The sequence below is a fragment of the Amblyomma maculatum genome, chromosome 1, assembly GCF_055883805.1.
Source record: "Amblyomma maculatum isolate TAMU_Amacu chromosome 1, ASM5588380v1, whole genome shotgun sequence".
Taxonomy (NCBI): Eukaryota; Metazoa; Arthropoda; class Arachnida; order Ixodida; family Ixodidae; genus Amblyomma; species Amblyomma maculatum.
Window position 1 is genome coordinate 244,971,950 of NC_139344.1, and position 117,015 is coordinate 245,088,964.

General features: G+C 47.5%; 4 protein-coding genes and 1 pseudogene across 6 annotated transcripts; 2 read left to right on the forward strand and 3 right to left on the reverse strand.

The window, feature by feature from the left end:
* Positions 1-10,483: 10,483 nt before the first annotated feature.
* On the reverse strand, positions 10,484-14,162 carry LOC146206125 (pfs47 receptor-like). The gene is made up of 4 exons (XM_084608609.1): positions 14,129-14,162; positions 13,572-13,706; positions 13,177-13,391; positions 10,484-11,248 (listed from the first exon to the last, which is right to left on the reverse strand). The coding sequence occupies exons 1-4, from the start codon at positions 14,160-14,162 to the stop codon at positions 11,000-11,002; spliced, it is 633 nt and encodes a 210-aa protein (XP_084464735.1). The 3' UTR covers positions 10,484-10,999.
* Positions 14,163-17,746: 3,584 nt separating this feature from the next.
* On the reverse strand, positions 17,747-22,680 carry LOC146206126 (pfs47 receptor-like; annotated as a pseudogene). The gene is made up of 3 exons (XR_014704351.1): positions 22,539-22,680; positions 20,804-21,017; positions 17,747-18,347 (listed from the first exon to the last, which is right to left on the reverse strand). The product of XR_014704351.1 is annotated as a pfs47 receptor-like (transcript).
* Positions 22,681-30,355: 7,675 nt separating this feature from the next.
* LOC146206127 (pfs47 receptor-like) lies at positions 30,356-96,848 on the forward strand. 2 transcript variants are annotated; one of them, XM_084590758.1, is made up of 3 exons: positions 30,356-30,480; positions 32,310-32,524; positions 96,315-96,848. In XM_084590758.1, the coding sequence occupies exons 1-3, from the start codon at positions 30,465-30,467 to the stop codon at positions 96,561-96,563; spliced, it is 480 nt and encodes a 159-aa protein (XP_084446884.1). In that variant the 5' UTR covers positions 30,356-30,464; the 3' UTR covers positions 96,564-96,848. The 2 variants fall into 2 exon arrangements, with proteins under 2 accessions (XP_084446884.1, XP_084446883.1); XM_084590757.1 differs by lacking the exon at positions 96,315-96,848 and adding an exon at positions 38,775-39,916.
* LOC146206128 (uncharacterized) lies at positions 74,583-76,514 on the forward strand. The gene has a single exon (XM_084590756.1). The coding sequence runs from the start codon at positions 74,836-74,838 to the stop codon at positions 75,904-75,906; it is 1,071 nt and encodes a 356-aa protein (XP_084446882.1). The 5' UTR covers positions 74,583-74,835; the 3' UTR covers positions 75,907-76,514.
* On the reverse strand, positions 82,822-96,225 carry LOC146206129 (uncharacterized). Its single transcript, XM_084587555.1, has 6 exons — positions 96,221-96,225; positions 95,169-95,298; positions 94,151-94,294; positions 93,379-93,629; positions 86,017-86,451; positions 82,822-84,212 (listed from the first exon to the last, which is right to left on the reverse strand). Exons 1-5 carry the CDS (start codon positions 96,223-96,225, stop codon positions 86,037-86,039), a joined length of 945 nt encoding a protein of 314 aa, XP_084443681.1. The 3' UTR covers positions 82,822-84,212; positions 86,017-86,036.
* Positions 96,849-117,015: the final 20,167 nt, after the last annotated feature.

Consider the following 117,015-nt stretch of genomic DNA (forward strand, 5'->3'; position numbering starts at 1 on the left):
ATACATAGCTGTCGAACATAAACTACTTATTCAACACCCTGCCGCATACGCCAAATTACGGCTGTCCTTCACTTGATGGTACAGATATTTTTTAGCTGAATTTGTTTTCGGTGCCTATAGGGAACAACTTATAGTGAACACCTCAGCCAACGGTACAAAAAGCTTACCAGAACAATATACTGTTCTGGTAAGCCTTTTGTACCGCTGGCCTTTAAACCATAACCACATCACGTCAATTGTTGTTCGCTGCGTTATAGGCGCTGACACACCGTGGTCCGTGGACACGTAGAATCATCTTAGAGTGGTATATAATCATATTCGTGTTCATCAGAAGCCCTAATTCGATGTATTATAAGAAGCTACTAACCCTTAATGGTGAAACTTGTATGCTCGCGGCGCCCGTCTTTGTCGCAGAAGCAGATATAGCTGATGCGTGCAGTACTAATGCAGTACCAGAGCGGAGGTGGAGGGATGTGACGCCAGAAAGGAAAGGAATCACTCCCGGCACAGTTCTGGCTTTGTGGCGGGCTCTGCCCACAGGAATCGTTTCCGGCACAGTTGTGGTCCACTAATGCTGGCTGCCCGCACGAGTCATTCTTGGCAAAGTTCTGGTTTGGCGATGCTGCCCGTTGAAACGGAAGCTCCTCGGCAGTGTTCTGGTCCCGCAATTCTATTTGCCTGCGTGAGTCGTGTTCGGTACAGTTCTGGTTCGGTGAGGCTGTCTGTCCATCTGAGTTGTTCCCCACCGCACAGTTCTGGTTCAACGATGGTCCTTGGTCATAGGAAGCGCCGTCAGCACAAATCTGGTTCGGCGGTGCTGTCTGCTCACATGAGGCGTCCATGACTCATCAGAAGCAGCACCCGAGTCACCAGAGTTGACTTGTACTGCAGGAGACGGAAGTCCACGACGGTCCAGCTTCTCTCGGCCTCTTTTTTCCAAATACTTGCGGCAAGGTGATGTCCGCAAGCTGCCGGCTCCGCTTGTTCTTCTTCTTCTTCTGCCTTGATAAATGGCACATACCCACGAAGGGGGATTGGGTTCAGTGTGGACTGCCAAGTGCCCTACAGATACTGAATTAGTGCATTAAATTAATCATCAAGTAAACAAAAACCTAAGATTTAAGATCACAAAAGTGAATGAAAGGAAAAAAATGTGAAGCAAAAAATTTGAAAGTTTGTAAATTTGGAATACAATTAGCAAGGGAATGTGTCCGTAGCTGCTCGCCGAACGTAAGTGCGCGCCCGAGTCCACGAGAACAGGAACACGATGCCTGCGCTACGCGTATTGCATTCCCTGCAAACTGCAGCAATGGAAGTGCCGGGTGACGTAGCTAAAAAATAAAACACAACAAAAAGGCAGTCAATAAAGCCAATAAAGGTATAAGTTTTCTGAGTATACATTGAAGGGCACAAGCTAAAATGCATACGCAATAAAATAGTTTCATGGATTAAAACTGCTTGCCGTAATCCTCTGGTCATGCCAGTTGCATTCGCCGCGCTATTATCAATATGTTGAATCAAAACGAAAAAGAGCGCATTTAAAGAACGCTTCCCGTCGCTTCTGTGGCGCAATAGATTCATGCCACGTACGTGACTGAAAGACATGTGCTCGATTCCTGTAGGTACAATTTTTTATTTTTTTTTTAATTCACAACATTGAAATAAAATACGACCATATTTCCTGGGGTATGTTCCCCTTTAGGTTGCATAATACCATGTTTTTTTTCTTAACAGCAGCAAAACCAGCCACGAATGCAGACATAATATGATAGTATATGACAACGGTTACACTATACAATTACCTTCACCGTAATGAACTCCTGTCTTCAGTGAGTGTCTGTTACCGTTAGGTTGTGTTCAGACACAGCTCTCAGCAACAATTGCCTTTTAACATGGTTTAAATTATTTTTAACGGACTTACGCCGCGTCGAGTTTTCAAATTAACTTATTCAATGCCGCAAATATGGCGCGACGGACGCCATCGATGTATTACGCTGTTTACAGTATGTAACTTTGATCCATACAACTATTATATTAATATTTCATTTCAGTTTCCGTACTGCGCTTCATGCTGAAACAAAACGTAAGTTTGTATTTTATTTTTCATTGACGCACCCGGTACTTCCGTTGCTGCAGTTTTCGGGGAACGGCAATAATACGCGTCACAGACGGGCGCACGTTCCCACGCAATCCCACTTCTGACACCACGCACACCTCTATCCTTCAACTACTGCGTCCTCGTTCCTCCGTGACAATATCAAACATAGCATGCTCATTCAGTTTAGGTTCATGGGGAAGCCTAAATACCATGCCTAAGTGGTTGCTGATGATGGCGATGACAATGAAACTCTTGGATTTCTTATCTCTTATCTGCTACCAGTTCTTATTCGCAGGCCACGTGTCCTGTAAACTATAGTACTTCTACTCTCCGGAAATCCCGTCGAGTGCATCAAGGAATTCTTCAGCTTAAGGAATGTTACAAATGTAGGTAGTTGGTTGTGCATATTCAAAGTATCAGCGCGCTGACATAGTGCTTAAGTGCTGCTCGCCTTACTTTCAAGAAATGGATACCACCATTTTCCAGTAAAGATATTCAATTGTTTCTGGGGATTTACCACATACTGCACACGTCTGATCGTCTTGATTATATTTCCTTTTTTTTTTTTTCGAAAACAACACTACATTCGGGAAGCGTGCCGAATGTGAGCGACCAGCTCGACCAAGAAACAAGACAAGAAACAAGAAATATTAATTTAAACAGCGTGAACATGAAGACAAGCAAAGTATCTTGGTAAGAAACAAGAAGCAAAAAGTCGCCACTGGTGGGATACCCACGACCACGTGCCGGCGGCGGGATCGCATCCCACCAGCCGCTCGTGGTCGTTTTTCCTCTACTTTATAATCAGTTATCTCAATGCTTGCATCATTATTTGATATTAACCCCTCCCCCCCCCCCCCCCCCCCCCCGCTATAATATATACTCTTACGGACGAGGAAAAAGCGGGCAATGTCGCGGGCAGAAGAGCTTGCGCTAGGCCCACCGCAATTCATTAAATAATCTCTCAGTCATCAACCATCTTCCCTCTCTTTTCTCTGTGTGCATCGGCTTTGCCGCCTTGTAACGTTTGCTGGAGATGCGGGGTACGCCATCATCACTCGTCATCCTGGTCCGGAGCTTCGGCGCCCTGCGTCTTCTTGTGCCGTTGGTAGAAGGTCTAGAAGGCATCACGTAGCTGGTCCCCAGCCTGCCGGACCCGATGCGACCTCTTCTATTTATTTATTTATTTAGAACATACTGCAGGCCTACAGTAGGCCCAAGCAGGAGGGGCGAATACACAATATATGCAAAAAGAACAGGATTAGCAAATTGAAAAATGTTAAATACAAGTTGTAACACAAAATACAACAATAAATACAAGGCTCAGATGCAAAATACAAAAAGTAAACGTAGAAATAAATGGCTCTCAAATTAAATGCTATGAAGAAAACATTGAGTCAAAAGAATCAGCTCTGGTTAAAAGATCTGGCGGGCATCTGTTCCACTCCTCAATGGTGCGTGGAAAAATTGAGTATTTAAAGACGTTAATCCTAGCACTGTAAGGGGTTAATGATTGTGCATGATGATTTCGTGTTTGGCGCGTAGTGTTAGGTTTAAGGAAGGGGTCTGCATTCATAGACAGTTTATGGTTTTTTAGCAAGAAAAGTAGTTTCAGTCTGAATTTTCCGGCGCAGCTGTAATGTTTCAATACCGTGAGTTCTCATGAGTGTCGTTGGTGAGTCAGTTACACGATACTTTGAAAAAATGAAACGTACGGCTTTGCGTTGAATCATTTCGAGGGCCTCGATGTTACGTTTAGTGTAGGGATCCCATACGGTGCACGCATATTCTAGAGATGGCCTTATTATTGAAAAGTAGGTTAATTTTTTAAGTTCAGGTGGGGCAAGTTTTAGTTTATGTCTAAGAAAGCAGAGTTTACGAAAGGCTGAGGAGCATACGTTTGATACATGTTTATTCCAGCTCAGGTTTTTCGTTATTGTAACTCCTAGATACTTGTACTCGCTGACTTCGGTCAGAAGGTGAGATGAAATATTGTAAGGAAATGAGGAGGAAGCCTTTTTGTTAGTTATCTTCATGTATGCAGTTTTCTCTAAATTTAGCTTCATATCCCATTTATTACACCAGGTATGTATGTTCTGAAGATTGGAGTTTAGTAAAACTTGATCATCTTGGCAAGTAATTTGGTGAAATAAAACGCAGTCATCTGCAAATAATCTAATTTGAACAGGGGTAGTTATAACGTTAGTAATGTCATTGATATATATTAAAAAGAGGAGAGGTCCGAGGACGCTTCCCTGTGGGACGCCTGAAGTGACCGGCAGGTGATTTGAATAGCAATCATCAATACAAACAAATTGTGTGCGGTGAGAAAAGTATGAGGAAATCCAACGAATTATGAAATTAGGAAGACCAATAAGTTCAAGTTTGTAAATTAATTTGGCATGAGAAATAACATCAAAGGCTTTGCTGAAGTCTAAAAAAAATAACATCCATTTGACCAGCGCTATTTAGTACACTTGCAAAAGTATGAATGACAGAAGTTAGCTGAGTGACAGTAGAAAAGCCTTTTCGAAACCCGTGCTGATGGGGGGTAAGCTCCTTGTTATCGTTTAGAAATGTAGTTATGTAATTAGCTATGATATGCTCAGCAAGTTTGCAACATGTGGAAGTTATTGATATGGGACGATAATTAGCAATCAAGGCAGGATCACCCTTTTTCAGCACGGGCAGAATCCGCGCTTTCCTCCAGTCGGAAGGAATGTTTCCTGTTTCAAATGATTTGCGGAAAATAACAACCAGGAACTCTGTGATGGCTTCTGCATAACGGCGCAAAAAAATATTTGGTATCCCGTCAGGTCCAGCGGACGCTTTAGTTTTGAGGTTGAGTAGCATGGAGAATACGCCAGATGAAGAAACAATGTTGGGGGTCGAGTTGGGAGACATGGTACTGGGTTGAACAAATAAACCATGATGAGAAAACACACTCTGAAAATACCTATTGAATGCCTCAGACATTTGTGATTTATCAGCAAGCTGCACACCTTGACATGAAATGCGCGTAATCGTTTTTTTCTTTTTCGATAAAAATTTCCAGAACTTATGTGGTGAGTCACGAAGGAAATTTGGCAGGCTATACTGAAAGTAATTTTGTTTAGCCTGCCGCAAAGCGCTTGTGAAGTTAGCCTGATGTATTTTAACTATGTTTCGACAGGCACCCCCACGCTACAGTCGTTTGATTTTTCTTTTCAAATGTATTATTTCTCGCGTGATCCAAGGAGTTTTTTTACACGTTTTCTTTGTTCTATTAGGAATGTAGTTATCAATGCAGTACGTACAGATTTCTTTAAATTTATTCCAGAGTTCATCAACATTAGTTCCTCGAAACATGTCAAGGCGTAAGCTGAAGTAATCTAACAAACTTTCATCATTAGCTCTGGAGAAGTTTTTCACGGAAATAATTTTTGCTGGTTCACTATCGACATTTTGTAGAATGGGACAAGTAAAAACCACCATGCAGTGATCAGATAACCCAGTTTCAACTGATACAGTAAAGCGTTCTGTTTCTTGGCTGAGAAAGACGAGGTCGAGAATAGATGCAGCTTCACCGTGTATGCGCGTTGGGTGCTTAACTCCCTGTTGCAAATTATGCATCAGCATAATATCACACATGTATGAAGCATTTATGTCATTGATTGTACTAGGGAAGGGACTATTCCAGTCAATATTTGGGAGATTAAAATCACCGACAAGGTATACTTTATCACGGCGAAATTTAGACATGTGATCGGCCAGATCACATAAATATTGAGGTGGTGAATCAGGTGGTCTGTATACAGCAAAAAGCACAAATGATCTACAACCGTACGACAGTTTTAAAGGCACACTTTCATGATTAGCTATTTGCTGCAACGTGTGTGCCTCTGTGTTTTGATTCACCAGGACCCAACTCCCCCTCCACGTGTTGCTCTATCACGGCGAAAAACTTGATAAGAGCGGGGGAAAACAGTTTCATCATCAATATCATCTCGCAGCCAAGTCTCGGTTATAACTACGGCGTGTGGATTGTGAATCAACAAGATAGCCTCCAAAGCCTCCGATTTATTTACAACACTACGTGCATTAATATTAAGTAAGCGAAATTCCTTAACACGAGGTTGTGAAAGTCAATCTTTGCTTTAATAACTGTTTTTATCACCGAGTTGAACTCTGCTGTTATCGCTGTCATCCCAGGCGTAAAGCATTTTTTCGATTCGCAGCTTGTCATTTATCAAGGTAACTTTTTTCCCTTCATCCCTTTCTGTTTTTGCGCTGTCCCACAGTAATTTACGCTTCCTAAGTGTGTTTCGTGAATAATCGTTCTGTATTGAAATATTACTGCCTTTTAGTTTATTGCAGTTTTTAAAGAGTTCTTGCTTTTCGTTATAGTCCTGGAAGAACACAATTACAGGGCGGTTTGTTGCCTTTTTGCCCAGCCTGTGTATTCTGCCCACAGAACTGCAAGATACTTTAAGCTTTTTTGCAAAAACTTTAGTTAGAACCTTCTTTTTCAAGTCAGCCTCAGATTCCCAATGTTCCTCTTTTACTCCAAAAACAATAAGGTTTGAGCGGCGGCTACTGTCTTCTAAATCAGTTATTTTCGCCTGGAGTTCATATATTGTTTGTTCTAGAGTGTCAATCCTGTTTGTCTGCTTCTCCAAGGCTGTAAACCTTAGTCTCATATCATTCATGAGTTTTTCCATATTGCTCTGTTGCACTCTCTAAACAGTCACTTCAGTGGCTAGGCCCTTTTGCCCTTCAAGTAATTCTTTCAGCATTTCATTAGAATCCGGACCGGGATTAGTTTCAACGTCTCCACATAGGAGCAGTTTGCACATACAAAAAGCATTGTAGGCAATTTCAACGCACTGCTGTGGGCACGGCAAAACCAGAAGACAGCGGCAATCACTTTTAACAGAACAGTAATCAGTACTAACCTGCACAAGGCAGAAGAGAAGCTTGTGAGACCACATGCCTACGCTGGTTCCGCCGCGCCAACTGAAGACAAATTCCTGTTGACGTTCTTTTAAAGGCGATTCGGACAAGGTCACGTGGTGGCTAGGTGGCGTTCCAGGCTTGATGTCACGCGGGAATGGACAATCAAAAAGAAGAGGCTCCAAAGGTGACGGTGCAGCCAGAAAACACGTATCGATTGCTGATCCATTTACTGCAGTCGTTAATGCGGCAGAACTGGGCAAAAAAAACCTGCACAAGGCAGAAGAGAAGCTTGTGAGACCACATGCCTACGCTGGTTCCGCCGCGCCCACTCAGTTTTCTCAATGCTTGCATCATTATTTGATATTAACCCCTCCCCCCCCCCCCCCCCCCCTCGCTATAATATATACTCTTACGGACGAGGAAAAAGCGGGCAATGTCGCGGGCAGAAGCGCTTGCGCTAGGCCCACCGCAATTCATTAAATAATCTCTCAGTCATCAACCATTTTCCTTCTCTTTTATCTGTGTGCATCCGCTTTGCCGCCTTGTAACGTTTGCTGGAGGTGTGGGGTACGTCATCATCACTCGTCATCCTGGCCCGGAGCTTCGGCGCCCTGCGTCTTCTTGTGCCGTTGGTAGAAGGTCTAGAAGGCATCACTTAGCTGGTCCCCAGCCTGCCGGTCCCGATGCGACCTCTTCTTTCCACCGTCCCGTCCCTCGCCCCGACCACAAGACACGACGAAGGAGAGACTGACACGAGACGCCACCCACACAACCACAGGACACGAAGAGAGAGCCGAACACAATACGAACCCACTGACCCGATATGGCCCGAAAGCATCCTGGGCCAGGCTTCATCGGGAATCATCGTGTCGACAAGCCGTTGTCTTCTTCCCTTTTCCTCTTTTTCTTAGGCCGTTATAGTCACGCCCATTGTCATGCCATGGATCTCATCGGCATTGGCAAACTTCCTCGTCCACGATCGGGGCGATCACTTGGTGGCCCCGGGCAATGTTACGGACGAGGAAGAAGCGGGCAGTGGCGCGGGCAGGAACACTAGTACTAGTCCCCACCGCAAATCATTAAATCATCTCTCAGTCATCGACCATCTTTTCTTTCTCTGTTGTTTGTGTGCATCTTCTTGCCGTCCCGTAACAATATAATCTCCTACGCATTCATCTGCGTAAGTGGCCGTTAACTTCCTTCGTATTTATCTCGTAATGAGTCTTCTCATTTCCTCTACATTGATCTGTGGATTAGCTTAACAAGGGCTTCGAATCTGGAAGCCTTGATGTCATAGGTAGTATAAGAGGGTTCTCACAGCTGCCAGCCTGCCCGCGTTACATCAAGTTCTACATGACACTTGGGGTGTCACATGACGTCCTCGTCCGCTAGTGTGGAGGAGGGTGTTGGTAGCGAACATACCAAGAAGGTAGAAGATTGAGCAGCAGCTACCGTAGCCAATACCACTGGAATCATCTGTTCGTCAAGGATGTCCACTGTCTCCACTGTTGTTTGGCTTATATCTGGAACCCCTCTCTCTCAGTATAATTAACAGTGCAGCCATCCGTGGTTTCTCTCTGACTCAATGTGAAGTTAAGATTTTAACTTACGCGGACGATATCGCCCTCTTTTGTTCTGACAAAAAGAGTGTACTTGAGGCTTTACACTTGACTGAACAGTTCTGCGATGTATCAGGCGCGGCCCTTAATTTAGATAAATCCAAAGGTTTTTGGTTGGGACACTGGGGCACTAGACCAAGCCAGTTTGGAGGCATGTGCTGGGACTGTAGTCCTCTTCAGTACCTAGGGGTTCCGCTGCACCAAGTTCGTAACAGCGCAGCTTACTGGGATTCACAAATCGTACCTATGCGGCGACAAACGCAGGCTTGGATGGGTAGGGAACTCTCAGTGTTTGCTAGGGCACAGGTCTCTAACATATTTTCTTTTGCAAAGCTTTCGTATGTCCTTCAAGTCCTGCATTGTGCGAGGAGGAAAGTACAAGTTATATACAGAATATTTGCAACATTTGTGTGGCGCTCTCAATGGGAGCCCATGCGGCGTGACTTGTTTCTTCCCTTAGAGTCTGGTGGAGTGGGCCTTGTTCACTTGTTTGTGCATCAACTTGTTTCCCGTTTTTTTCTTTTTCAAATCTGCAAACCATCCGTTTCTTGTAACTGTGCTCACTAGGCGTCTTAGTCCACATTTGCCTTACTTATTCGCACCAACTGGGCAGGCTCGTGAGGGGCGTTTATGGGGATTCCTTAAGGAGGTTGCTGACACTTTCAATTTTCTCACTGTGCGTTTCTCTGTAGGTTACCTGTATAGCCTCTCGAGAAAGCAGATGACCCAGGCTCTCAATGAGTCTTTGTTCCCTACACCGTTGTATCGGCAGCCTTACCTGGGGTTTTTGGACACCACTGTTCTAAAGCGTGTTAGGCAAATGTGCATTCAGGCAGCTGCAAAAACGTTCTTTTTCAAATTACACACAGCGACGTTGCCTGTCAAGACATTTCTTCACAATAAGGAGATGTTCGTGCCCTGGTCGGTAAATTGTCGTCTCTGTAACGTGCCTGAGACAATTGATCATTGCTTTATTCTGTGCCGTGATGCTATGTTCTTTTGGGACATACTACAAAGAACTCTTAAAAAGGACATTGAAATTACGCCTTATACAATTAGATTTTTGCCTCCTGACAAAAACTCTGTCGTGCCTTACGATCTATTTGTGTTGATGGGACTGTTCAGCCTTTGGAAAAGCCGCATGATCGACAGGCATGCAGAGCCACCAAGATCGTCCAAATCCGTGTTTCGGGAGCAGTGTGCTTTGGTGAGAAGTATATATGCTGCACGTGAAGAACCTCCAAACTGGATGCCGTATCTAGACGCATGTGTTTGTCTCCCAGACTTTTGATGTTCTGATGATTGCGCATTGTCGGGATGGGTATATGACGGGCTCGTATTAAGCAGCCCGGTAACTTTAGACATGGACAACATGTTTAAGTAAGTGGAGTTGTTCCTTTTTTACGGAAGTTTTTCCATGCAATAAAGAAAAAAAAGCGCCGTAGCTCAGTTGGCAGAGAATTGGACGCGAAATTCGGAAGTCGTGAGTTCGAATACCACCGGCAGAAATGTGACAGCTTTTTTTTACTTTCTAGCCAGCTACATCCACAATGAATTATTTATTATCATTGATAAAAACATCTCCAACGCTTTCGTTTATGTCAGTGGCTGTTGGCTCCCTTTGTATACTACAGTAAGTACTAGAGAAAAGTGCAAATAAACGTTAGAAATAAACGATTAGGCGTTCAGTAGTATTTTGAGCATTGTTCTGGAGATTTGTTTTCTTTTTGCTGGAATATACCGAGGAACGTTTATAGGTGGAAAACGCACCTGTTATTCAAGGCAGTAGTGCCCAATAGCTGGCCGTCAAGTCTCTGGGCTGCAATAGTCCTTTGGTAGATTTGGTAAAGTAAATTTATTTCATGGCGTGCGATGTAACAGCATATAAGTCGCTCCTCCGATTTGCGATGGCATGTGTGAATTAGAATTCACAAAAAATACAACTAGTTATTCGCTCCAATACGTTCGACCCAAACTTAGAACATGCAAGTTACACGGCACAAATAGCTCCAATTAAAAGTAAATGGTATCAGTCACCGAAAGCTAGTCATTACGTTCTTCTTTTTATTTACCCTCTTTTCGATCCAGTGGTAATTTATTGTCAGGTACAGACAGTGACACATGCTGGGCTATTGATTATGACGGGACCTTGTGGCCCACTCCTGATAAGTAACATGAACGAAAGTACTTTCTCAGCACCCGCTCCGGAAATCGCCGCTCCTTGTTTGTCCTCCAATTTTCCCATGGGAAGATAACAGATCAATCATTTGGTACGGTAAGCAATTTTGCCGCTCATTCCCAACGAGCACTAATGTTTCATAGATTCCGTCACATAGCCCATGGCTCCTCAGAAGTTGAGCGCGTCGCAGACAAGGACCTCGTACTCGGCGTACTTGTGCTCTTTGCCATCGTAGGGGACGTACAGACACTTCAAGGACGGATGGATCTTGCCGATGGTTAGCGTGCTTCCGTGGCGGGCACGGCCGATGTAGAGCGGCTCGCCGAGGCCGGTCACACCCCCTTGGATGGCTCCGCTCGGCACTTGACCGACAGATGCTGGCAGCCAAGACAGTGAAGCGCCGTTGGAGACGAGCACCTGTGAAACAAAGCAGCTATTTTCATATTGTGTGGTGCCACCCGTGTTTCTTTGTGTGCGTTCAGTCGTTTTTGATAGCGGCAGCGTAAGGTCGACCCTTAGATAACTGTGGACTTTTATCGCAAGCCATTTTAGTAAACACTCTACAAAAGAGAATTAAACTTGAAAAATTAACATTGCTGTTTACGGTTCACGACAACAAACAAATGGCTATTTTGAACTCATGCCGCTCTCATGCTGTGTTTTTCTATACATTTTTTGGTTATTGTGTACGGAAAGCAAATACGCAGCAGTTCTGAAAATTCAGAAACTTTTAAAGCCCCAGCTCCGACAATTTCTTCTTCTCGTACAAATAAATTGTCCAGCACAAAGTTCTAGATAGCGATTTCATCAGCGACACCCACAGGGGGCCAGTGGCCGGACATTTGAACCTTCGGAGAGAGAGAGAGAGAGAGAACCAGAAGGCCGGAGGGGGGGGGGGGTCAACATAAAGGATGTATGGTTACATTAGACCGAGGTCTGATATCTGGGGCCCCTTTTACTACTGAGGCATCTATCGGATACTGTCAGATAGACTGTTATACTCATGTTAATAGGAAAAGTCTAAGCTTCCGATGCATGGCAAAACGATACTTCTAAAAGTTTTGCTGCGCTCCTAGTGAGCAGTTAAAGCGGCATAGAAATCCAACGGGCGGCCTTTTTGAAATTAATTGTGAAGCTACTGCCGAATATTGCAACATATACCTTCATGGCCATATAATACAAATGGTCTAAGATTTCGATATGTAGAGAAAATTCGCTTTTGAATTTTCTGCTGTGCCGAAAACGTGAAGTTAAGGCTTTCCTCAGAAAACAATTGGGGTGTGTTTTCAAGTAATTTTGAGACAGCTGATAAGAATAGCAAAATACTTTATGAATATAATGAGAGAAGCGGTCTAAACCTCGGATGCTTTGAAAAATTTTCCTTCTGAAAAGTGAGTCTGCTATAGAAAACCAATGGGGCACGTTTTTGAAAATAAATTCCAATAGAACTGTCGAAGATACACGGAGGTATTAATTGTTATCGTGATGTTTAACATTGCGTTCAGAATGTCCGAGAAATTGCGCACTTTCTGAGTGTGGGTTATAACTAATCATAACGCTGTTGCTTAAATAAGATAACTTTGTGGCCAACAAAAGGGGGGGGGGGGGGGGGGAGGAGGGGCTCTTTTTATTTTTCCCGCGGCTCTATAATGATAGTGAAAAGAAAACTGGAATGTGAAAAAACAAAACATGTGATTATATGCAATAAATAGCGCATACAGCTTGTTCGGTCGAAGAGGCGCCGTCGTGTCTTAGGTTTGAGAGGAAGGCGACAAAACTTGTCGCGAAACAAGGCGCACGTAATTTCGTATCAAATAAGGATGCAACCGTTTTTTGCACAAAGTTCAGGGTGGTGCCATATATATAATTTTTGTTTCCCGCTAGCGTCCATCTAGTAGTCAACCCGAGACGTATGTGCCTCCAAATCTCATGGCAGTAATTGTAAGTGTTGCAGTGCGCCGAGAAATGAAAGAAATACGGCACCTTTCGGTTTCCCAAAAATCTAACCTACTAAATATAATTAGCACTTTTCCAAACTCTGTGCCAATCTCCGAGTGCAAAACCACCGAGAAAAACCATGAAAAACCATGATTTTTCACTTCTTAATAAGTTTGGGCAGGCATAAGCCCCTTCTAATCTTACGCGATAGCGTATACACCTCGTTCTGCCGAATGGAGGCTATTACTGTGACCTGTCATCGCGCCTTTGACCATTACTGTGACCTGTCATTTAACGTGTCGGAAAAGCATGCACACTATTGCGTCAAATCTTTGTGCGCTGCTTAAGCGTCTCCAAAGATTTTTTGTTCGGACGAAGAGACTCAGTCATGACGACAGTTCACTTACCTGGTATTCCTTGTACTTGTGCTCGAGATCTTCGAAAGACACATAACAGGCACCATGAGAACGGGACACTTTTCCCGGTAGCATGTCACCGCCATGCGCGACACGCCCTACGAAGAGGCTCGCGCCTCCCACCTCTTTACCGCCAGACACAGCATTGTTAGGGATGCTGTCTCCGCGGCACAAAATCCAGTGGCACGGCGGGCTGTACTGGCTGGCTGCGAGGTAATATGAGTAAACGCTTATGACACGGATATGTGGAAATTCCAAGCGCGTCTAGTAGTGGGTGTCTACCCCGGTGGGCATGACTGTCCTGAGTGCTCTCATAAGGGCCTAAGGAATTCAGTGCCAAGCCATGCCACTTCTTCCACCTCTGGCGCATTCACTAACATACATACCGTGCAGATTTCCAGACAACCAATCTATATACGCCGCACATTGTGGTGCAACCACGCAGTTAAAACTTCCGTCCGTAGTCGGCCATATGTGGCTGCCGTTGATCGGAATGGTTCTTTCTGCGCTGTCAGTGATTTCTCTCGTATAATGGGTGCTTTAAGTAGTGCGACTGCAGTAGCCTCTAAATGCTGAAATTCGCGATAAAGAAATCAGGAACATGGTGCTTTGGCAAACAGCGTTAAGCGAATCAACGCTACCGCGCTTGTTATCGCAGCATCTCTCTAATACTCTTTCTCTGCTTGTCGAGGGTGTTTGATTTCATGCATGTGACGCCAGCCAGGAACTCGTATTCGGGATCTACACGGAGTCCTTTTTGCCTGATTCAGCGCCCAGCATAGTTTTGAATCATACTGAATTTGCGTCATATCTGTAGTTCTGTTTATATATGTGATTGCACTCGGTTACATAAATCAGTGAAAAAAAAAAGTGCAATTTCAATTTTTGCTTTTAGATTAAGGATATTATGAAAATAAACTACCAATTTGTCACTCATGAATACCTTTGGGCTCAACAATGTCTGTTTCTTTAGACATAGGTAGTTCGCGAGTCGTAGTTGTCTCGTTTCAGTCTGTTTCTTTTTTTTTTCCCCCTTTCATGGCTCCTTTACACCGCGTTCATTTGCTGTCCTTTTTAAACTACCAATAAATACCATTAAAATACCATTAACTTGCTGTAACGTCCAAGATTACACGTTCTATGGGTACATGGGTCGCTACGCAGTCCTAAAATCAATAGTCTGACTTAGAATCACTATGCTGAGCTGCAATTATCCACGATCACAGCTCTTTTAGTACAACTGTCAGCTTCCGTGCTTTTAAGAGTAACGCAGTTAGCGATTTTTAAGGGATATATATTAGGAGTAGTTTTTTTTTTTTTAATTTTCATCGCAATCTGCTAGATCGACAAAGTAATTTGTCTAAATAGACATTGTTTGCTTGAGCCGAAAGAATTACACACGACTTTCATCCACTTTTATAAGGATTTTTTTTTTTTTATCTGGTATCAAGACCTGAAGTGGCCCTATGGAAGGTGAACCGTCATGTGTAGCTTAATATGACTGGATCTGAGTGCAGTACCTACTCAAATTTGAAAAAGAAAAAGTTGATTTTCCAGGATAGTGAGCACACGTGTGAGCACAGCAATAACCGAGGATTGAAAAATAGTGATTTTTTAGGCTAATCGATGTTCTTGGCATGTTCTTGGAAATCGTAGGATTCGTTTTGTACAATGTCCCAAACCCAGAGGCGGGGATGTTAGAGCGCGGGCCTGACTCCCTTTCGTGGAGTTGGTCTCCTTTGCCAAATTCAAGGTACGATGTGTGTAGGCCTTAACGCGCTTAGGCTGGTTCACTAGATCATTGTGCCCTTGCGCTTCCAAGAACTTATTCTGCCGACATGTGCTTGCCATGTCCACCCGGTTTCGTGAGTTATGATTACCGTTGCGTCTTCTACGGCGCTGGTGGAGCGGAAGGATTTGAGGTGCGAAAAAAGTCGGCCGGCCGGCAGGAGCACGGAGCAGTCATGCCGTTTCCGGCCGGAAGAAAACAAAAGACGCAAAAGCCGCTGAAGAGGACTGCGAAGCGCACTACGGGCCGAACAGAGGCGAGCCCCGACAACGCGATGCCCCGTTCGCAGCGGAGGATGGCGGTGGATGCTGGTGAGAGGGACGGCGCGAGCGCCTCCGCAAGTTCGGCTCTTCACAAGAGACAGCGAAGTCGAGCAGAGATAGGCAATTAAGAAATACGTAAGATCGCGCTGGTAGAGTCAGCGATGCCGGACCTCACCGCAGCCGTTGTAAACTGACAGCTAGCCGATACTTCCAAGAAGCCCAAGGCCCCGACTCGTCACATCGATGCCTGCCGAGACGCCCCGAGAAAAAAAAAAAAAAAAAAAAGCGATCGCGTCACGTACCGAGCCGGCAAACACAGCTGACGAGATGAACGACACCCCGTCTGACGTGAGCGCAGCACCGGGGCCTGGCCAACTTCCCCAACAAGCTAGTGGGTGAGCGGCATCTGAGCGTTCACCCATCAGGCAGAGCAGAAAATCAATAAAGTTTTTGCCAGAATGTTGACTGTTAGCTCCGTTCTCCTCACTTCAGCAGGACATAAGGTGCTACCTGGAGTTGCTTTGTGATCGCCCTATGGGGAACATCACAAAGAAACACTGGATTTGCTATGTAAATCCATTGATCCGACACGAATTATGAGGGATGCCGCAGTAGAGGGCTCCAGAAATTTAGGTCACTTGGGGTTCTTTAGCAAGCACTGACATTGCAATATACACGCGCTCCTAGCTTTTCGCCTCCATCGAAAAGCTGCCTCCGCGGTCGGGATTCGCTCCCGCGTCCTTGGATTCAGCTGTAGAGCGCCCTAATCACTGAGCCACAGCGGCGGGGCGGACCCAATAAAGCACCCAAAGAAATCGAGGGCTCGATAAATTTCCGTCACTATATTACTTCGCAGAAGTCAAGTGTATCAGAAATAGGTGAAGATTATTATTCAGGATAAAAACATTCGAATGGTCATAGCACTGGTAACAAGTGTACCGGCACTTTCTCATGCGTGATTTTTTTAAGGAATCCATCGCTTCTATGAAATTGCACCCGCAATATATTGTCGAGCCCTCCCTCATCGTACTTTGCATTTCATTTTTCATTGACGCATTAAATAATCAGGTAACTAAACATGCTTCCTGCAGCTAAGCAATTCAACACTCACAAAAAGACTGACAGTGCCACCCCCCAACCTTTTTTTTTTTTTTTCTTCCTAGGCAGTATAGGCAGGTGTCGGTCCGGGTAGCAATATCGCTTGCGCCGCGTATACGCAACACCATGGCGTAAGTTTCTACTTTGTACGCGATTTATTTCAGTCGAGGACTTCCTTATCCGCACGCAGTTTTCTAATAATATTCGACTAAATTCCCTGCAGATATTGACCTATTTTATGCCGCCCGCAATGAAAGCTCGTGAGATAGATGCAGCGCCCATACACTTCCGAGTTCACTCAAAGTCAAGTGCAGATAAGGATGACCCAAATTCCCTGTCGATAACTACTCGTCATGTAATAAGCCTACATATGGGCTGACTGCATGTTCTGCACAAATCAGCTCGTAATCTAGGAGAGGAACTGAAAAAAAGGTGACTAGTGAATGCTTTTTCTGCCCTGTCTTTCTTGCATTCCTTCTCCTAGCTTTTGCTCTAAAGCATTATCAAAGCGAGCTGATTACATTGTGCATGTACGTCGCTGTTCAGGCAAATAGCTTGAGGTCTCCTCGCTATGAACTGATATCTTAGTGTACATTCGACCTTATCGCAGTGTACAGTCGTGCGAGTAAGCCTCTGTTTTATGGAACTGCCTCTGAAACAATTATATAGAGAGAATAATATTGGCATAATAATCGCCAATGGAGGCGAAGGGTGCATGAAGTAAGTGCACTACTGCCTTTTTTTTTTTTTTATAACCGATGTGAACAATGGCTTAGTTTTTCCAGATGAACTGAGCCATTCACAGTGTGAAGCATTTTGAACACATGGGTTTCCGAAATTACATGAACACCCTAAAGCGGATTCACTGCAAATTAACTGGCGAGAATACATATATGTGCCATATGCAACTATCGTTTCGCGTTTGTGTATTTCTAAGATTTTTCTCTGAACGTCCAGTTGGATGTGCTCTGAGCCGGTTCGAAGTTGCTTTTACGAGTGAATTAAGGTCACAAAATGGCGTCAAATATTTCCGTATAATTTAGCTTCTTTACAAGTGAATCATCCGAGATTGACTCCTGTTCTGCTCTGATGACGTGTTGCATGTGCTGCTGCTGCAAACTGGCTGCTTCTCAGAACGACCATAAGGAAAGACGCAATGGAAGAAAAACGTTGTTGGCGTCATCTGAGGCGTAGATAAAGCAATGAGTTAAGGAAGACTAGATAATGTGTCCTCAAGTAGTGCTGTTGTAAGTGCATTTGATAAAAATTCATGAATATGAGTGCGACAATCACGGCGATGATGATGTGGATGATGGAGTCCCGCTACTAGCGCTCTGCTCTCCAAGCGGTACAGAGTGCTCCTTTTAGTGGAACCGCCCGCAATGTGTAAGCATGCATAGTCGAAATACACTTATTCAGTGTCACTTCTTTTTATTCACAGCCAGCCATTTATTCTCGCTCAGTTTGATTTCAATTTATTCACAATTTCAGGCATGCCGTCAGAAGCGCAAGGTAACCGCTCGCGCTTCCAGAAAATGCCATCTAGTGCATATTTCAGTAACTGGGCGAATTTCCTGTACCTCTTCATCCTTATGAATAAAGATTTATCTGTCTATCCCTATCTATCCATACTCTTCAACGAAGACCCGCAGTGCGACGACTGCGCAAATGAAAGCAATATGCCCACAGGTGCATCCGTCGTTCGCGACCAATTTCCGGCAGGATTCACTTAACTGTAGTTGCAGATGCTGTTTGAGATGTTCTCAGAAGTTGACTGTCTTGCAGACGAGGACCTCGTACTCGGTGTAGCGATGCTCTTCGCCGCCGTAGGTGACTATCGCGCAGCGCTGAGAAGGCTGCAGCCTGCCGACAGTCTTCATTCCCTTGTAGAGAGCGCGTGCAACGTAGAGCGGCTCTCCATCAGAGGTCACACCCCCTTGGATGGCTCCGTTCGGCACTGCGCCATTAGTAGCCGCCTGCCACTCCAGGCATGCACCATCGCAGACGAGCGCCTGCGAACCACAGTTACAACTCTGTGTGTGATTACACTGGCTCTGATTGGTAACACAGTATTCCATCGATCAAATGACGTGAGAAGCGGACAATAGGGTCTGATGAACAAAGACACCTCATTTTTCACATTTTGAAACGTTCTCATTTTGACAGGCGACACTGGAGAAATAACGAGCGTCACTTGATTTGTCGCACTTTTTCTTTTTGTTTTTATGAGCCATTTGTCGGATCCTTACTCATACCCTCTGCTGAGTTTGTTTTGAAAGCTAAACCACTACATTTTTACGCGAGTAGCAGCCCTCAAATTGAAAACAAGTTTCGCACTAACCCCCAAAATTTGCAGCAAGTGGGGAAGACACTAACAGCACATCGAAGCAACCAAATGTCGCAGATGCTGCAATAACACATGCACCATCATTAAACACCTGCCCTCAAAACACAAGACACCGTTGCATTCAGGGCATGCAGTCACCATGTACCAGATTCGGACCTAGCCCAACACCGGCATAAAAACCAAGCTACAGATCTTCGGCATTTCTCAAAAAAAACAACAACAACAACCGACATCTTCGCCTTTTTTCAAGCCTCTTTTATGCCACTCCACTTCCATAAGCAGGCATATTTCCTTTCTGTTCGGATAAAATGCTTGGACTGAGTGGTTGACTGCTTGACATCAAAAGGTTGCACAGGAGTTACTGCGCGTAGCGCGGCACATTTTCCACAGCTTTTAAACCTTACTTTGTGCCTCAGCTTCTTCAAAACACATTTTTTCCCCTTTGCCATTCACACCTTTGAAAGATATTTCTGTGTCCGCCCTGCAGGACTGACCTGGTTAACAATACAGAGACAAGCTCAACTAGACAACCGAATGGCGACCCATATGTCTTTAACGGCGTAACATTGCCATGTAGGTGGCAGGAGAGGTCAGCCATGCTATTCACAACAGCGGAAACGAACACGAAGACGACGAAGAGGAGGCAGTAGACGAAGGCGATAGAAAAGACACGAAGAGCTCCTGAACCGCATACGTGCTATGAGGCCGGGAGTATGAATATGTTAGCTTTAGTGATGTTTGTTTTCTTTGCTATCTATTTTTATTTTTGTTTTGATTTTGCTTCTTGTGTATTTTGGTAATTCAACTAATTTTTTATGTGAGTTTCTAGTCGTTTATGAAACTTATGACTCCACCACGCATTCACTAGACTTCCCTGTGTGCAGCTCTGGCTAAAGTGCATTCGTGACCTGTGGACAGCGCACGTAGCCATCTGGCAATCTGAAGGTCCCACAAAGTTTCGACTCCCATCCTATCTAAATGTTTCTAATTTCAGCTCATTTACTTTCCTTTGCGGAGGTAAAGCTTCGTCAGAAATTTGGTGCCCATTCAAATATTTTGACCTGTATTCGAAGTGGCTGCAGCAGCAACCATAGTCCTCCATAAAGAAAATAAAATTCACGTAAGAAAAGACGTTTGGCAAGGTAATTCGATACACATAGTACTGTTAACCACTTGCTTAAAGGAAGTATTCAGAGACGTGAATTGCGAGCACTTAGGGTTAAGGGTTCATGGAGAACACTTTAGTAATCTCCGATTCACTGATGACGTTGTGTTAACCAATAATGATTCTTGATCTAGACAGGAAAAGCAGAATGGTAGGCCTAAAATTAATATACATGAGATTAAAGTAACGGTGGGCATAAAATTAACATACATGAGATTAAACTAATGTTCAATAGCCTGGGATCAAAACAGGAATTTACGACAGGTAGCAACGTGTTAATGTTGTATGCGAATATGTCTACTTGGAACAGGTAGCAACCGCAGATTCCTACTACGAAAGGGAGATAACAAGCAGAATAAGATTAGGATGAAGCGCATTCGGCAAACACTCGCTGAATATGACTAGCAGTTAACCGGTATCGCTCAAGAGGAAGATATACAGCAGTTCCATCTTTCCGGTAACTGTCCTATGAGGAGAAAAGTGGAGGCTAGCCGAAAGGGTTCAACGTAGGTTGAAGAGAGCGCAGAGAGCAATTTATGTTGTGTGATGTTAACAGACGTGGATTGACCGGCCATGACAGTTTACACTTCACTGCAAAGCATTGCAAGGGCCAGGAAATATATCTCCTTCATGCAGAAATGTAACAGCTAACCTGGATCACCGTAGCGAAATGACCAGGAGACTGCTTTTACATGCGAGAATGTGAAATAAATTCACTATTTTATCAAGTGCAGAGCCATGCTGCGTTACATACACTATGAGTCATGACTATGCGTAATGGTTGTACGAACTCTACACCTTGCCTTCATTTCGCTAATAAATAAAGGGTCGCTACTCATGATCGGAAGTTCGGTATAATTAGGCGCTCATATATATTGCGGAGTCTGTAGCAGCGTGATACTCAATGCATGTTAAATAGTGAGAGAAAATGAAGAAATCAGTGCCGTTGCGCTCACCTGGTAGTCCCGGTATTTGTGTTCCTTTTGTTGTGGCCCACGTAGCAGTAGGCGAGGATGGTGAGCACCTTGCCAGGTATCACGTTGCCCTCGTGCACCGCGCGCCCAACATAGGTGATCTCGCCTCCCGTGTCGTCACCACCGGGCACGGCGTTTACCGGGATGTTGCCTTCTTTACAGGTCACCCAGACGCATGGCGACTTGTAGCTGATCGCTGCAAGGCAATTAAAAAAAACCCATCACATCAGGTGGTGAGAACTTTGCGTATTGCAAAGCTTCTGAAAGTAGAAACAACTAAAATTTGTTGTTTTCTCATAGAACAGCGGTTCTTCGAGTACTCAACAAGATGCACTCGATTCGGTGTCATGAAACACAATATGGTCGTGCATACAAAATTTCTAAGCTAATAAACTCTTGTGTCTAAATTAACTCTGGCTTCTTTGCTTGTGGGACATACACCACCGTTCACGCAGGCTCCCAGCTAAATGTGACTTGGCACTAATAGTATATACATAGTTGTCGAACATAAACTACTTATTCAACACCCTGCCCCATACGTCAAATTACGGCTGCCCGAATTTTGACTTCACTTGATGGTACAGATATTTTATAACTGAATTTGTTTTCATTGCTTATAGTGAACACCTAGGTTATACAGTTCTGGCAAGCTTTCTGTACCGCTGGCCTTTCCACATTACGTCGACTGTTATTCGCTGTGTTATAGGCGCTGACACACCGTGGAAAGCGGACACTTAGAGTCATATTAGAGTCGAATATAACTTATTCGTTTGCATCAGACGCCTTAATTCGATGTATTATAAGAAGCTACGTACTAACGCTTGGCGAAGCTTGTATGCTCGCGGCGCCCGTCTTTGCCCAAAAAGCAGAGATAGCTGATGCATGAAATACTAATAAATGCAATTCATAAAGCCATTATTCATGTTGTGAATATGGTCAGATTTTATCACTAGGTGTTCATAGATGCGGAATATCCGATGCCTGAAACCACCGACGTGCTTTCCGAAACGCGCGATGTTGGCGTTGCTTTGTCGGCTACTAAGTCGTTGTTCGCTTCCCTGTCCCCTCAGTAAGTGCCACAAATTAATTCCGAAACCTCACTAATGTCCCCCTTGAGCCATTGAAAAAACAGATACCCAGCGTAACGTGTGTCATTGTGTGCCTGCTTTGAAGGTACGTATTAGTCTTATATGCTGAGTTCTCCGGAGAAGCTCGTAGAACTGAGCGCAACTGATAGCTCATGTCGGAATCAGTGAGGCCTTGGACACTGGGTCAAGGAGCGTTGGCTTGACGGGTGCTATGCAGCACTGGTTGCAGACATATAAGCGAAGGACCCGAGAAAGAAACAAAATCTAAACAAGGAAATGAATTTAAAAAATATCATTTGAGGTAGCGACACCAAAAAGAAAATAACGAGTGAATAAAGACGGACTTTTACCATTTGAACGTGCAACCTCAAAACTATGGCTCAGTAGATAGGGAGCTTGTATGCAATCGCACGAATATTCCAGCACGTTGATTACTAACGGAAGGATCTGCCTCACGATCTCAATTTGGGGTATACACCGCGCCCAGTGCTCTCACACTTCAGGAATAGAATGGCAAGCGTTTGTACGTACTATTTCGACAATACAAGTTAGCAATATATTCAACAGCCATGATGGATCTCTTTAGCCAACAAGAAAAATGCATCATGAAGCAAGGAAGCCATACTTACATCCGTAGTTCGCCATTGCTTATAAGCTGTGGTGGCACGGTCTTCACTACCACTATAATTTTCCTAGCGAAACGCGGTCTATACATACGGCAGCACAGCCAATGAGATCCACCAGACATTGCTGGAGATAAGCGAACCATGAACTCGTTATAGAGGTGGGATTAAGATTGGTTTGTATGCAGAAACGGGTCATCTCACTATTGTTTTAGGACATCGATTTTTACCTCTGGCTACATCAATGTTTTTAATGTTTTAATGTAGAGAGCATATCCTTAATATATAGGCTGATAATCGGCGGGCGATGGGGATAACGGCGTGGGTTCTAAGAGAGGATAAGCATTTCAGTAGTCGGCCCAGCCTCGGGGAGAGAACAAGAGGGAATTTGCAGAGGTAAAGTGGCCGCTGTTGACGCACAAAAAGGCGAATTGTAAATCATTTGGAGATGTCCTTTACCCGGCGCGGACGTACAACAATGAGGACGTTATCTTTTCAGTCTAAAAGTAATGGATTTGCGGAGTGCTCTTGCTGACCGAAGGCAATTATCGTCCCTTCATAAACATATTCTGCTCTGCGATCTGTGCTCCTGTGACGGCCATGGCTGTGCTTAGCAAAACCTTTTAAGCGTTGCATGCCTGCAGAAGCGGGGGGGGGGGGGGGGGGGGGGAGGTTTAAAAGCGATTTTAACCTTATCGGTTTTGAGAATTAGTGGCATATATATTTGGGCGCAATGTTCGTAAATAGAAAACATTTTTCACTTCATTTCAAAAAACCCATACACAAAAATTGAGTTCTGCGTTTATCGAATGAAAGCGCAGTGTTTTATGCATATTTAACATAACCTTCAGCATTGATGACAAAAGACAAAGTGCAGATTAAATTTTGTCCGCCAGGGATCCGTTCTAAACAGAGTTTTCAAGGTTCGTACAATGTTGATCATACGTTTCTGCGTTTACGTTTTTCTTCTGGATTTTACTACGAATATTTAACGTACAAACATAATTAAATTAACGAAATGCAGTACCAATACCTTGGCATTGGACTGCAACATCAGCAACCTTATTATCTAGAATATTGACAGTAAGGAACGAAGACAAAGTAGTTGAGGGACAGATGTGTGCGTTTTAGTGCCGGTTCTTCATCATTTGTTATGCACAGCTTGTATCAACGTTCACATGGCTTACACAAGGCGAAATATCCATCGGCGTTGCATCACGGCTCCCGTCAACAAAGCTGGTAGGCTCTTGATCTTAGGGTCTTTCTTCTGTGACTTCATAATGACTGAAAATCTGTCGTGGCTAGGGGCGTATACCGGGCAGGGAAACCACTGCTAAGCGATGCATCCATTGGCGTAGCACCATGGCTCCCATTTACATCACTGGCAGCCTCTTGTTCTGAGGTGTTACTAAACAATGATACTGCAAAGGTTTCGTGTCTTGGCGGACATACCGTATAGGGCAACCATACTAGGCTCCATTCCATTACTGCCGACAGGGTTCGTTCGGTTGCCATGCAGGACCACTGCAGTAGGGATATAGGTGGAGCCCGGGCACGAACCAGAGCGGAGGTGGAGGGAATGTGAAGCCAGAAAGGAAAGAAATCACGCCCGGCACAGTTCTGGCTTTGTGGCACGCTCTGCCCACAGGAATCATTTCCGGCATACGCTTGTGGTCCAGTAGTGCTGGCTGACCACACGAGTCATTCTTGGCAGAGTTCTGGTTTGGCGATGCTACCCGTTGAAACGGAAGCTCCTCGACAGTGTTCTGGTCCCACAATTCTATCTGCCTACGTGAGTCGTCTCCGGTACAGTTCTGGTTCGTTAAGGCTGCCTGTCCAACCGAGTTCCCCACCGCACAATCCTGGTTCAACGATGGTCCTTGGTCACAGGAAGCGTCGTCAGCACAAATCTGGTTCGGCGGTGCTATCCGCTCACATGAGGCGGCCATGACACATCAGAAGCAGCACCCGAATACCCAGAGCTGACTTGTAGTGCAGGAGACGAAAGTCCGACGGTCCAGCTGCCCTCAGCCTATTTTTCACATAAATACTTGCGGTAAGGTGACGTCTGCAAGCTGCCGGCTCCGGTCCTTCTTCTTCTTCTGCCTAGATAAATGGCACATGCCCGGGTTCAGTGTGGACTGCCAAGTGTCCTACAGATACTGAATTAGTGCAATAAATTATTGTCAAGTAAACAAAAACCTAAAATTTGCGATCACAAAGTTGAATGGAAGGAGACAAAAATACGGAGCAAAAAATTTGGAAGTTCGTAAATTTGGAATACAATTAGGAAGGGAATCTCTCCGTAGCTGCCCGTCGAACGAAGTTCGAAGCTCGAGGTTTTATTGGTCGATTACGTCATGAGTTTGAATGCTAGCGCTAAAACACTTCACATGCATTACCTACAGCCTCTACAAATTTGAGTTCTCAGAATATCGCGGAATTCTCTAAAAGTGACGCAGCGGCCCTTTAAGCAGAACAAACCATCGTGTGAAAACTAGTACGTTAGCTTCGTCAGCAGTACTAAAGCAGGCCGTAGAACGAAGTGAAAATTCAAGGTCGCAACACAACTTCGACGAGGCGTAATCGTGCGCTGGCTCTGAGCGGACTCTTATATAGCTTATCATAAAGCATAGCATCGTGCATTCAAAATAGCATATAGATTGTCCTTGATGTGATCTCATATCGAAAAGTGGCTAAAGCCTCCAAAATTAACTCTCATTATTTGCGGCGGCCAACGCTGCATGAGTAAATTACAACAGGGAGAATTAATATTATGTACTTATCATGCGACTCGTGAGTACCGCTATAGAGCAATGTCGCGAACCTCGCATTTTCCACCATGCTTGCGTGATTGGTCTGCAGTCTGTGAACGCATTCCATTATTCCCAATGCAGCAATCATTTTTTTGCTGTCCTTCGAGAAAGTGGCTAGCTGATAGGGTCTCGAGAGTTATGGCGGCATGGATGCTTCCACATGAGCCATTCTAAAGTGCGCCGACTGTTTGGGGCAGTTCCCCGCTAAAAACTGAGATCGCATCGTAGAGTTTAACCCACCTCGTTTCACAATACCGCAGTAAGCGGCAGAACGATTTCAAGGCGCTTTCAATATACCTCTTCATGGCCGCACTTCTTTTTGGTGATCTCCTGTAGAAACCTGAAACGACCCTGATCATAAAGAGATGATAATGTCAGATCATAATGTCGCTGCTGGAGCTAGGTTCGCGATATTTTTTTCTAAAAGAAAACTGCGGCCTCAAAAACAAAATACATATTTATAGCATTTTTAACAGTAAAAGTTGCAGTAAAAGGTGCAAGAGTAAACTTTCAACTTTACGAATTTTCAGGAACAACGTTTTCTACCTCTTCCAATATATGATTTGTGTGTGTAAGGGGGGGGGGGGAGGAGAAGACTACGGCGTGTTGTAAAACTAAGATTTATTCCTTTGTGTCTACAGATGTGCCATCACATATGAAAATTTCTTTCAGTACGAACAAGAAAAATATATCATATTGGACCTCGATCGCCGTACTTACCTGAACACACCAAAAACAAGATATATCAGTATTTTTTTTATTGCATGTTGGAGCAGGACATGACAGCCGGGGCGAGCCGCCACATGATGCGACCCTATCGAGTCACGCTGTGTTGTGCTCTCCTGATACCTGCAGCGCGCACTGAAAAAGAAAGAAAAAAGATGGTGGGGGTTAAGGCATGGCTTGAACCTTATAAGAGAGTTATAACAGAGCAAGCTCTAAGTTTCTCTGGCCACTTATGTCTATCAAACGCACGAATCCATTATTTGTAAAGGCGTCATCGAATCATTTCCTAGGAATATCCTTACTTCCCAACTATTATCGTCCAACTATAGCAGCTATGTCTTCTGGCCACTCACCGTATAGTTTGCGCTTAGCATGGACAAGTAGTTATCTCTCGATATATCGATGTCGTCATCGACGAAGGAGCGAAGAAAATCTGCTGCTCCTTTTTTTTTCAGTCTAGCGATTAGCTGATAATATGAAAAGATATTCTAAAGTACGCATCACAGGAATAGTGAAAACATTTAGAGAGCACTTAAAACCTCTCAATAGCACTAAGACACAATCCTCTCGGCGGCCATCATCGGTGGCGATGTTGGGCTCTCTTTGCGCCGCATGGTTTCACAGCTGCCGACAGGAGGCGTGCGGCGGTGTGTCAGCCTAGAGGTACTATAAAATCTATATAGTAACTCTAGGTCAGCCTAGAGCGACTGCCTATAGAGTCATCTGCAGATCAGTGGGGTGCGTTACGCGTCGCTGTATGGTCCTGACATACGGCGCAAGTCGGCTGCGGAGATGGTGCTGCCGATCGACACCGCTCGGCGGAGTTCTTCACACGTACCGGTGCGGACAAATGTACACGATGCGCGCTGTTTGCTCCTAAAATTTTTACCGCATTGCATAAATGAAACTGGCAGTCGTGGTATGTGCGAACCGGTAGTAGTAGACGCCAGCTAGTGACCGCGTCCCTCGTAAAATCAGTTACAGTACGCGGAGGGTTGCGTACATGTCCGACGAACAGCTGCTCTTTCGCACCTTGCATAAGGTGACACACCTTGTTTGCCTCCGACATGGATGGATATTCGCGGTTGAAAAGCCGAGTAATCTCCTCAAACATCGCGACGCTCTTATTAGACCGCTGCGCTCTCTACTGTAAGCCAGTTAAGCCATCTCTTTACTTTTATATCTGCCGAATATTCCGAGCAGCTGCCACCGTAAATCTTTCCAGAATAAACATTCAACAACTTGTGCTCCTAGTCCTACGTATTAAACGCAGAGACCCGGTCGTTGCTGCTCAGCCAGTCCTCACCGTCCTCAAATTTTTCGTGCGAACACTATCTGCCGACACTCTCTGTCCACAATTCATGTCAATGCGTCCTATATCTTGCAAGGACGTTATTACAGGCTAGTTGGTGCATTTCGTAAAGTATGTTTCAAGCTCTCAGTAACGGGAGACAAGACAAAGAGTAGACAGGATAAGGCGACAGGAAGCGCATAGTCCTGTCTACTATTTTTCTTGCGTCCCGTTGCTCAGCGCCTAAGACATAGTTTCTATATCTTTGTTGGTTATTATTTCGTTTTAATTTCTTAAGTTTGAATTGTTTCCCATGGCATTGTTTCTGTAGCCGTCTTGTTACGCCTTGCTTCACTGTAGCTTAATTATTTGCATATTCACTGACAATCTTGGTGTATATTTATATACACTAATACATCCCCCCCTCCCTCCCCAACCGAAAAAAAAAAGGGGGGGTTTGTTCAAAATCTCGCTTCTGGGGTTATTTAAAAACGAGAAATGAACAGTACACAAAAGCCACTGCATTCGTGGCCAGATAAATTGAAACGCTCATGTTAATAGACTTCTTCATTTAAGGGAATTGCCCGCCGTGTTGGTCGAGTAGTTAGGGCTCTAGACAGCTGAGCCCAAAGGTGGGGAATCGAATCCCGGCCACGGCGGCCGCTGGAAGCGAAAAGCAATGCATCTATGGGCTGGGCGAGGTCAGTGCACAATGCTACTTTGAACGCTCAATGCCGATTTAGACAGCTCGTCGCAGAGCCAGTCCCAGCATATGTCTCGTGGAAGTTGCGTTGTGGCCTTGAGTATTTCACTTCGGGCGATGGCCTGCTTTCGTACTGCTGACGAAGCTAACGTACTAGTTTTTACACGAGGGTTTGTCCTGCTTAATCCCTTCTATTGCTGAGAGGTTCGGGTATTCATCGAGACATCGACAAGTGACGCCTATGTTAAGGCAGCTCACAAAAACTGACTTCAAAAAAAAAAAAAGCATGACGAGTTTTTTTTTTTTTGTTTAAAAATGTAAAATACCGATGTAATTATTTTATGACTGAAATAAAATTATTAAGACAGCAGAGAATAAAACCACATGGCGCCGGTGGTATTCGAAATCACGACCTCTGAATTTCGCGTTTGGGGCTTTACCATCTGAGCTCCGCCGATGGCTGCTCAACCTTCTATTTTCGTAAGTATTTATACTGCGTGTAACCAATCCCTGAGAGTGTTCACCGGCACCACCCTCACCCGCAGCAGAGGACGTGGAAAGTCCTGCTTTACTGCTAGTATCGCGTGGAGCGTAATTTAACTGGGAGGCTGGGAACTGTGTTAAAACCCTCTTATGCTAGCTATACGGTGTCAATGTTGCCAGAATCCACGCCTTGGTCTAGCCAATCAGCAAACCAATGTGACAGTTACTGCACCCATTCGTTTCACTTAAAAGCGGTTTTCAATTTTCACGCGTTACTTGTACGCGCATGTTATATGAGTACATGACGTCCTGCACTGTTTCGATAATATAATTAAACAAAATTTCTTGAAAGTAAGGCGAGTAGCACTTAAGCACTATGTCAACGCGCCGATACTTTGAAGATGCACAACAAACTACCTGCATTTGTAACATTCCTTAAGCTGAAGAATTTCTCGATACACACGACGGAATTCCCGGAGAGCAAAGGTACATACTTTACGGGGCACGTGGCCTGCGAATAAGAGTAGCAGATAAGAGATAAGAAATTCAAGAGTTTCAATGTCATCGCCATCATCAGCGACGACTTAGGCATGGTATTTGGGCTTCCCCATGAGCCTGAACTGAATAGGCATGCTATGTTTGATATTATAGGTAATATGGTTGCTGATGTTGCGGTCCAAAGCATGGTATTGGTACTGCGTTCTGTAAATTGAGGTATATTTGTACGATAAATGTCTGTAGTAAATTCTATAAGCACATTTCATTTTATATCATTACTCGACGATGCAACTTAGAAGACATTTATGGCCGCATTGTATCTCCCCATTCATTCCTTTTAATCTCCTCACGATTCTTTTGCATCTTTTCCTCCCCAATTGCCCTTCCTACACAGAGTAGCATGTCAGCGAAATTTAAACGCCGGCTAAAATATCTGTTCTTCATTAAAATATCTCTCTCTCTCTCCAGAAGAAAAAAAAATTAAATGCGGAAACGCATATATGATCCACCGTTTTTGCAAGTACTTTTAAATGTTATTTAATATGGAGCCCCGACGGAGAAAATTTAATTTACTCTTCTCTTGCCTGGACGTTGAAGGTTATCATAAAGTACATGCATAAAGTACAGCTCTTTCGTGCGATCAACACAGAACTGAATCTCTGTGTCTCAGTACTTTAAAATGAAATAAAAGAAAAAACAAATTCACTATTAAAAACATTGCACCCAAGTATATATGCAACTAATTTTGAGGCTAATAAGGTTAAAATCGTATTTAACCCCCCCACCCTCCTCCCCCCAGCAGGCATGCAACGCTTAAGAGGTTTTTGCTAAGCACAGTCTTGGCAATCATAGGAGCACAAATCATAGAACAGAACATGTTTATGAAGGGACGCTAATTGCAATCGGTCAGCAAGAACACTCCACAAATGCATTACATTTACACGGAAAATATAGCGTCCTGATTGTTGTACGTCGGCTACGGGCCAAGGACATCTCCAATTGATTTGCAATTCGCATTTTTCTGCGTCAACAGCGGCCACATCACCTGCACAAATTCCCTCGTGTTATCTCCTCGAGACAGTGCTCCCCACTGCAATGTTTATCCTATCTTGGAACCCACACCGTCACCCCTAGCGACCGCCGATCATCGGCCGATACATTCAGAATATGTTTTCCACGTTATAAAAACAGATGTAGTGAGATGTAAAACCCTTTGTCCTAAAACAATAGTGAGGTGACCCGTTTTTGCACGCATACACCTCGGCCCTAATCCCACCATCATAGCGAGATCATGGTTCGCTTATCTCTAGCAATGTCTGGTGAATCTCATTGACTGTGCAGCCGTATATATAGGCCTCGCTTCGGTAGGGAAATTATAGTGGTAGTGAAGGCCGTACCACCACTGCTTATAAACAATGGCGAACTACGGATGTAAGTATTACTTTCTTGCTTCATGATGCATTTTTCTTGTTGGCTAAACAGATCCATCGTGGCTGTTGGATATATTGCTTATTCGTATTGTCGAAATAGTACGTACAAGCGCTTGCCATTCTAGTCCTTAAGTGTGAGAGCATTGGACGCGGTGTATGCTCCAAATTCAGATCGTGAAGCCGCTCCTTCCGTTAGTATAACTAACGTGCTAGAATATTTGTGCGATTTCATACAAGCGCTCTATCTACTGAGCCATCATTATGAGATTGCTGATTCAAATCACAAAAATGCGTCTTTGTTCACTCGTTATTTTCTTTTTACATTCGTTTCCTGAAACGATAATTTTTTTTTATTTATTTGCTTGTTTATATTTTATTTCTTTCTCGGGTCCCTCGTTTATATGTCAGCAACAAGTGCTGCACAGCACCCGTCATCCCAATACTCCGTGTCCCGGTGTCCAAGGCCTCGCTGAGCCCGTAACCAGATATAACATTCGGACATGCGCTATCAGTTGCGCTCAGTTCTACAAGCTGAAAGACATACGCTGCGTGCTGCATTGGATCGTCTGGAAGCTCCCCCCTTAACGGAAGGGAAGATCTTGGGACCAAGGCCACAAAATGTATCTGCGCTCAAAGCCTACAAGGCACTTCGCTTTTTCTGAGTGACTAGCCTGATTGACAAACTGTGACTTTCTCCCCTCCTCTTTTCTTCTACCCTCCCCCTTTAATCCCCCCATTCCCCTTCCCCAGTGCAGGGTAGCCAACCGGAATTATTTCTGGTTAACATCCCTGCCTTCCGCCTCCTTTTCTCCTCCTCTTTCCTCCGGATAATTCAGCATATTTGAATAATACGTCGCTTCAAAACAGACGCGCAATGACGCACACGTTACGCTGGGTATCTGTTTTTTCAATGGCTTAAGAGGGACTCTAGTGATGCTTCGGCATTACTTTATGGCACCTACTCAGGGGACAGGGAAGCGAGCAACGACTTGGTAGCCAACAAAGCAACGCCAACATCGCGCATTTCGGAAAGCATGCACATCGGTGGGGTCAAGCGTCGGATATTCTGCATCTAAGTAGCACCTGGAGATAAAAAATAATCATATCCATAACATGAATATTGGCCTTATGAATGCGATTTATTTGTACTGCATGCATCAGTTATCTGTGCTTCTTCGACAAAGATGGGCGCAGCGAACACAAGCTTGACCAAGGGTTAGTAGCTTCTTATAATACGTTGAATTAAGACTTCTGATGAAACGAATATGATTATTTCTTTCTAGCAAACTAAGTGGCCGTCGTGTCCACAGTGTACCGGCATCTATTACACAGCTAATAACATACGACGTGGGTTGAGTATGCTTTTAACGCCAGCGATACAAAAAGTTTACCAGAACAGTAACCTGTTCACTATAAACCGCAAAAAATTATGTCCTCTAAAATATTGGTACCATCAAGTGAAGCCATATTCCGGCAGTCATAGTTTGATATGTTCAGCAGGGTGTTGAATAAGTAGTTATTGTTCGACAACTATGTATATACTATAAGTGCCAGTCGCATTTGTTTGGGAGCCTGCGTGAACGGTGGTGCATGTCCCACGAGCAAAGCAGCCCGAGTTGATTTAGACTCAAGATGTTATTCGCTTAGAAACTTCTATACAAGATCATCTTGCATTTCGCGACACTGAAACGTGTGCATCTTGTTGAGTACTCGAAAAACAGCTGCTCAACGCGAAAACAGCAATTTTTAGATGATTCTACTTTCAGTAGCTTTGCAATACGCAAAGTTCTCACCAACACATGTGATGGGGTTTTTGAAATTGCCTTACAGCGATCAGCTACAAGTCGCCATGCGTCTGGGTGACCTGTAAAGAAGGCAACATCCCGGTAAACGCGGTGCCCGGAGGCGACGACACCGGAGGCGAGATCACCTATGTTGGGCGCGCGGTGCACGAGGGCAATGTGATACCTGGCAAGGTGCTCACCATCCTCGCCTACTGCTACGTGGGCCACGACAAAAAGGAACACAAATACCGGGACTACCAGGTTAGCGCAATGACTTGAGTTCTCCATTTTGTTCACTGTTTTACATGTATTGTGTATCACGCTGCTGCAGCCTCCGCTATATATATATATATATTGTAAAAGAAGGCTAGGTCGAGATGGCGAGGTCGTGACGGCAAGGACAGCCAAGCCTTGTCTAGCGTTTTAATCCGATCACGAACCCAGGCGCGCGCCGGAGCCGGCGTCGCAGGACGATGATGATGGTATGTACAAATGAAAGAAGAAGATCATGGCATGTACAAATGAAAGAAGGTCCACAGAAGGCTCACAATATATATATATATATATATATATATATATATATATATATATATATATATATATATATATGATCGCCTATTTATACCGAAGTTGCGATCACAAGCGCGGGAAGAATCGCGCATCGCGGAGTCGGCAGCAAAACACACGCCGTGATGGTGGCAAATGCCAGGTGTGCAAATGAAAGAATCTTGCAGCTCTGTTCAGCCGCTTGCCGCTTACGTACCTCTCATGAAACAGTGGTCCAAGTCAGGTGGGTGTAAGCAGAGAGCTTCGATTTTGATGCGTGAATTGGCTCCTATAGACGGTGGTATGAGAAGCTTAATGTACCGAAGAGACTCAGGCCATGAAGGACGCCAGAGTGGAGGCCTCGGTAATAATTTCGGTCAACTATAGGCTCCTATAGCTCCTATATGATTTAGCCTATATATGCACGGTTGACTAGTCTGCAGATGCGGCACCGCCATGAGCGCCGGCAGCAGCCATGAACGAAACTTGATGGCATGGAGGTATATATACTAATAGGCTATATCCGACTCAGATGGTTGTGCTCTCTCCTCTAATGTATTTAGTGGACCCTCACGGGACTGGTCTGTGCAAGCAATGCCGATGCCATCACTTTGTTCTCTTCCGCCCGTGTGGACGGCCCTTGACTTTTCACTTTCTGAGCTATTTGTTTGGCAATTTGGAGACATTTTAACGCGACAACTTTAAATGCCTCGTTATCAAGAAAATCCGGCGCCGGCGTCCGTGTTGTGAGCGAAAAATGACGGGCATGGAGATGGCAGGTTGTAGCTGGCAGCTGATTCATGGCCGGGCACTGATTCTTCGATGGTTTGTTCGACGACCACGTGATGGCATAAAGTTGGCAGGAGCTGCCAACTAGGGTTGCTCATTTGTAGTGGGAAGGTGGAATATATTTGAATCAACCGTACAGTTGGATGTCGAGTCAGGCAGGCAACTCCAGGGACACGCGAGCTCGTTCATATGGCTCGGTTAAAGCGGTCCTTTATGCCAGGTCGTCACCTACGACTGGTAGGCGTATAACGTGATATCTTACCGCTGTATGCTTATAATAATGTTCAAGCTATCAGAAGCACGAATTAAAGAGTGCTAATTCATCTTGTAGAAACTGCATATACGCGAAAGAGGTATCGCAAGGGGAGACGTAGATGGGGACAATTAACGCTATCGTGTTATATACCCTTAAAAGCGACGATTAAGGGTCCATCATATTTTTCTTTGCTCTTTGTTCCCTGCAAAACAGACCTCAATGGAGGGACGCTATCAGCAATAAAATTTCCCTGACGGCGAAGGGGCAAGAGTTGGTAAAGTAATATTGTCGCAAGCCTCAGGCTTGTGTCCTGTTAACATGATAAAATTAAGGTATAATTTGCACAAATATTACTCTCAGTCATAACTTATAACTAAGCGATTATGTAACGCAGCATGCATGACCGGCAGTTTACAAAGTAACATAACTGTTTTACATTATCACTCATAAGTAGTCTTAAATGCCTCTGCCATTTTTTTGTCTAGGTCATTCACTCCCCATGGTCCAGGCTGCTAGGTTTTGCATACCTGCCTGAAAAAGATACATATGCTGGCCCTTCCGATGCTTTGCAGTATGGTGTAAACTGTAGTGATCTTCCGAAACTATCGAACATTTTACTATTTACTCTCATGCACCACCATTTTCATTTGCCTTTGTGGGTTCTCTTTCCTACTTCGGATTTCTTCCTTTCAGTTGCTTACCCAAGCAACATCACCAGCGAATCAGAAATTACTGAATTACTTGCTTTTATCCCCAAAGCTACCTAATCAAGTTATCTGAATGCCTCCTGCCTGTAAGCACATAATGAATAGAATATATACTGTTAGGCACAGCCGCCTCCTTTAAGGGGCCGTAGTACTGAAGAGATTGTCTCCCGGCCTAACACTAGTCCAAGATAGAATTTTGTCGCTTTTTTTTTTATGGAAGGCTATGCCGCGGCTGTAAAGCCGCTTATCAATATTTTGGAGTAAATTTCCTTATTTCGGAATTCCTGTTTCACTGCTGAAATTTTGACTAAGTTAAATGTTCCTCGCGATATCTATAAATCACTATAGACCAACACTGTTTTCAGGGAAGTTTTATGATTTCACGGTATACCATCATCCGAAAACGGATTCTGAAAGTCTGAAACGCCGTTCCAAAGGCGCAGCATGTTTAAAACACCGCGAAAGGTATTGCGGTAAGACTAGAGACTAGGGTGCGCGACTCATTAAAACACTTGTTCACAAAACTTATAGACAAAATGTTCTCGTTCCATAACATTTTTCTTGCTTCCAGGGGACCAATTTGCGAATGTAGTCGGCCGAGCGTTAAATAGTTGTGACGAAAGCGCATTTTTGAGCAGTTTCATTCGCCCGTACTGAATTCCGTCCGCACACTACATCCATGCTCAAAAAAGAAGTTTTTTTGTTATCGGTATTCCTTGGAGTTGACAATCACACTACTTGTTAGATATGCTGCAAGCACCTTGGGTGCCGCTTATCCAAGGGACTCACTGCCTACGACTGGTCAGCGATCCGATCTATTCTTTCGCAACTGTGTGCTGAAAGTTTTCTGGCCAGCGTGCACACTGTTTGAAATAAAAATTTGCAGGTGCGCCCACGATTCGTTAGGGGGCAACATTAGCGCGGAACGTGTTCCCACTGGCTCTCACAGAAGCCGCGCTATTATATGGCTAATGATCAATGAAACCTGTAGTTGCTGAGCGCCGAGCATAGTACGAAAACCTCAGATTGGTTAAGTGAGACAGTGACGTCATTACCTGGAGCACCAAGTTACAACCGGCGACCAAATTTCTCTTAGCTTACGTGACATTACAGTTCTTCATCAGCCTTTCTACACTCACCGCAGGGCAAACGGTTCTCCCTTATTCCCCCAACAACTAACCTTGTCCTGGACCAGTTGCAACCATGTAATTTCCACGAGCTTCGTAATCTCATTTGCCCACCTAACTTTCTGTCGCCCCTTGCCACGTTTGCATTGTCATAGTATCCACGTTTAGCGACCATCGATCTTGTTGCTTTGTGTTACATCCCCTGCCCATACCCATTTCTTCTTGATTTCAACTTAAATGCCATTAACTGGCATTTGTCTTCAAACCCACTCTTCGTGTTCTCTTTTTGTTACCATTACACTATACCATTTTCCACTCCACAGCCCTCTGCGCTGTCCCTAATTTAAGTTCAACCCTTTTCGATAGCCTCCAAGTTTCTGCCCCATGGAACAGTAACATTAAGATACACCTGCTATATATTTTCCCCTTGAGGGAAACTGGCAAGCTGCCATTTGTAATCTGAAAGCTCTTCCCAAACGCGCTCCAGTTCAAACTTTTCAACTCAATGTTTTCCCTTCTTGGTTCAGACCTGTTGCCACTACCTTTTTTTAATAGACGCATTCGCCTACCACCTTCGGCCCCTCGCTATACATGTCGTAAACTACTGTTTCTTTCCGAAGTTGTTGATCGATTCTTTAGTCTCCTGCATAGTAATGTTTAGGCCTTCCGTTCTTCTTTGCCTGTCTAGATCATTCATCATTTCTGAGTTGTTGCCTGGATTGCTTAGCAATGTCAAGAGAAAATTGCTGTTAACAGAGGTATTCTCCATCAACTCTTAACTATACTTGTTCCCAAACCAGGCCTATGAAGACTTCTTCTAAATATGTGATGGATTTCGTTTATAGGAATTTTATTTTATTTCTATATGGCTCGAGGACTATGTTGATGCGCAGCCACTTCAGAAATAGGTAAAGTATTTGGATTAGTGCCAAATTTTTAAGGACTATTTATTTATTTATTTATTTATTTATTTATTTATTTATTTATTTATTTATTTATTTATTTATTACATACTGCAGACCCTTGGGTCCAAGCAGGGGTGGGGGGGGAGGGGGCAAGATGCATACGAAGTGCAAACAACACAGACAAAAAAGTGTTACAGATTTATACAATGTTAGTCGCTCTGTATAGCCATCTGTAAAATATTGTTTCAGTCTGATACTGTCCGAGGGAAAAAGGAAAACGTAAACGTGTCAGTTCCAGCATAATAGGGTGTCAGTGAGCCACGATGATGTCTTGTGTGGCATGTTATTGCAGGAGATATATAAGGGGAGTGGTTTATTGCAACCTTATTTCTTATCAGGAGAGAAAGGAAGAAAAGAAGATTCATGTAACCAAATGAAAGTGAATGAGCTGAAATCGAAAAAAAAAATTTGTTGGGGGTGGCAATTGAAATGAGGACCTTCGGAATGCCACATAAGCACGCTATCCACAGACCACAAATGCCTTTGTCCTGCGAGGAGCAGAGGCGGGCTGGTGGACCTAGTGAATGCGTGATGCAATCACAAGTTATAGTGAGATTGAAAGAAAAAAAAGAAGAAAATGATGGAAGATAATAAAATAAAGAATATAGATGAACGAAATACGTAAGCAGAAAAATTGAAGAAATTAATATTTAAAAAAAAAAGGCCAAGAAAACAAACACAGCTAACGATACCACATTATGAACTTCGCCTTCTTTTAGCACGTACACGGTTAAAGTGCTGTCCGCATCTTTTCTATCGCGTCTGTCTCCTCCTTCATAAACTGCTTCCTCTTCGTCTCCTTCGCTTTCGTCCATGCTCACGTGAATAACACGAATAAGCTCGCCTCCTAGCTACGCAGCAATAGTGCGCCGTCAGTCCTCAGGACAGACACAGAGACATGTTCCCCAAAAGAGTGAATGTTAATGTGGCACAAAAGTGTTTCCATAAAGATGAAAGATCGGGTTAAAATCAGATGAAGATGTGTAGCGCACCGCGACGCAGGTCCCATGCAACCTTTCGTTTCGCGTCAGTCAGACAACCAGTCAGGCCTAACAGAGTGCCATCGGCCTGATTACGGAAATGGAATGGCATACGAAAGGCTTGTAAACCTACGAGGATGTGTATTCCTTTCTCAGGTCACTTCATTATCACTTAATTGTTTCAACCGGCCCCCTTACCTACCCTCTCCGGCACGGCACTCAAGTATCCGGGAGAGGAGTACTACTAGACTGACCATTCCTTTCTCTTTCTTTTTAAGAAACGCAAAAGGTTTTAAGCTTGGTTTTTGTGACAGCGTTTGGATAGGTCCAAGCTCTGTACAGATAGAGATTGCATGTCCTGAATTCAATAGTGTCTTGATTTGTTGGCGGTCGGGAACCACCAGGGCGGGCGTTTTATGATGGCGCATGTGTTATTGTCACATCTGCGTCATTTGGTTACTTCGGAATGCTTCTTTTTTTCCTCCACTTGCAGGCCCCGTTTGGGGTTAATTCGAATCTTCTACTCGCCTTGTGGGCCGCTACTTGCGTCAAAGCGTAGAAGTTTAGCGATCAGAGTAAACTTAGCAGGTGGGAGTGCTAAAGCTCCGACGAATGTCTAACGAAAAGCGCAACAAATAAAGTGAAGCTCGCTAATTCTCCGATATCAACTATGAAGATGAGAACTTCTCCAAATTAGAAAAATTAGGTAACTTTCAGCTTCAGAACCTACTGACTTCATGACTACTTCATGCCAGTGTAATAACACACCGCGTGTTAACTCTGGTTCCCAGGCGCTCATCTGCGATGTAGGTGACGTTGGGGTTACTGAGAAACTTGTTCTCGATTTGTGGGCCACTACAATTATAAAAATGCAGCGCGTAAGCTTTCAAAACAAGCTCAGCAGAGAGTAGCAGTACGGCTACAGCAAATGGCTCATCGAAAAGCGCGACAAATCAAGTGAAGCTCGCTATTTCAGCAGTTTCGCCTATTAGATGAGAACGCCTCCAAATGTGAAAATGAAATGAGGTGACTTGGTTCTTCAGACCCTATTGCCGCCTCTCACGTCGTTTGATCGATGACACCCTTTGTTACCAATCAGAGCCAGTTTAATCACACACCTCGTTGTAACTATGGTTCGCAGGCGCTCGTGTCCGATGGTGCATGCCTGGAGTGGCAGCCGGCTACTAATGGCGCAGTGCCGAACGGAGCTATCCAAGGGGGCATGACCTCTGATGGAGAGCCGCTCTACGTTGCACGCGCTCTCTACAAGGGAATGAAGACTGTCGGCAGGCTACAGCCTTCTCAGCGCTGCGCGATAGTCACCTACGGCGGCGAAGAGCATCGCTACACCGACTACGAAGTCCTCGTCTGCAAGGCAGTCAACTTTTGAGAAGTCCAAACAGCATCTGCAGCTACAGTAGCAGTGCATCCTGCCTGAAATCGTTGGCGAACGACGCATGCACTAGATGACATATTGCTTTAATTTGCGCAGCCATCGCTATGTGGGCCTATGTTGAAGAGTATGGTGCAGGCAATTCGCCCAAGGTTTCAAAATATGATCAAACATGGCGCCGTCTGGAAGCGCTCACGATGGGCTTACGCTTTTGGCGGCACCACAAATCGCGAAGATATTGAAATGAAAATTACCGAAAATAAATGACTGTGAATAAAAAAGCCATACTTGTGGGATTCGGGCTTGCCGTGGCTGCACTTTGAGCGGCCGCCGCCCGTGCCCGGTTGTTCTCTTCGTTCCCTTTCTCGCGCCGGAGGCGGTGGAGAGATGTTCGGACGAGTTGTCACTGCCGTTCGGCCACAGCTCTGTCCTGGCGTCCCAGTGGCTGTTCTCATTGGCACCTTTTGGCGGGAACACGGCACCGCTTCGACGGCCGCGCTCGCGCAACAGTCCGAGCGGAGCCCAGAGAGAGACCCCTCCGAGAAATCGCAAGGTGCGTACACTACTGTTGTTGTATGCCGGCCTTTGTCCGCGAAGACCAGTGTGTACTCGAGTTCGCCCGCTCCGGGTCGTACCTGAGAGCGAAGCTCGAGCATGTCGATCGTGATCCAACGATCCATGACAGGCGTACCTTGTGGTGGTTGCCCACTCGCTCTCAAAGGAACCCTCTGGTCACTTAGAGAGAGAGATCACAGCACCCCCTTGCGTGCTTGCGGCGTGCATTCTTTGTCACTGCGTACGTTCAGGGGAGCCTTGCTCCTCGCGTGCTCCCGGGACGCGGTGACTGAATGTTTGTGTACCGCTGGAGGACGGTGTTGAATAAACGTCTTCTGTGCCAACTAGCAGACTTGTGTTTCTGCAGCGAAGCGCTCTCCTCCCTACAGAGGTTGAGTGCGCGCTGAGGTATTTCAGTGTGCGCGTGGTGACGGCTGATCAGGGTTTTGGCTCGCGCGACGCTCGAACCCGCGGTGGTTGGTGGCCCGTGACCACGTAGAAGCCAGATACTATAGGAGTGCATTTTGGCCATTCGTGTAATAGAGGTTGCGGGTGGGGCCACCATGAGAACCAATATAAATCGCTAGGAAAGCAAAGATCCATGCTCGTAGCACGCCTTCATCACCCACATCGCCATCGTCATCGTCATGGTAGTCACGCTGATGGCAATAATGGTTTTTAATGCATTCGGAACAGCAGTACCTGCGGACATATTATAAAAATGACTTCCTAAATTAATCGCTTTATCAATGCATCAGCGAACGCCAAAAAAAGTTTTCCTACCATTCCCCCTTTTTCATTTCAGTAAATGTGAGCAGCCGCCAGTTATATCGCCGCCGATCCTCACGTCCAACACGTCGTCAAAACAGAATAGCAGCCAAACTCTCATGTTTTCCTGTAAATGAGCTAAACTAACTGATGCTGGTCTATAGCCTTTAGTCTGCGAGAAAGGATTTGACTGAGTCGAAATTTAGTAGTAAAGCAAGCATTCCGGAATTATGCACGATGTAGACGAGGCATAGGAAAAGTTACTCCGAAATATTTATAGTGTCTCTTGCAGCCGGCATGGTCCTCCATTACGAAAGTAACAAAATCCAAGTCTAGAAAAGTATCAGGCCAGGAGGCGATCTCTCTAGCAACTACGGCCGCTCAATGGAAGTTGCCGTGCCTACTAGTATATATACTATTCATTGCATGCTTATAGGCAGGAAACATTGAGAGGAGTGGATTAAGTAAGCGTTGGGGACAAAAGGTATTAAACTTGTAATTTCAGATTCCCTGATGATGTTGCCTGCGCAAGTAACTGAAAGGACGTATTCCGAAGCATTATCGAGAACCAAAAAAAAAAAAAAAAGAACAGAATGGTGCGGCGTGGGTGTAAAAAATTAAATATGCAATAGACTCGGAATTTCACGACAGTTTACACTGGACTGCAAAGCATTGGAAGGGCCAGCAAATGTATCTTCTTCATCCAGGTATGAAACAGGTGGCCTGAACCACGGTAGCGAAATGACGAGGAATAAAATACAGGAGAGACATTTATATTAGTGTTTTATGCATATATAACAAACCTTCAACATTGATGGCGAGAGACAAAGTGCAGATTAAATTTTGTCCGCCGATGGTCTATATTAAACAGAATTTTCAAGGTTCATACAACGGTTGATCATAAGTTTCGGCTTTTAATTTTTTTCTTCTGGTTTTTACTACGGATATTTGACATACAAACATAATTCAATTTACGGAACGCAGTACCAATACCTTTGCCATTCGACTGCAACATTAGCAACGATATTATCTATAATATTGTCGCGGAGGATCGAACGAAGATGAAGTATTTGAAGGACAGAGGTGTGCGTTTTAGTGCCGGTGTTTCTTCATCATTTGTTGATGCACAGCTTGTATCAACGTTCACAGGGAGCTTACACAAGGCGAGATATCCATCGGCATAGCTTCATGGCTACCGTCAACGAAGCTGGCAGGCTCTTGATCTAAGGGTCTTTCTTCCGTGACTGCATGAAGTACTGCAAATCTGTCGTGGCTGAGGGCGTATACTGGGTAGGGAAACCACTACTAAGCGATGCATCCATTGGAGTAGCACCATCGCTCCCATTTACATCACTGGCAGCCTCTTGTTCTGAGGGTGCTTTTTCAGTCACTGAACAATGATGCTGATAAGGTTTCGTGTCTTGGGGAACATACCCTATAGGGCAACCATAGTAGGCTCATTTCCAATACTGCCGACAGGGTTCGTACGGTGGCCATGTAAGACCACTGCAGTAGGGATATAGGTGGAGCCCGGGCACGAACCAGAGCGAAGGTGGAGGGATGTGACGTCAGAAAGGAAAGAAATCACGCCCGGCCCAGTTCTGGCTTTGTGGCACGCGCTGCCCACAGGAATCGTTTCTGGCATAATTGTGGTCCAGTAATGCTGGTTGCCGGCACGAGTCATTCTTGCCAATGTTCTGGTTTGGCGAAGCTGCCCGTTCAAACGGAAGCTCCGCGGCGGTGTTCTGGTCACACAATTCTATCTGCATACGTGAGTCGTCTCCAGTACAGTTCCGGTTCGGTAAGGCTTTCTGGCCATCCGAGTTCCCCACCGCACAGTCCTGGTTCAACGATGGCCCTTGCTCATCGGAAGCGTCGTCAGCACACATCTTGTTCGGTGGTGCTGTCTGCTCACATGGGGCGTCCATGACTCATCAGATAGCAGCACCCGAGTCACCAGAGTTGACGTGTACTGCAGGAGACGGAAGTCCACGACGGTTCAGCTGCCCTCAGCCTATTTTTTTCACAACAATACTTGCAGTACGATGACGTCCGCAAGCTGCCGGCTCCGTTTCTTCTTCTTCTGCCTTCATAAATGGCACGTGCCCACGAAGGGGGATTGGCCAGGGTTCAGTGTGGAGTGCCTAGTGTCCTGCATATACCGAATCTGTGAATAAAATAATTGTCAAGTAAACAAAAACCTAAGGTTTATCATCACAAAACTGAATGAAAGAAAAGAAATACGACGCAAAACATTTGAAAGTTTGTAAATTTTGAATATAATTAGCAAGGGAATCTGTCCGTGCCCGTCCAACTAAGGTACGTGCACGTGTCCAATAGAACAGGAACATGGTGTCACAGACCAGCGCACGTTCCCACGCGATCCCACTTCGGACAACACGCACACCTCTGTCCTTCAACTACTTCGTCTTTGTTCCTCCGTAACAATATTAAACATAGCATGCTCATTAAGTTTAGGTTCATGGCGAAGCCTAAAAAACGTGCCTAAGTGGTTGTTGATGATGGCGATGACCAATCTTGGATCTATTATCTATTATCTGCTACCGGTTCTTATTCGCATGCCCCGTGTTCCGTAAAGTATGTACTTCTGCTCTCCGGAAATTCCGTCGTGTGCATCAAGAAATTCTTCAGCTTAAGGAATTTTACAAATGCAGGTAGTTGGTTGTGCATCTTCAAAGTAGCAGCGCGCTGACATAGTGCCTAACTGCTGCTCGCCTTACTTTCAAGACATGTTTGTTTAATTATAGTATCTAAACAATGCAGGACGTCAAGCACTCATTTAACACGCGCTTACAAGAAACGCGCGAAAATTGAAAAACACTTTTAAGGAAACGACTGGGTGCAGCAACTGTCAGATTGGTTTGCTGATTGGTTGGACGAAGGCATGGATTCTGGCAACCTCGACATCATATAGGTAGCATAAGAGGGTTTTAGCACAGTTCACAGCCTCCCAGTTAAATTACGCACCACGCGATACTATAGCGGTAAAGCAGGCCTTTCCATGTCCTCCGCGGCGGATGAGGGTGGTGCCAGTGATCGCTCTCAAGGATTGGTTACATGCAGTGTAATAACCTACGAAAATAGAAGATTGAGCAGCCATCGGCGGAGCTCAGATGGTAAAGTGCCGGCTGCGAAATTCTGAGGTCGTGGGTTCCGAATCCCACCGGTGCCATGTAGCTTTCTTTCTCTGCTGTCTTATAATTATATTTCAGTTATAGATGAATTACATCGGTATTTTGCATTTTTCAATACAAACAAAGCTTGTCTAAGCTTTTTCTTTTTGAAGTAAGTTGCTGTGAGCTCCCTTAACATACATCACTTCTCTATGTCTCGATGAATAGCCGAACTTCTCATCAACAGAAGCGATTAAAGGGAAACTGCACTGGTTTTAGATTTCGATGAGTTTCGAGGGGTCGGACGTTTATAGCTTGCAGTTTAAGCATGCGAAATATCTTGGCGCTAGCATTTGAATCAGTGGCCCAATTAGCGATTCAAACCACGACCGTTATCAGGCTTCTCTGCCCCGCGCAGCTGTGGGTGGGAGGGGCATGATGACGTCATTGACGGTACCAGTACATTTCCCGCATAGAAACATTTGGTTTGAAAAGTAAAAAAAAAAAAAAAAAACTCTATCGAAAGCAAAGCCCTTTCTTTGTTCGGCGGCGTCAGGAAATGCACCGCTGGAAGTGAGCGAGAACAAGGATAAGGATGTTACCGTCCGTGACGTCATTACCAAGCTTCTCTGGAGACCTTGAGTGGTGTGAGGGGAAGCTCGAGTTTTAATCGTCGATGACGCCATCAGTTTGAATGCTAGAGCAAAAACACTTCACATGCATTACCTGCAGCCTCAATAAATTTGAATCCTTGAATATCGCGGAATTCTCGAAAAGTGACGCAGCTGCCCTTTAAGCAGGACAAACCCTCGTGTGAAAACTAGTACGTTCGCTTAGTCAGCAGTACTAAGGCAGGCCGTAGAACGAAATGAAAAAGTCAAGGTTACAACGCAACTTCGACGAGGCGTAATCGTGCGCTGGCTCTGAGCGGACTCTTATATACCTTATCATAAATAGCATAGCATCGTGCGTTCAAAATAGCATATAGATTGTCCTAGTTATGATCTCAAATGGAGAAGTGGCTAAAGCTTTCATTCACTCTCATTGCACTCAGTGCGCCGACTGTTTGGGGCAATGCCTAACTAAACTCAGATCGCATCGTAGCGTTTAACCCACCTCCTTTCACAATTCCGCAGTAAGCGGTAGAACGATTTCAAGGCTCTTTCAGGATGCGTCTTCAGGGCCGCACTTCTTTTTGGTCATCTCTTGTGAAAGCTGAAACGACCGTGTTCAATGTCTTTGCTTGAGCTAAGTTCATGATTTTTTTTTTCTAAATCAGAATTGGGACATCAACAACAAAATACATATTTATAGTGTAGTGTCACACCAACGCTCGGTGAATGTCGACGGTGACAAAAACGACAAGCGTATGTGGAAAAGGCGCGTGCTACGAAGAAGACGGCTGACAAAGAAGAAGACGCAAGAGACTGACGCGCTAGTTTAACGTTCGACGAGAACACCGACCTCAGACTGAACGTACTCTTACAATAACATTTTTAACAGTTAACGTTGCAGCAAAAGTTGCAAGAGTAAACTTTCAACTTTACGAATTTTCAGGAACGGCGTTTTCCACCTCTTCCGATATACGATTTGTGTGTGTGTGTGCGGGGGGGGGGGGGGGGGCGGAGTACGGCGGGTCTTGTAAACCTATGATTTATTCCTTTGTGTCAACAGATTTGCCCATCACAACAGATTTGCCCATCAAAGCAATGTCGCGAACCTCGCAATTTCCAACATGCTTGCGTGAATATTGGTCTGCAGTCGGTGATCACATTCCATTATTCCCAATGCAGCAATAATTTTTTTGCTGTCCTTCGAGAAAGTGGCTAGCTGCTAGGTTCTCGAGAGTTATGGCGGCACGGGTGCTTCCACATGTCTAAAGTGCGCCGACTGTTTGGAACAATACCTCACTAAACTGAGATCGCATCGTATAGCGTTCAAACCATTTCGTTTCACAATACCGCAGTAAGCGGCAGAACGATTTCAAGGCGCTTTCAATATACCTCTTCAGGGCCGCACTTCTTCTTGGTGATCTTCTGTAGAAAGCTGAAACGACCCTGATCATAAAGAGTTCAATGTCACTGACAAAAGTTCAATGTCAGGGCTGGAGCTAGGTTCGTGATACTTTTTTTCTAAAAGAAAACAGCGACATCGACAACAAAATACATATTTATAGCATTTTTAACAGTAAAAGTTGCTGTAAAAGTTGCAAGAGTAAACTTTCAACTTTACGAATTATAAGGAACGCGGTTTTCCACCTCTTCCGATATACGATTTTTTTTTTCTGTGTGTGTTGGGGGGGGGGGGGGGGGGAGTACGGCGTGCCTTGTGAAACTAAGATTTATTCTTTTGTCTCAACAAATCTGCCCATCACATATGAAAATTTCTTTCAGTACAAACAAAAAAAATATATCATGTTGGACCTAGATCGCCGTACTTACCTGAACACACCAAAAACAAGATATATAAGTAGTACTTTTTTTATTGCATATCGGAGTAGGACATGACAGCCTGGGCGAGTCGCCACATGATGCAACCCTATCGAGTCACGCAGTGTTGGGCTCTCCTGATAACTGCTGCGCGCACTGAAAAAGAAAGAAAAAAAGATGCTTAGGGTTAAGGCATGGCTTGAACCTTACAAGAGAGTTATAACAGAGCAAGCTCTCTGTTTCTCTGGCAACTCGTGTCTATCGAACGCACGAATCCATTATTTGTAGAGGCGTCGTCGAATTATTTCCTAGGGATATCCTTACCTTCCAACTATTATCGTCCAACTAAGCGTTTGACTGCGTAGATCACAGCAAATTGTGGCAAGCTCTCCAAGAGATGGGAGCTCCAAATCACCTCATCTGTCTCCTCAGGAACCTTTATGAAGGGCAAGAGGCCACAGTCAGAACTGGGCATGGTCTTACTGATTGGTTTCCGATTGAGAAAGGGGTGAGGCAAGGCTGCATACTGTCGCCCTGCCTATTTAACCTATATGCAGAGTGCATCATGAGGAAGGCCGGTCTGGACGAGTCTTCAGCTGGAGTGAAGATTGCTGGAAAACGTATCAACAACCTCAGATATGCGGATGATACCACTTTAATGGCAGAAAGTGGAACTCAAGAGACTTCTGATGCGTGTACAAGAAGAGAGTGAGCAGTTTGGGCTTAAACTGAACATTAAAAAGACGAAGATCATGGCGTCTTGCCCTATCAAGTCCTGGAGCATCAATGGACAAGAAGTGAAAGCTGTGACAGATTTTCTGTTCTTGGGCGCCAAGATTACCTCGGAAGGAGACTGCAGCCATGAAATTAGGAGACGCCTGCTTCTGGGAAAGAGAGCAATGGTTAGCCTTGACCGCCTAGTAAAGAGCAGAGACATTAGTCTGCCAACAAAGATCCGTATAACCTGTGCTATGGTCTTTCCAGTTGTGATGTATGGATGCGAGAGTTGAACTGTGAAAAAGGCTGACCGCCGAAGAATTGACGCGTTTGAATTGTGGTGCTGGCGAAGACTCTTAAGAGTTCCTTGGACTGCCAGAAGATCAAATCAGTCGATATTGTCGACCATAAACCCTGACTGATCATTGGAGGGTCAAATTCTAAAGTTAAAGCTCAGCTACTTTGGTCATCTGATGAGAAGAGAGGAGTCGCTGGAGAAAGATTTGATGTTGGGAAAGGTTGAGGGTCGCCGGAGAAGGGGTAGGCAGCGAACGCGATGGTTAGATGGCATTCTCGAGGCATTGCAGATGAAGCTATGTGATGTTAAGAAGATAGTGAGAGACCGGAAAGCGTGGCGTGACATGGTCCATAGGGTCACGAAGAGTCGGACACGACTGAACGCCTGAACTGAACTGATAGCGGCTATGTCATCTGGCCAGTCACCGTATAGTTTGAGCTTAGTATGGACAAGTAGTTGTCTCTCGATATATCGACGTCGTCATCGATGAAGTAGCGAAATCTGCTACTTTTTTTTTTCAGTCTTCCGGCTCACGCTTCAGTCCCGGTATTGTTTGGGCCCTCTTCAATGAGCTGTTCCACTAGGAAGCGATTAGCTGACATTATGAAAATATATTCTAAAGTATGCATCTCAATAATATTGAAAACAATTTAGAGAGCACTTAATACCTCTCAAACGCCTTAACGCACAAAGCCTCTCGGCGGCCATCCTCGGTGGGGATGTCGCGCTCTCTTTGCGCCGCATGGTTTCACCGCAGCCGGCAGGTGGCCTAGAAGTACTATAAAATCTATATAGTAACTCTAGGTCAGACTAGAGCCACTGCCTATAGAGTCAGGTGCAGATCACTGGGGTGCGTTACACGTCGCTGTATGGTCATGACATATGGCGCAAGGCGGCGGCGGAGATGGTACTGCCGACGCCGCTCGGCGGAGTTCTTCATGTGTACCGGTGCGGGCAAAAGCAAACGAAGCGCGCTGTTTGCTCCTGATTACCGCATTGCATAATTGAAACTGGCAGTCGTGGTATGTGCGAACCGGTACTAGTAGACACCGTGCCCGCTTCCCTCGTAAAATCCGCCGCAGTACACGGAGAGTTGCGTACCGGACTGTAAGCAGCCATCAAATCTTTCCAGGTGATGATACTAGACTCGTGTTTTTCGAGCCACATCTTGGAAGCGTACTTCAAGAGCAAAATAAACATTCGGCAACTTGTGCTCCTAGTCCCATGTATTAAACGCAGAGACCCGGTCTTAGCTGCTCAGCCAGTCCTCACCGTCCTCAAATTTGTAGCCATGAAGCGAGGAGCATAGAGGAACAGCGGCTGGGCACTCACAGGGAGCTGAACGGTCTGGATTGCCGCCCAGCTCGTCATGGTTCGTGGTATAGTAAGGCGAGGGGACCGCAATCAGGAGCTGAGCCTCTCAAGAGGGTAAAAGTGTAAAGCGTGGCGAAGAGGTTAGGCTGCACTCGTGTGCTCCATTAAGGTTTTCCCATGGTTGCGTGTACTCATTGGTGGGTTCTCGCTAATAAAATTAGCTCATTAGTTTCACTTTATTTGCAGAAATAACCCTAAATATTATACCTAAACTATATATTAAAGATAAGAAAAAAATGTTTCAACATTGCATGTTTTGCAGTTATAAAATTTGAGCGGTAAAAGGCTGATAAAGGACTACTGGCAATAGTTACGTGATGTTTCGCATGCTGTATACGTACCGTGTTTTAATACACTCGGCATGTATACTGCTCGAGTCGTTTCCTGTGTCCAGCAATGTGGACAGTACTTCTTGGTCGCGTTTCGGTCGATTGCGCATGAGAAATTCGATTATTGGAGCCGTCGAAGCGGATGCCCGAAACCGTCAGAGAAGCCAACGCTTGTGCTAGATTGAGTCAGTGGGCCGTGCGTGTGCGGCCTTGCCTTTGCTCAAGAAGCTAAAGAACACAACCAACACAACCACCCGCTTTCACACGACATGCCATTATTTGTTCTGCTCAGTCAGTAGGCGCTGTAAAACACGCTGCCCGCTGCAGTTCGATACAGGCCACGTTATCTAACACTATCTCATAGGCACCCTAGTGTCAGAACAGTGTCACTATGTTTGCAAAACAAGGTGCCGAAAAGGATCGGGCATTCCGTTTCGTGTGTAAATTCTTTTTTTCTTTCGCTTCAAATGGGGATATCTCCCCATACCTGCGCTTCCTTAGGGCTCTAATTCTACAGTTTTTCACGTCTCGCTTGTTAGGGCACGCCACCACCTTGACCAACCTTCGAGCTCCCACAGTTGCCTAAACTTGGCAAACGAACTAGGGAGTATTCAGCTAGCAATATTGAATTGCGCCGCAGCTTCGTTCCATGCATCGCACCGCACGTAGTGCGATGCACGCGGCCTCCGTGGCATATATAGGGGAGAAAACCTGGGCCAGGGGGCGCTGCGCCGCTCTGTGCGTCAGCGCCCTCCATGGAGACCCCGTCAAAATCTACGCGCAGCCCGGCCGCGTCATCTGCTAGCCGCCGCATAGAAAAGCATGTTGTCGTCTGCTCCGCGCTCCTTTCTAGCACGTGTTTGCGCGCGCGCGCTCGGTTGTTTCTCTCCTCCTCCGACCGCATTGTGGCCACCGTCGCGCTCTAACAATGAGGGGGGAAGAAGAAAGAAAGAAACGAACTAGAATGAAAAAAAAAATGACGGCGCACTTTTTTCGCGGAGCTTGTGTGGAAACGGTAACGGGATGGTTGTAGGCCTTTCTTTTTTTTTTTTTTTTTTTGGGGGGGGGGAGGGGATATCTCGTACCGTTCGTGTGTCGTACTTCTCTAACTGGCGGTGCCGAAGCAGCCATCATGGAACCGAGTCGGCCTCAAGAAACAGATATTCGTCATTAATGCGATCACTTTACGTCAATCATCCTATCCTCATACGCGATCCTGCTTCGGGAGCTCAAAACTGCGCGTTCACTATAGGAGATAACTGAACTAGGAATTGCGCAGCGTAACAGTGGAATTAAGAAGACAAAGGTTTCCGTGGAGAGATGTCCCCGTCTGCATGGAAAGTCGTCAGACATTTCCTCGCTGTTCGTCTCGTGGAGAGGAAACTGCCGCAAAAATGGCATGCCTCGGCTTCTGGGGAATGACCCAAGTCGTTGAACCCCTCATCGTTAAAGGTAATAGGTCATTGATTTCGAACGGCAGCGCCGCAGCAGCGAACTTCCCCTGGCCGGTGTCGGCAGGAACCCAAGGGTAAGGCGGCATGCTTTGTGCCTTTGTAGGGAACGCATCCTAAACGCGCCGAAAACAGGCCCCACGGCGCCGGCAGCACTGCCTAAAACGTTTGTCCCCAAAGAGCTGAACAGGCCCCTTTCAAGTGACCATTCACAAAGGGAAAGGAAGGAGCACTCGTCGCTGTGTACAAGCCTATCGGTTATTCTCAACCAGAAGGCTGGACCCCTCATTCTGTGAACATGGATAGAGGCATCAAGAGGTGCCGCCTCAAGTCCTTCAAGATACCTGTCGTTTGCCTCCCGCCTTCAAGTAGCGAATTCGCGTTCATTTTTTTTTTTTTTATGTCTGAGCCTGCCAACAAGCGCTCTTTGAAAACAATGTCCGGCGATCAATTAATCATAATTTCTTGCTTTCGAAAGCACCGATAAAAAACATGCCTCCAGCCAGCCTCTATGTCAGCCGGGGCACAGAAAAAAGCAAAATTAAGAAATCCCATTGGCAAAGAGCGCCGGCTTTGCGCGCGAAGACGCCCCACCAACCCCCCTCGTCCTCACTCTCCTTCTCCCGCTCCGCGTGCACGCGCGGCTGAACGTAGCACGCGCTCCCAAGCGAGCAGGCTGCGCAGACTCCGCAGACAGCCGCGCGCAGCGCGGGCGCGAATGCGCGTAGGTTTTGTAGTTCCTCTCCGCTCCGCTGGAAACCGAGCGCTGGCGTCGCGGAGCAAACTCCAGCTTTGGTTCCCTATAGCTCAAGAATATTTCGTGGTACCGCGTTTTTCCAACGTTGCCAGGTTGCCACGCCGTAATTTGCGCTATTTTTGGTCCAAACGTCGCGTGGGAAGTTCTGGTTGCCATGCGCGAAGTACCATCTTTGCTGCGAACACGATTAACAAAATCGTAGAGAGAGTTTACATGGAGGTCCCGCCGCCGCTTTCGCTCTATAGTATGGTTTGCATTAACTCTATGAAGCCTCTCAAGCAGCGGCTCGCCTTGTGCACAGGTTGTAGCTGCAGACGCTGGAGGCACCCAGAAACTCTTCGTGCATGAGATGTACTCAGCAAGCAACATCAAACTGTCACAGAAGCCGGGAGAACAAGGAAACAGATTTACCGAGCGTCACGAAATCGGCGCACATTTTTATCAAGCAGGCGCGGCGCGAGGCCCGCGCGGCGCCGCATCGAAATTTCCACAAGGTTCTAGAAAAACCTCTTTCCCCGCGCGAGAGAGCGCGTAGATTTGTACGCGTCGCCGTCACCCTCTTTCTCATTACCCGGCGATGACGATGGTTCATCCGTCCGGAAAATGCCAGACGTCTCCAGAAAATTGTATGGGACCTAGCCAATGACGACCCGCGGCTCGACGGGAGGAAGAGAGAGCGCTCTAACCAGAGAAGCTATGTGTGTGTGCGCGCTAGCCTTGGCGCGCCTTAACAGACAGACGCGGCGCGCCCTATTTATGGAGGCCGCGCCGCTTGTGTAGTCAGTCAGTCAGTCAGTGATTGCGGCGTGTTCGCAAGTGCGACAACTGGACTCCCGGGGATCGCCCGCTGCTGGCAAGCCCACGGACCTGCGAGGGAGCGGCGCTCGTCTTGTATGGCGGCCACATAGTGACTCTCGAGGCGTCGGACTGCAACAGTGCCCGGTGAACAATTTGGTGTTTGTTTATGTGACTCTCTCGTGTTTGATCTGTGTTGTAAAGCCTCTGTGTTATTGAATACCTTTGTAGTTGCATGCTTTGCGTTTGTTTTCTGTGAACCTCTCTCGCCTGTGCATTTTAACTGTTCTTGTGTATTGTTCTGTATCGTCCCTTGTTGTGTATAAAGTTTGTTTTGTTTGTTACTTCTGACTCCGATCCTTACTCTGGCTGGAACCGGCGACAGCTGGGCACCAAACGGCTACCCCCTTCTGTCACAACAAGGTAGTTGAATTCCGGTTGAGCTTGCCACGCGTAGAGGGCATCTCCTTTGCGACCGGAACAGCCATATCCCACTCACCATAAGGGTGTCTGAGAGTGTGCACACCGTTAAGGGCGCATCGTTAATAATACCCTCTAATTATTAACGGGTGACACCGAGCACTGCAGCACGCACAAGCTGTAGAAAGCAGACATGGCTAGGCTAACCTACCCTTGAGCGAGCTAGCTCCGAGAGCGAGATGAGCGCGTGCCAGTCTCCCGAGCTCGATCACATGACGGCACCAATAAGTTTTAACACTACGGCAATATGTACTAATTTTTTTATTAAATCCACATTCTCTAAACGTTTGTGTGGTGGAAAAAAAAATTAAATACTCTGGATCTCAGCAGACTTCAGTGGATTGAAGGAAACGTCCTAACTTTCTGAAAATCGATTATCAAATGGTTTCAATAAAACTTCATAAAGTAGTCTCACATATCATCAAACCACGGTGGCGAAACTGTAGACAGTAGCCGTCTGCACCTAAATGAAAAGTGCGACACGAAGACTTTTCTCAGTCATGTCATGCTTTGCTGCCTGTCCGCTATCAGGAATGTTGAAGCAGGGCTGCTCCGAAAAGGAACCCCTTTCGCGGCTTCTTTCGCGGGGAGACACGGCGGCGATAAAGCCTCCTCGCAGGCGTCGGCGTACATGGGCTGAAGTTTCGCCAGACTAACAGCCAAGCTCGCCATGAGCACTGCACCGTCTTTGCCAAAAGTAACCGAGCAGCCCCGCCAGCCTGCAGAGCAGGCGTGGGCGGAGTGGCGGCACGGTGATCGACGTTGGTGGCCGCTGTTCCCCGGCAGCGAGTGTAAAATCGCTGACGTGAGGCTGCCATAGAGAGACTGCTCCCTCATGGCTCCCTGGCTATTGTTGCTGGGATGATAAAATATAAGCTGGTAGCATATGCGGTTCCAATTTCGTGTTTTCGCGGAGCGTTGTGCTACTGAGAGAGGGCGCTGCGCACAGCTAAACTTACTAATCTCGCGCAACGCTCTTTTTTGACTATGCCTTGAAACAGCCATGGGCTGTTTGTTAGAACACCTTGCGTGTTTAATATCAGTACGCAGCTCGTGTAGATACAACGAGTAGGAAAACAAGTGCATTTTTCTCGTTTCGAGTGTTATCGAAGTAAAATGGGGCACGGTTCTCGAACATTCGATGTGGTTTTTTGCCGCGATTTCTATTTGACGGATGTGACGCTTCATTGAGGTGGAGGATACAGCATAACGAGGCAACATTTCCCTCTGTTTCAAGCGCGACTATTGCTGCATATGTAATGAGGCGTATCCTTCAGTGCCGCGCTTGCGGCCGCTAGATAACGCACAGAAGTGCGTTATGTTTTGGCGACTGTAACCTGAGCGCGGATGCCGTAAATTTGATTAAATAGTGCAACTGCGTCAAAATGTTTGGGCAGTATATCATACGCGTAATGTTAATGCTCTGTAACGTATTGTCCCCCAAGAATGTCTCCCTATTATGAAGGGCGACTACGAAGAAATTGTTTCTCTATTGCAATGAACCTCCCGCTCTCACCATGTTCCGGCGACACTTAGCAAGAGCGACAAGTTTTAGGCTCCGAATGTGATCTTGCGTGCAACTGGAAGGTTGCATAGAGCGTTTTAGAGTTCCTGATGCTACCATTCTCTCAGCGGGCGCTGTATCATCAATCAACTGGCTCGGTAATATATAGTAACACAAAACTAAATCGCATTTCTTGTGCCGCGTGTGCGGTTTTCGGTTCATGTCTGGAACATTCTTGTGAAAGCCGTAAAGAAACTGCTGCACGTATTGAGAAATTGAGTGTGAGAATTAAATTTTTTCATGCGTTGTGAACAAGAGTCATGCAGATTAATGTAAGAATCACCGCATGAAATGCATTACGCCCTTTTGCACGTTACTAAATGACATGCTGTACGCAACAACAGGTGCACTTGAAACGGCTCGAGATCTTGTCTAGCTTTTTTTTTTCCTCTTCCCCCCTTAACGAAGCGTAACAACAAAGCCGGTCGTGGTCAAAAAAGAAGTTTGGGACCAGCAGACAACTGAGCATCAAATTTCGGAGATGCGTTTTTTTTTTCTTCCTTTTTCCCCGATATGCCAAAAGAGTAGCAAAAATAACATTTGTCTTATCTTGACAGCTGTAGGAGCTTCGTGATGGTATTAAACGCGCAAGTTATTCTAACAAAGAGAGCAACTTCACAGCTGCAGCCAGATAGGAGCGTTGAGCGAAGTATGCTAAGCGAGAGAACCACGCGCACGTATATGCGGAAGCTATGCAGAGCGCGCAGTTCCGCCAGAACCAACTGATGATGATGCCGGAACGGCGAGATGCCTTTAAAAGAAAAAATAATGTTACGGACGTGCCTATTAGCGTCAGAAATGGCGCGAAGCTATGACTGGCATGAAGGAAGGAAAAACTTCATCCATGATGACTGGCACGCGGTTGCGTGGCCGCTACCCGCTATCGTCGCGGTTTGATAAGGAACCTCGTGGAACAAAACTATATTTGCCGTGGGCGTCGCTGATTGCCTGCTGCAGCGGGCAACTCAGAATTTGAGCAAGCGACGTTTTACCATGCTCGTGAGGAGCGATATTTGAACCTCTTTCTGCGCCGGTTGTACACTGGTTGTCTCACAATAATTGAGGCATGGTTTTAGAAATAAAAGGCACTTCGGACGGGAATGGAACCTGATGCATAATGTTGGCACTAGCCTAGTATTACACAGGCTGTTTTGTTTTCCCCTTAACTAACATATTAATTGTTTAGTTACTCAATTTTATAGGTGCTGGCTGCGTACCTCAAGTATGATACGCAAAGTTGTTGCGCGTCTTCAGAAACCTCCAAATGAAATGGTTTATGCACAGTTTTCCCGTCGTCTTTCCTCAGCGTTCCAAAGAAGCCTGCGAAATTATGAAAGAAAACGTTTTGTCGTTGTTCGAAAACATGGATGCTTTATTATCTCCGCGGTTCTCGGCCATAAACGCGCGTTTGCGCCATCGTGCGACATGCAGCGGAGGCCCACATAGAACTATAGCCTCACCCCGGTGGCCCATCACGCTGCAGCCAAGGTCGGCTGCATCATCCATCACACGGTTGAGAGCGCACATTAGCGATGCGAAAGCGTCTTTTCAAGAGGCCCTGTCAACTTCATATATAGTTAGCAAGCAAATAAAAAAGTGGCCTGATTATAATTCTAGACTAGTTGGAAATTAAGCCCCCGTTCCATACCCGTCCGAAGTGCATTTGATTTTTAAAACGGTTGGCTCAAGTCATGTGGGACAACCTCTATACTTGGACACGGTTAATTAATCGGCTGGACAATAGAAAGGGCCGGATTCTCTGCTCATGCTGCGCCACTAGCCTGACGTTTCGACTTTTGCCGCTGCTCTTTCGCGTTTAGATTGTTGAATTAAGCGAATTTGAAAAGCATTGACTGTAAACTAAAATCAGCCGAAAGAGCGAGTTATCGCGAGACTATTTTATGCAACCACCCAAATAAACATTTGAAGTTCTGATTAAAAAATTACAAGGATTCAACGCTGCTGAATCAAATATTGAGCGAAAGCATTAGCTGCGGGTGATTCTGAACGTGCCTTAGTGGCCTATAGGGGTAACGTGAATGTCAGGGTCCTAGCAGGCTGATTCTGACATAACCGTCCCATGTGAAACGAGAGACCCAAGTTGGCAGCTCCTGCCAGCCCGTGTGTCATGTGGGGGTGTGACGTCACAGCGCCACGTGAGTAAGACGTAACTGCGGCCGGGTCACGCGAAGGCTTAAAAATGCGAGTAGTATTGAAAAGAACTTTTTATAAGCAGCCTAACGCATTATATATTAAGTTAAGCCAATGGGCCCAAAATTTGGATATGCAGTGGTAAATGTTCAGCGTTAAAGGGACACTAGGGACAACTCTACCAAAATAATATTGTCAGCAAAATCCGATATTGGGTGGAAAAAAACGCATTTATTGCTGAACGATTTGGGTTCGAAGTTGGAAAAGCCTTTTTCCTAACGCTCTAATTTAGAGTTAGGACTGTTTTTTAACCTAATCACCGAAAAATAACGTAAACCCGGACTCTGTCATTACTGGTGGAGAGCGGTGCGGTCTAGCAGCAGCCGAAGTGAAGGTTACTGCTTGCCTGGCGTGGCAGGCATCTTTGATCAGCTGTCAATTCACTCGGATTAGCCTCCTATGGATCTCTCTCCCAATACCGAAAACGATGTTCGCGCTAAAAGCTACGGCCTGTACTTCAAAAACATCAATCAGCCCCAGAGTGCGTGCGATTCTTTACAGGCTTGAAGCGACTGGACCAAGTGGATAGCAAGAATACGTGGGCGTCGATGAGCCGCCACGCTGTTAGGCAACAAGAGAAGCTCTAGTGGTGCGGCAGCTGTCGTCGCCGAACCATGGTCACGACTGTGCGGAGTGGTTTGCTAATGTAGAGGCCCATTCACATTAGCTAATCGCAGGTGCTTTCCTCTGCGTTCTCTGAAATGTGACTGCAAAATGCATGGTAGCTGTTTCTCGGACCACTGCAAAGTATGGTCTTAGATGACACGAGTGGTAATAAATTATCGAATGCATTTGCCGCTCGACTAGGAATGAGTATGACACACCACCCAACCGGCTAATGGCCTGCTGCGATTCGGCGCACGACTCTTGTAGGACAACCTACGACGTCACATTGCCTGACCCTTTTCTTCGCAGCAGCCTTCATCTTCGTTACAACTCCGGCGCTGAAGGGTTCGACCAAAGGACAACCGACGGCGCAGTATGTCTGCGTATTTTGGCTGTGTGTGGCGCACGTGGAAGCATGAAGCGCGCAGTGCCATGGAGATCAGGGTAAAGTGAGGTCAAAGACAGCGCAAAGAGCGTTGCAAGTGATTGGTTAGGTATGAACTTCGTCAGAGGAGCACTAATAGGGGCACTTGGATTTCCTACGTTTCTCCCCACTGGTGAATAAAGGCGAACGCATAGCGGCGAAGTGCCGAAACCTACAGCAACGAAAATGGCCCCGGCGGCGCCACCAAATGCAGATTTTCATTTGGCTGCAACATTGAGGTAACCTCTCCTATGAATTCTGTGTGTGATAAAAATGCAATACAGTTTAGAAACAAAACTTCTTTTAATAACCAGATGTGTAAAACTCCTTCATGTTTATCAGCCTCTGATATTCCTGATATTTCGATGTATTCGTCATCGCGCTATAGTTCTTGAGAAATTGGACTGCGTCCTCGACACCACTATTTTAATTCTTGCTTTCTTCAACGTTACAAGAACAAGTTTTCAGTAAGAGCAGTCTTTTTGTTATCTAAGAGCTGGTATTACATCGATGTAAGACAGCTTAAATGTCTCCTTACTGCAACTGTTATACATGAACAGATGGCGAAAACAATAAAAAGCCAAAGGTCATTAAGGTGCTGCCATCACAACACGAACAATGAAAGCTTTTGGTGTATGTTTCATACATCCACCCTTTTTTTTTTTTTTGCATGTTTTACTTGTGGTTATAGACAATGGAAATAGTTAAATTAAAAAAATGAAAGGCGAAAAAAGACTCAAAATGGATTTCGAGTATTCCATATGTATCGGAACTGCGCTCGCACAATATCCCGCTTCTTGGCGCCCAGGCAGCTGCGTTCTCCATCTGCATTGCACAGCAGTCTGAACCGCAGTTCACACTGCTATCATACTTGCCAGTTGTAAAGTTCTCTCGTTGCTTCCTATTGTACAGACGGCCACATAGACTTCCGCATCCGTCCTCCTTGAGTTGCTGCGTGCGGCGGCAATCGCGAGCGTGAGACGCGAATATGGCGAACGCTCATTCCAATAAACAATTTAAACAATTGACAAACAAAAAGAAATGAATGTAATGGTAACATTCGCCTGATTGACGGGTGTTGTCCGCAGTCTGGTGAGCTCTGATTATGTTAAAACATTGCTTCCATGCACTCTGTGTAATACGATAAGGTCACAAGGCTAAATTCCCTTATTTTTTATTTTTGGTCGAACCTTTATGGAGTGATTAGTATCTTAGCTTGGTGCATAGAGCCTGATTTTGTGAGTTTGAAAAATTACAGGGGTGAACTTAAGTTTTCTTACATATGGAAATGCGAAACCATTGCGAGTTCTACCACACTACGTGGATTCGCTCGACGCTAGCCCAGATGGTGAATGCGTGAGAAGTATTGTACTAGGTTAAATCAAAGTGCGGCGCAAATGGAACTTCGCGAAGACCGAGATGTTCAGTGCAGATATGTTGCAGTTTTACACAAGACGTGACCGGTTCGGAAAGTGAGTGCTCGGCCCTAAGCGGCCCTTTAATCTTAGGCGAACTAAAAGATGCAGTTTACTAGCTACCACTTTTCAAGACACCTATCGGCCTGATGACAATTCTGGAGAATATTACAAGGCTTTTAACAACTCGTTCGTCCCATTTCACTGAAGATGTTCACTGTTATTCTGGATATCGGAATTTTGCCGCAGGCGTTAACAAACAGTCATGTTTTATTGATACCAGAGAGCACAGAGAAAGAAAATTTGCGATATGTAGAGGGCTATAGGCAGATTACGTTATTTAATGTTCAATATAAGATTTTTGCAAAAGTTTTGTCCAATTGATTACAGCTTGCAATTTTCACTGTCATTGGACCACATTAAACATGTGATTAGAGGAGCAGTCCTGGTCAAACTAACCTAAATATTTCCCGAACAGTTCTTCAGTTTTGCAGAGAGTCCCATGGAACAAGTGGCAATGCTTCAAGCTTACCCGCGAAGGCCTTTGAGCGTGTCCAGCATAATTTTATGTTCTCACTTTTACAGCACGTCAATATTGGGTCTGTAGTCTACGATCGAATACGTCTTTGCTACAATAATTGCTCCATCCGCTTAATTGCGAATGGTTCCCTTTCACAACCCGAATCCATCTCTTCGTTTGTCGAACAGGGGTGTTCATTATCCTCACTTGTTTGCACACTACTTTTAACAGCTATGTATGAGCATTCTGCAGAGTAGGGCCATTCGAGGCTTCCGCATCCCATACAGTGGGCTAAAAGTATTGGCTTATGCAGATGGTCTGGCTTTTTTCTGCGCAGACAAGCCTTGAGTGGATGAAGCTGTTCACTTAACTGAGCAGTTTTGAACAGTTTCAGGAACCCAGATGAACCATTCCGACACTTGCGGCATGTGGTTTGGATTGTGGGGATCTACACCAGCGAAATATTCGAGCATCTCATACCCGCGTGTACCGAATGTACGGTACCCAACGTACAATATACCCAACGTGCCCAACGTACAATATACGTGTGTCGAAGTATATCGGCGTCCAATTAAAACCGTACAGTCACAGTGAAATTTACTGGAAAAATTGGGTATCGACACTATGCCCAGACGTTTGTCCCCCATGGTTTGTCAATTTTCGGCAAAGCTAACGCTTAACTTTTTTTTTACCAACAAAAAATGTGCTATTTTCTGCAGCTTGTTCAATGTGTCAGAGCACATTCATATACTCTTTTTGCAACTTTTGCTTGGGGCATTTCCATGGAACCTATGGGACGGGATTACCTTGCGTTGAGGTGCCGGCTAGTTGGTAATACTTTTCCGACCTAGTCTGCGCCGGTGGGCTAGTGACTTCATATTTATCTGCGAGAGTGCGTTGCTCGTTTGATATTTTTTCCTGATACATGCCACCCAATACTTCGACCCTTTCTGCAGACAAATTAAGTTAATGCTTAGCCCACATTGGCTGCGTCCTCTAACTTCGCTGACTGTCTTTATTTAGGGGGGTTTATGCATTAGGTATACATTTTCGGCTGCACATTTTCTGATAGTCCATTTTACAGCAGAGTTTTTATTTTTTTATATATAGCGGATTGACAGGGCATAACGTCTCAACGCGGGTACGAAAAATGTTACTTCCACCTTGCGTTAAGACTTCTTTTGCAGGTTACACCGGGAAACGTTGCTTGTGAAGACTTGGCTGCAGAAAAAGGGCATATTTGTCACTTGTGTCTCTCTGAACTGCCGCCTTTGTGACATTCCTGAAACAATTGAACCATGCTGCGTCAATTGCAAAGACGCAATTCTATTCTGGGACGTCGTGTGACAGACGTTGATAAAATAAATTTGTTTGACTTCACATCCCATTCGATACGTCACCGCAATGCAATTTCTTGATACTCCTCTTGTTATGTTTGTTATCTAAGTGGACGACATAGCTTGTGGAAAACAAGAATGATGGATCGGCACTGTGAATCAATTGCTTACACAATATATTATTTCTGTCGAATGATTCTTCAACTTATGGAAGTACATGAACAGGCCAACTTGGACCACAGTGGAACTGTCCCTTGGGGAAGTGCTCCTCCTTAACTCCCGTCCAGTGTTCTGTAATTCTGTATTTCTTAAGTGTCTTTTTTGGCATTTCATAAAACATCTGTAAATAGTTCATGAAAATATAGCACATTTTCTGTGTAAGAAATTTCACGCTTTAAAAAACCGGCGATAGTGTAGCGCCCTCACGCTTGGGTCTGGGGAGCAGATCTGTTTCCTCAGGCGCGGAATCAAAACCCAGCCGCGGCAATGATTTTATCGATTCACACTTCGAGCGGGCACACTCACTCCGCCGACACTCTAATTCATGTCCATGCGTTCTATATCTTGCAAGGACGTTATTGCAGGCTAGTTGGCGCATTTCGTTAAGTACGTTTTAAGCGCTGAGCAACGGGACACAAGAAAAACAGAAGATAGGATAAGGCGACAGGAAGCGCCCAGTACTGTCCACTCTGTTTCTTGCGTCCCGTTGCTCAGCGCCTAAAACATACTTTCTATATCTTTCTTGGTTATTATTTCGTTTTAATTTCTTAAGTTTGAATTGTTTCCCATGTCATTGTTCCGTAGCCGTTTTGTTACGCCTTGCTACACTGTAGCCTAATTATTTTCATATTCACTAACAATCTTGGTGCACATTTATACACAATAATACCCCCTCCCCCCCCTCCCCCCCCCCCCCAAAAAAAAATACAGGGTATTCAAAATCTCGCTTCTGGGCTTATTTCAAAGAGAAAGATGGACAGTAAACGAAAGCTGCTGCTTTCGTGGCCAGGCAAATTGAAACGCTCGTGTTTATAGACTTCTTCATTTAAGGGAATTACCCCGCCGTGTTAGGCCAGTAATTATGGATCTAGGCAGCTGTGACCAAGGGTGAGGAATCGAATCCCGGCCACGGCGGCCGCTGGAAGCGAAAAGCAAGGCATCTGTATGCTGCGCGATGGCAATGCACGATGCTATTTAGAGCGCTCAATGCCGATTTAGACAGCTCGTCGCAGAGCTAGCCGCAGCATATGTCTTGTGGAAGTCGCGTAGTAGCCTTGCCTTCTTCACTTTGTGCGATGGCCTGCTTTAATACTGCTGACGAAGCTAACGTACTAGTTTTCACACGAGGGTTTATCCTGCTTAATCCCTTCTGTTGCTGAGAGGTTCGGGTATTCATCGCGACATCGAGAAGTGACGCATATGTTAAGGGAGCTTACACCAACTGACTCCAAAAAAACAAAAAACAAAAGCACAGACTAGTTTTCTTTTTGTTACAAAATGTACAGTAAATGTACAGTTTATATTATGACTGAAAGATAATTAATAAGACAGTAGGGAAAAAACTACATGGCACCGGTGGGATTCGGAACCCACGACCTCTGAATTTCGCACCCGGCGCTTTACCATCGGAGCTCCGCCGATGGCTGTTCAATGCTCTATTTTCGTAGATATTCATACTGCGTGTATCCAATCCCTGATTGTGTTCACCGGCACTACCCTTACCCGCAGCGGAGGACGTGGAAAGTCATGCCTTACCGCTAGTATCGCGTATAACGTATTTCTAGGAGGCTGGGAACTCTGTTAAAACCCTTTTATGCTACCTATGTGGTGTCAATTGGTTGCCAGAATCCCCGAATTCGTCTAGCCAATCAGCAAACCAATCTGACAGTTACTGCATCCATTCCTCTCCCTAAAAGTGGTTTTCAACTTTCACGTGTTTCTTGTACGCGCATGTTATATGAGTACATGACGTCCTGCACTGTTTCGATAATATAATAAAACAAACATTTCTTGAAAGTAGTTGCGAGCAGCACTTAAGCACTATGTCAGCGCGCCGATACTTTGAAGATGCAGAACCAACGAGCTGCATTTGTAACATTCTTTAAGCTGAAGAATTTCTTGATGCACAAGGCGGAATTTCCGGAGGACAGAACTACAAACTTCACGGGACACGTGGCCTGCGAATAAGAACTGGTAGCAGATAAGAGATAAGAAATCCAAGATTGTCATGGTCATCGCCATCATCAGCAATCATTCAGGCACGGAATTTAAACCTCCCCATTAACTTAGACTGAATGAGCATGCTATGTTTAATATTGTCTCCGAGGAACGAAGACGAAGCAGTTGAAGGACAGAGGTGTGCGTAGTGTCAGAAGTGGAATCCCGTGAAATCCTCCCCCCCCCCCCCTCCCCCACTCCTTTCTTTTCTAGGTTTCAGGGCATCATCATAAATAAAGGTTTTTGAATGAATGAATGAATGAATGAATGAATGAATGAATGAATGAATGAATGAATGGTTTGTGACATCGTGTTCCTGTTCTCGTGAACTCGTGCACGCACCTTCGTTCGACGGGCAGCTACGGACAGATTCCCTTGCTAATTGTATTTCAAATTTACCAACTTCCAAATTTTTCTTGCTCCCTATTTTTTTTTTCATTTCATTCAGTTTTGTTATCTTAAATCTTAGGTTTCTGTTTACTTGATAATTAATTTAATGCACTAATTCAGTATCTGTAGGACGCTTGGCAGTCCACACTGAACCCAATCTCCCCTTCGTGGGTATGTGCCATTTGCGTATTGCCGTTCCCTGAAAACTGCAGCAGCGGAAGTTCCGGGTGCATCACCCAAATATAAAACGCAACCTTATGTTTTGTTCCAGCATGAAGCGCAGTACGGGAACCGAGGTGAAATAATAATAAAATAGTTTTATGGACTAAAATTACTCACTGTAAAGAGTGTAATGCATTGGTGGCGTCCGTCGCGCCATCTTTGCGACGTTGAATAAGTTAACGTGAAAAATCGACGCGGCATAAATCCGCAAAAAGAGTTTAAAGCATGTTAAAAGACGATTGTTGCTGAGAGCGTCTCTGAAAGCAACCTAAAGGTAACATACACTCACTGAAGACAGGAATTGATCACGGTGAAGGTAATTGTACAGTGTAACCGTTGCCATACCGTCACATCCTGGCTGCGTTCGTGGCTGGTTTTGCTGCTTTTAAGAACAAAAAGTTGGTATTCCGCAACCTAAAGGGGAACGTACCCCAGGAAATATGGTAGTAATTTATTGAAATTTTGTGAATTAAAAAAAAGAAATACTGTACCTACAAGAATCGAACACATATCTTGCAATCAGGTACGTAGTGTGGACCCATTGTACCACAGAAACATCCTTTTTTTCAGCCTGGCATTTATAACTGTATGCTGAATTTAAAATCATGTAATAGATTGCGCCACAGAAGCGACGGGATAAGCGTTCTTTAAATGCGCTGTTATCGTTTTCATTAAACGTGCTAAAGATGGCGCGACGGACGCAACTGGTATGATCAGAGGATTTCTGCAAGCAATTTTAATCATGCAAACTGAAGTATCGTGTGATCGCATTGTGCGCGATTGGTATGTAGTGTCACGTGATGCTGTGACGTGTGTGAATGGCAACGCCGAGAGGGGGAGCGGGGCACTTGTTATGAAGTGAGCGCGCAGATCGCTCCTGCGGGTCTCTTAATCTGTACGGCCCAGCATGCCGAATAAACATGTTGCTTAGTCGCTCTGCCTCTGCTTCGCTCGCCGCGGCTACAACACAAACTATTTTATTGCGAATGCATTTTAGTTTATGCGCTGCAATGTATACTGAAAAAAAAAAACATATAGCTTTATTGACTTCCTTTTTTGTGTGTTTTATTTTTTAGTAACAGCCACCCGGCATTTCCGTTGCTGCAGTTTTCAGGGAATGGCAATACGCGTGCCATTTATAAAGACAGAAGAAGAAGCGGAGCCGACAGTGGCGGACGTCGTCTTACCGCAAGTATTTGTGAAAAATAGGCTGAGAGCAGCTGGACCGTCGTGGACTTCCGTCTCCTCCTGCAGTACAAGTCAACTCTGGTGGCTCGGGTGCTGCTTCTGATGAGTCATGGACGCCTCATGTGAGCAGACAGCACCGCCGAACCAGATTTGTGCTTACGACGCTTCCTATAACCAAGGACCATCGTTGAACCAGGACTGTGCGGTGGGGAACGACTCGGATGGACAGAAAGCCTTACCTAACCAGAACTGTACCGGACACTACTCACGTATGCAGATAGAATTGTGGGACCAGAACACCGCCGAAGAGCTTCCGTTTTAACGGGCAGCATCGCCAAACCAGAACTTTGCCAAGAATAACTCGTGCGGGCAGCCAGCATTACTGGACCACAACTATGCCGGAAACGATACGTGTGGGCAGAGCGTGCCAAAAAGCCAGAACTGTGCCGGGTGTGATTTTTTTCCTTTCTGGCATGACATCCCTCCACCTCCGCTCTGGTTCGTGCCCGGGCTCCGGCTATATTTCTACTGCAGTGGTCTTATATGGCCACTGTATCAACCTTGTCACCATGGAATGGAGCTATACTATGGTTGCCATATAGGGTATGTCCCCAAGACACGAAACAACGACTGAAGAGATACCGTTCTCATTATTGTTCGTCTGCTACGGGTCAAGGACATCTCTAAATGATTTACAATTTGCATTTTTCTGCGTCAACAGCGGCCACACAACCTCCGCAAATTCCCTCGTGTTATCTCCCCGAGACTGTGCCGCCAACTGCAATGCTTATACTCTCGTGGAACCGACGCCGTTATCCATAGCGACCACCGATTATCGGCCGATATATTCAGAATTTGTTCTCCACATTAAAACAAGAGATGTAGCGAGAGGTAAAAACCCTGTGCCCTAAAACAATAGCGAAGTGACTTGTCTTTGCACACGCACGCCTCAAGCCTAATCCCACCATCATAGAGAGATCATGGTTCGCTTATCTCCGGCGTTGTCTGGTGGATCTAATTAACCGCGTTTCGCTAGGTAAATTATAGTGGAAGTTAAGACCATACCACCACAGCTTATAAACAATGGCGAACTATGGATGTAAGTCTGCCTTCCTTGCTTCATGATGTATTTTTCTTGTTGGGTAAACAGACCCATCATGGCTGTTGGATATATTGCATATTGTACTGCCCAAAATAATACTAGCGCTTGCCATTCTAGTTCTGAACTCTTAAGGCCCAACTCCGACGACATATTCTGGGCGTCGGCGCTCAGCGTCGCCGCTGTTGGCGTATGCAGGAACCGGTTTGCGCATGCGCGAGGTACGAGACGCCAGCAAGCTCGTGCGGAGCGCTGAGATCTGTCCTTGCTAGATTTCGGCGTCATCGTTCACGCAGGCGCCGGAAGCTGCTCACCGACGTAGGTCTCTCATTGGCGCACGTCTAGGCGACGTACACCAATGAGAGGACAGGGTGGCCGCGACATCCGGATTGCCAATTCTCGCTGGCGCGGAGTCCTCGCATGCTTTTCTTTTTACTTTTTGTGTCATCGCTTCCCATCTTCCCACGTGGAAATGGCAACGAAAATAAACAACGAAGCGCTGATCGGCGCTGTAGAGAGGCGGCCATCGCTGTGGCTTGCCGGGCACAAGTCTCATAAGAACAAATTGATGAAAGAATCGCTGTGGAAGGAAGTCGCAGCGGAATTATTGCCAGGAGTGCCAACCGAAGGCAAGTTGATAAATAAGCATGACTAACCGCAGTGATTAATTGAAATGTGTTCACAAACTGTCGTTTTTTAATCATGCAGAAGGCATGATAATTGTGCAAAAGAGGGGAAATCTCTTCGGGACAAGTTCCGCTGACTCTACGACGACTCACAGCAAAGAAAAAAAAGCGGCGCCGGCGTTGAAGAAGTGGCCGACAACGACATTTCTTGGCCATACTATATTTTGCTGCTATTCCTGAAGGACACCATAGATAGCAGGCCGTAAGTTCACTGATAATTATTGATTTCCATATCGAGCTGTTCGCAAAAATTGTTAATTCTGCCTTGCCAACGCAATTTACACCTACGTAGTGAAGCAAGCATAATCTGGCGAAATGCACGACTTTGCATACAAACGTAAGCACGAACATGTACAGCCATGTTTAGAGCACTGGAGCTATTGTATGCTGAGTAAAATGTAAAAATGTTTAAAAGCAGGTTCTGCTTTTCGTGGAGAGTTCGCGCGCGCCGACTGTATATATCGCGGCGATATGAGCTATACCGCGCACCGGCCGCTCGCGCGGTGTATCTTTAGTTTTTTTATTTTTCTCGACTTTGCCATCAGGCATAACGAAAAAAAAATGTACATCGCGCGAGCGGTCGGTGCGCAGTACGTGTAGCTCATATGGCCGCAATAGTAGATCTGTGTGGCCTCAGTCGGCGCGCGAAAAGCAACGAGCAATGGTATGGTGGCCCCGATCGCTTAAGGCAGAAAAATGAATTGCAGGCAGAATCATACATTTATTTATGGCTTTCTATTTTTGATTACTGTTTTCTAACAACTTTTCCTATCAAATAAATTATGCAGTTGTTCAGGCTGTTGCCTGTTAATGAAAATGGTTCTGTTATAGATATTTTAGTCGCATACATTCCTACTGATAACTAAGATCGGCAATTGTGCATATTTTAACTTGTTCAAGGTACTTTAGGCAAGCTTCACCATCACACTTGTCAGCTGGTAGAAGCCAACTCTATTTGTGATCGCGTTATATTCGTGCAAAATGCGGTACTTCTTTCAAAATATTTCAACCTTTATTTCTTACTTTTGTTAGGCTCATGAACATGTTTTCGTCTTTCTTGTCGACATTTATTTTTATGGAGAAATACGTTATGCAGGACTACAGACATCAGTGTGATCAGCATTATAATAAAACACTAAGTGTAACCACAGCTTTAATGATGTTGTAATGGGAGGAATCCTCGGGGAAGACCTATATGTGTTTTGGTTTGCAAACTTGACCAGTTAAACTTGTCAGATTGAATTGTGCTCCTGGTTTATGCTTCTTTATGGAAATGGCAGATTCAGAAAAGTTTCCTTCACTGCTCTCTGCTATTTGTGCCTAATTACTCAAGCTAGCCTTCAAAACAACAATGAAACTTGGAATAATTTATAATACTTGGGGTTGTTCTACATCGCCTGATACTGCGCAGCCCACACATGAGCATTCCATGCACTTTTTCTTCCCGTAAACATTGATTCTAGCACTCTTTCTGGATGCAGTGACGCTTGTCTAGCAGCAAAAAATGCATTATTGCAGAGTTTACATTGGAAGAGTTTTGCACCACTTGTATTAGTCTCATGGTATTTAAACTAAAAATTGACTCTGTGGGGATAGTTAGGACCTGCATAGCTGTGCAGACTTGCATGTCGATCCGAATTTTCAAAAAGCTGTCATAAGACATAAAAGTATACTTCTATTTTCAGTGAAAGCAGCATTGTTGTTTGAATGAGGCAGTCAATCAGAAGTTGTGGGATTCTCTACGGGGCTGCGGCTCCGTTGTCAGAGCAAACAACGCTCCGCTAGCTCAGACCACAGTGGTGGCCCCCAAGAACAACACGAACACCGAGGACCAAAGGGTAACAGGTTTAATGGTTTTCCTCAGTCGCGCACGCGCGATCAAGCAATTCAGTTCACCTGGTTCCAGTCTCTCTTTTCCGGACGCGTCCGCACTGCTCGCCCGTCCGGTCCGCTCTGTCGAGATGGCACACCACCACACTCCCTCGCCACAGCAGTCGAGGGAGAGATGAGGAAGGAGGCTGTCACGTGATGTGGAGAGGAGAGGCCGCGCCTCACTTTCGCCGCCGCGTCGTAGCCAGGAGGGGAAGGAGCAGTGGTATGGGCCCTCCCACACCCCTCCTACCTCAATCGAGGCCCTCCGCTCGGGGGTGCAGGCGCGCGTCACTTCCACCCTTTAGTGCCGTTGGTCTGGCGTCTCGCCAGTTCCCTGCCCCTGGACACTATAGGTTGTGCCCCGGAGAGGCAGGCTCTGCATCTGGGATCTTAGTCGCTGCTGCCGGGGTGAAGGCGCGAAGTTCGAAAGCTGGAATCGTGGTGCGCCGCTTGCTTCAAGCAGCGTCGACGCCCTGGGATTGTCAACCAGAGCAGGAGGCAGGGCTCGTTCATCTTCTCCAGCCAGGGCTGAACAGACATACTCGGGTCCGGGTAAGCCCAGACTGCGGCGGGAGAGGTCAGAGTGCACTGGTATCTCCTCGCCCTCCCGTTCGTTACTCGGTCGAGCTCGCATGCGAGCTGCTCCAAGAATTTTTGCAGGCTGGCGCAGCCACAGGGCGCGCTGTCTAAACATCACCTTCGCCGCTCTTGCCGCCTGAATGCAGACAGCGTGGCCCACGCGCCCGGAGTGCCGGTGTCATAAATAAGGCCAGTCGGCGGGCTAGGTCCCTCTGAACGTGCTCAGCACAGGCTTCGCGTACAGGAACACTGCCGGCTTGTGTATCGACACGTGCCGGATAACTTCACACGAGACCGCTCGTGCCCTTGCGGTTGACATTAGGCGACTTCGCCTACCTTCCGCACTGTAACATCGCGGAAAGGACTGCCTTCCCTTGCACGCGCTTGCGCGCGAACTCGCGCGTCTGGCGTTCCTCCCTCAACAGCTCGAATGCAAACTGTGCAAGCAAGGACCGCGTTTGAGGCCTGCATGTGCGCTCTCACGCATGCGGCCTCAACGATTTCGCTGGCTGCGGGTGTTATAGCGATGCCGGTAGAGACTGCTCTCAGCATCGCCCGCCTCGGCGCTCTCCGGGACGAGAGGCGTTTCAGCTTCCGCAGCATCTCTCTGGAAATACTGCTTCAGCTCTCCCACATGAATGGGTCCGCTTATTCGGCCCGAGTGCGGGTCTTTCAGTCGGTAAATCAGCCGCGACTGTTTCTCTGCGATCACAAAGGGCCCGACCCATCGGGGCGCAAGGCCGGCCGCGAATCCCGCGGATGCATGGCTGAGAACATGATTTCGCCTCAGAACCGTGTCTCCCAACTGGAACTCAAGGTCCCTGTGGGCTTGGTCGTAGCTCGCCTTTTGGCTTGCCCTGGCCTTCTCACGGCTGCGGCTCGCCTCCTTAATGGCATTGGCCAAACGCTCTCGTACTCGCCGTGCGTAGTCGTCGACATTGGCCTCGACTTTGCGAACATCGTCCGACTTATGGGTCAGGGCCGTGTCCGTTGGCGTGTTCAGCTGCCTGCCAAACATGAGAAAAGCCGGCGTGAAGCCGGTCGAGCGATTTACACTCGTGCGCAGAGCGAAGGATATGGCGTCCAAGTGCTCATCCCAATCATTATGCGACCGCGCATATGCGCCCAGGAGCGGCTTGATATCCCGATTGCGGCGCTCGCTCACTTTGGACTGGGGATAAGTGGTTTTCTGCTGCCGTACACCCATTGCCGCGCACGTATCACGAAACACCTTCGACGTGAAATACGTGGCGTTGTCGGTTATCAGTCGCTCTGGAAAGCCAAAACGACAAAACACCTCCGACAGCTTTCCCAAGATCTCCCGGGCAGTAGCTTTCCGCAGCGGGTACAGTTCAGCGAAAGCGCTGAAATGGCACGTAACGACGAGCACGTATTTGTACCCCTTTTCGCTGCGCGGCAGCGGCCCCATCAAATCGCACGCCAGGATTTGCCATGGCTTCATGCTTATGATGGGCTGGAGTAAGCCAGGTGGTTTGCCACCTCTTGGCAGATGTGGCATGTTCGCACGTAACGACATACGTCAGCCTTCATTCCGGGCCAGGTAGCGAACCGACAAAGCTTCCGCCATGTCTTTGGGGCACTCCCGTGATCGTCGGCGTCGTGATAGTGCCGGATAGCGGCGCGGCGCAGTTTGCGCGGAATCACAACTTTAAAGCACTCACTGGAGGCTTCTTTGTCTGGCACGTATTTTAGCAAAGCTCCTTCACAGTCCAGCAGGAAGTTCTCCAACTCACTCGTAGCAATACCAGCTACACTAGAGTTAGCGCCAACCACACTACCAGTGGCTTCACAGCGCAATTTGGCCTGAGTTGTCAGAGCATCCGTCTCTTCGCTAAGACAATTGATTAACTCCTGACAGTACGAGTCTTCCTGCTGAGCTTTGAGAAGCTCTTCTCTGCTGAACGCAACTTCGAGGGGGACTACTGCTCCCACAAAGCGCACGTGCTTTCGGGGCTCCGCAGGCGGGGTGCTGCCCGCTGCGCGCTCCTTACGCAGAGGGGGAGACAGCTGCCCTTCCGTCTCCTCCTCGTCTTCGCATGCCGGTTGGGTGTCAGTGACCGGCGCCCGTGACAGCGCGTCCGCGACAGCATTGGCAGTCCCTTTTCGGTAGCGCACTTCGAACTCGAAGCGTTGTAGTGTCAGGGCCCACCGCGCAAGCCGACCGCTGGGCTCGCGCAGGCGTTTCAGCCATGTTAAGGCCATGTGGTCGGTCTCGACCGTGAACCTTGTTCCTTCTACGTACATTTCGAAACGTCGCAATGCGTAGATAATGGCCAAACATTCCTTTTCCGTCGCTGAGTAATTGCGTTCTGCCGGCGAGAGCGCGCGGCTCGCAAACGACACTGGTCGCAGCTGATCCCCATCCATCTGGAGGAGTGCAGCGCCCACTCCGATATCACAGGCATCGGTCTGGATAACGAATGGCTTGTTTAGGTCAGGCAGCTTCAGAGCTGCTGTCTCAGCGATGGCGTGCGAGAGCTGGCGAAAGCTCCTTTCCTGCTCATCCCCCCATTGCCAACGGGAAGACTTTCTTAGCAATTGTGCCAAGGGCGCTTGCAGGCGCACACAGTTTGGAATGAACTGTCGGTATTATCCCACCATACCGAGATATCGGCGAACAGCGCTGACATCTGTAGGCGCAGGAAACTCCAGGATCGCCCGAAGTTTCTCTGGATCAGGAGACACCTGCCCCCGTTCAACTCGATATCCAAACAAGCTCACCTGAGCCTGGCATATCTGTGCCTTTGCGGGATTGAGCGTAAGGCCAGCGGACCTGAGCTTTCCCAGAACGTCTCTGAGGTGATCGAGGTGTTCCTCGAATGTGTGGGAATAGACGATCACATCGTCCACGTAGGAGAGGGCGTGCTGCCATCGGGCATCGCCGCGTACGCAGTCCATTAGTCTCTGGAATGTGCTCGGAGCGCCGGACAATCCAAAGGGCATTCCTTTGAAGTGGAAAAGTCCTCTGTTACATGAGAACGCCGTTTTGTACTCATCGCTTGGTCGCATTTCGACCTGCAGATACCCCTTGCTGGCGTCAAGTATCGAAAAGAACTGAGCGCCGCCAAGATTGGAAACAATCTCGTCTATTCTCGGAAAGGGGTATGCATCTTTCTCCGTGACCTCGTTCAGATGTTGATAGTCCACGCACAAACGCCAAGTGCGGTCTTTCTTTGGAACGAGCACCACTGGGCACCCCCATGGACTTTGAGAACGGCATATAAGACCAGCATCGAGCAACTCCTGGAGCGCCTCATCGATCGCTTGCATTTTTAGCAGCGCTGACGGGCCTTTGGTTACATTGCCAGGGCAGCGCGTCACCCGTATTTATGCGGTGCTGCACCAGATTGGTACATCCCGGCTGGTCTGTAAACATATCGTCAAAGTTGTGTAGCAACGACAAGAGTCGGTCACGTTGGTGTTCTGTCAGCGCACCGGCATCGGCCAGCAATCTCTGCATTTTCTTTTCCGAATGCGGATGAAAAGCGTGCTGACAGGCCGCCGCTGCCGATCGCGGCAGCTGACACGGAAACCCACTGTCTCTTTTTCCGCCGGCAGTGGCCGGGGTTGATGCGTTTTCTTCTCCGACTGCGGAGAGGGAGCATTAGCCCTGTATACATGGACTCGACAGCACCGGGTCGGGTAAGCGTCGAGTAAGCGAGGTCACCATTACTCGACCCGATTGGTGTCTACATGAACTCGCTTTCTAGCGAGTAAGTATCGCAGCGGCGCGTAGCGTCGAGATTTGAAGTTATTGTGCAAGTTTCTTACTCGTATTTGATTCCGTCGCCTTTTATTATCGAGAGCTTAGATTATTATTTTTTATCGTTGATGACGGCTAAAAAGCATTCAACTTCGCTGACGCTCCTCGCCGTTCCGGTTGCTTTTTAATCCCAGAGTTCGCCATAACTCGACTCCCTGATTCGACAGCGTCTACATGCTTTTAGACAAGCGGGTCAAGCGAGTTAACCTATTCCCTGCAAGCGAGTTAACGCGACCCGCTGCGCGGCTATTTTACTCGACCCGACTGCGTATACGTGAACCCGACAACTGTTTTTTTACTCGACAGGCTTACTCGACCCGACTCTGTCGAGTCCATGTATACAGGGCTATTGAGACGGGCCGCCCTAACCGAGCTCGGTCGGGGGGGCGAACAGCGCTCATAGGAGGTATGCCTCCCGTCTGCGAGCGGATCGGCCATGCGCGTGAACAACGATTGCGTTGTAACCGGCGGTTCGGCGAATGGCCTGAGCGAAGCACACGGGCTCTCCCGATAACCCCCACTGGCGATATCGATCACCAGTCCAGTTTTAGCCAAGAACTCTCGGCCTAGGATAATTGGTACTGTCAGGCCAGGCAGGTGAACAAAACGCATTCTGCGTACACGCTTATCGAAGCGCACTACGAGGCGAATGTCACCGCAGGAGCGCACCTCTCCGCTAGCGAGCAGGAGGGGCGTTGTTCGCTGTCGCATCCGAACGGACCGCCGTCGGAGCTGGCAAACGACCGCGTCTCCAATGAGCGAAATGCTTGCACCCGTGTCCAGCAGTGCCTGAAATATTGCTCCCGCTACGGCGAGGTCAACAAAAGGCGCTGGCGTGTTGACTCTCCAAATATGAATGCGGACGGGACGGATACAGGCTTCCGAGCGTTTTCAGCCTCGTTTCCCGATCTCGAGGGGCAGTTTCTGGCTATGTGACCAGTTTGACCACAGCTAAAGCAGCGCACAGATCGCCATGCTTGTTGCTGCGACGCTCGGCGGGTTTCAGAGGCACCCCGACCGTCTGGCCGTATGCGGCCCTCCGGGGGTGCGTTGTGAGTAGGTGCGGACTTTCGCGGCTGAACCCCGGTGAACTCACGGGGGTTGAAATCAGCACTGCGCAACCGGTACCCAAAGGGATCCAGGGCGCGATCCGATATTTCGAGCGGCAACGGCTCGCTCGTGAACCCACTTGCCTCAGGTGTGTACTCACTCCTTACCGTTGGGGCGCCGCTCCAGGCACACCTCGGCTCTAGTGATTCTCTAGCCGGTGGCGGGGACCGGTATTTACGGGCCGCAGAAATCTGAGCCTGGACTCTGCGAGCTTCAATGTGTGGGATTCGGGCTTGCTGCGGCTGCCCTTTGCGCGGCCGCCGCCCGCTTCCCAGTTGTTCTCCCCGTTCCCTTTCTCCCGCCTGAGGCGGCGGAGAGGGGCTCGAGCGACTTGTCACTGTCGTTCGGGCCACAGCTCCGCCCTGGCGTCCCAGTGGCTGTTCTCATTGGCGCCTTTTGGCGGGAACACGGCACCGCTTCGACAGCCGCGCTCGCGCGACTGTCCGAGCGGAGCCCAGAGGGAGACTCCTCCGAGACATCGTAAGGTGCGTACGCTACTGTTCTTGTCTGCCGGCCTTTGTCCGCGCAGACCAGTGTGTACTCGAGTTCGACTGCTCCGGGTCTCACCTGAGAGCGAAGCTCGAGCCTGTCGATCGTGATCCAACGATCCGCGACAGGCGTACCTTGCGGTGGTTGCCCGCTCTCTCTCAAAGGAACCCTCTGGTCACTGCGAGAGAGAGATCACAGCACGCCCTTGCGTGCTTGCGGCGCACTCCGTGTCACTTGTGCGTTTTGTATATTTTATATGTGTGTGCGTGTGTGTGTGTGTGTATGTGCCGCGGGAGGATGGCGTTTCAATAAACGTCTCCTTCGTGAACTTGGAGGTTGGTGTCCTTGCAGCGAAGTGCTCTCCTCCCGGTGGAGGTTGAATGCGCGCTGCGGTGTTTCAGGGTGCGCGTGGTAACGGCTGATCGGGGTTTTGGCTCGCGCGACGCTCGAACCCGCGGTGGTTGGTGGCTTATGTCCACGTAGGAAACCACAACTGGCGCCCAACGTGAATTGTCCTGGCTCTTTGAGTTGGACTGCACACCGGCCGAGCCGGTCGCCTTGACGATCAAGCTCTTGCACCATGTCTGCCGCCTCCTGCGGGGCACACGGCAGCGAATCTGAAACGCGATATATGTCGGCTCCTTACGCAGTCGTAGCGTCTTTTGATCCGTTGGATGCTGTTCCTCTGAACAGCCAAACACAGTGGCTGGCCGCCGGCCCCTTTGGGCTATACGGCAATGCCGCGAGTAACGTTGATCCCTCGGCTCCCATTGGAGCTTTCTCCGGACCACCCTGTGGTGGGACCGCTACACAGATACCTCCGCTGTATCAGTTTTCCGCCCATGGCGGAAGCAGTTCGCGCGATGCCGTCGCTACCGGCAGCTACGCGCAACAGCAGCCGTGCCCCGCTAGCAGTCAGTTTTGCTCGGTGAACGGTGAGGCGCCGGCCGGACTCCCTGTGGAGACCGCGCCGCTCATCGAACTGGAGGACCGTTTGCCTTCTTTGTCCATGCAACCCGCCCAAACCTCCTCTGAGGGAAGGACGCAGGCGCTGCTCACAAGCGCTGCCCAGATGATTCAGTCGCTAACAGGGGCGGTTGAGGCGCTTTCGGCAGCGCCGAAGTTGTCTCACCCCGCGGTCATGTTGCCCATGCCGACGTACCGCGGCTATGATGATCCTATCAGTGCCCGGGATTTCATTGATTCCCTCGCCCATTACCAGAGAGCTATGGGTTTCCCTGATGAGGTTGTGCTTGCACGCGTCATCCCCGCAGCGCTGACTGACACGGCAGCTAGGTGGTACCGGCTTTCCGGCCACCGAGCAGCGACTGTCGAGGAGTTCCGTGCAGCATTCATGCGCGAATTCCTGCCCGCTGACTATGAGCGTAGGATGCGGCGAGAGCTGGAGCTCCGCACACAGGCCCCGGACGAGTCGCTCCAGGAGTTTGTGCGGGCGATGGAAGACCTTTTCTCAATCGCTGAGCCAACAGCCTCAAACGAGGAACGCGTCGAAAGAGTGATCAGGCAGGCACATCCGACTTTTTCGGCATACCTGCGCGGCGGCCGATTCCGAGATCTAGAGGAGCTGGCCGCCGAGGCAAAGCGCATTCAAGGCGACATCCTCGCCGCGCGTGCCTATCGCCCGCCACCGCCGGCAAGCGAGGCCCTTGAGCCACGCTGCGCATGGAGAGGGGCCATGACCCTTCCTCACCGGCGTGAACCCGCACAAACTGCCTTTGCAGCCGTTGGCGGGCGAAACGACGCTTGGGAGCTGAGCGAAAGAGCTCTGGATCCTTACTCGTACGGAAGACGAGCAGCCTGCGCTGCACAGTTTTCTTACTCGCGTGCCGAAGGACGCCATGCGACCCAAAGCACAGCGGAGGGAGAAGCTCGCAAAAACCGGCCCTTGTTCGGTGGGGCAGCGAGCGGACCCAGGCAGGGAGACGCGCCTTTGTCACGCGGCCAAGCTCGCGGGGGTGTGCGTTGTTTCCGTTGCCAAGAGAGGGGACACTTAGCAAGAGAATGCCCCGTAGCCATGCCTTCTGCGAGGCAGGAAAACGGCGACGGGGGTCGGTTGTAAAGAGACAGCCGGCCCAAGCTTTGCTAATTCCCTCTGCGTACAGGGTAAGCTGCCTCGGTGGTGCGCCCGCGCCGTTTATTTCGGTCACCCTTGCTGGCCGCGAATTTCCGGCGTTACTGGATACAGGAGCCAGCGCCTCCTTTTTCAGTGAACAGGTGTTGTCCCACTTGCAAAAGCACTCTGTGCGCTTGCGGGATTGCCGTTCGACATTTAACCTCGCGAAAGGCGTGGCCCATTCGGCTGGCGCCGCGAGGCTGACTGTCAGATGGGGAGAGCGAGCGAGACGCACGCGTTTCATTCATCTCCCTGGGCTCAGTGTGCCCATGATTCTCGGAAGGGACTTTCTCCAGAAAACCGGGATCGTGGTGGACATTGCGAATGGCGGCTATTGCGAAGGACCGTTTTCCCAGCTGAAGCCGTTCATTAGCCCCCCGGCGTCGGTATCTGCCTGTGCAGTCGAGACGTTCGGAGAGTGCCACGCTCAGCGATCGGGGCCCTGCCCTTGTGTCGAGCGTTATGCCGTTCACACCCCCATGTGGGAGCGAGCGGCGCGGTACGACGACGCACCCCATCCACTGGCCGCCTCTGCGGTAACTTTGGATGAGACACAGAAGGCTCGGTTGACAGCACTTTTGCGTCAGTACGAGGAGCTCTTCACTGATCAACCTGGCTGTACCACTTTAGTGAGCCACGCGATCAACACCGGAGAAGCGCTTCCGTTGAAGTGCAATCCCAGACCCGTCAGCCTTGCGAAGAGGCAGGTGATTGATGGGTTGTTGGATGAGATGCTATCGTCGGACATTATCCGTCGCTCGTCCAGCGCCTGGGCGTCTCCGGTGGTGTTGGTGCCCAAAAAGGATGGCAGCCATCGCTTGTGTGTGGATTATCGCCGTCTGAATGCGCTGACTCGCAAGGATGCCTATCCGCTCCCAACGATCAGCTCAATCGTAGGAAGCCTAGGCAGTGCGCGGTATTTTACCACGCTAGATGCCTCCAAAGGTTACCTACAGGTCCAGATGGATGACATTGACCGGCCTAAGACCGCGTTCACGTGCCACAGAGGGCTGTTTGAGTTCACTCGCATGCCCTTTGGCCTCTGCAATGGTCCTGCGACTTTTCAGAGGCTGATGGACCGCGTCCTAGGCGAAGCGAAATGGTCCCATGCCATGTGCTACCTGGACGACATCGTGATTTATTCACGTACCTTTGATGAGCACTTAAGCCACATTGCCGACGTGCTCGAGAGGGTACGGGCTGCCGGGATGACTTTGAATCCTGCAAAAGCCCAAATAGCGCGAACCCGAGTTCAGTTGCTTGGGTTTACGCTGGGCGAAGGCTCCATTGAGCCGGATCAGGAAAAACTTCGAGCCATACTCGAGTTTCCTGTGCCCAAGGACGTACGCGGCCTGCGCCGTTTTCTGGGAATGACAAATTTTTATAGGTCATTTATCCCGTCCTGTGCCCGCGTGCAGGCGCCCTTGACCAAGCTCTTGGGAAAGACTGCTGCGTGGCGATGGGGGCCTGAGCAAGAGCAATCCTTTCGCCGCCTGTCTAGTGCCATCGCAGAAACAGCGCAGCTCAGGCTACCCGACCTGACCAGACAGTTCGTAGTCCAGACTGACGCGAGCGATCTGGGATTAGGAGCCGTTCTCCTACAGGAATTCGATGGCGTGCTGCAACCTCTTGCCTTTGCAAGTCGTTCTTTGCTGCCCGCGGAAAGGAATTATTCCGTTACCGAGAAGGAATGCCTCGCCATCGTGTTTGCACTGCGCAAGTTTGACGTCTACCTTGATGGAACGCATTTCGTGGTGCAGACAGACCACAGCGCGCTCAGCTGGCTGATGCGGCTCCGGGAGCCTGCGGGACGGCTGGCGCGCTGGGCTCTCCTGATACAGCATTACGACTTCTCGGTGCAGTATCGCAAGGGGAGCACGAACGTGGTAGCTGACGCGCTATCCCGTGCCCCACTCGCCAGCGGTGCCTTTGCGCCGGCAAGCGGAGGGGGCGAAACAGCGGACGAGCCGCCGAGCGGCAGGAGGGGGACGCCCGCAAACGGGCCTACCCATTCCGCCACCCAGGCAAGCAGCACTTCGCGAAGCGGGCGACGGGGGAGGCTCTTTGTGAGCACCCCAGATGCGCCGAGGCTAGCGAGCGAAGTTTTGGCGGCTAACCTGCGCGGGGACGAAAACAGGCTCCCCTCTGGGATGACTGGAATCGTGTTCAGCCGCAAAGAGCTACTGACGGCCCAGCAAAATGACTCCTTTTGTCGCGAGGTTAGCGACGGTCTCAGGGAGACGGAGCGCCGTGACGCTACTTGTCCTGTAGCGGGCGCAGCGGGGCAAGAGCCAGCGTGTGTCGCGGCGAGCCCCGGGGACTCATATTTGCTGGACCATGACGGGCTCCTGCTGAAGTACATAGCCACAGATGATGAGTCCATTGACCCATTTAAAGTGGTTATCCCCAAAAGTCTGAGAGGCGCTCTGTTGCGATTCTCTCACGACGAGCCACTTGCCGGTCACCTGAGTGGCTCCAAAGTTTTCACAAAACTGAGTCAATCGGTGACGTGGCCCGGCATGAAGCGCGACATTTTCCGCTATTGCCGTTCCTGCCATGTCTGTCAAACGGTGAAGTCAAGGGGTGGCAAGCCACCGGGCATGATGAAACCAATTGACAGTGTGCGTCCGTGGCAGATGGCCACCTGCGATTTGATGGGGCCTTTCCCCAGAAGCAAGCAGGGGTTCATTTACCTGATGGTAGTCGTTGATCATTTTTCCAAGTGGGTCGAGTTGTACCCCCTTCGGAAAGTGACAGCGCGAGCGGTGCTGGATAAACTCCAGAAAGTGTTCTGTCGCTTCGGCTTTCCGGAACGGCTGATCACGGACAATGCGTCCTACTTCACGGCTCGGGTGTTCGGTAATACCTGCCGTTCCCTCGGAATCGAGCACTACACCACTTCACCCTACCATCCCCAGTCTAATCTGACCGAGCGGATCAACAGAACGCTCAAACCAATGCTTACGGCCTTTGCCGAGTGTCAAAAAGACTGGGCAGACCATTTGAGTGAGTTCGCGTTCGCCATTCGAACAGCTGAGAATCGCTCAACTGGTTTCTCTCCCGCCTTCCTCAATTTCGGAAGGGAGCTGGCGAATCCGATGTCAGGCGTCGTTCAGAGCCAGCAGCTCGAGGATGAGAAGGCGCGAGCAGACTGCTCTGCTTATGCGTCAACGCTTCGGGACCGGCTGTGTCGGGCTCTCAGCAGAGCAAGACAGAGTTTGGCGACGGCCAGAGCCCAGCAGAAGGTTCAGTACGACCGCAAGCACCGCAGCCTGACATTTCAGGTGGGCGATCTTGTCCTGAAGCGCAACCACGCTCTTAGTGACGCGAGCAAGGGGTTCTCAGCCGCGCTTGCTCCTAAGTGGCTTGGTCCGTACCGAGTGGTCAAAGTCTGGTCGCCACTCGCGTACCTGCTGGAGGATTCCTCTACGGGGAAAACCAGCCGTGCCCACATCGCAGACCTGAAGGCCTATGTGTCGCGGTCTGACGAGCTTGCGTCGGTGCCCATTGTCACCACAGGCAAGCGACGAGGCACACCCGATGCGGCGGAACGCAAGCGTGCCCCGCACCGGTACAATCTGAGGCGACGGTCACCTGTGTGATTTAATGCCGGACGGCGGACTTTTTCCGCACCCGAAGGCATATCGCCTCACCGAGCGAGCTTTCTCGTCGGACCCTACCCGGAAACAACGTCGGCCGTCCCCTTTCTGTCCCGCTTAGTTCCAGCCTCTGTGCGTTATTGTGTTATTGAATTTTGTCTCTTCTAGCATCTTTGTTTTGTGTTGTTTATTTTATTCCGTTCTCGCTTCACCTATTGTACAGTGAGTGCTTTCTTTTACAGAGCGCGTCTTTTCTCCTCTTTCCTTTTAAACACGCGACGGTGGCTCATTAAGCATGCCCGTCGCGCGGCTGTGTTCGGTGCGTATAGAGGGGAAGTTGGGGTAGTTGGGGGACAAGCAGCGTGGACCATGCCCCTTCCCCTTCACCCAAGACCGCCGAGGCTGCGAAGGTGCTCGGGACAGGTTGCCGCTGAAGCTCGGCGTAACACTTTGTGCGGTGTGTGCGTTGCTGTTGGTGAGCGTGCCCGGGAGCGGAGGCGACGACGTTGCGGCGTGTGTTTGCCGGCGTGTGCTGAGCGCGGTGGAAAGAAAGCCCGCGTGTGCTGAGCGAAAAAAAAAAAAAAAAAAACGTCCCGCGCGGTCACCACATGTGCGTCTTGGATGGCCGCCGAGAAGTTTCCGGGGCCCCCCTTCCGCGTGTTCACTGTTCCCGCACCGACTGCGATCGGAGATCGTCTGCAGCCAGCAGCTGCCAACTGGCCACCCAGAAGTCGACGAGCGGTGAGTCGCCGGTTACCGCCGGCTCTCTGTGCTGCACCGACGAACTGTGTCGAACTTTGGAACTTTGCCGCTGACACTTTCGTATTTACTTCATATTCGGAACTTTACATATTATTCTTCAGGTCATCTTATCCTTTTTTTTTTTTGTTTTGCTTTTTGTGTGTGCCTTGTTGGTGTTTGTCTTTCTTGAGTGTCCGTGTTTCGAGATCTTTTTGGCTGGAGCTGAAGCGTAGTTGACTTGTTGCGTGAGGATAGCATTCTTTTCTTCATGCTGGGGACCTGCCGCTTGCTTTCGCTGATGGGTAGGAGGGCAATTAAGGAGAGGAGGATGTGGGATTCGGGCTTGCTGCGGCTGCCCTTTGCGCGGCCGCCGCCCGCTTCCCAGTTGTTCTCCCCGTTCCCTTTCTCCCGCCTGAGGCGGCGGAGAGGGGCTCGAGCGACTTGTCACTGTCGTTCGGGCCACAGCTCCGCCCTGGCGTCCCAGTGGCTGTTCTCATTGGCGCCTTTTGGCGGGAACACGGCACCGCTTCGACAGCCGCGCTCGCGCGACTGTCCGAGCGGAGCCCAGAGGGAGACTCCTCCGAGACATCGTAAGGTGCGTACGCTACTGTTCTTGTCTGCCGGCCTTTGTCCGCGCAGACCAGTGTGTACTCGAGTTCGACTGCTCCGGGTCTCACCTGAGAGCGAAGCTCGAGCCTGTCGATCGTGATCCAACGATCCGCGACAGGCGTACCTTGCGGTGGTTGCCCGCTCTCTCTCAAAGGAACCCTCTGGTCACTGCGAGAGAGAGATCACAGCACGCCCTTGCGTGCTTGCGGCGCACTCCGTGTCACTTGTGCGTTTTGTATATTGTATATGTGTGTGCGTGTGTGTGTGTGTGTATGTGCCGCGGGAGGATGGCGTTTCAATAAACGTCTCCTTCGTGAACTTGGAGGTTGGTGTCCTTGCAGCGAAGTGCTCTCCTCCCGGTGGAGGTTGAATGCGCGCTGCGGTGTTTCAGGGTGCGCGTGGTAACGGCTGATCGGGGTTTTGGCTCGCGCGACGCTCGAACCCGCGGTGGTTGGTGGCTTATGTCCACGTAGGAAACCACAAATGGCAAGCTTGTTCAGGTCGCTGAATCGGCAGCTGCTCAAGTAAAGCGCAAATGTGGGGTGGCACTGGCGGAGGACGCGTTCCACTCGCTCCGAATGCGAAGCTTCCGTGTCGGCGTACTCGTACAATTCCTGCATCGCTCGTACGAACTCTACAAGCGATTCATCAGGTGCCTGTGTCCGCAGCTCCAGTTCTCGCCGCATTCGCTGCTTGTAATCGTACGGAAGGAACTCCTCCCTGAACAAGCGTCGAAAGTCAGACATAGTGCTCGCTTTGTGGCCTACCAATAGGTACCACCGGGCGGCTTGATCGACGAGTGCAACTGGCAAAACTCGTCTCAAAATATCGCTCAGGTCACTCGCAAGCTCATACCGGCGCAAGGCCAGTAGGAAGTCATTTGCGCTCTGCGTGTCGCTGTAGCCACTGTATGTCGGTATCGGTACGCCGATCCGAGGGCCAGGCGAGTGCGCCTGCTTCAGCAGCTGTTGCAAAGCGAATGCGAGGACGTTTGCGGCGTCTCCCTCCGGGTGACATACTGCGCGCTCACTAGCCGTCGAATGTGATGCGCGTGCCGCTGTTGCGGGCGTTCTCCAATCGAGGCCAATGGGCCATTCCGACTGAATACCGGGGGGAATAAAGCCTTCGCCAACGGGCAGTAGCTTGTGATGCAACTCGGGATCTCCCGATGCTGGGTACGCTGCATGCCTCTCCGTCAAAGGACGGGGAGCGCTCGCAGCATTGGCGGGTGTAGACGCAATTTGGCCACCGGGCCAGCCTGCGTGCGCAGCGGGTGAAAGGAGCAAAGAGTAGCCGCCGCCGACGGGCGAGGGCTGTACGAGTAATTCAGGATTGCCTGTATTAAGACTCGTTTGGCACCTGTTACATGGCGGAGCGATTGGGCCTGGAAGCCACTGCCACTGGGCACGGGCTTCGGAAGCTGGCCAGGAGTTCGCGGCGCGAACATACTAGTGCGAGCTGCATCGGCGGGTGCGCCAGGGGACACGTTCAAAAGAACGGAACTTCTATAGCCACAGCCATTGGACTGTTCCGGCTCGATGTGCTTACCGGGAATGCCCGGCGCAACGTTTCGGACGGCAGCCGCGCCTGCGGCATCATGCAACACGTCGCATTGACCTCCCAACATGGCATCGGCGGTTGGATTTGATGTAGCCAAATGGCTAATGCTCGAGATCTCCCGAGCTTGGCCGCAGACGTCGGCCAACATCATTAGGTCAGACAGCCCATAGCGCGGGCTGGTCATGTTGTTCATACAGAGCTAGCTTTCCCCGCTGGAACGCCAACAAGGACCCACGTTGGTGCGCCAAAATGTGGGCTTCTCTACAGGGCTGCGGCTCCGTTCTCAGAGCAAACAACGCTCCGCTAGCTCAGACCACAGTGGTGGCCCCCAAGAACAACACGAACACCGAGGACCAAAGGGTAACCGGTTTAATGGTTTTCTTCAGTCGCGCACGCGCGATCAAGCAATTCAGTTCACCTGGTTCCAGTCTCTCTTTTCCGGACGCGTCCGCACTGCTCGCCCGTCCGGTCCGCTCTGTCGAGGTGGCACACCACCACACCCACACAAAGCGCACGCCTCCCTCGCCACAGCAGTCGAGGGAGAGAGGGGGAAGGAGGCTGTCACGTGATGTGGAGAGGAGAGGCCGCGCCTCACTCTCGCCGCCGCGTCGTAGCCAGGAGGGGAAGGAGCGGTGGTATGTGCCTTCCCACAAAGTTTATTACTGCAAATGTAAAGAAATGATAGCATGGCACTGAAATAAGTGCCTTCCCTGATATGTTGCACATCATAGGCCTTGCAGATCTGTCAAGCCAAACAGAAAGGCTGGAAATTGGCTCTACGACAGCATATAAGCTCCGCTAGTAACCAGAAGAGAGGAGTGGCAACAGTAGAGTACCTTTTATTATTAACTCAATGACTTAAGTTCCAAGGATGGGTAACCAGCTATAAGGCTTCCATTTATTACAGTTCCTAGAGTGCCATCAGAAAAATAGAGGCAAAAGAATGAAAGACAAAGCACTGCACTGATGCTATCAACACTTGTATTGAGCTAAAACTTAGGACACAGCAATGCACTGTGGAAAGAAGAAACGAATATATTACAGTTTGTCATATACTAAATTTGACTTTTTGGGGATTGTGGAAAGGCATTCAATTTAGTCCGTACAATGGCAGCCACAGAAGCATTACAACGGAATGACACGGTTTCAAAAAGGTAAAAGGGTTTTGTTCACATATGAGAAAGCCATGTAAACTGGGTCATGAAGCAATATAAACTTAATAATGTGTATGAGTCTGTGAAAAAAAAAAGATGCAAAAATGGCAAGGATATACAGGAAAACATATACAGAAAAACAGCGTACAGGATGGAAGTAAGTTCAGGTGCAATGGTCCTAAGCGACCGGTAACAAGTGACTGGCAAAAGTTTGCGAGATGTACAGAAAACATTTTTACAAGCAGTGACATGTATTATGCAAGTTCATGCGTTATATACATGTTTAATGTTTGCTCCTTTGATATATGCAGGACTTCAGGCAACTACAAGCCTCGGCAAATGAGCAAAGAAGCTGGCTCCAGCAGCGCATCAACCTCGGTGTCCGAGGCGCACATAATGCTGAGCGCCAGTGTTGTTCCAGAGGCCAGTGTAGTGCTAGAGTGCAGTGAAGGGCATCAACACAGCACCAACACTGTAGAAGTTGAAGAAGTGGACCCTTTTGAAGACTGGGATTTGGATGCCTTGTCTCAGCATGCTTCTCCACAGCAGCACTCGCCAGTGCGGGAAGTTCTTATGCCCCAGCCAGTGCCTACACAAGAAAAGAGGCGTAAAAAACACACAAATAAGGCTGACGATGCCACGTTAGCCAGCCATGTTGGGAAACTTACAGACGCACTCCACACAATAAGCAAAGAGCATGATGAATGCGACCTTTTCTCTCTATCTGTAGCGAAAAGATTAAAAAGGCTACCGGCGGCTGAGCAAACCCGCATGCAAATAAGGATCCTGGAACTTTTCCAGGACCTGTCCCAATAAAAGATGGGCATATTGATATGCATTCCCACATATGAGTGAATGGGTCTTGCTTGAACATTTAACTGACTTTTCATCTGATGCACAGAATATGAAGAAAGCACGAATAGCTGCTTTGTTTCTGAGAAAAGAATCAATTATCTCTAGTGCATGTAGTACAAAGGCAGCACTAATATGGCTAAAAAAATTACAGGTGTTTGAAGAAGCATACATGCATTAAAATCCCCAGACAAGCTTGCAGGAACGCCATGATACAAAACAACTGACCATGCAAGTAGCATGCTAAATATGTGTACACAGTTAAAATAGCTAGCCCCAGTGTGCCCGTAACAGTTCTAACGTAACAGCAATGTTAATTTCCAAGAATAATTTCCTCCTTTTCTTGTAATAGACTTGGCATGAAAACAAAGAGCATACTCTAAATCAATAAATCCCCATTGGATGGAAATTCTCATCCTGCCCATCTTTTTCATGCGGAGCATTGATTGCTTTTTTTTAGCCATGCATGCATACAAACTTCATCAACCCAAGGCTTTTCTGTCCTGATCAAAAATTTGACCCTACTATGCTCATGGATTCCTGCTACTTCACTTCCTGTCAGCTTATTGCAATAGAGACAACACAATATTCAAGTGGCAAGGAAATACCCTTGCTACGATCAGGTTTGTGAAAAAGGAAAGGTACATGAAGATTCAAACACTTAAGCCTGGCAGGAACTTGTTACCTGGTTTAGAGAAAAGCCATAGCCTAGCTGTCAGCTTTGTTTGCTGTACACAAAGCTAGCCAACATTTTTGTCACAGAGAAATAGGTACTGCATATAGGGAACCTGCACTGCATAGGTAGCGCTGTAATTGTCCTGCAGCGTGACTCAAAAATGCTGCTGTTAGCCACTTGGTTCACGATAAATGACCGAGCACGTTCAGCAGTATTATAGATACGCGTTTGACAGATAAGGGCCCAGGCGCTTTGGATGTATCCTAATTATCTGACACACGTCACGCAAAGCTTCGACAGAGCGTGCTAGATGATCCTGTAAGCTCATGCAGGTGGCGTGAAAATGCCCTAAAAAGCTAAAAAGCCGCCTCAGAGGTATTTGCTCTTCTCGCTAGGATATGTGTTACGGCGTGGCGATCGACACAGCAAACTTCATTGCAGGTTGCCTATAGCAAAAAAAAAAAAAAGAAAAAGATATGCGGGCTCTTTTCTCCACGTCAGTAAGCATAATTCGACTAATCTTAAGGTGTTGAAGAGCCTCGCGCGAAATGATATGTGCATGGTGTGCAGTCTGCTGTGGATGCTCGAATTTTCACTAGAACCTCCAGCTTTTCCCCTTACTGCTGGCTCCAGTAGTTGGTGTTGTCTGCTGTTCGCAATAATGCAAAAAGAAATCATTGTAGTAAACAGAGATATTGCTATAGGAAACAGTGCCATGACTGTTAACTTTTGTGTGGCCATACTTTGTAACCAGAACAAAGTGGGCTCGACTGAACCACCAAACCTGAGTTCCCAAATAGCAAAGCCTGTAAGCAGAAGGCACAAGTTAGAGCAGCACATCTTTATATGCTTAAGCATATGTTACCTTTGCTAGCACGCATGAGGCTACTGGTTTGGCACTCGTCTCAATGCAGCATCCATCGAGACTCCTGGTTGCTGCCACTGCCAGGAGACTTCGCCAACAGCGCTGTAGAAGTAGGCAGCAAACAAATCTCTAGCTGTAGCGGCATCAGAATGGTGGTTTCTGGCGTGTGTTGGAGCAAGTGAGAAGTACCGGGGCTGCGAACCATCCCCCAATGCCCCTTGGATGCCTTGCCGCCAGTGTCCTTCCACAACGTTCCCAAATGCGTCCTCTCTGTCTGTGAACGCGTCCGCCCGAGGATTTCTCACAGTTAGGAAGTTGTGCAAGACACAAGCGGCTTTGACAACATAGTCAACATTCTCGGGGCGCAGTGGGATAGTCCGCAGTAGTACTCGCCACCTGGTCGCAGTTATGCCGAAAGCATTTTCAGCGCACCTTCTGAAAAAAAAAAAAAAGACCATTTCAGCCCATAGTAAAGTGAAAAGCTTGCCATGTTCAGCAAACATATATTTAAATGCATGCAGACAGGGGTATACGGATACAGTCAAGGGAATATGATACTATGAAAATGCATTTATTCGAACTTCTGGCTTCAAACCCTATAGCGAGAGCCAGCACCACTTGTGCCAGCATCCTGGTGCTATACCATAAAGAAAGGCTGTTCTTCTCCTAGCTTTTGTTCTGATGTTTCAACTTGGCCGGTGCAAGGGCGTGCTCACTAATGTGAAGGTCTTGTTTGAAGCCTGTGGTTTCTTATGAAAGTCCAACTCTCCCAACTAAACTCTCGAAAGAAGAAGCTGTCTTCATTCTCTATCCAGGTGTGCAAGGAGTTCAAACAATGCTTACCGAGACCAAAGTTTTCATTTTACATATGTCTAGGCCTCCAGTTTCCTACATTCTGACCATTTCCAAAATGATACTAGGACAAATGTGGCTCCAGCACATGCACGCTACTTTGCCAGCATTTTCTATCACCGTCAGATTTCCAGCGTCCCCAGCCAAAAGCAGTGTGAAAAACATACTGGCTTAATACTGGAAGATGCTGGAGGGCACTGGTTTTTACAATAATGAACCCAATTACTTTTGCACAGATGCTTCGGAACTAACCATGGAGACTATTGAAAAATATCTCATTTCAATTTGGGATAAAGTAAGAAATTTCCAAATTACGCCTCTTTCTATATATAACCTGATTACAATTACGCTTTATAAAGTTAGATCAAACAATGCTAATAGGGAGTTTTAGAATAGGGGGACGCAAGGCTTGGGGCCCCCAAGGAAATAGCGCGCGGCAGCGCAACGTGCTAGCCGAGCCGCGAGTTTTAGAATAGGGGTTTTCCCGACGCAGCGGAGCCGGGCTTACGTTCGTCGATTGCAGCGCCACGACGGTAGCCAAGGAAAAGCATTTTAATATATAAAAGCAAACAACGTTATATTATTCATCAAAAAGTACTATTATTGTGCAAAAACTATCTTAAGACTACCGGTTATATAAACCGTTTTCGTCAGACAAGACGAAATCGGCCAATAGTCAATCCAGGCCGAGACCGGGAAACCTCATTTGAACCTTCCGCGCTTTCCGCCGTCTGGTCCCCATGGCAACCAAAGGAGGCGAACTCGCTAAGCCTAACAGCTCGGTAAATCCGGAAGCAATCTGAAAATATAGCGCGTTTTATCGCTAAAATTTGGTTGTGCGGGCATCATAAGACATAGCATAAGCTTCGTTGGCCTTTCGTTTTCCATGAACGCGTAACACCATGGAGCGGTGACGACGAATGTGTGCCGAGGCGAGCGGCCGCCGCTTGGCCGAGCGCCGCCATGTTGCCGTAACCCAAGCGACCCAACGGCGGCTTGGGGCGAACGCTATTTTGGAAAAATAGGGGCCGCCCCAAGCGTTAACCCAAGACCCCAAGCGCGCCTTACGTTCTGCGCATGTAGGGTGCCTCGATGCCCGCGCCTCCGCTCAGGGTGAGGACAGCGGCGTCGTCTGCTACGGCGGCCGCCATTCTCGCGCCCGCGGCATACAGGTTTCGTTCTCGTGGGGGGAGGTCTGCTCGCTTCTGGCTTGCCGCGGGCGCTTAAAGTAAGAAAAATAAGGAATATTCTGGTGCGCTTTTGTTTTACATGAGAATATAATACTTAATTTTGTTGGAGAGCCTGCCTTGTGCTTTTAAAAACAGGACAAGCAGCCAACATCAAGGCGTCGACAGTAACAATGAAAGCGGGTATGCAAGATATGCGCCAAATATGTCAGTGAAGCTCTCCTAGAATCTATCGCTAGAGTTCAAAACCTATCTCTTATGCACTGAACCCTTTGGTGCGTGGAAACAGCAACCCGTCCCAACATAAATTTGCGTCGTCAGGTCGCTTACTCGAGTGAAGCGACCATACTCCTAGAGAAGCAGAAGGAAAAAAAATCCTGAAAACGTTTATTTACCGAGGTTTGCGATAGATTCCGATGAAAGGAACCGTTACTAAGCAGAGGATCATGAAATAAAAAGTTTTGAGTCGCTTTTCAGTTAAATCTCGATGACGGTTATGACAAGGCGTATTCTGCATACCACCACGGGCATTGGCAGCCCTGTTGGTGTTATCATTCCTGCGCATGTTTAATGTCGAGAACAAAACGCTTGAAAAATGCCACAATCCACTGCGTGGAGGAGGGGGGGGGGTTGAACATTTATTTTAGATCACATCTCCCTCAATTGAAAGCATTTAATTCTGTTCACTTGTTTTGTAGTTAATTTCAAACTACTAAGTTTATTAGAACTGCTGGAACACATCGGGTGATTTCTGCCCAAGCTTCTTTGGCGTTCTTTATTAAATTTGTAGCTATGAATGTCCCAATACAGGTGACTGCAATGGATGGGTAAGAAAACTGAGCAGACGCGGTCAATGACACAGCGTCTTGGTTTCGCACGTTCTGAAAAAAAAAACGATTATCAGCAACGGTAATAAAATATAAGCACTCGCCTGTTCGTCTTGGTATACCTGGATGAAAACAAAAACTGTTACCCAAGCAAACATGAAATCGTTTATTCAGTGGTTATGAAAACACACAATAAAGTTACCAATATTTCTGCTTATGGGAACGCGACCATTATTGCACTTTTTCAAAGTAGACATCTATGTTAAATAGATGACTGTAATTGACGAAACAGTTGTGATTGCATATATACATAGGTGCAGAATTCAGGTTTCGAAGCAAAACTTTCGCGGAACTTCATATTCCGGCTTGGTTACGCAAGGCTGACTCCAGCACAAGTTTTGCTTCCGTGGCCACTAGAATGAGGGCTCGGAATTTGGCGAAGATGAATTCGGAGCCTCACTCTGGCATACGCAGCAGTCAACATTTTTCTTATTCGCTCTTTGTGAGCCATGCAAGTCTTCACAAGGGGCTTGTCTATCTGTTCAAGATATGCGATCAAAGAACGAAGTGGCGACTTCATGGTGAAAAATGTGCCGGTACACCATTAATTGACGGCGGTAAAATGCTCTTCATAGTTTTTCAATGTTTTCATTACATCCCTGCTAGGATATACGAGGTTTTGTCCATCCCTGACGTACTCCTTGAGTGCAGTGAGGGAAGCATACTCATCGTCAGGGTTGCCAAGGAGAGCAGCCTTGCACTGCGCACAAGTTATGCATTTTAGAATTCCTTTCAAAATAAAACCGCCAAGGTAAAACAAGATACGGCACTCGGTTGACGTGAGCTCTTCAATGAACAGGATTTCCGAATCATTGATTTCATCGATTTCGTTTTCTGTACCTTCCTTCTTGGCGTGTGCAAGCAGATCGACAAGGTATTCCCGGTCGTCAAGCTCGTAACTTGTCGACCTAGGAGTGTGAAGAAAGTGGCTGACGCTGATGAGTCGAAGTGCGCACTTCAAGTCGTACGCAGTGGGCACTGGCTTCATGAGCCGCACCACAGAAAAAAGGTTTTCTAGGCAGTCTTGCAACAGCCTGCTCGTGAGAAGGAATTCATACCCTTCACTGCCAAGAAGCACATCTTGAAGGCGAAGGACAGCCGTTGTTGCAATTAGGACCCCTGCTTGCGATGGCTTCCACTGAGATCCAGTGCCCATTTGGAGTTCTCTGATCGTGTCTATTGCCATACGCAGTGTGTCTAAGGCGGCATGATATTTAGTCATGTTTCTGCGGCTTAGCGCCATGGTGGGATGACGCGCTGACATAAGGGCGTACCACCTAGAAACGAGGTCCATAAACCACGCTGTTGTTTCGGCCTCTGGCTCAATCACTCCTTCTTTTATTAGGAACCGAATAGCTGGCGGGGCTTCGCGGAAGAGCTGGACAGCGACTCCAACTTTCATCTTGGTGAAGTGTCCACCACTAATGTGGTTTTCTGATAAATTTGGTGCTACCTTAAGTTCATTGGCAGCATCATAATCCAAGACGGCCTGTACATGCTCTAGTTTCACCTTCGAGGAAGGCAATCCGTTCTCGCTTACTGTATCATCACTCAGTGTGAAAACTTTAGAGCTTAGAAGCTGTCCTTTCAGGTTCTTAAGGACATGTGCTGGGTCAGAGATGAAAAAAAGTTCCTTCCCATCTAGGGTTGGGTGGGGTATTGAGCACGAAGTTGTTGAATGGCGGTGACTCGAAAAGCCAAATTCTCTCCACATAGCGCGGTTCGCTGCACCCATGTCACAGGTGACTACCCGTACTCTTAGAGAAATCTGGCTGCATATCTGAACTATTTCCAGGACATATGTCTTGAGTACAGAGCCGTCCACGTGCCTACCAGTAAATTCATAGGCTATCACTTGCTTCCATCTTTGGTTTACCCCACCTAGCATAAAGACCAAAGCATGGTTGGCTGCCTCTTCAGGCTTCGAGGGCAAGGTCGTTCCTCCCAAAAGCACGTCTTCTCCACGGTCGAGTTCAAATCCGGGTGCTATCTCCATTTCATCTAGAAAGAGAACGCAGTCTTTTTCCACATCCTCCATTCCCTCTGCTTTGGACCTCATTACGTCGATCACTTCATGCAGGATACCTGGCAGAAACTTCAGGATCTCAATTCTTCTTGCTAACGTTCTGCTTGATGGGAGAGGGTAGCCAATCTTTCTGAGCGTTTCATACCCAGTGGTTCCACACGCAAATTTAATTTTTAGGCCTTGCTTTACTGTTTGCGCTGACCATGAATTGCCACGATTGTTGTTCCGAGAAAGGGCACGAATTTGGTCTTCATTTAAAAACTTCGTATTTCGTGAGAAATTAGCTGCCTCTTTCTGCAGCTTACGATTCTGCTTCTGTAGTTTTTTTACAGTGTTCTTAGATTCTCTGTGGTGTTGTTTCAGCTTATTATTGGCTGCTGTGAGATCTGCTATCTTCTTCCAAAGCTCTGCTGCCCCAGAATCAAAGGGTTGGGTCGCACGAGCCACTGCAGTTTCTTGAGGCCGTACATCCGTGGTGGTCGAAGTAAATTGCTCACTAGCATTGCTTTTTTCTGTAGCCACCAATGTCCCATTTATCACTCCGTCTGACGATGAATCTGCTGGAGGATCTTCTTGCGTATTTAAGGGAAGGACGTTTGTCACTTCTGGTGAAGAACCTTGTGCGGCAGCGTCATCACTAAATAATGCAGGCATGTGCACACTTCGGTCCCTCGGTGGTCTTCGCTCTTTAGGAAGTTCTGGAAGCATATAAATAAGGAAAAATAGCACATTACATATTTAAAATAGTGGTCCTTTTGCAAAACTCCGAAGTAAGCTTTTCTGCATTGCAAAGGACTCTTCACCATGGCGGCCCATCCTAAACGTCAGGTGCAGCTGTTTTTCACCCTCCTTCAAAAAAAGGAGTGGCTAGGCAAAACTGGTTCTAATCCCTTTATCCCGACAGCGTATCGTGTGAAGGAAAGGAACGCCGCATTGTTCAGACTATATATGTTTGCAGCATTCTACATTTTTCTGACTCCAAAGCTGGTTTGGCGGCCAAGGTGAAGGAATTTTGCTGTGCCAAGAAGCTGACCTCCAAAGTTTTGAAAAGGGTCCATAGAAGACGCGGCAGAAAATTTAACACGTATGCAAATCAACCACTTCATCACGTAAAATTTTCAAATGTAGACGACGAGGCGATAAGCAACATGGTAGCAAACACCAAGGTTAGGAGGTATCTGACCTTTGAATGGGAACACCGTTGGGACAGCATTGGGCTTGAGTTTTTTCCAACCGTCCGCGCGGTTTTGTTCGAAGCTCTTGTCTTCGAAATGAGCCTGCAGATGAATGTGTTATTGGAATTAGCCCCACATTGCCTGCTCGAGAATGAAAACAACAGCACGCAAGACAACAGCGTAGTCCAAATATATCAGTCGAATCAATCGAATGAGCTCCTTAATCTGCACATAACAACATATACTGTTTATCTCATTCACTGAATTAGTGCGGTGTCGTTGGGCGAAGCATAGGGCTAACAGGCAGCGCAAGCTACCCAACGCAGCATACGTGTCAAAAACTCAAAAAATCGTAAGTAAATGAATTCATGTTGGCTCCTAGACGACCCAGATGCAGAGTAATTGCCACAGCTTATGTGCCCTCGCTTGTGGTCGTGCTCTGTGCCTTGATTCGTGCCGGCCGCGGTTCTCTGACAAGCGCCTCGTAAAGGCAATTATTTTTTAATGAACAGAAGCGGCGAAAGCACGTTTGGTACGCATTCACGAGCTTAAACATTGTGTCATGCAATTTCGGATGCAAACAGGCAAGCAGCAGACAATGACCGGTTCGGCGCGGAAGCGTGCCTTTTTATTTACGCCGAGCAAGACGAATAGTGCGAAAATGACATCTGACCAATACAAATCTTGTACTACACTTAGCTGGCTAAACGCAAAAGCGGTAAATCGCAACAAAAACAGCACTGAACCAACATGCGGCACTTACACTACAGACACATGAGGAGCTCGTCGGTTGCCACTTGTCACGCTTGATCCGGACCAGCCACAGAAGCCTTCTTTTCGGGTCTCTGGGAAAATGAAACATCCTCCAACCATTTCTCGCATGGTTGGAGCATTGAGGAACACAACATCCAGGCATTGCACGGCGATGAAAGCCGCGCGAACGCAGGCACTTAGCAGTGACGCCCGCACGACAGCAGAGCGGCGAGGTCGGCGCGGGCAACACAATGGCGGAGGGAGCGCGCGAAAACAGTTTGAGGCGGCGTCGAGTGGTTCAAAGGGTGACCTCACCCTAAGCGGGGGCGCGCGCATCGAGGCACCCTATGCGCATGCGCATTTCGACGCCCCAAGCTCCTTGGGGGCCCCAAAGCTTGGGGCCCCCTATTCTAAAACTCTCTATTATATACCGTGCTCTGCTCAATCTGTAATTGAAGATCCGCTTCTGGTCATTTAGGCACCTTAAAGGGTATGGCCGCATGAAGTCCGTGCGCAGCTGGAATGCCACGTCACCGACGAAACCATACGGTGCAACTGTTCGTGACCTGGGCAGTTTCCCAAGCCTGGGGATGTCGAGAATGCCATCATTCAGGTCACGACCAAAGTCACTTTTCTTTAACGTTCCGCCATCACTAAGCCGGCCTTCTGCGCCCACATCGATGAGGATGTACTTGCAATGGCTGTCCACAACTGCCATGAGCACCACTGAGTCCTAAAATGAAAAGCATAGCACATATTGAACTGAAAGGCTGTGCAAGTGACAGCACACAATACAATATAAATGTAATGACGCAAAGGCCAAATTCAACTGCAATAAATAATATAGCAGTCCATGCATCTACTAAAGTTCTGTAGTAATGAACAAAACTTTTGTGCCAATCGCGTGAAATGCACTGTCGAAGCAACTTTAGCTCTCGAGGTGAGGCATTATTCACAATGAGGTATAAGCTACCTTGATAAAAACCTGCAGTAATAATTTACATTGTGACCTGATAACATAAGCAGACTTGCTACGACTCGATTTGAAGAATTTTGCACATGTCGAAATGCACCTTACCAAGCACATGTCACAAACTTTAACCTACTGCCCAATGATAAAGCTAACTGCTTTACTCAACTATGATTTGCCCAGCTATATCTTGTTCCAAATGTCTAATCATGAATCATTTGGTTGATGCCAGTTCATGGACACATGACTGCCTTATGACAATAGTCGAATATGTGCAATTTTACCTTGTAGTTGTAGTATCGGCTTCCAGAATTTGGAGGGCAAACAATGGCAACATGTTTCCCATCGACTGCTCCCAAGCAGTTCGGGAACTGCCACCAAATGGCAAAATCTTCGGCAATTTCTTGCCACTGTTCCTTTGTTGGAGTCTGAAAGCAAACAGCAGCGCTATTTTAAGACGGAAAGCAGCAATCTGGCAAAATATGTCATCTTAAAGAAAGTCAAAAGCCAACAACAGATATGCATAACACAATTTTCTCAATTTTCACAGCCAAGAACCTTCTCAAAAGTATAGCTTGACAAAGATGATAACAAATATGTTTAGAGCCTCTTAAGTCGCCCTCTTTTAATCAAGTTCCTCTAATGCATAAACCTATAGCTGCACTCTGTGGCATAGATGTCCATTACATCTGCTCGTATTTAATTGTAATTTATAAGTATTATAGGATAATACTGTCCTGTACAGTCTGTCAATAATATACAGCCCAGCGTGTTCACTTCTAAACCCTGTAACAAGGCTCCTGTAAACAATACTGGAATAGACAAGCTAGAGAAGAGTTCGGACGAGATTTATCATCTACAAGGTTTGGAACGCTGGAGATGTGCAACGAGCCCAGATATGGTGCTTAGAATCAAAACCCGTGGGCCGTATACTTTTGACAAAGACTGTACACAATGTGCATACCAACTCGTAGCACTGCAGTCAACAGACTGGAATGTAATCAATAAGAATGGTATATTGGGACACAAAAACAGTTTTGGATTTGCTAGCTGTAAGCTAGCAAAGAATACACCAGAAACTAGCAAAATGTTAAGAGTGCTGGGAACTCTCACAAAGCCTCTGTGAAGCTTAGAACAAAGCACTTTAAAATGAAGGGTACATATCTAACAGTCTACTTCTAATCACTTTCATAGCAGAGTGGGTGAGCATTAATGATGTTGTGCAGTAGTACTTGTCTCACCATACAGAAGTTTCAATGAAATGCAACGGGTGACAAAGTTTTCAGCAAAGGTGCAGCTCACCTGCATGAAAACTTCTTTCAGTCGTTCCCAGATGGCCCGGAATGTTGCATGAATGCAGCGCCTCGCACTCTCGATCCCCACACGGAACGCAAGTGCAACGTTGCAGATGTCCTGTCCTGAAGCCAAGTAGCTACAAGACAAACAGAATCAATACATACAGAAATTTCATCTTGATCGTATGGTTTTTTTTTTTCGATATTTGAGTTTTTCAAGCGTCTTTCGCATAGATAAGGCAAGGAAAGGAATTTCATTATATGAAACTTCTAGGTTTTAACAATGCAATGTTACATGTTTAGCACATTATTACGCTAATTATGCCAACATGATATAATCGTGTAAAACTATGCAACCTTTCGTTTCGCGTCAGTCAGACAACCACACAGGCCGAACAGAGTGCCATCGGCCTGATTACGGAAATGGAATGGCATACGAAAGGCTTGTAAACCTACGAGGATGTGTATTCCTTTCTCAGGTCACTTCATTATAACTTAATTGTTTCAACCGGCCCCCTTACCTACCCTCTCCGGCACGGCACTCAAGTATCCGGGAGAGGAGTACTACTAGACTGACCATTCCTTTCTCTTTTTTTTTTAAGAAACGTAAAAGGTTTCAAGCTTGGTTTTTGTGACAGCGTTTGGATAGGTCCAAGCTCTGTACAGATGGAGACTCCATGTCCTGAATCCAATGGTGTCTTGATTGATTGGGGGTCGGGAACCACCAGGGCGGGCGTTTAATGATGGCGCATGTGTTATTGCCACATCTGCGTCATTTGGTTGCTTCGGAATGCTTCTTTTTTTCCTCCACTTCCAGGCCCCGTTTGGGGTTAATTCGAATCTTCTTCTTGGCCTTGTGGGCCGCTACTTGCGTCAAAACGTAGAAGTTTAGCGTTCAGAGTAAACTTAGCAGGTGGGAGCGCTAAAGCTCCGACGAATGGCTAACGAACAGCGCAACAAATAAAGTGAAGCTCGCTAATTCTCCGATATCAACTATGAAGATGAGAACTTCTCCAAATTAGAAAAATTAGGTAACTTTCAGCTTCAGAACCTACTGACTTCATGACTACTTCATGCCGTTTGATCGATGGCATAGTGTGTTGCCAATCAAAGCCAGGGAAATCACACTCCGCTTTTTAACTCTGGTTCGCAGGCGCTCGTCTGCGATGGTGCATGCCTGGAGTGGCAGGCGGCTACTAATGGCGCAGTGCCGAACGGAGCAATCCAAGGGGGTGTGACCTCTGATGGAGAGCCGCTCTACGTTGCACGCGCTCTCTACAAGGGAATGAAGACTGTCGGCAGGCTGCAGCCTTCTCAGCGCTGCGCGATAGTCACCTACGGCGGCGAAGAGCATCGCTACACCGACTACGAAGTCCTCGTCTGCAAGACAGTCAACTTTTGAGAAGTCCAAACAGCCTCTGCAGCTGCAGTAGCAGTGCATCCTGCCTGAAATCGTTGGCGAACGACGCATGCACTAGAGGACATATTGCTTTAATTTGCGCAGCCATCGCTATGTGGGCCTATGTTGAAGAGTATGGTGCAGGCAATCGCCCAAGTTTTCAAAATATGATCAAACATGGCGCCGTCTGGAAGCGCTCACGATGGGCTTACGCTTTTGGCGGCACCACAAATCGCGAAGATATTGAAATGAAAATTACCGAAAATAAATGACTGCGAATAAAAAAGCCATCCTTGTGGGATTCGGGCTTGGGGCGGCTGCACTTTGGGCGGCCGCCGCCCGTGCCCTGTTGTTCTCCTCGTTCCCTTTCTCCCACGGGAGGCGGCGGAGAGATGTTCGGACGACTTGTCACTGCCGTTCGGCCACAGCTCTGTCCTGGCGTCCCAGTGGCTGTTCTCATTGGCGCCTTTTGGCGGGAACATGGCACCGCTTCGACGGCCGCGCTCGCGCGACAGTCCGAGCGGAGCCCAGAGAGAGACCTCTCCGAGACATCGCAAGGTGCGTACACTACTGTTGTATGCCGGCCTTTGTCCGCGCAGACCAGTGTGTACTCGAGTTCGCCCGCTCCGGGTCGTACCTGAGAGCGCAGCTCGTGCCTGTTGATCGTGATGCAACGATCCACGACAGGCGTACCTTGCGGTGGTTGCCCAAGCGCTCTCAAAGGAACCCTTTCGCCAACGCGAGAGAGAGATCACAGCACGTCCTTGCGTGCTTGAGGCGTGCATTCTTTGTCACTGCGTACGTTCAGGGGAGCCTTGCTCCCCGCGCGCTCCCGGGACGCGGTGACTGAATGTTTGTGTACCGCTGGAGGACGGTGTTGAATAAACGTCTTCTGTGCCAACTAGGAGACTTGTGTTTCTGCAGCGAAGCGCTCTCCTCCCTACGGAGGTTGATTGCGCGCTGCGGTATTTCAGTGTGCGCGTGGTGACGGCTGATCAGGGTTTTGGCTCGCGCGACGTTCGAACCCGCGGTGGTTGGTGGCCCATGACCACGTAGAAGCCACATACTCTAGTAGTGCATTTTGGCTATTCGTGTAATAGAGATTGCGGGTGGGGCACCAGGAGAACCAATATAAATCGCTTGGAAAGCAAAGATCCATGCTCGTAGCACGCCTTCATCACCCACATCGCCATCGTCATCGCCATGGTAGTCAGGCCATGGTCTGGCCTGATCCAGAACTTTGTGATCCCCCGATGCAAAGGGGAATGGCCGCATCAGCATCAGCAATAATGGTTTTTTATTGCATTTGGAACAGCAGTACCTGCGGACATATTATAAAAAATGACTTCCTAAATTAAACGCTTTATCAATGCATCAGCGAACGCCAAAAATGTTTTCCTACCATTCCCACTATTCATTTCAGTAAATTTGAGCCGCCGCCAGTTATATCGCCGCTGATCCTCACGTCCAACACGTCGTCAAAACAGAATAGCAGCCAAACTCTCATGTTTTCCTGTAAATCAGCTAAACTGAACTGATGCTGGTCTATAGCCTTTAGTCTGCGAGGAAGGATTTTGACTGAGTCGAAATTTAGTAGTAAAGCAAGCATTCCGCAATTATGCACGATGTAGATGAGGCATAGCAAAAGTTACTCCGAAATATTTATAGTGTCTCTTGCAGCCGGCATGGTCATCCACAACGAAAGTAACAAAATCCAAGTCTAGAAAAGTATCAGGCCAGGAGGCGATCTCTCCAGCAACTACGGCCGCTCAATGGAAGTTGCCGTGCCTACTAGTATATATACTATTCATTGCATGCTTACAGGCAGGAAACATGGAGAGGAGTGGATTAGGTAAGCGCTGGGAACAAAAGCTATTAAACTTGGTAATTTCAGATTCCCTGATGATGTTGCCTGCGCAAGTAACTGAAAGGACGTATTCCGAAGCATGATCGAGAACCTAAAAAAAAAAAAGAAAGAAAATAACAGAATGGTGCGGGGTGGGTGTAAAAAATTTAAATATGCAATAGACTCGGAATTTCACGACAGTTTACACTGGACTGCAAAACATATTGGAAGGGCCAGCAAATGTATCTTCTTCATCCAGGTGTGAAACAGCTGGCCTGAACCACGGTAGCGAAATGACGAGGAATAAAATACAAGAGAGACATTTATATTAGTGTTTTATGCATATATAACAAACCTTCAACATTGATGGCAAGAGACAAAGTGCAGATTAAATTTTGTCCGCCGAGGGTCTATATTTAAACAGACTTTTCAAGGTTCGTACAACGGTTGATCATAAGTTTCGGCTTTTATTTTTTGTCTTCTGGTTTTTACGACGGATATTTGACGTACAAACGTAATTCAATTTACGGAACGCAGTACCAATACCTTTGCCATTCCACTGCAACATTAGCAACGATGTTATCTATAATATGGTCCCGGAGGATCGAACGAAGATGAAGTATTTGAAGGACAGAGGTGTGCGTTTTAGTGCCGGTGTTTCTTCATCATTTGTTGATGCACAGCTTGTATCAACGTTCACAGGGCTTACACTAGGCGAGATATCCATCGGCTTAGCTTCATGGCTACCGTCAACGAAGCTGGCAGGCTCTTGATCTAAGGGTCTTTCTTCCGTGACTGCATAAAGTACTGCAAATTTGTCGTGTCTGAGGGCGTATACCGGGCAGGAAAACCACTGCTATGCGATGCATCCATTGGAGTAGCACCATCGCTCCCATTTACATCACTGGCAGCTTCTTATTCTGAGGGTGCTTTTTCAGTCACTGAACAATGATACTGATAAGGTTTCGTGTCTTGGGGAACATACCCTATAGGGCAGCCATAGTAGGCTCCATTCCAATACTGCTGACAGGGTTCGTACGGTGGCCATGTAAGACCACTGCAGTAGGGATATAGGTGGAGCCCGGGCACGAACCAAAGCGGAGGTGGAGGGATGTGACGTCAGAAAGGAAAGAAATCACGCCCGGCACAGTTCTGGCTTTGTGGCACGCTCTGCCCACAGGAATCGCTTCGAGCATAATTGTGGTCCAGTAATGCTGGTTGCCCGCCCGAGTTATTATTGGCAAAGTTCTGGTTTGGCGAAGCTGCACGTTCAAACTGAAGATCAGCGGTGGTGTTCTGGTCACACAGTTCTATCTGCTTACGTGAGTCGTCTCCGGTACAGTTCTGGTTCGGTAAGGCTTTCTGTCCATCTGAGTCGTTCCCCACCGCACAGTCCTGGTTTAACGATGGTCCTTGGCTATAGGAAGCGTCGTCAGCACAAATCTGGTTCGGCGGTGCTGTCTGCTCACATGAGGCGTCCATGACTCATCAGAAGCAGCACCCGAGCCACCAGAGTTGACGTACGGCAGGAGACGGATCCACGACGGTTCAGCTGCCCTCAGCCTACTTTTTTCACAACAATACTTGCAGTACGACTGACGTCCTCAAGCTGCCGGCTCCGTTTCTTCTTCTTCTGCCTTCATAAATGGCACGTGCCCACGAAGGGGGACTGGCCAGGGTTCAGTGTGGAGTGCCTAGTGTCCTGCATATACCGAATCAGTGAATAAAATAATTGTCAAGTAAACAAAAACCTAAGGTTTATGATCACAAAACTGAATGAAAGAAAAGAAATACGACGCAAAACATTTGAAAGTTTGTAAATTTTGAATATAATTAGCAAGGGAATCTGTCCGTACCCGTCGAACGAAGGCACGTGCACGAGTCTACGAGAACAGGAACCCGGTGTCACAGACCGGTGCGCGTTCCCACGCGATCCCATTCCTGACACCACGCACACCTCTGTCCTTCAACTACTTCGTCTTCGTTCCTCCGTGACAATATCAAACATAGCAGGCTCATTCAGTTTAGTTTCATGGGGAAGCCTAAATATCATGCCTAAGTGATTGCTGATGATGGCGATGACAATCTTGGATTTCTTATCTATTATCTGCTACCGGTTCTTATTCGCAGGCAACGTGTCCCGTAAAGTATGTACTTCTGCTCTCCGGAAATTCCGTCGTGTGCATCAAGAAATTCTTCAGCTTAAGGAATTTTACAAATGCAGGTAGTTGGTTGTGCATCTTCAAAGTAGCAGCGCGCTGACATAGTGCCTAACTGCTGCTCGCCTTACTTTCAAGACATGTTTGTTTAATTATAGTATCTAAACAATGCAGGACGTCAAGCACTCATTTAACACGCGCGTACAAGAAACGCGCGAAAATTGAAAAACACTTTTAAGGAAACGACTGGGTGCAGCAACTGTCAGATTGGTTTGCGGATTGGTTGGACGAAGGCATGGATTCTGGCAACCTTGACACCATATAGCTAGCATAAGAGGGTTTTAGCACAGTTCACAGCCTCCCAGTTAAATTACGTACCACGCGGTACCAGCGGTAAAGTAGGCCTTTCCATGTCCTCCGCGGCGGATGAGGGTGGTGCCAGTGATCGCTCTCAAGGATTGGTTACATGCAGTGTAATAACCTACGAAAATAGAAGATTGAGCAGCCATCGGCGGAGCTCAGATGGTAAAGTGCCGGCTTCGAAATTCAGAGGTCGTGGGTTCCGAATCCCACCGGTGCCATGTAGCTTTTTTTCTCTACTGTCTTATTAATTATCTTTCAGTCATAGATAAATTACATCGTTATTTTGCACTTTCAATGCAAACAAAGCTTGTCTCAGCTTTCTTTTTTTGAGTAAGTTCCTGTGAGCTCCCTTAACATACACCACTTCTCTATGTTTCGATGAATACCCGAACTTCTCAGCAGAAGGGATTAAAGGGAAACTGAACGGGGTTTAGATTCGATGAGTTTCGAATGGTCGAACGTTTACAGCTTGCAGTTTAAGCATGAGAAATATCTTGGCGCTAGCATTTGAATCAGTGGCGCAATTAGCGATTCAAACCACGACCGTTATCAGGCTTCTCTGCACCACACAGCTGCGGGTGGGAGGGGCATGATTACGTCATTGACGGTACCAGTAGATTTCCCGCCTAGAAACATTTGGTTTGAAAAGTAAAAAAAAAAAAAAAAAAAAAAACTCTAACGAAAGCAAAGCCCTTTCTTTGTTCGGCGGCTTCAGGAAATGCACCGCTGGAAGTGAGCGAGAACAAGGATAATGATGTTACCGTCCGTGACGTCATTACCAAGCTTCTCTGGAGACCTTGAGTGCTGTGAGGGCAAGGTCGAGTTTTAATCGTCGATTACGCCATCAGTTTGAATGCTAGAGCAAAAAACACTTCACATGTATTACCTGCAGCCTCAATAAATTTGAATACCTTGAATATCGCGTAATTCTCGAAAAATTACCCAGCTGCTCTTCAAGCAGGACAAACCCTCGTGTGAAAAATAGTACGTTCGCTTAGTCAGCAGTACTACGGCAGGCCGTAGAACGAAGTGAAAAAGTAAAGGTTACAACGCAACTTCGACGAGGCGTAATCGTGCGTTGGCTCTGAGCGGACTCTTATATACCTTATCATAAACAGCATATAGCATCGTGCGTTCAAAATAGCATATAGATTGTCCTAGTTATGATCTCAAATTGCCCCTGACTAAACTGAGATCGCATCGTAGCGTTTAACCCACCTCGTTTCACAATTCCGCAGTAAGCGGTAGAACGATTTCAAGGCTCTTTCAGGATGCGTCTTCAAGACCGCACTTGTTTTGGTCATCTCTTGTGAAAGCTGAAACGACCGTGTTCAATGTCTTTGCTTGAGCTAAGTTCGTGATTTTTTTTTCTAAATGAGTACTGGGACATCGTGTCTTGTAAAACTAAGATTTATTTATTTGTGTCAACAGATTTGCCCATCACATATGAAAATTTCTTTCAGTACAAACAAAAAAAATATATATGTTATTGGACCTAGATCGCCGTACTTACCTGAACACACCAAAAACAAGATATATAAGTAGTACTTTTTTTATTGCATATTGGAGTAGGACATGACAGCCTGGGCGAGCCGCCACATGATGCAACCCTATCGAGTCACGCAGTGTTAGGCTCTCCTGATATCTGCTGCGCGCACTGAAAAAGAAAGAAAAAAGATGGTATGGTTGGTATAAGGTTCAAGGCATGGCTTGAACCTTATAAGAGAGAAAGCTCTCTGTTTCTCTGGCGACTCGTGTCTATCGAACGCACGAATCCATTATTTGTAGAGGCGTCGTCGAATAATTTCCTAGGGATATCCTTACCTTCCAACTATTATCGTCCAACTATAGCGGCTATGTCATCTGGCCAGTCGCCGTATAGTTTGCGCTTAGCATGGACAAGTAGTTGCCTCTCGATATATCGACGTCGTCATCGATTAAGTAGCGAAATCTGCTACTTTTTTTTTTTTTTTTTTCAGTCTTCCGGCTCACGCTTCAGTCCCGGTATTTTTTGGGCCCTCTTCAATAAGCTGTTCCACTAGGAAGAAATTAGCTGACATTATGAAAATATATTCGAAAGTATGCATCACAAGAATAGTGAAAAAAATTTAGAGAGCACTTAACACCTCTCCATAGCCTTAACGCACAAAGCCTCTCGGCGGCCATCATCGGTGGAGATGTCGCGCTCTCTTTGCGCCGCATGGTTTCACCGCAGCCGGCATTTGGCCTAGAAGTACTATAAAATCTATATAGTAACTCTAGGTCAGTCTAGAGCCACTGCCTATAGAGTCAGGTAAAGATAACTGGGGTGCGTTACACGTCGCTGTAGGCTCATGACATGGCGCAAGGCGGCTGCGGAGATGGCACTGCCGACGCCGCTCGGCGGATTTCTTCACGTGTATACCGGTGCGGACAAAAGTAAACGAAGCGCGCTGCTTGCTCCTGAAATTTTTACCGCATTGCATAATTGAAACTGACAGCCGTGGTATGTGCGAACCGGCACTAGTAGAGGCCAGTGCCCGCTTCTCTCGTAAAATCAGCCACAGTACACGGAGAGTTGCGTACCCGACGAGCAGCTGCTCCCTGACACCTCGCATAAGGTGGCGAACTTTCTTTGTCTCCGACATAGACGGATCTTCGCGGTTGAAAAACCGAGTAATCTCCTCAAACATGGCAATGCGCTTATTAGACATGTGCGCTCCGGACTGTAAGCAGCCATCAAATCCTTCAAGGTGGTGATACTAGACTCGTGTTTTTCGAGCCACATCTAGGAGGCGTCTTCAAGAGCAAAATAAACATTCGGGAACTTGTGCTCCTAGTCCCATGTATTAAACGCAGAGACCCGGTCGTAGCTGCTCAGCCAGTCCTCACCGTCCTCAAATTTGTCGCCATGAAGCGGCGTTTGCATTCGAGGACCATAGAGGAACCGCGGCTGGGCACTCACAGGGAGCTGGACGGTCTGGATTGCCGCCCAGTTCGTCATGGTTCGAGGTATAGTAAGGCAAGGGGACCGCACTCAGGAACTGAGCCTCTCAAGAGGGTGAAAGCGTAAAGCGCGGCGAAGAGGTTAGGCTGCACTCGTGTGCTCCCTTAAGGTCTTCCCATGGTTGCGTGTACTCATTTGTGGGTTCTCGCTAATAATATTAGCTCATTAGTTTCACTTTATTCGCAGAAATAACCCTAAATATTATACCTAAACTATATATTTAAGATAAGAAAAAATGTTTCAACATTCCATGTTTTGCAGTTGTAAAATTTGAGCGGTAAAAGGCTGATAAAGGACTGCTGGCAATAGTTACGTGATGTTTCGTCTGCTGTATACGTACCGTGTTTTAATACACTCGGCATGTATACTGCTCGAGTCGTTTCCTGTGCCCAGCAATGTGGACAGTACTTCTTGCTCGCGTTTCGGTCGATTGCGCATGAGAAATTCGATTATTGGAGCCGTCGAAGCGGATGCCCGAAACCGTCAGAGAAGCCAACGCTTGTGCTAGATTGAGTCAGTGGGCCGTGCGTGTGCGGCCTTGCCTTTGCTCAAGAAGCTAAAGAACACAACCAACACAAACGTCCGCTTTCACACGACATCCCATTATTTGTTCTGCACAGTAGGCGCTATAAAACACGCTGCCCGCTGCAGTTCGATACAGGCCACGTTATTTAACACTATCTCATAGGCGCCCTAGTTTGAGAACAGTGTCACTATGTTTGCAAAGCAAGGTGCCGAAAAGGATCGGGCATTCCGTTTCGTGTGTAAATACTTTATTTTTTCGCTTCAAATGGGAATATCTCCCCATACCTGCGCTTCCTTAGGGCTCTAATTCTACAGTTTTTCACGTCTCGCTTGTCAGGGCTCGCCACCACCTTGACCAACCTTCGAGCTCCCACAGTTGCCTAAACTTGGCAAACGAACTAGGAAGTATTCAGCTAGCAATATTGAATTGCGCCGCAGCTTCGTTCCACGCATCGCACCGCACGCAGTGCGTTGCACGCGGCCTCCGTGGCATAGAGATCTAGAATATTTCGTGGTACCGCGTTTTTCCAACGTTGCCAGGTTGCCACGCCGTAATTTGCGCTATTTTTGGTCCAAACGTCGCGCGTGGGAAGTTCTGGTTGCCATGCGCGAAGTACCATCATTGCTGCGAACACGATTAACAAAATCGAAGAGAGAGTTTACATGGAGGTTTCGCCGCCGCTTTTGCTCTATAGTATGGTTTGATTAACTCTATGAAGCCTCTTAAGCAGCGGCTCGCCTTGTGCACAGGTTGCAGCTGCAGACACTGGAGGCACCCAGAAACTCTTCGTGCATGAGATGTACTCAGCAAGCAACATTAAACTGTCACAGAAGCCGGGAGAGCAAGGAAACAGATTTACCGAGCGTCACGAAATCGGCGCACATTTTTATCAAGCCGGCGCGGCGCGAGGCCCGCGCGGCGCCGCATGGAAATTTCCACAAGGTTCTATAAAAACCTCCTTCCGCGTAGATTTGTACGCGTTGCCGTCACCCTCTTTCTCATCACCCGATGATGACTGTGATTCATCAGTCCGGAAAATGCCAGACGTCTCCAGAAAATTGTATGGGACCTAGCCAATGACGACGCGCGGCTCGACGGGAGGAAAAGGGAGCGCTCTAACCAGCGAAGCTATGTGTGTGTGCGCGCTAGCCTTGGCGCGCCTTAACAGACAGACGCGGCGCGCCCTATTTATGGAGGCCGCGCCGCTTGTGTAGTCAGTCAGTCAGTCAGTGATTGCGGCGTGTTCACAAGGTCGACAACTGGACTCCCGGGGATCGCCAGCTGCTGGCAAGCACACCGACCTGCGAGGGAGCGGCGCTCGTTTTGTATGGCGGCCACATAGTGACTCTCGAGGCGTCGGACTGCAACAGTGCCCGGTGAACAATTTGGTTTTTGTTTATGTGACTCTCTCGTGTTTGATCTGTGTTGTAAAGCCTGTGTTATTGAATACCTTTGTAGTTGCATGCTTTGCGTTTGTTTTCTGTGAACCTCTCTCGCCTGTGCATTTTAACTGTTCTTGTGTATTGCTTTGTATCGTCTCTTGCTGTGTATAAAGTTTGTTTTGTTTGTTACTTCTGACTCCCATCGTTACTCTGGCTGGAACCGGCGACAGCTGGGCACCAAACGGCCACCCCCTTCTGTCACAACAAGGTAGTTGAATTCCGGTTGAGCTTGCCACGCGTAGAGGGCATCTCCTTTGCGATCGGAACCGCTACCTCCCCTCACTCTAAGGGTGTCTGAGAGTGTCCACACCGTTAAGAGCGCATCGTTAATAATACCCTCTAATTATCAACGGGTGACACCGAGCACTGCAGCACGCACAAGCTGTAGAAAGCAGACATGGTTAGGCTAACCTACCCTTGAGCGAGCTAGCTCCGAGAGCGAGATGAGCGCGTGCCAGTCTCCCGAGCTCGATCACATGACAGCACCAATAAGTATTTAACACTACGGCAATATGTACTAATTTGTTTATTAAATCCACATTCTCTAAACGTTTGTGCGGTGAAAAAAAATTAAATACTCTGGATCTCAACCGACTTCAGTGAATTGAAGGAAACGTCCTAACTTTCTGAAAAACGATTATCAAATGGTTGCAATAATACTTCATAAAGTAGTCTTACATATCATCAAACCACGGTGGCGAAACTCTAGGCAGTAGCCGTCTGCACCAGAATGAAAAGTGCGCAACGGAGACCTTTCTCAGCCATGTCATGCTTGTCCGCTGCCAGAAATGTTGAAGCGGGGCTGCTCCGAAAAGGAAGTCCTTTCGTGGCTTCTTTCTCGGGGATACACGGCGGCGATAAAGTCTCCTCACAGGCGTCGGCGTCCATGTGGTGAAGTTTCGCCACACTAACAGCCAAGCTCGCCATGAGCACTGCACCGTCTTTTCCAAAAGTAACCGAGCAGCTCCGCCGGCCTGCAGAGCAGGCGGGGGCGGAGTGGCGGCGCTGATCCCCGGCAGCGAGTGTAAAGTCGCTGACGTGAGGCTGCCATAGAGAGGCTGCTCCCTCATGGCTCCCTGGCTATTGTTGCTGGGATGATAAAATATAAGCTGGTAGCATATGCGGTTCCAATTTCGTGTTTTCGCGGAGCGCTGTGCTACTGAGAGAGGGCGCTGCGCACAGCTAAACATACTAATCTCGCGCAACGCTCTTTTTTCACTATGCCTTGAAACAGCCATGGGCTATTTGTTAGAACACCTTGCGTGTTTAATATCAGTACGCAGCTCGTGTAGATACAACGAGTAGGAAAACAAGTGCTTTTTTTTTTTCTCGTTTCGAGTGTTATCGAAGTGAAATGGGGCACGGTTCTCGAACATTCGATGTGGTTTTTTGCCGCGATTTCTATTTGACGGATGTGACGCTTCATTGAGGTGGAGGATACAGCATAACGAGGCAACATTTCCCTCTGTTTCAAGCGCGACTATTGTTGCATATGTAATGAGGCGTATCCTTCAGTGCCGCGCTTGCTGCCGCTAGATAACGCACAGAAGTCCATTATGTTTTGGCGACTGTAACCCAAGCGCGGATGCCGTAAATTTGATTAAATAGTGCAACTGCGTCACAATTTTTGGGCAGTATATCATATGCGCAATGTTAATGCTCTGTAACGTATTGTCCCCCAAGAATGTCTCCCTATTATGAAGGGCGACTACGAAGAAATTGTTTCTCTAGTGCAATGAACCTCCCGCTCTCACCATGTTCCGGCGACACTTAGCAAGAGCGACAAGTTTTAGGCTCCGAATGTGATCTTGCGTGCAACTGGAAGGTTGCATAGAGCGTTTTAGAGTTCCTGATGCTACCATTCTCTTAGCGGGCACTGTATCATCAATCAACTGGCTCGGTAATATATAGTAACACAAAACTAAATCGCATTTCTTGTGCCGCGTGTGCGGTTTTCGGTTCATATCTGGAACATTCTTGTGAAAGCCGTAAAGAAACTGCTGCACGTATTAAGAAATTGAGTGTGAGAATGAAATTTTTTCATGCACTGTGAACAAGAGTCATGCAGATCAATGTAAGAATCACCGCATGAAATGCATTACGCCCTTTTGCATGTTACTAAATGACATGCTGTACGCAACAACAGGTGCACTTGAAACGGCTCGAGATCTTGTCTAGCTATTTTTTTTTCCTCTTCCCCCCTTAACGAAGCGTCACAACACAGCCGGACGTGGTCAAAAAAGAAGTTTGGGACCAGCAGACAACTGAGCATCAAATTTCGGAGATGCGTTTTTTTTTTCTTCCTTTTTCCCCGATATGCCAAAAGAGTAGCAAAAATAACATTTGTCTTATCTTGACAGCTGTAGGAGCTTCGTGATGGTATTAAACGCGCAAGTTATTCTAATGAAGAGAGCAACTTCACAGCTGCAGCCAGATAGGAGCGTTGAGCGAAGTATGCTAAGCGAGAGAACCACGCGCACGTATATGCGGAAGCTATGCAGAGCGCGCAGTTCCGCCAGAACCAACTGATGATGATGCCGGAACGGCGAGATGCCTTTAAAAGAAAAAATAATGTTACGGACGTGCCTATTAGCGTCAGAAATGGCGCGAAGCTATGACTGGCATGAAGGAAGGAAAAACTTCATCCATGATGACTGGCACGCGGCTGCGTGGCCGCTACCCGCTATCGTCGCGGTTTGATAAGGAACCTCGTGGAACAAATCTATATTTGCCGTGGGCGTCGCTGATTGCCTGCTGCAGCGGGCAACTCAGAATTTGAGCAAGCGACGTTCTGCCATGCTCTTGAGGAGCGATATTTGAACCTCTTTCTGCGCCGGTTGTACACTGGTTGTCTCACAATAATTGAGGCATGGTTTTAGAAATAAAAGGCACTTTGGACGGGAATGGAACCTGATGTATAATGTTCGCACTGGCCTAGTATTACTCAGGCTGTTTTGTTTTCCCCTTAACGAACAGATTAATTGTTTAGTTACTCAATTTTATAGATGCTGGCTGCGGACCTCAAGTATGGTATACGTAAAGTTGTTCCGCGTCTTCAGAAACCTCCAAATAAAATGGTTTATGCACAGTTTTCCCGTCGTCTTTCCTCAGCGTTCCAAAGAAGCCTGCGAAATTATGAAAGAAAACGTTTTGTCGTTGTTCGAAAACATGGATGCTTTATTATTTCCGCGGTTCTCGGCCATAAACGCGCGTTTGCGCCATCGTGCGAAATGCAGCGGAAGCCCACATAGAACTATAGCCTCATCCCGGTGGCCCATCACTCTGCAGCGTACTAAAGATGGCGCGACGGACACAACTGGCATGATCAGAGGATCATGCAAACTATTTTATTGCGAATGCATTTTAGTTTATACACTGCAATGTATACTAAAAAAAGCATATAGCTTTATTGGCTTCCTTTTTTGTGTGTTTTATTTTTTAGTAACACCACCCGGCATTCCCGTTGCTGCAGTTTTCAGGGAATGGCAATACGCGTGCCATTTATAAAGGCAGAAGAAGAAGCGGAGCCGGCAGTGGCGGACGTCGTCTTACCGCAAGTATTTATGTGAAAAATAGCCTGAGGGCAGCTGAACCGTCGTGGACTTTCGCTTCCTGCGGTACAAGTCAACTCTGGTGACTCGTGTGCTGCTTCTGATGAGTCATGGACACCTCATGTAAGCAGACAGCACCGCTGAACCAAATTTGTGCTGACGACGCTTCCTGTGACCAAGGACCATCGTTGAACCAGGACTGTGAGGTGGGGAACAACTCGGATGGACAGACAGCCTTACCGAACCAGAACTGTACCGGAGACGACTCACGTATACAGATAGAATTGCGGCACCAGAACACTGCCGAGGAGATTCCGCTTGAACGGGCAGCATCGCCAAACCAGAACTTTGCTAAGAATCACTCGTGCGGGCAGCCGGCATTACTGGACCACAACTATGCGCGGAAACGATACCTGTGGGCAGAGCGTGCCACAAAGCCACACCTGTGCCGGGAGTGATTTTTTTCCTTTCTGTCGTCACATCCCTCCACCTTCGCTCTGGTTCGTGCCCTGGCTCCAGCTATTTCCAACTGCAGTGGTCTTACATGGCCACTGTACAAACCCTGTCAGCAGCATTGGAATGGAGTCTACTATGGTTGCCATATATGTCCCCAAGACACGAAACAACGACTGAACAGATAGCGTTCTCATTATTCTTCGTCTGCTACGGGTCAAGGACATCTCCAAATGATTTACAATTTGCATTTTTCTGCTTCAACAGCGGCCACACAACCTTCGCAAGTTCCCTCGTTTTATCTCCCCGAGACTGTGCTGCCCACAGCAATGCTTATCCCCTCGTGGAACCCACTCCGTTATCCCTAGCGACCGCCGATTATCGGCCGATATATTCAGAATTTGTTCTCCACATTAAAACAAGAGATGTAGCGGTGTGTAAAAACCCTGTGCACTAAAACAATAGCGAGGTGACTTGTTTTTGCACAGCACGCCTCAGGCGTAATCCCACCATCATAGCGAGATCATGGTTCGCTATCTCCGGCGATGTCTGATGGATATAATTGGCCGCGTTTCGCTAGTTACATTATAGTGTAAGTTAAGAACATACCACCACAGCTTATAAACAATGGCGAACTATGAATGTAGGTCTGCCTTCCTTGCTTCATGATGCGTTTTTCTTGTTGGTTAAGCAGACCCATCGTGGCTGCTGGATATATGGCAAATCGTACTGCCCAAAATAATACTAGCGCTTGCCATTCTAGTTCTGAACTCCTAGAGCATTAGGTGCGCTGCATACTCGATATTCTGATCGTGAAGTAGCTGGCTCCGTCAGTGACCGACGTACTAGAAAATCTATGTGGTTGCATTCATTCTTGGCGGGGCGCTAAGCTATGGCTGTTGAGACTGCTGGTTGCAATCGCAGAGCTTCTTCTTTTATTCACTAATTCTTATCGTTTTACCTTGATTTCCTCGAAGGACGCCTTTATTAACTATTTCTTGTTTAGATTTTTTCTTTTTCGGGTCATTAATTTCTAAACCACCACCAGTGCTGCATAGCAGTAGCTCCCGTCACCGCAACGCTCCATGTCCCCATGTGTCCAACGCTGCACCGAGCCTAAAATGTCATTCGGACATGAGCTATCAGTTGCGCTCAGTTCTACAAGCTTCTCCGGAGAATTCAACATATATGACTAAAACGTAGTTTCCAAAGCAGGCACGCAAAGACGCACACGTCCCTCTGGGTATAAGTTTCTTCCATCGCTCTAGAGTGACTTTAGAGCACTTTCGGTGCTAATATGTGGCACTTACTGAGGGGACAGGGAAGCGAGCAACGAATTGGTAGCCAACAAAGTAAAGCGAAAATCGCAATTTTCGGAAAGCACATTGGTGGTGGCAGGCATCGTATATTCCGCATTATATATTAAGAAGCACCTGGAGATAAAAGTGACCATAATTATAACACGAATCATGTCCTTATGATTGCGAGTGATTAGTTCGACACGCGTCAGTTATCTCTGCTTCTTCGACAAAGGTGGGCGCCGCGAACAAACAAGTTTAATCAAGGGTTAGTAGCTTCCTATATGTTGAATTAGGGCTTCTTATGAAAACGAATATTATTATTTCTTTCAAGTAAGCACTAAGTAGCCGTCGTCCACGGTGTGTCAGCGCTGTCTTGATGCTAGGACTGGTGGGTGGTAGTGTTTTTGTTTTTAATAATCAAAAAGGAGAAAAATAGTATTGCCGGCCGCAGCAACTGCTATCTAAAAAACTGAAGGACTTGAGTGGCGGCTAGCGGGAAAGAAAAGGGGATAAGGTGAGGAGAGCGAGGGGAAGTATACAAGGCAGCGATAGGAAGAAAGGACAGGGGGAGCTTTGTACATTATTTACAAAGTACAAACGGTCATCGAATTCGCGTCACTCGCGCGCAAGTGTCCGAGCACTGTCCACAAATGTCTGCGCGCGATCGGCCACTGCAATTGTTTACAATATATATATATATATATATATATATAATAATATATATATATATATATATATATATATATATATATATATATATATATATATATATATATATATATATATATATATATATATATATATATATATATATATATATATATATATATATATATATATATATATAGTACCGTTGATGTATATACATAGTCGTGCCCACGTAGCGTCCTGTCGCATTCACAGCGCGCGCGACACAATGCACCAGCTGCCGGGGTGGGGCGCCCGGCAGCCTACCTCGAGGTATACACACGGAGCGTTCAGGCCACGCACGCACTGCCTGGCGAAGAGCAAGCGAGGCTTCAAGCCCGCCTGCTCGATGAACGCGCAGAGGCTCACCATTGTCCTGTCACGGGTGCGCGCACTGCCTCGCGGCCATAGGAGCGTCTCGATGCTGTCCGGGGTGATTCCGAGCGCCCTATAAGCCGCGAGCATCTCGCGACGTGGCTCTGCGGATGCGATACAGCGAAGCAGCATGTGCTCTAATGTCTCCACTGCACCGCAATCACCACACACGTTGCTCGACGAAAGTCCGTGGCGCACCCGTCTTACTTCAGGCCACACGCAGCCGACGCGCACTCGGATGAGCATTGCAAGCTGTAGGCGCGAATGTGAGAGCGCGCCGACAACAGGTGTGGGTCCGGGTGTTGCTGAAGGATGTGGTCATAGACCACCGTACGCACGCCCTCCAAAGCGAGAAGTTGGTCTCTGAGAGGGAGCTGATGTGCGGCGGTGACGTGTTCATCGGCTTGCTCATTGCCGTGTATGCCGCAGTGGCCGGGCACCCACTGCGCGCGAATGCTGCACTTTCGCTCTGCGAGGTTCTCGAGGCGCTCGCGTATCGCGCAAAGCAGCGGTGTGCCACGGCCGGGAGACTGCAGGCGGCTGAGGGCGGCGCGGGAGTCACACAAATGTGCACACCTGAGTGGTGTCGAAGCAATGGTAAGCAATATGTCCTGGGCCAGGCGAAGGCCTTCACTTGGTAGCGTGCTGAGACTTCGGGTTGAGTTAGGATTGAAGCTTCGAAATGGGTAAAACAAAAACAAGTTGGTTTAATTGCGCTTTGAGAAAAGGTATTTACACGACGAAGAAGGTAGGAACTGCAAAAAGGCAAGAGTTAAGAGTTCATAGCGAAAAAGCGTCTGGATGAGCTGTTTACCCAGGGCTCAGAGCGTCATTTCGTGCTCTGCATGCACCAACCTTAAATCCCTTTATGTTCAGCCCCTCTCTGGCTGACCAATCAATTCCAGGCTATATCCTTCAGATATCGGCAACCAACCGAACACATCACCGCACTGATGGTCTGGTGCACTGACTGATCCAGTATTGTTTCATCGGGCGTGGTCACTTGTCGTCGTGTAGAGCATTAGGAACGGCAAAAAGGTAAACTCCGCTTCTTCTGCAAAAAACCGCCATGACAGTGCAGGTGTGTTTCCCTCTCAGAAGCACACGTATACGAGCGGCGCCAAGGAGACGGCTCGCATCGTCGGGCTTCCAGCTGTTTCCTGCGGTCACTGGTAGCGGCCTCTAATTGCCGTAATCCCCAGGATCCTTTCTTCTGCCGAACGTCTGCGGAAGGGTCACTCCGATCGTCCCTCGCTGACAATGGGCGCCCCTCAACGGGACGGTCAACAGTCGAACGAAGCATGGGAAAACACCTCGGGCCGTTTCTCACGGGAAGTCGTTTCTTTTTATTTTTCTTGAAGTTCACCTCGTCAGGCGAAACGTCGCCAACTTGGCAGTTGTACGGTCACAACCGCGCCTATACCACAGCTAATAACATGCGACGTGGGGTGAATATGCCTTTAACGCCAGCAATACAAAAAGCTTACCAGAACAATAATCTGTTCACTATACAAGCAGGAAAAAAATGTCATCTAAAATATTTGTACCATCAAATGAAGCCATTTTTTGGCAGTCATAATTTGATATTTTGGGTAGGGTGTTGAATAAGTATAGTTTATGTTCGACAACGATGTATATATAAGTGCCAAGTCACATTTGGCTGGGAGCCTGTGTGAACTGTGATTCATGTCCCACACGCAAAGCAGCCCGAGTTTATTTAGACTCGAGAGATTATTAGCTTAGAAATATCTATGCCCGATCCTCTTCCATTTCGTGAGACCGAAACGTGTGAAGTTTGTTGAGCACTCGAAGAACCGCTGTTCAACGCGAAAACAGCAAATTTTGGGTGATTCTACTTTCAGCAGCTTTGCAATACGCAAAGTTCTCACCAACGCATGTGGTAGGCTTTTTTTTTTCAATTGCCTCGCAGCGATCAGCTCCAAGTCCCTATGCGTTTGGGTGACCTGTAAAGGAGGGAACGTCCCGGTAAACGCGGTGCCCGGAGGCAACGACACGGGAGGCGAGATCACCTATGATGGGCGCGCGGAGCACGAGGGCAACGTGATACCTGGCAAGATCCTCACCATCCTCGCTTACTCCTGCGTGGGCCAAGATAAAGTGGAGCACAAATACCGGTACTGCCAGGTCAGTGCAACGGGATTGATTCCTCCATTTTGCACACTATTTGACATAAATTGTGTATCACGCTGCTACAGACTCCGCTATATATATGAGCGCCTAATTATACCAAAGTTGCTATCACAAGTGCGGGAAGAATCGCACATCGCGTAGTCGAGAGCAAAACACACGCCGCGATGGCGGCAAATTGGTCAGGTGTGCAATAAAAGTCTTGTAGCTCTGTTCCGCGGCTTGCCACACATGTACTGTTCAGTTGAGTCGTGTCCGACTCTTCGTGACCCTATTAACCATGTCACGCCACGCTTTCCGGTCTCTCACTATCTTCCTAACATCACATAACTTCATCTGCAGTGCCTCGAGGATGCCATCTAACCATCGCGTTCGCTGCCTACCCCTTCTCCGGCAACCCTCAACCTTTCCCAAAATCAAATATTTCTCCAGCGACTCCTCCCTTCTCATCAGATGACCAAAGTAGCTGAGCTTTACCTTTAGAATTTGACCCTCCAATGAGCAGTCAGGGTTTATGGTCGACAATATCGACCGATTTGATCTTCTGGCAGTCCAAGGAACTCTCAAGAGTCTTCGCCAGCACCACAATTCAAACGTGTCAATTCTTCGACGGTCAGCCTTTTTCACAGTCCAACTCTCGCATCCATACATCACTACTGGAAAGACCATAGCACGAGTTATACGGATCTTGGTTGGCAGACTAATGTTTATGCTTTTTACTAGGCGGTCAAGGCTAACCATTGCTCTCTTTACCAGAAGCAGGCGTCTCCTAATTTCATGGCTGCAGTCTCCTTGCGAGGTAATCTTGGAGCACAAGAAGAGAGAATCTGTCACAGCTTCCAATTCTTGTCCCTTGATGCTACAGGACTTGATAGGGCAAGACGCCATGATCTTTGTCTTTTTAATGTTCAGTTTAAGCCCAAACTTCTCACTCTCTTCTTGTACGCGCATCAGAAGCCTATTGAGTTCCACTTCAATTTCTGCCATTAATGTGGTATCATCCGCATATCTAAGGTTGTTGATACGTTTTCCAGATATCTTCACTCCAGCTGAAGACTCGTCCAGACCGGCCTTCCTCATGATGCACTCTACATATAGGTTAAATGGGCAGGGCGACAGTATGCAGCCTTGCCTCACTCCTTTCTCAATCGGAAACCAATCAGTAAGACCATGCCCAGTTCTGACTGTGGTCTCTTGCCCTTCATACAGGTTCCTGAGGAGACAGATGAGGTGAATTGGAACTCCCATCTCTTGGAGAGCTTGCCACAATCTGCTGAGATCTAGGCAGTCAAACGCTTTCGCATTAACAATAAAGCAGAAGTAGATGGGTTTCTGGAACTCTCTTGCTTTTTCCATTATCCAGCGAAGGTTGGCAATTTGGTCTCTAGTTCCTCTGCCCTTGCGAAACCCAGCTTGCACGTCCGGAAGCTCCCGATCCACATACTGCTGCAGCCTACCTTGGAGGATTTTCAGCATCACCTTGCTAGTATGCGAAATAAGCGCCATCGTGCGGCAGTTGGAACAATCTTTGGCTCTGCCTTTTTTTGGAATGGGGATGTAAGCTGACCTCCTCAAATCCTGTGGCCACTGCAGGGTTGTCCAAATCTTCTGACATAATGTATACATAACATTATAGCGTCGTCATGGTTAAGGTTGTGGTTTCTACGTGGTCATAGGCCACCAACCACCGCGGGTTCGAGCGTCGCGCCAGCCGAAGCCCCGATCAGCCGTCACCACGCGCACACTGAAACACCGCAGCGCGCACTCAACCTCCACCGGGAGGAGAGCACTTCGCTGCAAGGACACAAACCTCCAAGTTCACGAAGGAGGCGTTTATTTAAACGCCATCCTCCAGCGGCACACACACACACACACGCACACACATACAAAATATACAAAACGCACAAGTGACACGGAGTGCGCGCCACAAGCACGCAAGGGCGTGCTGTGATCTCTCTCTCGCAGTGACCAGAGGGTTCCTTTGAGACAGAGTGGGCAACCATCGCAAGGTACGCCTGTCTAGGATCGTTGGATCACGATCGACAGGCTCGAGTTGCGCTCTCAGGTACGACCCGGAGCAGACGAACTCGAGTGCACACTGGTCTGCGCGGACAAAGGCCGGCAGACAAGAACAGTAGCGTACGCACCTTACGATGTCTCGGAAGGGTCTCTCTCTCGGCCCCGCTCGGAGGGTCGCGCGAGCGCGGCCATCGAAGCGGTGCCATGTTCCCGCCAAAAGGCGCCAATGGGAACAGCCACTGGGACGCCAGGGCGGAGCTGTGGCCCGAACGACAGTGACAAGTCGTCCGAGCCTCTCTCCGCCGCCTCAGGCGGGAGAAAGGGAACGAGGAGAACAACTGGGAAGCGGGTGGCGGCCGCGCAAAGGGCAGCCGCAGCAAGCCCGAATCCCACAAGGTTTTGAAGCAACTCAGCTGGAATGCCATCAATTTCGCTAGCTTTGTTCTTAGCAAGGCTGGCTAAGGCCCATTTAACTTCACTCTTCAGGATGCCCGGCTCGAGATCAGTAATCACAACTGTCTTATGCTGGGTTTGCACATTCGGGTCCTTCTTGTACAGTTCTCAAGCCTGAGTTGCTCTCATAGCCTGAGTTGCTTTGG

What these genes read in the sequence shown, in the direction of transcription:
- LOC146206128 (XM_084590756.1), top strand. Translation starts at nt 74,836, where the DNA reads ATGCAACCCGCCCAAACCTCCTCTGAGGGAAGGACGCAGGCGCTGCTC.
- LOC146206129 (XM_084587555.1), bottom strand. An exon ending in GCCGATACTACAACTACAAG is followed by an intron (nt 93,630 to 94,150) that starts GTAAAATTGCAC and finishes TTTTCATTTTAG; the next exon opens with GACTCAGTGGTGCTCATGGC. An exon ending in ATGCGGCCATACCCTTTAAG is followed by an intron (nt 86,452 to 93,378) that starts GTGCCTAAATGA and finishes TTTTTTTTTCAG; the next exon opens with AAGGTGCGCTGAAAATGCTT.
- LOC146206127 (XM_084590758.1), top strand. An exon ending in ACAAATACCGGGACTACCAG is followed by an intron (nt 32,525 to 96,314) that starts GTTAGCGCAATG and finishes TCTGGTTCGCAG; the next exon opens with GCGCTCGTCTGCGATGGTGC.
- LOC146206125 (XM_084608609.1), bottom strand. Translation starts at nt 14,162, where the DNA reads ATGTCTAAAGAAACAGACATTGTTGAGCCCAAAG. An exon ending in AGACATTGTTGAGCCCAAAG is followed by an intron (nt 13,707 to 14,128) that starts GTATTCATGAGT and finishes ATTATACGAGAG; the next exon opens with AAATCACTGACAGCGCAGAA. An exon ending in GTTGTCTGGAAATCTGCACG is followed by an intron (nt 13,392 to 13,571) that starts GTATGTATGTTA and finishes ATTACCTCGCAG; the next exon opens with CCAGCCAGTACAGCCCGCCG.